Source organism: Euprymna scolopes, chromosome 31 (genome assembly GCF_053919585.1).
Source record: "Euprymna scolopes isolate OS-2025 chromosome 31, ASM5391958v1, whole genome shotgun sequence".
Classification (NCBI taxonomy): Eukaryota; Metazoa; Mollusca; class Cephalopoda; order Sepiida; family Sepiolidae; genus Euprymna; species Euprymna scolopes.
In genome coordinates this window covers 42,966,322-43,094,307 of record NC_136512.1, presented here as the reverse complement: position 1 = coordinate 43,094,307, position 127,986 = coordinate 42,966,322, and the positions used below count along the sequence as shown (strand labels likewise).

Below are 127,986 nucleotides of genomic sequence, written 5' to 3'. Positions count from 1 at the left end.
GGAGGTGTATGTTGAGCAAAAAAAAAAAAAAGTGGTTAATTTTTTTTAACTTTGACCCCTATTATGACCCCTTAAAATTTATTGTTTTGGGCTCAAATTAAGTTATTGTTAGATCCATGTCCAAGGAATCTATATCTAAAATGTCAAGTGTTTAGACCCAAAATTGTCGGAGGAGTTTGGTAGAGTTCTCGTTGAACTTTGATCCCTTAATCGCCAAATTTCTGGCCGAAAACCGATCACATCGATTTTCCCAAATCTCAGTACCATGTATATAAAATTTCGAGTCTGTAGACTAAAAATAGACAGAGTTATTGCATATGGAAATGTACACACACAGACACACACACAGACAGACAGACACTTTCACTTTTATAGATATACTAGCATGGGTGCCCGGCGTTGCCCGAGTATTTGGAGGTGTATGTTGAGTAAAAAAAAAAAAAGCAGTCAATTTTTTTAAACTTTGACCCCTATTATGACCCCTTAAAATCTATTGTTTTGGGCTCAAATTAAGTTATTGTTAAATCCATGTCCAAGGAATCTATATCTAAAATGTTAAATGTTTAGACCCAAAATTGTCGGAGGAGTTTGGTAGAGTTCTCAAATGTCAAAGCGTTGAACATTGACCCCTTAATCGCCAAATTTCTGGCCGAAAACCGATCACATCGTTTTCCCAAATCTCAGTACCCTGTATATCAAATTTCGAGTCTGTAGACTTAAAATTGACAGAGTTATTGTGTAGGGAAATGTACACACACAAACACACAGATACACAGATACACAGACAAACAGATATTTTCACTTTTATTTATATATATATATATATATATATATATATATATATATATATATTAACTTTTAAAATCATTACTATTTATGAGGTACAAATAATAACAAACCGAGAATTGGCTCTATAATAATAAATATGAAATCTGTATAATATCATATTTAAGCATATTTTATGATCAAACAACACCAAGTGGCCTGTTAGTAGTATATATATATATATATATATATATATATATATATATATATATATATATATATATATATATATATATATTTGGTAAAACTGGTAATTAGTAAAAACCTGAAGAGAGTGCTCAATACTATTGCAGAGCAAATATATGTTTTATTTTTTATTACCGTTTTGTCTGTTTGGTTACATATGTTTCGGATGTTGGACCATGTTTACGATCCAACATCCTCGTCAGACCTTACAGAAATGGTTGTTAGTATTAGGAAGAAGTGTTTTAGAAGAAGACACTTCTGTAACCAAATGTAACCAAACAGATAAAATGGTAATAAAAAAATAAAACACACATATATATGTGTGTGTGTGTAAGAGAAAGAGAAGAAGAGGAAAAAGAGAAGAGGAATGAGAAAAATAGGGAAATAGGAAGTAGGAGAGAGAGAGAGAGAAGGGGGAAGGGTACAGTGAAAGAATGGGTCTTTGCTTATTTTACTTTAGTTGTTCTCACTTTGAGAATGGGAAACCAAATGATGCATATGCGCACTGTACCTATCGACACACAGTATTGACGAATCAAATAAGTGTATGTAAAAAACTGAAACCAGTCAGTTTCTGTGGCAATGTTGTTTTTTTACATAGGAGTAACCACCTATCAAGGCCCAGAGGCCACTCAAGGATAAGGGTTTATGGGTGTACATCAGTCAATGAGATTATAGCGTAGCAATCGTAAGTAGTGGAAATTTTGTAAATTGGATTACTTAGGCGGACGGTTCATCAAGAAGTTGTTTACGTTGGACTTGAAGACAATCAATTTGTAGTCAGCTGGAAAGCTGGCAAACGGAAGAAAGTTCCACAGGTATGCAGTTCTAAGAAAGAAGCTTTGTTCATGGAATCAACGTTTAGGTGTAAGCACAGATAAAGAGTGGGAGAAATTATTGATAGTGGTTTTGGTTTCATGAAAGTTTGGCTAGGACTATAGATTGGAGCTCAGACGAGCACTTGCCATGAAAATAACGATAAAGCAGAGACAGGCTTGCAACGTCTCTTCTGTAGGAAAGAGGTTGCAAGAAAGAGAAAAGGCTACAAAGTCTATTTTGAACTCTGTGAAGGCAGGATAAGCTGTTTCTAGCAGCTCCTGCCCAGATGTGGCAACAGTATTCCATCCGTGGATGTACCTGGCTTTTATATAGGTAGAGAATTGCATCAGGTATGAGATATCTACTGGAGTGGTAAAGGATCCTACCATTTTTCCAGCAACCTTGGCAACGGATTTGATGTATGTGCTCCATTTCAGATCCAGAGTAAAGGAGCTTGTCCAAACATGAGGCCTCCCCAAGACAAAAGCCATTCATTCAGTTGATGCCAGATAGAGATCAGAGCGGTGATGATGTAAAGATAAGAGCTTGGTTTTAGATGCATTAAAAGTAACCAGCCACCGCTTTCCCCAATATACCATGTGCTCAAGATCAGAGGAGAGAGAGTCAGCGATAACTTGGTCATTTACGGTCTTTGATGTGTTGCCATAGGTGGTAGTGTTGTCAGCATAAATGTCAACGAATGATCTTAGGATGTTATTTGGAAGATCATTGATGTAGATCAGGAAGAGAGTTGGGCCCAGGATGGGCCCCTGAGGAACTCCAGCATTAATACTGTGAGCTTCTGATTTCTGCCCATCTTCGACCATTACTATTATGAACCTACCTGATAGAAATGATTTGATAATTGAGAAAACATTTCCAGCTATATCATAGCTGGAAATCTTATGAAGTAGACCTTTATGCCATACCCTATCAAAGGCCTTTGATATGTTAAGAGCAATTGCCCTAGAAAGGAAGCCTCCATCAAGAGATTCACTAATTCTATGAGATATAACCGTTAGCACTTCTGCTGTAGATCTAGCAGAACGGAAACCATATTGCATAAGAAGGTTATTTTTGCTGAGGTGGTTGGCAACTTCTCTATTTAATACAGATTCCAGCAACTTACTCATGACGCACAGGAGACTAATTTGTCTGTACTAAGAGTAAGATGACCGATCACCTGAATTCTTAAATACAAGGCATACTGATGAGGGTGTTGGGAAGCAATTCTCCTTAAGACAACACTTAAACAGCTTTGTAAGTATTGGAGCTAGTTTTGGTTTATAGCTTTTTCAGCAGATGGAATGCCATCAGGGCCAGTTGCTTTACTGGAATCAGGGTTTTTGATTAGCTTGGCAACATCATGCACAGATATTTGTATGTGTGTTTTCTGATACAGGTGGTCGCATAGAGTAGAATTAGCTGCAAAGTTCTTGGCAAAGAGTCTAGCTTTGTCTGATGCTGACGAGATTCCCTCATGTCCATTGATCATGGTTGGCATAGAGCACACACTTCTGTTCAAGACCCTATTTGCTATTCGCCAAAATTGGTGAGAACCAAGCCACTGCTCAGCTACTTTGGACAGGATATCTTCTACATTCATGACCTTTTCATCCAGGAAGAATTATTTCTGTTGAACAATTTACAATTGAAGCTGAATTCAACAAGCTATGCTTTCTTTCTCTATTTGACAATTGAAATAATTTATCATCATCAGCACCTCTCTAAAGCTTAGTCATTCCTTACTATGCTCGGGGGTAATGACTATGTGGTAGTGTTTGTAACTCTGGTTCCTGGCAGGGTCATGGTGAACGTCTGGGATCCAGCAATATTAGCGGCATATGTTCTACTAATAAAGCTCTAGTGAAAATCTAGGAGGCATCAACATCAGAATCCATCATTCTCTGGTCATCTTGTGTCTATGGCAATGAAGACTGCAAATGAGGATAACTCCGTTACTTCTGTGCATGTGCAACCACCACTCTTTTGTATGATCTTGGCTAAACATGAATTCATATGCAACCACTGAGATTTGCTGCTTCAGGTGTTAGGAGTTAACGGCAATGTTGACCTAACCAATAACTATGACCGATGAGGGGGACTTCATACAGATTAGACAATCCTAAGACATGATTTCTTTAAGAACCATGCAGAAATCCTATTTGCACAATCATCATCATCATCATCATCATCATCATCATCATCATCATCATCATCATCATCATCATTAACAACAGTAACAGCAACAGCAGCTCCCCTCTAAAATTCAACCCTTCCTTACCGTAGTAGTGTCGGAGCTATGACATATGGAACTCCAGTTCCTGGCAGGGCTAACCATAGAGAACAGTTTTCGCATCAAATGATATTAGAGCTGCAGGTGAAAATTCAGGAGAACTCAACCTCAGGATCTTTCATATCTGGTCAAAAATGCCACTATGAAAAATCATTGACTACTGAGTTCCTATGGAACCACAAAGATCTAAAAGTTGCAGAACAATATCTGGTCTGTAATTGAGAAATAGAATGGGAAGTTATAAGTAAGATGAAGAAATCTGGAGGATTGTCAGATGTTGTTGCTGAAATGTTGCTGCAAATGAAACAGATTTGACAAATGAAATAATAAAAGAAGAAATCCTGAAAGACTAGGAACTTGTTACAAGGGTAAAGAGCAAACATTTGGTGAACATAATTATAAAGGTGAAACAATGTCTGATCTACTTATTAAGTTTAATATTTGGAGGAATGCTATGAAAAGTGAATGTTATCAAGATCAAAATAATGATCAGTGGTTGTGGTATTGGAATGCTCCTCAACAAAAGAAAATGATCAGCTCAGTTTGTGGAAAGGGAGTCCGGTGTCATTCAATCTTTTATGGTACATGATAATCAGTTTATATACAAGAAAGCTAAGACAATGGAGATGGATGATAGATGTTATGAGACCTGAAGTTATAGAATTTCCAAGGGTCATGTTCCATTCACGAAAACACTAATATAACTTGATGAAAACCGTTGTATTCACTGGTACATAAGGGTAACCCTAGGTGGCTCCAGTTTCGGAACACATTAGAAACTTCAATAGCATGGTCTCAGTCGCTTATATGATGATCGGGTTGATGCACGATTCCTGTATTCCTTGCCTCAACAATGCCTCACAGAAAAAAAACAAAAAACAAATAAAAAGAAAAAAAAAGAAAAGAAAAGAAAAAAAAACAAAGTGAACAGCTCAAAGTCTCCAGGAATATGTGTGGTTCGTGGGCACTGGGTTGACCACCCTTCTCTTCCTGCTTGTTGCCTCCTGAAAGAAATTAACTCCAATTGGTATCATTCGTTTGTGAGCTTGGGTTTTTGTTTATAAAGATTAATTATTAAATAAATTCTGGATACAAAAATCTTATTTTAAAATTATCAAAAATCTTATTTTAAAATTATCAAAAATCTTATTTTAAAATTATCAAAAGGGGAAAAAGATATGTGCAATGTCTTTTTTTTTTTTGCTTAGACATTGACTCTAACAGAGCCTTTTGTCGACAACCAATTGTCTCCTCTCCCCTCTCTTTATCTGACAGTCAGTGAATGGGGGGGGTGTAGCATGAGTGGAGGGGTGGACAGGTTCGACTTTCAACTTCATACTAATTCGATTGATTTGACTGGCCTCAGCTGGTGAAAAAATGCCCTGTGCACCCTCTTATAGTTTGAGAAGTCTGCGTTTTTCATTCAGCCAATCCATCCTCTTATGTCAAAGTTGGATTCGTTCTAATTGGCTAAATTGGCTAAGTCACTTGTGCATATTAATTAACTAATTTTCCAACATGATGAATGTAATTTTTCCACACACTTTTCCCACATCAGCAAAATCCTAAAACCTTGAACCCAAGATCATATCCAAAACAAAACAATACTATTTGATACCATGTAATGTTCCCATCACAAAACAATATTGTTATTAATGTTCTTATCAGTCTCCTCATTTATTTGTCCTTCTTGTATTTTGTGTCATCAACCAAACAATTTAGATCAGCAAGACCACCAGTTGTTGCCCGGGATTGTTCGCATAATAAAAATCTCTAATTCAGTTCCAATTCAACCACTACAGATGGTTGGATCACAACTGGCATGTTTTTGGATTTTTTTTTCCGTAAAAAAATGAGCAAGTTTTTTTTTTTGGACATAGGGAAAATATATTTTTTTTAAATACGAGTCAAACGTAAAAGGAAAAATACACGTTGGCCTTCAAAATGGCTGGCCTTCCTTATTGTCATTTTCCATTAGGGGCGCCTCAAGAAACTAGCAGTTAGTTGATTACTTTTAAAATTTTCTAAAACTTTTTTGTGTGTGATTTAATCACAACATACAGCTATTAAAATTATACGGAATCAAGTCTAATTTTTTTGTATTTTATCTTATTATATTATTATTTTAGGAATGCGCCTACGATATTTTGCACTGACAGACGCCTGCGTCGAAGGTGCTTTGCTTGGCTAGCGAATCTGATGTAGCAGCAATTAGTCGTACATTAATCGTGATTCATTTAGGCGTAAAACACCTCTCTCTCTCTCTCTCTCTCTCTCTCTCTCTCTCTCTCTCTCTCTCTCTCTCTCTCACGGATAACAGATACATTCTGACTGGACTTTTCGGCATATATGATACACACACAAAAACTAGGCATAGCAACTACAAATTCATTTAGTAGTAGTAGTAGTAGTAGTAGTAGTAGTACCTGTAACAGCAACACGCAATTACAGAAACCGTTGTCATTAACGATGTTTAAAATATCTGGTTCTAAACTTGGCGCTGATTGGAGTAAACATGTAATGTCGATTCTGATTTACCCAATCAAAAAAAACCTCTAATATGAGAAGAGCATGGGACTTTGAGATTATAAAAGGGAGTGCTGGCTACTATGTTGTTTCATCAGTTGTCTAACCCATCAGCGCCGCGCCGCTCAATGTGACTTCGACTCCTCTGTTGAAAACTCATTGGAGTTCAACATATCGTATACACGTAGACTCATACCATTGGAACACACACATACTAACAAACACATATGAACTTAGCCTGCATAAGTACGGTTTTATTCCTAAGAACATTCTTCTGATATGAACTCTTCTCCGTTCTCTATAACCAGAGCTAAATTTGAACTTCGTACAGTCGTCATTAAACTACCATCACCTCTTATTATTTGGTGCTAATGCAATAATGCACTTACTGGTCCGCGCTATTTTTTAAATCGTATTTCCAAGTTTAATTAAAGTTTTATGATGTTTTTTTATTCAATTGTAAGGTTAAAGTATAGAATAGGTACAAAACACCCTCCCCTCCCCATGTTAAGAATGGCTTTTTAAATAATAACGTTATTATTTCAGTCAGCACGGATCAATAAGTGCACTTACCAAAATAATAAATAAATAAATAATAACAGCAGCAACAACATGGCCGACAGTGATTAAAACGCTTTCTTAATGCTTTAAAACAACAAATACAATTTACGAAAGCAAAGCAAAACATCAAAATAAATTCAAGGAAATACTATTTATCATAGTCGTTCTCTAACTACTACTACTACTACCTCCTACTAGTCGTGTCGTGTGATCCTTCTATCCTCCTCCTACTCTTTTTTCCACACCTCCTCCCCTCTCTTTACTTCATCTCCAACTCGCACTTGCGAGCGAAACTGCTGTCTATTCCATTAAATGATTTATAATATTGTTTCACGCCGTAAACCACAAACAGCAGAATGGATCCCACGCGCTCGTCTGCCGCCAACTATGGACTCTTTTTGCCCCCTTTTGCTCGACCCCACTCTCATATGATGGCTGCGGCTCCGGCTAGTGGTTCCAAAAGTTTGAAAGGCATTATAGCAGGTAAACAAAGATGCTGTCAATCAATATTTATTCTAGAAAATTATTAAGTTGATAAGTTTTACGTGATAATTTTTTTTTGTCAACATGGCAAGTGGTTGTTTTTGAACAGCGAACATGTTTAGATCATGTTTGTGTTTCTCTATTTATTTCCCGTTCTCCCCCTCCCCTTGAGAGCATACTGTCCGTTTTAATGTGACCCAGTTCCCTCAAAAGGGGCACTATGAAGTTGGGTAAGAAATTAAATTGTTTTCGTTTGAGTATTTTTCCTCACCTAACCCTAACCCGACCCTAAGACGAAGGCAAACGACTTTTAAAATGAAAATAAATCTATTTTGATTTGCATGGAATTACTTTGACGATTGAACATTGCTAAATCGATGTTTTATTTTTATTTTTATTTATTTTGGTGCTAGTGCACTTATTGATCGACACTAAGTATTTTCAAGTTTAATTAAAGTTTTATGATCTGTTTTTATTAAATTGTAAGGTTAAAGTACAGAATAGGTACAAAACACCATCCCCTTCCCATGTTAAGAATGGCTTTCTAAATAACGTTATTTCAAGCACCGTTAAAAAAAACAAACAAACCAAAAAAAAACATTGTTTTCGCAATGTTCCAAAGCAAAACCAGATTTGTCACACTGTACATGTAGAACATGGTTGTAATAGGTTTTTTAACGAATGAATAAAGAAATGTTTTGTTTTAAAATTTATTCTGGCAATTCTACAAATTAAAATTGCTTGTATTTTATGGAAATGTACTTTTGTTTGTGGAAAAAAATCGGTACTCATGCAGCATGCACTTATTGATCCGTGCTGAAATAACGTTATTATTTAAAAAGCCATTCTTAACATGGGAGGGTGTTTTTTTTTTTTTTTTTTTTTTTACCTATTCTGTACTTTAACCTTACAATTGAATAAAAAAAAACATATCAGAAAACTTTAATTAAACTTGGAAATACGATTCAAAAACTAGCGCGGATCAGTAAGTGCATTAGCACTAAAAATCTATGCTTTTACATGCACACTATTAAAACACAATGTTTGATATAAATATGCACTTTCATCTGTTTATCCTTACAACACTGCTAAAACTTCTTAGCCTTTGGATTAAGATCAAAGTGTAGTATCTGTTCTTCAGATGCTATTTCTTGTTCTCTGTTAGTAGAGGAGAAATCCTTCACGACCGGGACAATTTTTATTTTTTGTTCCTTTTCTCCACATTAAAAACGACCCTGGTGTAACGCTGTCCTGTGGGGAGACATTGTAAATACGAACACTAGTTGCACATTCGTAAAGGCATAGCTTTTTTTTTTTCCACAGTACATTTCGGGTTTGAGATTCGAAAAAGTTCTCAAAAAACAAATATATAACAAATAAATGTCATCAAAAGCAAGGTAAGTTACTTTTCTATCTAACTGGATATGTTTTTAGTGTTTTTATTTAATGTAACATGTTTATTCAGCTCGAAAACACACAGTGTTTACCGATGTATTGGAAAATTTAAAATGGCGCCCAACTCTCTCTTTCACACGGTAAGTTTGGGAAAAGGAGTTAAAAATTTAAAAAATATGCCAAATACTGTTAAAACCCCACCGAGTATATGTCAGCCCATGTTACGCCACGGTAACATATATTAAGCGAGTTTCTAACAGTATTTTGTCTAGTTTTTTTATTTATAACTCCTTTTCCCAAACTTACCGTGTCCGGACGCCATTTTAAATTTTCCAATACATCGGTAAACACTGCATGTTTTTCGAACTGAATAAACATGTTACATTGAATAAAAACACTAGAAAATTATCGTGTTAGGGAGAAAAGTAACTTATCTTGCTTTTGATAACATTTATTTGTTATATATTTGTTTTTTGACAACTTTTTCGAATCTGTGTGCAGTAATACAAACCCAAATGCGTTGAAAGTTATGAAATTTTCGCCGTCAACTCATTGCTAATGGCGATTGAGAAGCATAGGCGACCCGAAGTACAACTCGTCGGTGTCAATGTGAAAATGTTCCAATTACAAAACCGGACTTCCTGTTTAGTTTAAAATAAATAAATTGACAGGAAAGAAAATGTGTGCAACTTTTGAACACGTTTATTTATTTGATATATTTTACAGATTTATTTAAAACTAAAACAGGGAGTCCGGTTTGGTAAGCAGAACATTTTCACATCGGGGCTAGGTTTTCACCTGACACCGGTAAAGTTGCACTTGGGTTGTCTATGCTTATTGCTTCTGAATCGCCAAATTAATCATATTCGCTGATTGAAACATAAGTCCTTTATCAAATAATGTAAACGAGTCTGGTCTCCTTAAAGAAAAAAGTCTCTTCGGAATCAACTTATTGTTCTAAGGGGGATAACTCTATTTTACTAAAATGTGAATGGTAAAAAAAAAAAATTACAATATCGTCACATTTTACTTCTTTTTTTTTTTTTTTTGTTATGTTATAGACTATTGTTACTTATTTATTTACCAGTTGGCCAATTTACGGGGAACGTGGACCCTGCGTAAACGTTTTTGGCACTTCAGCATGACAGTGCCATGAGGTGATTGAGACGAGTTATCGACCCCTGTTCTTTGTAGAGGTTTAAGATATATATATTGTTTTTTTTTTTTTTTTTTTTTCACAGTAAGATTGTATAAACATATCAAAATATAATTTTTGGTTTGTTAATACAGCAAAATATAATTTTAATATAGAAGTTTTTATTTATAAAAATTTATAGAAATTTTTAATACTATTGTTTTTTGTTTTTCTTGTTTTTTTTTGTTTTTTTTTCAATGAGTGATATGATTTATCGCCCCCTGTTCGACTGACACACGCCCTCTATTGGCCATTATTGAAATTAAAATACACACATTCGCGTCATGGCACTGTCATGCAGAAGTGCCACTTTTTTTTTTTTAATGACTGAAATGGGCAAAAGGTTTTTTTCACTTTTTCTTTGTACACTTTTTGGTACTACTACAGTTTATCGCCGAAAATGGAGACGCCATTTTTTTTCGGACACCTGTCATTAGAATCAGAGGGAAAAATCAATATTTTAAACTATGACCGAAGTATGAAATAAATAACAAAAAGAAAATAAACTAGATATTAATTACTTCCGGAAAGAACTATAAAAAAAAGTAAATAAAGAAAGTGAAAGAAAACATATATCCGTAATTGTTTAATTGGAAATGTTTCTATGTAATTAATGAAAACGGAAAAGATTTTCATGAAACGTGTGTGTGTGTAATATATATATATATATATATATATGATTGCTGCATCTTTCCAGATGATCGCCATCACATAGTTCTCCCAATCTCATCGTTCATGCCATTTCAGATGACTTTGCCCTCCCGCTGCAGATTTGCACATCTTGAAGCAGATGTGGCATACAATTGAGTAATTTCCACTGAGTTGACTTCCTCTGGAGGTTGAAGGGTATTACTATGAACACTTGCATGGCTTCTTAAACCAGCAGTAGACTTGCAAACTTTGCTGCATATTAAATAGATCGTTTGGTTCGGACTAATAGGTACAAAGTTGACCTGAAAAGGAGTTTTGTGCGACTTAAGGTAGTTGACATAGCCAGCTTTTGACAAAAGCACTCGTTCACGATTGTCGCATTTCCAGCTCTGTGTGTCATGGTTAAGACCATCAATTAAACCTTTGCGAAGCTCTCACTTCAGATTGTTGTGGGCCTGCTTTCTTTTCTCTAGAGCATCACAACTTTTACGTACAAGCTTTTGCCACTTCAGCCTTTGCAGAGTAAGTCCTTCCCATGTGTCGATGTCAATTTGTAAGACTTTCAAATTATTCTTTGTAGAGTCCCTGAACCTCTTCCTAGGCTTGTATTGAGAGCGCTTGCCATTTTCCAGCTCCCCGTAAAAAATTTGTTTTGCCAGTCTACAATCTCATTCGAACCAGGTGGCCCACCCAACGCATGTGAGATCTGATTATAAAGGTCTCAGCACTAGAGCAACATGCTCTCACAAGGACTTTAGTACCGGGTACTTGTGCTTGCCACTTGATGTTTAAGATGCGTCTCAAGCATTTTTGGTGAAATCGTTCAAGTCATTTAATGTGCCTTTGATGCAATGTCCATGTCTTTGATGAATACAACAGTGTAGTTAGCACACAGGTCTTGTACTGTAAAATAATAACTTTTTATTATAAGAAAGAAATTATTATTGATCTAAAAAATTGTATTGCACAACGTGTTTTGTGCGTGTATAAGGGAGGAGAGAAGTTTTGATGAGCCGCCATCATATAAAAGTAATTTTAAAAATTCTTGATTTTTTATAAATTTTTGATACTTGTACAGTTTAGTGAAGACATTAAAAAATGAAAATATCAACAAAAAAAAAGTTATATTGTACGTCTCCGTTATGGAATGAAGTTCTTCACAAAAAAATTCACTTAATCTGATCAAGTAGTATTTGTTTTTTCGCTGTAAAAAAAAAAAAAAAAATGAGGTGAAAACTATTTTTTAAAAATTTTATTTAAAGTATTTCATCTCATTACTAATGAGATGAACACTATTTTTTTTTATTTTATGAAAAATATTTCCTGTCATTTAAAATGTCCACTATGTATCCATGCGCCTTGTGAAAGGTCACGTGACTACGCGCGTGCCCGCACGTACATTTCAAAAAGAATTGCTCACGCGTAGCGTTAACGAATACAGTGATATGACGCAAAATAGTGCGAGCGCCCAGGGGTTATTTACCATGCAAACAGTAAATATGCGACGGGTTTAAATATCAGATTCGTTGTCAGCGACCCTGAAAACCTTAAAAAAAAATCAAATTCTATTGGTTCGCGTTCTGTTGTAGTTAAAGTAAACATTTACCAAAGGTATGTTTCGATTTTTTAGAAAAGCTATCATTTAAGATGGGGAGGGGGGTGTCGGCGCTTTAGACCGAGTTATCTTCCCGTGGCGTATTCTAATAATCCAAACCTGGCTACCTTTAGTGCGCCGTCAGAAAAACGTTTTTCCGCTGTAAAAAAACAAAAGGTAAATATGAAGAATTACTCCATCCTCGAAAATTCCTTTAAAATTATCACTCTCATAGGTTTTCGGGGTTGCTGAAAACGAAAATAATGCTTAAAATTTCGGCAAATGAGTAGTTTCCAAGATATGAAGAAATGTTAGTTTTAAAAAAGTGGGGGATCACTTTTCTATAATAACTGGTACGTAAATTAATTATTAAAATTTTAAGACATTTTAAAATAAGGGGAGTGAATAAAAAAAAAAACGTTTTTAATTTATTTATTATCCCTAGAAATCGTAAAAATTGATTTTCTTAAAAAAAAAAAAAAAAAAAAAAGTACTTGATTGATAAAATATTCGATGGTTTGCATGTACTGCCCTTGTTGACCCATATTTCCGCCAGGGGTCGTTAGTGGCGTTATCTCTCAAACCAGATGACGCGTTGCTTTTTCTTCGATGAATCGCCCGATAATATTTGATTTTCTTAAATAAAAAAAAAAAACTACTTGATTGATTTACGTGATTTTTGGAATATGACATTTTCATGCAGTGACAAGTACGTACATTATAAAGATTTTTTTCAGATTTTTATAGTAAAAAAGATTACTTGTGAACCATTTATAGACTTGCACCATTTTAACTGAATCTGTGAAAAATTTCCCCCACTCTTTATCTGTGCCTAAATCAAAACGTGGATTCCATGAACAAAGCTTCTTTCTTAGAACTGCACGCCTGCGGAACTCTGTTCCGTCTGCCTGCTTCCCACCTGACTACAACTTGGATGTCTTCAAGTCCAACGTTAACAAATTCCTAATGAACCGGCCCCTTAAGTAGGCACTTCATCAAATCTCCACACTAACGTAATGTACTTGCAAGAACCCTTATCCCTGAGTGGCTTCTGGGCCTTGATAAGTGGTAATCACTGTGTAAAAAAAAAAAAAAAAAATTTGTTTTAGAACTTGAATTTTCGCTTTGGTCAAGATCAAAGTGTAGTATCTGTTCTTCAGATGCTGCACTTCCATTTCTTGTTCTCTTTCGGTGGAGGATCAGTCCTTCACGACTGAGACAATTTTTTATTTTTGTACCTTTTCTCCACGTTAAAAAACGACTCTGGTGTCTAACTCTGTCCCGTGGGGAGGCATAGTAACTTTACTCTCGTGTGGAGGCAATTACTTGGAATAAACTTTCTATATTTAAACCAATCAACTTATGAAAAACATCAATCAATGCACTGAATTAGTGATTTCGATTCTGCAGAGTGCAGCGACTGCAGCGTTATTATCATTTTCTATAAAAAGAAAATATAAAACCTCTAATTTTCTCGTCCCAATGTTTTCGTGCGTATCGGCCACCTTTTTATTTAGCGTAATCCAGTTCCTAAATCAAAACTATATTTTAAGTGGGCGTTGAAAACACGATTTTATTGTTTCACGCATGAAAGCCCAACAAACCTTTTCACAAGTAAATTAAAAAGCACGAAGTTGATAACCTAAATATTTCGATTTTATTTTTACTTCATAAATTTAAATTGGTTGTTAAACGGATATATTAATATACTACACGCACTGTCCATAAATATTGTACTATGCCACAACACGATTGTGATGATTTTTTTTATTGGATTAACTAAATCTGTGTACGTGGCTCACAAATATTTTCCAGAGATTTCCTCATTCTTTATAAAACCATTTATTATTATTATTATTATTATTATTATTATTATTATTATTATTATTCTGATGTTCTAATCTTGTAGCATATATATGTACGTGCAAAATGAATAAACATTTTGACTTCTCCCTTTACTTAAAAATTCACCAAAAAATCAGGAAATTAATCAATTTTAATAAAATTTTCAGTATTTATCAAATAATGATCACGGAATATATTGAATCCATTATTTTTAATTAAATCTTAGTGGAAATGTGGTAATCGTGAAGAAAGAGAGAGCCTGTTTCCTCCGTTTGACTATAGGTGGCGTTAATGTCTGTCCACCCAGTTACGGAAGCACAAAATGTATATAATGGCACCGTTGAAATAAAAATAAATGTTTAATTTTAAACATGTTTTTTTTGTTTGTTTGTTTTTTGCAAACATATTTAAGTTTGTTTTTGGTTTTTTTTTTCAAACATATTTACGTTTATTTTTTTGTTGTTGTTGTTGTTTTTGCAAACATATTTAAGTTTTATTTTTCCAAACATTTACGTTTTGTTGCTAGTTTATTTTCAAACATTTACGTTTTTTTTTTTGTTTTTACGTTTTTTTTTTGTTGTTTTTTTTGCAGGCATAAACTAAATATTTTTGAAATATTTTTCTTTTAGAAAAGTTTGCTTATGCACTTATTGTACCACGCTATTTTTATTTTTTATTTTTATAGTAGTTTCAAGTAATATTCAGGTTTTACAATATCCCTTTTCAAATATATATATAAATACTCGCGGAAAAAGTAAAATAAGTCCAGAAAAATTAAGAAAAAAGAGGGGGGGTCAATAAAAAAAAAAAGATAAAAGAAAAAACGTTGACTTTTTTTATTATAAGAACGTAAAAAATACTCGCGGAAAAACGGTTGTACCCATAAATATGTTTAAAAGAAAAATATAGCAAAAACATTTAATTTATGCTTGCAAAAAAAAAAAAAAAAAAAATTAAAATTAAAACAAAAATAACGTAAATGTTTGAAAATAAACCAGCAACAAAACGTAAATGTTTGGAAAAATAAAACTTAAATATGTTTGCGAAAACAAAACAAAATAAAACTTAAATATGTTTGCAAAAAAAAAAACAAAAAAAAAAAAAAAACCAAAACAAAACATGTTTAAAATTAAAATATAATAAAAACATTTATTTTTATTTCAACGGTGCCATTATATACATTTTGTGCTTCCGTAACTGGGTGGACAGACATTAACGCCACCTATAGGCAAACGGAGGAAACAGGCTCTCTCTTTCTTCATGATTACCGGAAATGTATTATTTTGTTTAAACAAAAAATACCTTTACTAAAGTTATAATTTTCAATAGTAACAAAAAAAAAAAAAATTAATTTATTTTTGCTTTTGTAGGGGAAATGAAGTTTAAGTGAAATTAAATTTCTCTGCCCCAAACAAAATAATAATAAAAAAAAAAAAAAAAAAAAGGAATAAAACAAAATGGCACCTCCTTCTCGTTTAAAATACACCGCATTTATTTTTCAACAAGCAAAGGTCCGATCGGTAAAAGTCCTTGTGAAATCATTATGATTAGAATGTTCAAAGTTGGTGAAAAATCCTTTGTGGAATTATTAAGATTAACTGGTCATGTTAGATGAAAGTCCTTCGTTAAATTAATAAGATTAGAAGGTGAAAGTCTTTTGTGAAAATAATGTCCTTATTTCAAGGTTTGTTTTTTAACTGGTGAAGTTTGCCTTATTCCAAAATCCCAATGAGGAAAGTAATCCGTTATTAATTCTTATAGAAAATGTACGGAATGGGTGCAAGTATGATTTTTTTTTTTTTTTTAGTGCCCGCGTAGTGTGTGTAATTATGGTTTCGACAGATTTGAAAGCGACAATGAGAAGAAAACGAGAGGCATGTCCTCGTGTCACGTTGGAGCGAGAAGAGAAAAAGAAAGAAGGGAAGAATGTTTGTTGCGTTTAAATACTTTTTGGACCAGCTTCAACACATTGGTTTTTGGAAAAGCGTTAAAAAGACAATCTTCCTAATTTTCTCATTGGTCGCTTGTGTCACGTGGTACTGTCTTCAAATACGTCCGCCAGAAATATGTCCATTTTGTTGTTGTGAGAAAAGCATGTGGGCGTATTTGAAATTATATCGTTGCTGGAAGAACTTATTTTGTGCAAAATGCGCGGGAAAATTGAAATGAACAAACGTACGTTTGTTTGTGTGCGTGCGCGCGTGTGAGTGACAGCACACTTTCTTTTCTTTTTTTTAAATAAAGCATCGTAAAATACAACAATTAAAAAAAATTATTTAATTTTTACAGGAACATTACAATAAAAGCTCCTAAAGTCTGTATTAATGTCTTCGATATAACTCGAAGAAAAAATGAATTTCTCAAACTACTGATATTATCATTGAATGAAGCATTGTTTATTTAATATTTGCACACAAAAAAATTATAATAGCTAAAAATATTTCTACTTTTTTTTTTTTTTAAATACAGGTTTCACATAATTTTATTTTCCTCGCTTAAATGAATGTGAAACTTTTGGCGTAACATCATTTTTATATAATATTGAACAATAATTAAAAAAAAAATTTAATTAAAAACAGAAATATAGAAAAATAATTAAATTAAAAAATGGTAAAAATGATACAAACATTTAGAATAGGAATGTACGGATGCACGTCGGGGGGTGGGGAATTAGCACACCCGTTCCTCCGTTTTAATTAGATGACGTCATTTTCAGTCTTTCGACGCTGGAATTTTATGCTTCCGTATATTCCGTGTTTACAAAACTTTAGTTGGTTGCGTTTTTACGAACGGCAGAATCACTCAGTTTTGGGTCTAATTAAGCTACTTTTGTACAAACAAGGTGTCTTTTTTTTTTTATTATTATTATTTAATTCAATATCTTAGGACTTTACTAATTATATTTGAAATAGACCCAGAAAATTAATATTTATCTTTTAAAGGATTTTTACAATGAATTTATTTAACTTCAAAATTTAGCTGAATTGGTTAGCTCGCTGTGAAAACATTTTTCATAACTTTTTTTTTTCACGTGTACAAATATTTTTTTCCTTATGGAAATTAAGTTTAGTTCTTAATCTTTCAAATACAATGAAAAAGTATTTGGAAACCTACAAAAAAATTATGATAAATTAGTTTTCAAAACTACGTCCCCCTATCTTTATCCGTCCATTTTTGCCCGTATCTAGTAACATACACGAGAAATGCACACACTAACTGCATTTTTTAGGTGTTTTTTTTTGGAGGGGGAGGGGAGGGGGGAGGAAGTGTTTATGAATGCATTTGATGTCACGATTTGGGGGAGTTTGTTTTTTTTATGCCCAAAACTACCCCTGGTTATTGGGTTATATTTAAATGGTTAGCTTCCAAACTGATTGCCAAATTTTAGCGACTACTGTTGTCTGATTTTGCAAGAAGTGAAAGGGTAAATTAAACCACATTTTTTTTTTTTTTTAAGTAATTAAAAACGCTCTTATTTTACTACTAACCTAAAGTCTGAGTGGCAACTACTCTTTCTCTGTTTTTTTTGTTTTTTTTTTTAAATTTATTTTGAGAGGCGAGGCTAGCACGTCGTAGAAGATTATATCCCTTCTAATATGAAGACGTCATGCGGTCTTGTGGTTTAGAGTTCCTTGACACCAAATTGTAAAGTAATTGTATTTATTACTAAAATTCTATTCGTTTATTTAATATAAATTTTGGTATACACAAATATTTCAACTGATAAGTATATTCATAAATTTCCATATTTTTCATGTATTTCAATATAAATACCCACTCGGCATTTCAGTTAATTTTTATGTAGAAATTAGTGACTTCAGTTACACCGGCTATAAAGTAATCACCCTTACCTCCCTTCTGTACGTTACGAAAATAAATAATTTATTTGAAATTTGGCAAACCAGAAGTGCGGATTTGTGGAGCTAGTATCATTAAACAGTAGTTATTTTTGTGGGGATTAGCGCTGGATGATCATGAGTTTTTAGGAGATGGTTTGTTAAGGCATTATCAATAATTATAAAATTGAGGGGGCAATTAGATAGCTAGATGCTTTCGAGCTGATTATATTGGATTTTTTGTGTTTGCAATGTGAAAATAACTCATTTTTAGTGTTGATAACATCCTTATTATAAGAAGTAATTATATTTACTGCTTCTGATATGCATAGCTGTCACGATTTAGAGCCTAGTGTATAAAATTTTGTCTTTTCTAAAGGTGTGATTTTAGACTTAATGTTTTAAATTAAGATTGATAAAGACAGGGGCATCTTTAACTTAGTTGTCATTATTAAAGGGAATACACCTAATTTTATTAGGGTGGAAGTGGCGCCAGTGTAGATGTAGGTTTTAAGGAGCATCTTCATTATATTAGTAGTGTAATTGCTTATATTGTGGTTAGGTGGGGGCAGCTTATTGGGTTTCATTGATAAATATGGCTTTGGATGTGGATTGTGCATGTGGTGTGTGTAGATGAGTTATCGAGTGGAATTGGTGGGTGGGTGTGATATTTATTAGGTGGTAAGAAAACTAGACCTTTGCTTGAGTATTTATTGAAAAGAGTTGGAGTGAGTGACTGTATATTAGGATCAATTAGTGAGTTATTTGATGGTAATTCAGTTACAGAGCATGAATAAATTACATTTTGAGGATGCAATCATTAAGTGGGTATATTTGATTATTTTGGCAACTGCAGTTAGTATTGGGGAGAGATATTGAGCTGTTTTGATTTTTTTTATTTGATGTGATTATCATTTGGGCTAAGTTCGGCATTCAGAAGTATGAGATTTTAATAGAATTTTTATTTAAAATAGTGTTTTATCTGTGTGGGTATTTAAAAGATTTTATTTTATCTTGCACCACAAAACAGTAATATGAGACTCTGACCATTTACCACAAAACCATCCCCCTTCCCACTTCTTTTTATTCATAACCATCCTAACTTTGGTTATTTAGTGACCATTCCCAGGTAACATCCAATCCAGCCAATTTTCTTTGTTTTTGGCAATGGAAGAAATTTCACGTGAACCACATACCTCGTGATAAACCTTACTTTTCTCCTCTCAACTTAACATAAAAAAATTAAATGTGCTTCTAAAAAGTCAATGAACTATAATTTCTACATTCCAAGGCTTTTCCAGCAAAAATTTCAACATAATCCTTCAAAGGACTATATAGCTCTATATAATCTATATATTGTTACACCAAGTCTACAGATGTACATACCAGCAATGGGTTTAGGGATTTTACCAACCAACTTCATTGATTAGATTTTGTTGCTGTCTAAAAACTTCATACTTGGACATCTATGTCAATATCCCGTTTTTTTCATGTGTATATATTTCTATATAATCTTTTGAACATTAATTTTTTCAAACTTTGAAGCTTTCAATTTTTGTGCTAACCAGCAAAATTATAACTAGTCTATATAAAATTTTTTATGCTAACTATTTTCTTCTGAAGAGAAAAGCCAAATTTCTGTAACTTCATGAAATAATGGAAATGATTATCTCTATCCTGTATTCCTTGTGTACAAACAAATGTTGTAAATCATGATTTGCAAAATTTTAACTAATATATATATATATTAGTTAAAATTTTGCAAATAATGATTTACAACATTTCAATCTTCCAAACAGACAATTATTTTTATTTACTTACACAGGAAAAAAACTTCATCACAAGATTCACTCCTGAACTGAACAGAGCCTAATGTCAACACACAAAAACATGAAATGCAAGGCACACTCGCATGCACATCCATATACATATACACACCCACACATAAATCAGAATTGACACATTAAAACACACACGCGCGCATACAACCACACAGACATAACACCCCTATCTCTAATACAACACACTGAACAATACCAACCCTACTTAACCTCAAAACCAACAACACTAGGAAACACCTAGAACCATAGTATAATATCTGTTCCAACACCTCGCTTCCCCCCTCAGTCAGTGGAGGAGAAATCTCTCATGACTGAGACAACTATCATACCCCTTCCATACCTATACCCCTCCAATTGGCCCCTCTCCTCTGGGGAACGAGATCTTCCCCACACTAAGAACCGATCCTGGGTCTGGCCATACCCACATGGGGAGACAAATAAATAGAAACATTAAAAAATCCCCTATACATATTTTTAAATACACCCCTCTATCTAAACAAACATAATATAAAGAATACCCGAACAGTCTAAGACTGAAACAAAAAATCACAATACTAAAATCCAAAAAATAAATATCAAAATAGAATGAAAGCACTCTACCCTTATTTCAGAAGAGCTGGTTCTTCCCCCCCCCTCCTCACACATATGTATTAGTAATGACCTTGGATCACAGTCACCTTTCTAGGGAAGCAAGTAACCTCATAATACTATAAAACAGTACACACATTTTCAAACCAATAAAAGAAAACACACACACACACAGGCATCCTACCCTAAAGGAAAAGAAAAAAAAAACACAAGCAGAAAGAGAGAGTGAGAGAGAGAAACACAACACAGGAGTAACCACAGCCCAATAAAAGAGTAATAAAAATTGAACATTCCAATCAATAGTAGACACTTACACATTTCCACCTCTTGGAAACACTTCAAATGAACTACGAAAATGCTATTTTTACATCTCCAACACATTTTGAAAATAATTTCTGAAGAGGACGCTTCACAGAACGTCTGAAACACGTTAAAAACGATTTCAATGATTTAAAAACATTATTACAATGATCTAAACATAATTCTCAATGAAAAACCAAGACCCGGAATAATAAAATAATGTTAAAAAATACACATTGTTGGTGACTACTCCCTTATTTAAATATATATATATATATATATATATATATATATATATATATATACACACACACACAAACACATGACATGACACATAATAGAACTTGCAACTTCACATTCATATTCCTAAGTGTAAAAAAACTCTTGTCAGAAGATAAAAAGTAACAAACGTTAAAAAATAATAAAAAGTAAAAACTTTATGGTATGTCTCCTTCAAATGATGAACTGGTTTGACTCGGCGAAGCCATGGCACTTTTTAAACAAAAAATGACTCTATTCAAAGAAGATGAAGAAATAACTGATAAAACAAAACAAATTACTATGAAACTATGAAACTTCTTTGAAAGTCAGCTTCGAATGGATGTCAATTTTAGATGCCACAGACTTATGAGGAGCTGAGTAAGAGGTTTATAGAACTCCTGTTCTCAACACCATATGACACTTTCCAGAACGAGTTCTGTAGCAAACGAAAAGCATAACCAGTGTACTGACCAAAGGCTGGATGTATGAAGCTCTTACCACTGGAAATACGGCATGGTCACATTGACACATCTGTTCTTGCTAGATCACCAAAGTTAAGCAACATTGAGCCTAGTCAGTACCTGATGGGTGACCAGGCATTGTATGTAGGGGGATGTTGACACCTGCCTGCAAGAGTTGTAAAAACCTAATGTCGTCATCTTCCATAACAGAGATATACATGCTTGTGAATTTCATTCTCCCATGAAACTTCCTCCCTTGAAGGAAGCTTGTTAAACCTACATTAGGGTTAGTGTCACAGTTTCATTTCGTTTCTTACTGCCGGAAAAGACCAGCTGAACCAGCTTGGAATACCGAAAGCAGAAAGAATATATAACATTAACTGAAGCAGGAAGTGTAGGAACTATGATACCAGCCTCAAGAGTGCTCAGCATACTGTGATGAGTGCTCTGCATGTGGAAGCAAGGGACATTGGGGGAGGTGCTACAAAAAGACTACATCAAAGGACTACAGAAAGAAAAGCAGATACAGAAGCAAGTCTCACAACCAACAGCACTACTTCCCAAGAAGGATAGAATGTAAGAGACAAAAGGAAAACATTGATACTAAAAGTGACAAAGATGATTACCTACAGCAATTCCACTCTCTAACTATTACTGCTAAGTAAATACCAGGTTGAGAAGAAAGTTCTTGCGGTTTTTAACTTTTGAATTAAGACATCTCGGCTAAAACCAAAAATGAAATAAGCACCATCAGAATCAACACAATTTTGGCGACGCAAATCAAGTGTATTTATGCGAGTAAAAATCTTGCGTTTTGGTGGTGAAGTCGCTTTTGATAAAACTCAGGTTTTTGGAGCATTTCTCACGCAGAAAGTTATTGATGCTTGAAAAAGTGGTTATCAGTAGGTGAGAAATCTGGAGAGTATGGTGGATGAGGAAGAGTTTGTAGCCTAATTCATTCAATTTCTGCAGGGTCGGTTTAGCAACATGTGGTCAGGCATTGTTGTGGAAGAGAATTGGGCCTTTTCTGTTGACTAATGCTGCTGTTGTTGTTGTTGTTGCTGTTGTTGCCAAAGTTTCTGATGGATTTCATCTATTTGTTAATGGTTTCACCATCATTCAAAAAACTAATGGATGAGACCAGGTGTAGATCACCAAGTGGTCAGCATGACCTTGTTTTGGTGCAACTCTGGTTTCGTCAAGTGTCGTGGAGCTTTGTTGGCATCTAACCACTGAGCTGAGCATCGTCAGTTGTTATAAAGAACCCACTTTTCATCGTAATTCACAATCTGGTTGAAATAGGTTGTTCTTGTTGTGTAAAAGAAGGGTTTTTTTGATTGTCATTCCAGTTTGTGAGGCACCTATGGTCAAGTTTTTTGTCTTTCCAACCGCTCTCAAGTGATTGGAAATCTTTGTATATGTTATCTTTAATTCAGAAGCAAGTCCTCATACAGTTGTGCATGGATTAGCTTTGACTAAAGACTCTTAATTGGTTGTTGTCAACATCCGATGGCCAACCACTACGCTCATCATCTTCAAGACTCATTGCCATCACGAAATTTCTAAAACCACCATTGTGCTGTGCGTTCAGTAGTGGTTCGTGTGCCAAATGCTTCGTTGATATCACAAGCTGTTTCAGCAGCTTATTGGCCTAGTTTGAATTGAAATAAGAAAAATTGTGCGAATATGCTTTTTTTCTATCTTGTATTCAACGTTCTGAAAAGACATAATTGTTATAAAACGATTGTAATTTAAACGATTAGATAAAGCAAAAAAAATGATCTTTAAAATAATATATAAAGTAAAGGTATTATAACAAAAATTTCAAAATACGCCATTTGAAATTAAAAATTCTGCAAGAACTTTCTTGTAAACCTAATAGTATAACCAAGAAATCCAGGGACAAAGCCTGCATGAATATCAGACCACCTCACCTGAAATGCAGAACGCACCACACACTCCACATGGAAAGTGATTCTGGGATATCTGGCAACATACACCCACTAAGAACATTCCAACAGATGTATGGAACATCACTAAAAGCTTTCTCCATTCTTTGGCCCTGCCCACATGTGAAACTTACGTCATACAAAGCCAACCAAATTCAATATCTTGGAACTATCAGCTTTCCATGCTAGTATAGGGACTCAAAATGGACAAATACAATATCTTATGTTGTAGAAGTACCTGCTTCTGCGGTTGTAGCACTTCTGAAAAACTGGAGATAATAACCATATATGTGAACAACTTTTAAAGTGTTCAACAACACCTATCCCTTCTATCGCCAACGTATGTCACAATGTCCCAAGCAGTTTGATAGGATTGGAAATTTTAGTGGGACTGCCAAACTATCACTAAAAGATGCCGAACCTTTCATTGACCGTCCAAGCAAATGCAGTATCCCCCTAAAAGACAAAACATGCAACAAATGCACACAGGCAACAAAATAAAAGGTTATAATACCGCAAATGGTATTCATCTCTGCTTTGCCTGCGACCAGGTGTAACCGTTACTGGTTTAGCTCTCTCTCTCTCTCCTGAATTAAGTTTACTATCACACTCGCTTCAACATTTGGCTGTACTTTCTTACTAAATATTAACAAATGTCACTTTATCGATTCTCTCTCTCTCTCTCTCTCTCTCTCTCTCTCTCTCTCTCTCTCTCTCATACATAGAATCTATAGACTGAGTTATTACTTAGTTAAAACCACTTGACGATAATGGTTGATAAGATTTTCAGTTGGATGCTGAACAATGTTATGAGAGAATCATAGAATTGACAACATTTGATTAGTTTAAAGGACATTGGATTTGAAGATGACTGTTACAATCTGCAGGCAAACAGTCCCATGGTAATGTTTCCATGGTTGGAAAGAAACTCTGTTCATGGAAATTCTTTTTGGTTTTAGATACACATGAGAAGGGAACTTTCTTTGCAGTAGTGATAAGACGAGTTCTTGCCATGAATGTTTTATCGGAAAGAGGAGTGTCAGAGATTGGAGGCCAGTCTTGCCTGTTCTGCCACATTTCTGTTTAAAATAAGATTTAGGCATTTTCATTGTTTACCTGTTACCGCCAGAATTTTTTTTTTTTCTTTTTATGCAATAAATTTTTTAATCATGAAATCCACACATGGTGGAAGTTAGCGGGCAACTGACATGCAAACATAAACAAACCCCTCCTTCATTTGTTGAACATTGCATAGGCCTGTTCTTTGAAGACTAGTTGGGCAGACAAGAGTAAGAAATACGAGTATTGTTGTTTTGAAAGTACAATTTGGCAGTAAAAGGTTAAACACCGACAGCAGAATGTTACGATTTTTTTCTGTTGGAATTTGTTTTTGTAAAAAATCTGCTGAAATTCAATCACCTACTTCCTGACATACAAAAAAGAAATTGTTGTATCGATTTTCAAATCATTATTTATTATTCCATATTGGATTACAAAGCTGGAAATAATTCACAAAATCAATAAAATAATGATTCAACTTATTAGTTTTTTTAATACTTATATTCATCCCAAATAAAGCACATTGCCATTAGGATGTAAGAGACTATTGTGAATTAGGGGCCAGGTTTATAGGGGCATCCTAAGTGGAGAGTTGTGTAGGCAAATATTTGTTCACATTACATTTAATTCTCTAGATATTGGTACAGTTAAGGAAGCAGAGAGAAATTCCAAAATCAAGCAGGTCAAGGAAATAACATACTTAGAGTAGAAAACCTTCCAGCATCTGGGGACCTCTATAGTGGAAGGGTGGGATTTTGCTAATTGTTTGGTTGGTTAATGGTGTTACATGATAAGGGCTGTCCCCTTTTCATGTAAGTATAAAAATAGAGAGATTTAGTTAAAATGAAAATGAAATAGCATAGGCGAAATTCGAACCTCGTAATTAAGGTTTAGAAATAGATTACGTGTGAGAATTAGAAAATGGAATGTAAAGCAAACGATTGTTTAGAATAGAGATAAAATATTTCAAGAAAAGAATGTGCACTGTCAATTTTGTTATGAAAATTCAATTGAAAGAATGCAGCTATAAGATAATGTTTTTAACATATTGGAAAAATAGGTTACTGAGTATAGGTTAAAATTCCTTTTGTAAAAAAAGGAAAAGTTTTGGACACGCATGTCCAGAACACGTGAAAGAAGCACATGTTTTAACATGTGTATGACGTTATGGGAAATAGAAAGTTCTAGAGATAGTTAGAAAAACTTGAGAGTTAAACAGACAGGAGGGGAGAAACTCAGAGAGGGTCTGGGAATTTGAATGTCTAGAAGCGAGACGGTCACTTTGAAACTTAATATGTGAAGCTTTGAATTCTTGATGATGAAAACCACGGCCGGTCGTGAGAAGAAATAAACCATCAGGTGTTTTTGTAAACGTCGTCTTTGTGTTGTGATTCTACAAAAAGGTAAATTGAATTGTTATTATGTCTATATGTCTGTGTTATAAAATGTCTTGACATACACATCTCATATCCACAATGTGAATCTACATCTCATATCTACACTAAGACTGTCAGAACACTATCTCCTCACTCAAAGAGCTTTCTTCTTCTACACGTCTAAGTATGAACAGTTTTAATATATATGAATCGCTTCATAACAGAAACGACATTCGTCATAACACGAACACGGAACGCAACGAACAATCTCTCTCAATATCTCTCAACAACATCCCTCTTAATAAAAGACTCTCTCTCCAAGACACAACAACAAACTCTCTCTAAAACTCTCTTAATGAAACCCATATATAACAATGGTATTTACGTTGGAGGGGGGCACAAGTGCAACAAGTTCACTGCAACACATTCCATTAAAGTACTTATAGAACAAGCACAGGGACTCCAACATTGCAACAATGGGGTTGCAAGTTGGATAGTGTGGGACCCATTAGATTAGAGGTTCTCTCTTGAACTTTGTCTTAAGAGGGGAAGATTGGTGATTAGTGCACCAGCCCAGATGTGGTAACAATACTCCATGCATGGATGAATGGTGGCTTTGTAGAGATATTGGATACTGGCAGATGTGATCAGTTTCCTAATGCAGTAGATTTAGCAGTATCTTCTATGCATTTGTTGTGTGACTAAGTTAATGTTTTTTTTCTTATTAATGTTTACTAAAATATGATTTTAAGTTATTTGGGAATAATGCAGAAAACCATTTTGCTGTAAATGATTCGAACGATTACGTTTTCCCACATAAACTTGTGAAGGGAAATGATTTTACGGTTCATGAATACACGTAATCATGCAAAAACATACTTTGATCCCCAAATGGAGGGGTTTGTGGTCACTAGGAGTAAACTAGATGTTACTTTCTGTATATATAACAGCATTTGAACCTCAATATTAAACCAAACTTTGAGTCTCTACTTATTTGCCACCTCTCCACGAGGGCAGTTAGATCTGATGAAAAATCAGCTTTAAAAAAAGGGCACCCGGTATTGGGACAAAATCAAATATTTGCTCTGTTCAAAAGGATTAGATTTGTGACAATTTCTTGTTGAAGTTCACTACCCCTCCTCCAAAAGGATGTAATGCGTGGAAGAATAGTCTTTTGACAGCAAAAATATAATTTGATAAGAATAGACAGCAAAAATTTACACAAGCAGTTTTAACATTTCTACGTTTGGTGTTTTATTTGATTTAGACTAAAACTCCTCCCAGTTTTCTTATGCAACATGATGTACTTTACAAACTATTTGAATAGGCATTGTTGTTGTGTGTTCAAATCACGTCAGAGGTCACCATTTTTATAATGGAGTGGATGGTATCCATTCACCCCATTTATAATTATGATATGCTGTAATAGAAAATCTAACTCCATAGATGAATTGATAAACAGCAGACGACATTTAAGTTTACACAAAAATACCTTTTATTTAAACTGTGCTGAATAAAGGAATAAAAAAATCAATCTTTACAAAATGTGCCACGTGCATTGGTAGATTTGTCATTTATAAATTAAGACGGCCAACAAAATGCGTCTTGTCTAGTCAGTGTCTTTGCTCCAATTAAGTGTACAAGAAAGCAAAATCGCATGTGTGCTGTATTCCAATGATTTTTATGTTCCTAACTGGCTGGTGGCTTAATCCCTCAATAGTACACTTATCTATTTACAGCAAGGGAAAATGATATATGAAAAAAAATGTGGCTGCTACAAGTTTTTACACTATTTTCATTGTCTTCAGGTCTTGGTCTCTTTTTACTCTTGGTTTACTATTTAGAGATATAAGATATCTCACCATAATTTAGTCATGTCCGTATGAAACAATTGAATTGGATTTCCAACAGCTGATACCTATTATTGAATAGTTACAATAACATCAACAATCATATTTTTACAAGGGAGTCACCATTTATCAATGTTACATATGCGATAAAAGGGGTGGTAAGGCAATTTATAACGTAGTAGGGGTATGAACGGAAACTTAATGATAAAATAAATATCGTTTACCTTTGTAACACGTTGCCAAAAGAGGAGGCTATAAGGGAAATTACGGGAAAGCAAAAATCCAAGTATTTTTCTCTTTATCGCACATGTGACACAGCAAAAAAATAAAACAAGTGGATAGAGACACAAAGACGAACACAATAAAAACGCGATGAAATAACGAGGTTACAGGCACTTTTCCAAATGATACAAAAATAGATTTATTTAAGATGAAAAAAAAGGAAGAGTTTAACGAAAGAAAAAGAAATGTATTCAAAGTTATGGAATCTAAAGTATATCTACGCGTATTGAAATGAGCGAAAGTCTTTGGGGGGAGGGGAATCAAAGTCTTTGCACTTACAAGTCTCTTTTGTTTTCCCCTTTTTTTTTTTTTGTTTCTTTTGCTGGTGAGTTTCACAACTCAACGGCGCAGTTAATCCAAGATATTTCCTTCGGTGGGGAAAAGATTTGAATAACAAATTCATGTGTTTTCTTTTCTTGGTTGCACTTTATATATCTGTCTCTTTCATGAGGGATAAGGGATCACATCGTCCACATCAGTACATCCGCATCTCCTTCGCATGATGGGGAAAAAGTCATTGTCTCTTTCGTGAGAAAGTAAATTAATCGCATTCTGTTGCATGACTGGAGAAGAGGGTTGCGTCGTCTATGTGTTGTGTATCTCTAGCGGGTAAAGTCTCTGCAAGTTTTAAAGGGGGGGTATGTTAGTAGACTTTCGTTCAGTTCAAAACTTGAATAGAAATATGCTAGATTATGATAAAGCATTTTTTTATCCGCATGTGCTATTGAATTTTCTAGTTAGCCAATCAGCTTCATAGTTGCCACCGCATCCATCCTAATCAGCCAATGGGTGGGCACTTACAGGACAAAGGTACAGTTGACCTCAGGTTCACCTCTTCCCTGTGTGTGTTTTATGGGAAGGGTAGATATCTTTTTGCTGTAGTAAGCTGACCTGCTTTCTCGTGAGGTGTAGGCTTTAAAAACTATGTTCCCCTATTTTTTTTTTTTTCACCATTTTTGCCGGTACTTACTTAAAAGTGTAGCCGCAGCATAATAAAGGGATTAGAGGCAGTGAACTTTAAATTGACAACTCTATTTTCTTTAAGCGCAGATTTGGCAACTATCAGTTATTTTGCGTTCAGCTTGATTTAGCAATTTGTCATGAAGAGACTGATACCTGAACAGTGTTTACAAATTGCAAATGATACGATTAATTTTCTTTTGACAAACATTTGATGAATGAATAGTTTCAAAAGGTGGACCTATCAACTGGCAACATCGTTCATGCACTGTAACCCCATTATATTATTTTATTTGGGAATATGTAAAGTCCCATGTCAACAGTGACCAACCAGACACAATAGACTACTTGGAAAACAACATTTGATGCGTTATTGCAAAAATACAGCCTTACTTAATGCATAGTTTGTGAAAATTAGACCTCTAGATTATGCCATATATGAGCTGCATGTCCAAAATTGTATTTAAATTAGTAAATTAATCTTTGAAATAAACCACATACATATAAAGTATTTTCTGTAATTTACTTTAATTTATAGTTCATCACCTGTAAAAACACCATTTATGAAGACAGCCAAGAAGAACTATTAAACACAACTAGAAAATTGACTTCAAGAAACTGAAGACATCGATGAATAGGGAGCAAATTAAAACAAAAATATTGGGAAAGAGTGACTAAAATCGATTAAATGCTCCATTAATGAATCCCAGGCAACACCAGGTAAATACAGCTATCAAGTCGACAAGAAAGTTCTTGCAGTTTTTAACTAAATTCAGATGAACATATCTTGGCTCAAACAAAAACATTGATTGGAGTAAGCACCATAAAAATCCACACTTTTGGCAACGCAAAACAAGTGTATTTATGCCAGTAATGTAAAAATTTTGTGTTTTGGCAGCAATGAAGTCGCTGAAGACGTTTTTGATATTGCTTAGGTTTTTAAAGTATTTCTCACGCAGAAAGTTGTTGAAATGCTTGAAAAAGTGGTAGGTGAGAGGTTTGGAGTGTATGACTGATGAGACAGTTTCATAGTCCAATTTATTCAACTTCTGCAGGGTCGGTTTAGCAATGTGTAGTCGTGCATTGTCATGGAGGAGAATTGGGCCTTTTCTGTTGAGTAATGCTGGGTGTTGTTGTCGAAGTTTCTGATGCATTTCATTCATTTGTTAACAGTACTTCATCGTTGTAATGGTTTTGCTTGCATTCAAAAAAGTAATGGATGAGACCGATCACAGACCACCTAACAGTCAGCATGACCTTGTTTTGGTGCAACTCTGGCTTTGGGAAGTGTCATGGAGTTTCGTTGGCATCTAATCACTGAGCTGAGCATCGCTGGTTGTCATAAAAAACACACTTTTCAAAACGGGTCATTCTTGTTGCATAAAAGAAGGGAAGATGACACTTCATAATGGAGTTTCTTTTGGTTGTCATTCAATTCTTGAGGCACCCATTTATCAAGTTTTTTTTGTCTTTTCAATGCCATTCAAATGGTTGGAAATCGTCATATACGTTATGTCTAATTCAGAAGCAAGTTCTCCAACAGTTGTGCATGGATTAGCTTTGACTAAGGTTCTTAATTGATTGTTATGAACATCCGATGGCCGACCACTATGCTCATCTTCAATACTCTCGTCGCTGCCACAAAATTTCTTAAACCACTATTGTGCTGTACGTTCAGTAGTGGTTACTGGGTCAGATGCTTCATTGATATCGTGAGCTTTTTCAGCAGCTTTTTAGTCTAGCTTCAATTGAAATAAAATAATTTTTTTTTTCCTATCTTGTATTCAACATTCTGAAAAGAAAACATACGGACAAACATTTTTGCCCATACAGCCACGAGTGCTCTTGATGTTGCAAAATAAGTGTATTAAACATAGTTTTAGTTTAATTTGCGTGTGTGACATGCAAAAGAAGCGATGTTAAAACCGACCCCCCCCCTCTAAAAAGTCCAGTTTACCACCACAGAAAGAATCTTTTTTTTCTAATTTTCACATATTATGCAACCAGGGCATAGCTCTTTCAGATGGTACTGGTTTTAAACCCGATCAGATGTGGATGACAAACATACACCACACACACACAGGTCCCCTTTATATAATAGCGGGGGTACCCAGTGTTACCCAAGTGTGGAGAGGTTTTATAGTAAGGGTATTGATCAACAGAGCCCTGAAAAAATGTTTCCAACAAAAAAAATTTAGATAGCAGGAACTACCTGTGCGAGCGCAAAAAAAAAAAGTAAGCAGGCAGGCTCGAACCTGTAATCCTAAGAGGAAAATGAAGTGAAAAAAAGCAAATGGTTTAGTCGCTGCACCCACCATGACATACAACGTCGCTGCTGTTCAAATTAAGCTTAGTCATTGCAAGACGTATGATGACTTTCCAAAAATGTTGTCGAAAAAGTGCCCCCCTCTTTGTAAAAAATGGCTCAATTGATTGTGAAAGAATTAATGTTTCTGGCAAATTTTTGGATATTTGTCGGCTGAGAGACTGATCTTTCAAACGATACCAGTTTTGTCAGTGTTTGTTGCATGTGTCGAAAGTTTTAGCGAAACATACAAACATACACACCAACAGACATTTGAGATTTATGTTATAGAAGATTAATTTGATTCATGCATCTGTTCTCCATATTATTGCTTAGCTTGATCATGTTACAAGGAGGAAGTAAAGTATTTTCAGCAAACTGACTCTATCATTTCCAAATAAAATCCACCAAAATCACATACAGACAATTAATAAACGAGTAGAATGCCTGTTCCAAGACTGGCATAAGCAATAAACATGGCATTAATTTAAACTTTTAATGTGTTTTTTTATTTTATATTATTTATTTTGTAAGCATTAAAGATTGCTGTCAGAAAAAAATGTCTGCAAATGGTTTTGCCATTTTTTGTTAAATAATAATAAAAATTGATATTTCACATGGCAATATGAAACTGTTTTTATGCAGAATTTTTTTTTTTATCTCATTTGCTTCCGACTGCGATCTTTAAAGTATGAGTAAGTGATGGCATATCCTTCTACACCAAGGCAATTAGAATGGGGGTGGGGGCTGTATTTTGCCCACAATAAAAACCAATCTTATGTTTTATTCTGCTCTTGTGGTAAAGCAAGTATATAGGGAACAGGAGCGCAAAATTTTTTTTTTTTTTTCTTTTTGCAAGTCTCTAATATTTTCATATAATTAATAGTCATTTACATGAAATAAATACTGCTGTTTCAGGAAAACTTAAATGTCTTAAAACGTCAACAGTCATACTTTAGTTTTTATTCAAGAGGTAGTGATTACAGGGGAAGATAAATTCTGCATTGTTGAAAGTTGTGATCAAAGTTATATATTATACAATAAGATAAGTTAAGAGTTTTATATGCATATATTCGATTTTTTTTATGTTACTCTTAATTGTACCAGTTCACAGCACTTGTATATAAAATGAATGCAACCTAGATGTTCGATATAAGCTACCTTTTTTTTTTTTCAAAAGTTTTATGTTTGGAGAATCTCTGCTACTATTTTTACATTTGTTTTTGTTTTAGTTACTGAACCTTAACAGGTATTTCAGCTCTTTTTATCAGCAATATATTTGTTCACATTACATTTAAATTTGTGCATGTTGATATGGTGAGGATCAGAGAGGAAATTCCAAAGGAAAGACACTATAAGGGTACAAAAAATTTTGCTATCTAGTGAAAAGGTGGGATTTTGTTGCTGTCAGATGGGGCACAAGTATTTTCGTTGAGGTTACAAATACAGTAAGTTTATTGGAGCACATGCCCTGGAAGGACTTGTAGAACAAGCTCAGGAATGCAACAGGGACTGAAGTAAGGCAGACAATGTGGGACCAACAATACTTCATGAATATTTACCTCATTAAATTGTGTTGGAGTTAAAGAAATTTTTTTTTTCTATTGGAAGTGTTGACCTCTACTTTTTTTTCTGATAAAAATCGGATTGTTATCTTGACCCCTGCTTACACACCGTTAGATTTGTTTTTGTAATTTTTTTGAAATGCAAGTTTTATTATTTCTTATCAGTTTTTCCATTGAACTCTTATGTAATTCTCACTTTCATATGAAATCATTTTTGTTTAATAAATAACACTTTCTATCTTTTTAATTATACGTTACTAATACTTTTATTATTTCTACTCACTAGTTCTCACACAAACCATTTATTATTTTTTATTGAATTTTCATTCCAAACAAGGCACAGTACCACTTTGAGAAGTAGGGAGCTACTATCGGGGACATAAGTTGCAGGGTTATTATGAAGGGAAATGAGTAGGAAGATGTATGTTCACATTACACTTGAACTTCTGCATGTCAGTACAGTTGGGAAAGCAGAATCCCGGAAAGGAGTTCCAAAGTCTAGCAGTTCTGAGGAAGAAACTATTGGAGTAGAAAACCTTCTTACACCTAGGGATCTCGACTGTAAAGGGGTGGGATTTAGCTGCTTGTCAGGTTTGTTGGGGTTATTCATGTCGAGGGGGTACAAGTGCTTGTAGTTCGTCAGAGAATTCACCATTAAAGTACTTGTAGAACAGGCAGAGAGATGCAACATTTCGTCGATGGGACAGAGGCTGAAGTTTAGATGACAGTTCAGAACCTATCAGGTTGACGACTTCCTTTTGAACCCTGTCCAGGAGTGAAAGACAAGTATCAGATGCACCAACCCAAATGTGATAACAGTATTCCATACATGGGCGAATAGTGACCTTAGAGAGGTACAGGATACTTTCAGGTGTAAGTAGTTTTCTAGCACGGTAGAGAGAGCCAACCTTCTTCACAACAGCATTGGCAATGCTCTCAATGTATCTATTCGAGTTCATGTTCCCTGTAAATGTTAGGCTGAGGAGTTTAAAGGAAGTACTTTTGGGTAATGTGTTCTTGGCCATTGCTAGAGAAGGTTTCTTGTAATTATTGAAGGAAACGAGCTTAGTTTTGGCGGCATTAAATGTGACAATCCATTTTTGTCCCCATTCCACTACAGATTTGAAGTCATCCTCTAGTGATTCTGCAATTTCCTTAGATATGTGTTCATTTTTTCCCCCTCATGCCTGTTATAGAGAGTGGTGTCATCAGCAAATATACCCATCTCCGAAACAATTTTATCAGGGAGGTCGTTTATGAATATCAGGAATAATAAAGGTCCAAGAGTAGACCCCCTGAGGTATTCCTGCATTTATATCATATTATTTAGATGTATGACCATCGAGGACAACCTGGATTTTTCTCTTACTTAAGGATTTAATTACATTATGTATTCTTCCAGTGATACCATATTATCTAATTTTCCTTAGAAGACCATCGTGCCGTACCCTATCAAAAGCCTTAAATATATCAAGGGCTATTGCTGTACCCTCCCCTGTTTTGTCTAGTGAACGGTATATACATTCAAAAATTAGTTAGGATATCTGCTGTGGAACGTCCTTTCCTAAATCCATATTGTTTGTCGGTCAAGAGTTTAGCAGCTGTATGGACTAGAGCTTGATTAATTATGGACTCAAATATTTTGGCGAAAAGTGGGAGAAGGCTAATGAGTCAATAATTTAATAGGTTAGTTCTTTCACCAGAATTCTTGAAAACTGGTACCACAGAAGCGGTTTTCCAGCAGTCAGGAAAGTAAGATTCGTTAAGGCATTTGTTGAAAAGTTTGGAGAGAACTGCAGCAACCTCAGTGGAGCATTTTTTTTTAATGCACAGCCGGGATGAGATCGGGTCCACATGCTTTTGAGATGTCTAGGTTTTTTTATGATATCATGTACCTGAGAAGGGGTGATTTTCAAATCTAGTGTGGCGTTTGTCCACAAAGGAAAGTCAGGGAGGGAGTGGTGTACCGGGTCCAACGTGGAGTTTGAGGCAAACCGACTCGCAAGTAGGTTTGCCTTCTCGGTTGCTGTGCAAGCAGCCACATGCTTTTGAGATGTCTAGGTTTTTTTATGATATCATGTACCTGAGAAGGGGTGATTTTCAAATCTAGTGTGGCGTTTGTCCACAAAGGAAAGTCAGGGAGGGAGTGGTGTACCGGGTCCAACGTGGAGTTTGAGGCAAACCGACTCGCAAGTAGGTTTGCCTTCTCGGTTGCTGTGCAAGCAGCCTCATGATTGTTTGATAATGGGGAAATCGTTGACTGCCCATTGTTTACTGTTGTAGATTTTCCAAAACTCATGGGTTCCTAATTTCTGTGCTTCGATGCATTTTCTGGGGGGTTTCAGTGTAATCTGGCATAGCTGTCGCTATTTCTCTCTTACAATTACTTCTAGCTTCTATATACTTCTGCCTGTTTGAACTGGACTTATATCGGTTGAATCTGCAGTATGCATGCTACCTTTGAGCAATGGCAGCTGCACAAGTAGAAGTAAACCATTGCTTGCTTCAATTGCAGTTTTGAACCATTCAGTGGTCTCATTTGTGCACTGTTCAGCAGGAAGTGAAAAGATATTTCCCCATGGGGTATCTCTGATGAGTTCCCTGATGTTTTCCCAGTCAGCCTTTTTATAATACCTTGTTGTTTTGAGCAGTGGGTCTTCAGTTTTGGGTCGAGAATTTAGGGCAATTTCTACCATTATCACAGTGTGATCAGCATTCCCGAGTGGGCTGTGGGCATTCGTTATCCAATCACTAGGAACTGTGACCAGAAATAGATCTAGAAGTGAAGCATGTTGATCTTGCTGGTCTGGGGAAACTTGTTGGAAATGTAACCATCTGTGATAGGGAATAAGATATATAGAGAAGCTATGTGTTGTGCTACCAGCTACGTCTGTGTAAGTAGAGAATCCAAGCCAGTTACTGTGGTGGACATTTAAGTCACCAAATACATGTACTTGTGCGTTAGTAATGAGGGAGAATGCTATATCTATACTGTCAGAGACTTTGTTTATAAGGGTACAGTCCTGGGTTGAGGGAGAGCAGTAGAGAAAATACAAGTAGCTAATATTATATTGCATATTACTAGTGAGACCTGTGGAAATTCTCCAGTCATCTAGGCATCAGCCTTTGTCCCATTGATGAAACGTTACATCCCTCTGCTTGTTCTAAAAGTATTTTAATGGTGGATGCTTTGACAAACTACAACCCTCGACATGAATACCCCCAACAAACCCAACAATCAGCAAAATCCCACCCCTACACAGTAGAGATCCCTAGATGTAAGAAAGCCTTCTACTCTAATAGTTTCTTCCCCAGAACTGCTAGACTTTAGAACACCCTTCCAGATTCTTGCTTTCCCAACTGCATTGACATGCATGACATGCAGAAGTTTAAGTGTAATGTGAACAGACTTCTTGCTGCTCAACTCCCTACATAGCATCCCTACAACTTATGGTCCCAATATTAGCCCACTACATCAAAGTGGCACTGTGTCTTGCTTGGGGTGAAAATGGAAAAACACATAAGCAGTACTTCAATTTTTCCAAAGATTGTAAGACAACTATAAATAAAATTCAGGAGACCTTCAGAGTTCTGCTGAAATCATCCCTTTATCTCTTCCCAGTATCCGGGGATAAGTAACAGCAGTTCTGGTATGAGAGATGTGTATTCTGCTATTTCACTTATTTAATAGTAGAAAGTGGAATTTCGAGGTTTGCAGCGATTTAATATTAAAATGAAAATTTTCTTCCGAAAAGAGAAAATAATTAATATCTCACTAGGTAGATCAGTATAGGGGTCTATTTCTTTCATGTTTTGGATTTGTTTTTTCTCTTTTCCATTTAAAACATTTAGGTTTTATTCTTCAGATATTGTTTTTGAATGTCAAATCTTGCTTTACTCAAATCTTTAATTTATCATTTGTGTCCTGTTGATTGTTGTCTCCTGAAATCCAATGAATCAATAACCTTTCATAACTTACTAGGTCATCAAATACAATGTAGCTATTAACAAAACTCTGAAATTCACCAATTCATAGAAGACCTTGAAAACTTTTGGAAGTTATATTTGATTGTCTGGAACATTCTTCATAATTTTTAGATGTTTCATATAACTAATTTTGGTGTTGATTACTGATACAAACTCAAATAAGTAGTAGTCTAATTTTTTGTGTTTTCCTAACTAATTAAAAAATTAACAAAAAAATTCCCTTAAATAAACCAAAATGCATTGCGGTAGCTTCAATCTTGTAACTAAAGTATATTTTTAAACAGGATTTTTAAAAATTGCTTATATTTTAAGCTATTACATTTTTATTTTATATATAATCAATAATCAATAATATAATAATAATAATAATAATTTTATATATAATCAATAATCAACAACTTAACATCATTAGATTATCTTTCGGGAGTTATGCAATTGAAAATGCCTATGCAAAAATCAAACAACTTTTCTTAAAATCTTTGAAGGAATTTCGTGGTGGTAATTTTTCATTGTGAGTTTTCACAATATCATCTTGATGATGATGCATATTTATAAACAGCAAAGACAGTGTCTTTATTTTCTTAATAAAGAAATAAGATACATGGCCATTTGGTGTTCATGACTGGGAATAAGAGTACACAGGAGATTCTTACTTTGTGCAAATGTCCTATGTATATATTCTGACAAAATTCTGTCTTTGTATCTGGTCATATGAGAGTTTCCCACTTTTTTTAATATAAAAGGAAGCTTCACATGTCTCCTCACAGTGATTTAGTTCACAATACATTGTAGTATACATTGCACTGTAGAGAATCTACAGTTTATAAAATTATCTGTAAATAATGGCTTCACTTAAAATTTAAAATGCAAAAGTCAAATATCCTGGTTCGATTGTGCTATAATCATAAACATTAATTTCAAACGCACCTCTTTTTTATCAAAGAACCAACTGTTGATTTTATGAAATTATTTTTACATAATCACTTGAATTAATGTTGAATATACAAAAGTTGAGCATCATGGTTCAATTGTTCTCTAAAACGAAACCTTCATTTTGAACACGTTCCTGTCTTATGAAAGAATCTACAGTTGATTTTGTACGTTGGCCATTTTTGTTTGTGTGATGATAAAGCTTCTAAAATGTACTTGTGATATAAGTGTTTAGTGGTAAAAATCGGACTTTTTTTTAAATATGATTCTTTTCGGTTATCGATTTTCAATACTTATCAGACATCTTCTGATACAAAACCATTATGTAAAATTTTAAAAAATCAGCCCAGCTGTTTTCAAGTCCATAGGGAACAGTCACACACGCACACACAAAGTTCCTTTTCTATAATAGGAGATAGATATTTAAAATGTGTCCATTTAAAATGACCACTTCAAACTGAAGCATGATAAACCGACAGACAAAACCTCTCCCAGAGATGAGAGGACACATCTGAAATGATTTTGGGTTCAAAGTAACCTTTACTCATTTTGCAACATGGACTACTTCAAACTTGTTTTGCTCCATTCTTTTATCATGATTTAAAATGTCTTATGTCCTTGTAGATATGACCCTGTTTACTTAGAGAAGATAAATATATCCCCTCTTCCCTCTCCCTCAAACTTGTAAATGTAACCACAAGCTGAGGTTAAATCAAAATAAATAACATTACATATATGCTATGATTTCTACATTTTTCATTGTAATATATAATGTATGAATTGTGGTGGATGTGAAAGGGTATGATAGTCAGAATTGCATCAGAAAAAACTTTATTGTTTTTGCTTTTTTTTTTTTTTTTTCTCTTTCTCTTACGTCTCTCTCTGTTTCCCCTCTCTCTCTGTTTCCCCTCTCTCTCTGTTTCCCCTCTCTCTCTGTTTCCCCTCTCTCTCTGTTTCCCCTCTCTCTCTGTTTCCCCTCTCTCTCTGTTTCCCCTCTCTCTGTTCCCTCTCTCTCTCTGTTCACTCTCTCTCTGTTCCCACTCTCTCTGTTCCCACTCTCTGTTCCCTCTCTCTCTGTTTCATCTCTCTCTCTCTGTTTCCTCTCTCTCTGTTTCCTCTCTCTCTCTCTCTCTCTGTTTCCTCTTTCTCTCTCTCTGTTTCCTCTTTCTCTCTCTCTGTTTCCTCTCTCTCTCTCTCTGTTTCCTCTCTCTCTCTTTCTCTTACGTCTCTCTCTCTCTTTCTGTTTCCTCTCTCTCTCTCTCTTTCTGTTTCCTCTCTCTCTCTCTTTCTGTTTCCTCTCTCTCTCTCTTTCTGTTTCCTCTCTCTCTCTCTTTCTGTTTCCTCTCTCTCTTTCTGTTTCCTCTCTCTCTCTCTTTCTGTTTCCTCTCTCTCTCTCTATCTCTGTTTCCTCTCTCTCTCTTTCTGTTTCCTCTCTCTCTCTTTCTGTTTCCTCTCTCTCTCACTCTCTGTTTCCTCTCTCTCTCACTCTCTGTTTCCTCTCTCTCTCACTCTCTGTTTCCTCTCTCTCTCACTCTCTGTTTCCTCTCTCTCTCACTCTCTGTTTCCTCTCTCTCTCTCACTCTCTGTTTCCTCTCTCTCTCTCACTCTCTGTTTCCTCTCTCTCTCTCACTCTCTGTTTCCTCTCTCTCTCTCTGTTTCCTCTCTCTCTCTCACTCTCTGTTTCCTCTCTCTCTCACTTTCTGTTTCCTCTCTCTCTCACTCTCTGTTTCCCTCTCTCTCTCACTCTCTGTTTCCTCTCTCTCTCTCACTCTCTGTTTCCTCTCTCTCTCTCACTCTCTGTTTCCTCTCTCTCTCTCACTCTCTGTTTCCTCTCTCTCTCACTCTCTGTTTCCTCTCTCTCTCTCACTCTCTGTTTCTCTCTCTCTCTCTCTCTCTCTCTCTCTCTCTCTCTCTCTCTCTCTCTCTCTTTTTCCTCTCTGTCTCCTCTCTTCTCCTCCCTCTCTCTCTCTCTCCCCCTCTTTTTTTCTCTCTCTCTCCCCTTTTCTCTCTCTCTCTCCCCTCTTTTTTTCTCTCTCTCTCCCCTCTTTTTTCTCTCTCTCTCCCCCTCTTTTTTCTCTCTCTCTCCCCTCTTTTTTTTTCTCTCTCTCCCCTCTTTTTTTTCTCTCTCCCCCTCTTTTTTCTCTCTCTCCCCTCTTTTTTTCTCTCTCTCCCCTCTTTTTTCTCTCTCCCCTCTTTTTGTTCTCTCTCTCCCCTCTTTTTTTCTCTCTCTCTTTTTCTCTCTCCCCTCTTTTTATTCTCTCTCTCCCCTCTTTTTTTCTCTCTCTCTCCCCTCTTTTTTTCTCTCTCTCCCCTCTTTTTTTCTCTCTCTCCTCCCCTCTTTTTTTTCCTCTCTCTCCCCTCTTTTTTTCTCTCTCTCTCCCCTCTTTTTTTCTCTCTCTCTCCCCTCTTTTTTTCTCTCTCTCTCCCCTCTTTTTCTCTCTCTCTCCCCTCTTTTTTCTCTCTCTCTCCCCTCTTTTTTTCTCCTCTCTCTCCCCTCTTTTTTTCTCTCTCTCTCCCCTCTTTTTCTCTCTCTCTCCCCTCTTTTTTTCTCTCTCTCTCCCTCTTTTTTCTCTCTCTCTCCCCTCTTTTTTTCTCTCTCTCTCCCCTCTTTTTTTTCTCTCTCTCCCCTCTTTTTTTTCTCTCTCTCCCCCCTCTTTTTCTCTCTCTCTCTCTCTCTCCCCTCTTTTTTCTCTATCTCCTCCCTCTTTTTTTTCTATCTCTCTCTCCCCTCTTTTTTTCTCTCTCTCCCCTCTTTTTTTCTCTCTCTCCCCTCTTTTTTTCTCTCTCTCCCCTCTTTTTTTCTCTCTCTCTCCCCTCTTTTTTTTCTCTCTCGCTCTCCCCTTTTCTCTCTCTCTCTTTCTTTTTCTCTCTCCTCCTCTTTTTCTCTCTCTCTCCCCTCTTTTTCTCTCTCTCCCCTCTTTTTCTCTCTCTCCCCTCTTTTTTTCTCTCTCTCCCCTCTTTTTTTACTCTCTCTCCCCTCTTTTTTTCTCTCTCTCTCCTCTTTTTCTCTCTCTCTCCCCTCTTTTTTTCTCTCTCTCCCCTCTTTTTTTCTCTCTCTCTCCCCTCTTTTTTCTCTCTCTCCCCTCTTTTTTTCTCTCTCTCTCCCCTCTTTTTTTCTCTCTCCCCTCTTTTTTTCTCTCTCCCCTCTTTTTTTCTCTCTCTCCACTCTTTTTTTCTCTCTCTCCCTCTTTTTTTTCTCTCTCTCCCCTCTTTTTTTTCTCTCTCTCCCCTCTTTTTTTTCTCTCTCTCTCCCCTCTTTTTTTTCTCTCTCTCCCCTCTTTTTCTCTCTCTCCCCTCTTTTTTCTCTCTATCTCCCCTTTTTTTTCTCTCTCTCTCCCCTTTTTTTTCTCTCTCTCTCCCCTTTTTTTCTCTCTCTCTCCCCTTTTTTTTCTCTCTCTCCCCCTCTTTTTTTCTCTCTCTCTCCCCTCTTTTTTTCTCTCTCTCCCCTCTTTTTTTCTCTCTCTCCCCTCTTTTTTTTCTCTCGCTCCCCCCTCTTTTTTTTTCTCTCTCTCTCTCTCTCTCCCCTCTTTTTTCTCTATCTCCTCCCTCTTTTTTCTCTCTCTCTCCCCTCTTTATTTCTCTCTCTCCCCTCTTTTTTTTCTCTCTCGCTCTCTCCCTCTTTTTCTCTCTCTCCCCTCTTTTTCTCTCTCTCTCCCCTCTTTTTCTCTCTCTCTCCCCTCTTTTTCTCTCTCCCCTCTTTTTTTCTCTTTCCCCTCTTTTTTCTCTCTCTCCCCTCTTTTTTCTCTCTCTCCCCTCTTTTTTTCTCTCTCTCCCCTCTTTTTTCTCTCTCTCCCCTCTTTTTTTCTCTCTCTCTCCCCTCTTTTTTTCTCTCTCTCTCCCCTCTTTTTTTCTCTCTCTCTCCCCTCTTTTTTTCTCTCTCTCTCCCCTCTTTTTTTCTCTCTCTCTCCCCTCTTTTTTTCTCTCTCTCTCCCCTCTTTTTTTCTCTTTCTCTCCCCTCTTTTTTTCTCTCTCTCTCCCCTCTTTTTTTCTCTCTCTCTCCCCTCTTTTTTTCTCTCTCTCTCCCCTCTTTTTTTCTCTCTCTCTCCCCTCTTTTTTCTCTCTCTTTCCCCTCTTTTTTTCTCTCTCTCTCTCCCCTCTTTTTTCTCTCTCTCCTCCCTCTTTTTTTTCTCTCTCTCTCTCCCCTCTTTTTTTCTCTCTCGCTCTCTCCCCTCTTTTTTTTCTCTCTCTCTCTCTCCCCTGTTTTTCTCTCTCTCTCCCTCTTTTTCTCTCTCTCCCCTCTTTTTCTCTCTCTCCCCTCTTTTTCTCTCTCTCTCCCCTCTTTTTCTCTCTCTCTCCCCTCTTTTTCTCTCTCTCTCCCCTCTTTTTCTCTCTCTCTCCCTCTTTTTTTCTCTCTCTCTCCCCTCTTTTTTTCTCTCTCTCTCCCCTCTTTTTTTCTCTCTCTCTCCCCTCTTTTTTTCTCTCTCTCTCCCCTCTTTTTTTCTCTCTCTCTCCCCTCTTTTTTTCTCTCTCTCTCCCCTCTTTTTTTCTCTCTCTCTCCCCTCTTTTTTTCTCTCTCTCTCCCCTCTTTTTTTCTCTCTCTCTCCCCTCTTTTTTTCTCTCTCTCTCCCCTCTTTTTTTCTCTCTCTCTCCCCTCTTTTTTTCTCTCTCTCTCCCCTCTTTTTTCTCTCTCTCTCCCCTCTTTTTTTCTCTCTCTCTCCCCTCTTTTTTTCTCTCTCTCTCCCCTCTTTTTTTCTCTCTCTCTCTCTCTCCCCTCTTTTTTCTCTCTCTCCTCCGTCTCTTTTTTCTCTCTCTCTCTCCCCTCTTTTTTTCTCTCTCGCTCTCTCCCCTCTTTTTTTCTCTCTCCCTCTCTCTCCCCTCTTTTTCTCTCTCTCTCCCCTCTTTTTCTCTCTCTCTCCCCTCTTTTTCTCTCTCTCTCCCCTCTTTTTCTCTCTCTCTCCCCTCTTTTTGTCTCTCTCTCCCCTTTTTTTCTCTCTCTCCCCTTTTTTTTTCTCTCTCTCCCCTCTTTTTTCTCTCTCTCCCCTCTTTTTTCTCTCTCTCCCCTCTTTTTTTCTCTCTCTCCCCTCTTTTTTTCTCTCTCTCCCCTCTTTTTTTCTCTCTCTCCCCTCTTTTTTTCTCTCTCTCCCCTCTTTTTTTCTCTCTCTCCCCTCTTTTTTCTCTCTCTCCCCTCTTTTTTTCTCTCTCTCCCCTCTTGTTTTCTCTCTCTCCCCTCTTGTTTTCTCTCTCCCCCCTCTTGTTTTCTCTCTCTCCCCTCTTGTTTTCTCTCTCTCCCCTCTTGTTTTCTCTCTCTCCCCTCTTTTTTTCTCTCTCTCCCCTCTTTTTTTCTCTCTCTCCCCTCTTTTTTTCTCTCTCTCCCCTCTTTTTTTCTCTCTCTCCCCTCTTTTTTTCTCTCTCTCCCCTCTTTTTTTCTCTCTCTCCCCTCTTTTTTTCTCTCTCTCTCTCTCCCCTCTTTTTTTTTCTCTCTCTCTCTCTCCCCTCTTTTTTTTTCTCTCTCTCTCTCTCCCCTCTTTTTTTTTTCTCTCTCTCTCTCCCCTCTTTTTTTTTTCTCTCTCTCTCTCCCCTCTTTTTTTTCTCTCTCTCTCCCCTCTTTTTTTTCTCTCTCTCTCTCTCCCCTCTTTTTTTTTTCTCTCTCTCTCTCTCCTCTTTTTTTTTTCTCTCTCTCTCTCCCCTCTTTTTTTTTTTCTCTCTCTCTCTCCCCTCTTTTTTTCTCTCTCTCTCTCCCCTCTTTTTTTTTCTCTCTCTCTCCCCTCTTTTTTTTTCTCTCTCTCTCTCTCCCTTTCCTCTCTTTTTTTTTCTCTCTCTCTCTCTTTCCTCTCTCCCTTTCCTCTTTTTTTTCTATTTCTTTTGAGAATTGGGATAACCAACAATATAATTAGTTGGAGAGGGGTGGGGTCAACATTTAGAAAATGTTTTCCATCAACTTTTAGGTTGAAACTCTAACTAAAAAATACTTTGACCATGGTCAAAGTATAAGATCTGTTGTATCCTTCTTGACTGGAAGGAGTGGGGAGAGATAGAAAGTATAAAAGTATATCAAAATGTTTCTTTCGATGAGAACAGGTTTTTTGTTTTAAGACACAAACACTGAAACTATGATATGAAATCATTCTCAAATAAATTATTGCATCATGTTTGTTTAGATATTGCTACTATTGCTCTATCATTAATGATTGTATGAACATGAAACATCAGACAGTTTATAAAATTTAATTGGAAAATAAAATTTGTTCAGAATATTTGTAATGGCTAACAAACGTTTCAGATAATGTGACCTTCTTTATGCTATTATGTGCTTTTAGAAAGCTCATGCATAAATGATTTATAAAGAAAAAAAAAAAGAAAGAAAACAAAATACCGAGGGTGGAGTTTAGCTCTGAAATATTATGTTATAAATGTTATAAATTTCAAACAAGTAAAAGTCCTCAGATGTACCTCTCCATCGTACAGTATATCGATACTCTATGGCTGACTGGGATAGCTTCCGTACATTTATATCAGATCTACCTCTGCGTTCCATGTTTAAAAGAGATGTGTCCTCTATAGTATGAAACCCCACAGAATAGTTGATTGTAGGTATAGACCGTTTCATACCTTCGAAAAAATTCCAGCAAAAACCTAACAGCCAGCTGTGGTTCTCTTCAGAATGTGCTGCTGCCATTGTGCACAGAAATCACTTTTTCCACTGCTTCCAGCGTAATAGATGTACTGAGGCTAAAGCCACTTTCAGGACTGCCAGCAATCACTGTAAAAAAGTAATAAAGAACGCAAGAGAGTTGTATGCTCAATCCGTCAAGTCCAAAGTAGCTGAGCAGCGGCTTGGTACCCACTAGTTTTAGCAAATAGCAAACAGAATCCTGAACAGAAGCATATGTGCATATATTACATCATTGTGAATTTTACCGAATCTGACAATAAAATTTTTAAAAGGATCATTTTGTAGCCATAAAAATCCATGAATCCTTGCAAAAAGAAATACAGCTGGATCTGTCCTGAAGAAACTGTAACAACAAGTGTCTTTACAAAATGTATTTTTCATCATTTTATACAAATGAGCAAGTGGACGATTGAATACTATCATGTCTAATATTCCTATCACCGAGTTCAAATACTATTGGATCTGTTATAGGAATATGTGGATCTGCTGAAGAATGTAGGAACATGCAATTTCCTCTCCAGCCATGCATAAAATAGCAACTTGTGTTCAATTAATCATATATATTGAATCACGTACAATATTGTTTCGGCATCCTATCTATTTTTAAAGATGAAAAATGATTTGAGAATGGAGAGATGAATAGGGTACGAACACCTATTTTATCCATTTCTTACTGCAGTTTTTCCTCTCCATCCTCTAATTATTTATCCAATCTTATAAACCATACCCATGTAGTGAAAGAATCTTAACATGTTTTAAAGTCACTGAGAGTTGACAGTTCTATCAAGTATGGCCTGTTTCTGTACATATTGGAGCAGAACATTGGATTACTGGCCCGTCTGTGGGGGGAAAAACGGATTAAAACATAAACTGATCTTCACTTTAATCAAAGGCAATTGGCATAAGATGCCCCCATCTGACCAACAATCAAGTCAGATTTATATCATGACCAAAGAAAGCCTTCACCTTGCCCAATTAACACACTGACTGATGGAATGATGGGAATGACTGCTTAAACGAAGCTATCCAAAAACCTAGAGAAGATCTATGACATGAAATGGATCTCTGTAGGAAGGATTCAGTGACTCTGAACCAAGCAAGAGTGGCTGTTGGAAAGACAGCCAGTGATCTTCACAGATGAGAACTAAAACAATAAACAACTATACTTGTGGAAACCCCAGACAGACAATAGAACACATCTTCAGTGACTGCAGTGATGGGTCAACTTGCACTGACCAAGATTTGATGAATCTTGATGTCCAACGATAGATCTTGTATTGACATGAGAATGAAAGAATACTGACAAAAAATAAATATTTTAGCATAAAATAAAAACAAAAAATATATATATATGATCATGAAATAAAAATGCAAAACATCAAAATACAAACATAAAAAAGAAACCAAAATGATCAACAGGAAGAAAGCAATGTGGAGAAAACGGAATATTGTAACTGACAGGGAGAGGCTAAACAAGAAACATGAAGAACTGGACCAAAAAATAAAAGCAAAAGAAGCGAAATTGAGACGTTATAAATATAAATCTGAACAATGCAAACAAAACAGAACATTTGAAACTACTGAAAGCCAATTCTACCAAAATGTGAACGGAGGAAAAACAAAAACAGAACACCCAAATCCGACAGAAACAAAACTCTACTGGAGTAAAATATGGGAAGAGCGACGAGATCACAATAGAAATGCAGAGTGGCTGAAAGACATGAAGAAAGAGTTACAACAGATAGAAGAAGGAACAGTGAATGAAATCAGCAAGTAAACCCTAAAGAAAACCATAGGAAAAATGGCAAACTGGAGAGAACCAGGACACGATGGGATACATGCATACTGGTTCAAAAAATTCACAACCTTACATGAAAGACTAGCCCAAAACCTGAGAAGATGTATACAGGAAGCAAGTGTACCAGACTGGATGACAAAAGGTAGAACCACACTGCTACAGAAGGACACGGAGAAAGGAACCGTCTCTAGCAACTATAGGCCAATCACGTGCTTACCAACTATGTGGAAGATACTGACAGCACAACTGAGGGAACAAATCTACCACTCCCTGAATAACCGTGGACTCATCCCCAAGGAGCAGAAAGGATGCCAAAAAGGAAAAAGAGGAACACATGACTTGTTATATATAGATCAAAAGATCCTAAAAGAGGTAAAAAGGAGCAGAAAGAATTTAGCCATAGTATGGGTCGACTACAAAAAAGTGCACAACAGGATCCCTCAAGCATGGATAATAGAATGCCTAAAAATGTATAAAATACCAAGCAGGATCACCAACGTAATAGAAAATGCAATGAAAACATGGAGACTGTAATTGACAGCTGATGGACAACACATAACAGAAATTAACAAAGAGGCATCTTCCAAGGAGACTCACTATCACCACTACTGTTCATCACAGCCATGATGCCCTTGAACAGTATTCTGAGAAAGTGCCAAGCCGGATACAAGTTCTCCAATACGGAGGAAAAAATGACCCACCTGATGTACATGGACGATCTGAAACTTTTTGCAAGGACCGAAAAAGAGCTAGAGACACTAATTAACACTACCAGGATCTTCAGCCAAGATATCCAAATGGAATTTGGAATGGAAAAGTGCGCACTACTAGTTGTAAGAAAGAGAAAACTGGAAATGACAGAAGGCATGGAATTACCCGACCAAACAGAAATGAGGGCACTGGGGAAACAAAACGACTATAAATACTTGGGAATTCTGGAAGCGGCACCATCAGAGCAACAGAAATGAAAGAGAAAATTGGAAAGGAATATCTCAGGAGAACAAGAAAACTCCTGGAAACGAAATTATATAGCAGAAACCTAATAAAAGGTATAAATACATGGGCAGTATCACTAGTGAGATACGCTGGACCGTTTATAGGGTGGACAAAAGAAGAACTGAAACAACTCGACCAGAAAACCAGGAAACTCATGACTATGCATAATGCACTACACCCAAAGGACGATATTGACAGACTCTACGTGAAAAGGAAAGATGGCAGGAGAGGACTGATCTGTATAGAAGACTGTGTGAAGGACACGAAAAAAGAACTAGAAAAATACATAATGCAAAACACTAAAAGGATAATTATGGCAGCGAGAGACACAGAAAACAACAAAACAGAAAACAGAGAGACAAACAACAAAACGAGAAAAGAGAAATGGGAAGAGAAACAACTCCACGGAAGATTCATAAGAATGACAAAAGATGAGAATAATGAAAACACCTGGACATGGATGCAAAAAGGACATATAAACCGAGAAGCTGAATCTCTAATAACTGCAGCACAAGATAACTAGATAAGAACCAACCATATCAAAGCAAGGATCGATAAAACACAAGAAAACAGCAAATGCAGACTCTGTGGACAAAGAGACAAAACGATAAACCATATAGTAAGTGAATGCAGCAAACTTGCCCAAAAGGAATACAAAAACAGGCATGACCAAGTGGAGAGGGTGGTACACTAGGAATTGTGCAAACAACTGCATTTTGAGCATACAGACAAATGGTACAGGCATAAACCTGCAACACACTCGAAAATGAGAACCACAAAATCCTATGGGACATGGACATATAGATGGAAAACCCATCCAAGCAAGAAGACCAGATGTCGTAATAATTAACAAGACAGAAAAATCCTGTCAAATCATAGACTTTGCAGTCCCAGCTGACCACAGGGTGAGTATGAAAGAAAAGGAGAAACGAAGCAAATACACAGAGCTAGCCAGAGAGTTAAAAGGGATTTGGATGATGAAGAAAATTAAAATAGTACTGATAATAGTAGGAGCACTAGGAACAATTCCGAAAAACTTCCAAAAAAGAATGTCAGAAATTGGAATCAGAGGAATAACTGCAAAAGTACAACGACTAACGATAATGAAAACGACTGAAATATTAAGGAAAACCCTTGAATGCGGAGAATGATACAAGACAATATAACGAATAAGTATTACAGGGAATGAAGAACACCGAAACTGCATATCTACAAGTTCTACACCCCCCCATCATGCATCCCCCCCAATTGTTTCATCACCGTTTTCCCCTAATAAAAAAGGGATACCAAAGGGCCGAGAAGGGTCAATAAGGATTGAAAGACCGAGGAGCGAGTGCCAACCAGATCTCGGCTGGACAAGCGCAAAGAGAACTGGGACCATGGGGAGGCTGAGTGCCACTCAAATTCCAGTATAAACCAATGGCCACTACCAGCGAGAAATCAATGATAAGCGGCTGTTGTGATGATGCAAATTCATTTGCAAATGCTATCGGAGGAGGTAGAGAGAGCTGGACGTGTGGGGAGACTTGTCACTCAGCTTCAGAGAACACTACAGGTTTCCAATCAGATCGTTTGTTGACTTGTGTGAAAGCTCCATGTGAGCCAATAATAATAATAATAATTAGGTTTCTATAAAGTGGAGCCGTTTAGAGATGTAATCAATTGATGCTTCATAAATTAGCCATGTTGCTATGTTTTCTTCTTTGCAAGATCAGAACTCTCTTTGAGAATCAGTAATTGTGTTTACATAAGAATAAATTGTTCGACGGACGATACTGTGACATAATTTCATACTGATGAGCATAAAATAAAAGTGAAACATGTCTATGGATTTATTAATATATATTAATAAATATTTTATATTCATAGACAATATTCTGACGTCTGTCCTTGAATACTATCTGTTTACTGTTTATGCCCACCTAATCTGTATTAATCCATCTTTTTGTGAAAAATATTTTTGACTGTGACTCATATTCTATTCACTTAACTGTTTCACATGTTTAGTCTGATATTTTGATTGTGAAAAAAGAAAACGAGAAACAAACGCTTTATCTTGTGTGCCTAAAAGATATGACATTGAAAAGTTGAGGTTTACACGAGTTTGCAAACTTTGCAGTGAGCTTGTCTTTGACCTGGGTCAAAATAACAGGAACCGGCTGACAAGGAGTGAGCATTTGGAAGAGATGCTCATTATAATCTATCATCTTGCCAGAATAGAAAACTGTTGAAATATTTGATTGAACGAACATCAATCCTTGACTTCCAACACTTGATCATTTCTCTAATTCTCAATTTCCACTCGTTTCATATCTCCCAAATGATTTTTTTTTATATGGATCTAATCAGTAACTTCAATTTTGAGCCACATTACCATTCAAGTGCTCGTCTTTCTCAGCACGTCATGATTCATTAATGGTCATGTGTTGGCAGGAAGGGGGGATCTTCCCTTCACATTAATTTTTATCACCATTGAAATAATGTGCTAGTAGAACTATCTGGTATTATCCAGGAGTCTTGTTTTTTTTTCATGTTTTTTTATTTTTTTATTTTATCAAATCATCTTTTCATTTTTAAATGTAAGAAGCATAATGCTTTTATTTTGAGTGTAAATTTTTCCAAATTCCATTATAATTTTAGAACAAGAAGCAATTCATTTTATTCTAAATCTAGCAACAAAAGATTTTAAGATTTTAATATCTGACTAGTAATAGTAGAGAAACTGAAATTCATTTTGGTGAATTTTAATTTAATTTTAAATTATTTTTAAGATAACATTTTTTATTACATGCTATTGCTTTTTGATTTAAACGTTTCAAATAGTGTCTAAGTCTTGTAGAATTTACAAAATCACTTGAAATTATTGTGTATATTTAAATGTTTTAAAGAAGAATTTTATAAAATCAAACTTATTGAAAATTTCATTTATAAAACTGTCTGCCTCCATTTTTTCAAACGCTATCTCTTCCGAAATGAAAAGTCACAGAGTAGCGCTAGGAAGCTCAAATGATTTGATTTTTTGTCGACCATTCTGTTATGGGTCTTTAGCAAGTTAAAGTAGTTTTTAAGGGTAAAAAAAGAGTCAAAATTGAAATAAATGATTTGCCAAGCGTGAATCAACTGAAATTACTCTTATACACATGCACACATCGTTATATATTTTGTACATTCATGTTTATTTTTAACGATTTTGTATCTGAGATGATGGTCCAGTGTTAACGTCACAAACTTTTAATGCCATAGTTTTTTTTTTGTCTGTTTCAGTTTTGATACTAGCTGATGACACCCAAGTCATAATATTTTTTTTTTCTTTTGAAATCACAACTATACATTGGTACAATATCATATGAAATGATCGATAGAGAATTGACTCTAAAATAATATATACAAAATCTGGAAAAAATAAAATATATTTAAGCATATTTTACAACCAAACAACCTCAGGCACCAATTGAGTTTTGAATGGAAGCTTCATCAATTTATTTATATATATATATTTTTTTTTTTTTTTTGGCCACTATTATACATTGGGTACAATCTCAACTGGAAAAACATTATGTGACTGAAAAATATCATTCGGTTATAAAAATTATTTGTTTCTTTGCGGGAAAAATAGAAAAAGAACTTTTACAATGTTTGTTCTCAACTCGAAAGAATTTGTGATTCAAATAGGAATTGATTCGTACAAAATATGTTTTGTACGAATTAATTCCTAAAGTTAAAAATAGTCACTTAATAACGAAATCGTTTTTACAATACATAAAATTTTAGAATTTTGTTTTGAAAACTTCTTAAACAAGATAGTTGTACAAACATCTACATATTTAATTTTTTTTACTCTGGAAATGGTCGAAGCAGTTCATGATACAAAAGCCATATTTTCTTTTTGGAAGAGAGAGGGGTCAACTTTTTTTTTTTTTTAAAGAGCTTAAATATTTTAATAAACATAAAAATATTTTACGACCGGGCAATGCTAGTTAAATATAAAACTGAATTCTCAATCAATTTTATTGGAAAAAAATCGTAAAGTACAGCAAGCCATATAAAAATACAGTTTTAAGATGTATGCATCTATATACTGTCAGAATGTTTGTTCAAGACTACTTTAAACCTGGATGTAGCAGAAAAATGGACAAAGAATGCTGTCTTTATTTTGTTGAGATATAAACGACAACGGTACATCTGCTGCAATTGACCACGGAAATCGTGACTAAGTGTTGAAGTGAAAACCTCTTCTGAAAGCACATCCCTATTGATGATGCTATATGCCTGAATTAGGTCCCTCTCACATCGTTTACTACTGAAGTGTGGACATATTTAGTCTTTGAAGCCATTCTTTGTAGGTAAGTATTATGTTTAAGGCTTAGGTTCAAGGTGTCTTAAAAAGAAATTGAAATTCAGGGAATCTTGGTTTATTAGTGTCTAATAACTAACTTAAATTCAATGCAAATCTGAAATATTTTCATTTAATGGGAGGTTGTGCCCATAGTAAGCTCCTTTTAACACCCTTAAAAAAAAAAACTGAAATTTGAGAATATTTATTAATCGATATCCAATACCTATTGTTAAAATTTCACAAAAGTTTATGGTATCTGAATTTTCAAAGTGTTATCATCAACCTTTTCATAAAACTAAAAACTGAATATAACTCCTTTGTCCCTAAGCTTCAGCTTAAAAAATTTCTACTAATCGGTTAATTAGTTTAAGAGTGAATCCTGTACATACACATAAATATAAAAGCATATACACATACTTAACTTTATAAAATAGAGAAATATGAGATGTTTACATTGGATTTGAAGAAAACTGTTGTAGTTTGCAGTGAAGTAGTTCCATAGTTGTTTCGTAGAAGCTTCTTGGAAAGAATTTCTGTTCATTAGGCACATGGAGGAAGACAGAAAAGTTCTTTGCAGTTATGATAATGAGATGAGTTCTTGCTGTGAATGTTTTACAAGAAGGAACCAAATTAGAGTTTAGCTATGGAAATAATGATAGAGAAAGCTTAGCATCTCTTCTGTGAAAAAAGTTTGTAAAGAACAGAAATTATCTTTACTGTCAAAGCAAGAGGGAATTCTGAGAAACACCTTGTGTTTTAAAATTGATCTCGAAGAAATGGCAACAATTGTTAGCAATGTATTGATAGTTATTTTCACAAGTTATCCATGATTCTCCATGTCGGATGGACTTTCCTACCTAATCATTTCCTTTAAATACTCACAAATTCGAAAATGATGTTGGAAAATCTTTTTCCCTTTCCCAAAGGAAAATCACAAGGGTTCAAGTCTGATTGGCTTGCTGGTCATCTCTAAAGATATTTCTTTCAACAGTTCATTATCATTGAAAGAGAAATAATAATTGAAGAAAATGCAAAGAAAAATAAAGCCTGGCTTATCAAATCATACTTGTTGTTTGTCACTCTACAGGCCATACACTGCTGAAGAGAACTTGAATGTCTACGGTCTCTTTGTACAGGAGTTTGTCAGGAAAACCAGCCATGAGGATACTTTACCTTTACTAAATATTCAGAATCACATAGTATTCACAGTCCAAATAAGATCTCTTCCGTATGGCTAGCTCACAGGGACTTTTATAAGGAACTAGCCTGGGTGCCCGGCGTTGCCCAGATGTTTGGAGGTGTGTGTGTGTGTGTGTGTGTTAAGCAAAAAAATAAAAGAAAAAAGTGGTAGTAGGCAGGCAGGCTCGAACCCATACCGTGAAGGAGGAAAAGAATGTGGAAAAAAACGTGACGTCTTTGCTATTGCGCCTATTGCCAAACTAGAAGTGACATAGGTTTAAATTAAGGCTAGCCAATCGAAAAGAGGGATGACTTTCGAAAATATCGGTGAAAAAAGCGACACCTCCCTGTAGAAAAGTGCCCAGTTTAGGGTGAAGGAATTTGTTTTCAGCAAATTTTTTTATATTTGTCATCCGAAGGGCCGAGCTTAAAAATGATACTGATCTTGTGAAAATCCGTCGCCTCGATCGAAAGTTTTAGGCAGATATACATACATTTAAACAGACAGGTGAGATTTATTTTATAGATGATGCACTTTCTCCAAATGATGTTACCTCATGTAACATGAAGAAATCCTGTCTTTGAATCCAGTAAGCCCAAGAGACCACAAGCAAGATATACTAAAACATATTTAAATGGTCAATTGGGGAGAAATTGTTAACTTCTTTATTAATTCTGTGGTTGAGACATAAAGGAGAACTTTAATGGAATATTCGAATATCTATGTATTTCATATAGAAATTAAGTGTTAGCCCCAGGAAGTAGGACTCCTTGGTTTCGTTTTACTTCAGTTGAAATTCTTAGAAATCAAGAGAATGCCAAAAATATTTATGTCCATCCTATATTTAACAAGGTTTTCAAATGGGCATATATTTTTATAGCTTATTTACTTAGTTTTTATTTATTTATTTTTTTTTTAAGACTAAAGCAATCTTCATCAAACCTTTACATACTTTTCCGAAACATCTACTTGTAGTTAAATTTACAACATCTACTGGAAAGGAGGAATATTTTTAACTATTCTTTCTCTGTCTGTTTATCCCATATTGCTTCAGTGATTAAGTCCATAAATCCCACCAAGTCCGTATTCCTATTTTCGTAATAGAAATCAATATACCACCATCCATCCTCACCTTTTCACTTCTAGTGTCAGTGAAGAAATAAAAAGCTAAGATGAAAATAAATCTGTCGTTAACTCCTTAAATCTTTACAATCATCCTGAAATGAGAAACAGACCTTATTTTTAAAATAGATTTTTTTTTCCCTTTTAATAGATATTCCAAATCCAAATTTTATTTTTATTATATTTAAAATCCTTTTGTAGGCATAGATTTTTAAAACAACAAAAACAATGGTACTAAATTTATTTTAGTAGCTCAATTAGACACGGAACCATGACTATATTATAAAAGACAACTTAAAACCTTATATATTTGTTTTTACTTGCGTTCATCCCAAACAAGGCATAACCAACCAAACGAGTGTCTATTTTCTTTAAGATGGAACTATATTTATATGCATAGTGATATTGTGGACATCAAATTTAAAAAATCAGCAACATTATTTTTTTTTTTTAACATTAAAAATGAATTGTTCATCATTCGAAATAGTAACTTAACTCGAAGTAGCATGGAAACTATCGTTGTTTTTATGGTAGGTACTCGACTGAGCTTCAATCTATGGTCCCTTCCTGTAAAGCATTCACAACGAATATTTATCTTGCTACAAAAACCATCAACAATTTCTCTTGCTTACTAACTGTGCCTAAAACTAAACGAAAATTCTATGAGCAGAGTTTCTTTTCTAGAACTGTCCGTCTATTGGACACAATACTGTTAGACTGCTTCTCAGTTGACTATAGCATAGTCATTTTCAAATCTAATGTAAATAAGTTCTTGTTGAGCCTCAAATTCTACTGATGGCATTAGTTTCCTCAATATTTTTCTAGTCTGAATTCTTTCCAGAAAGACAGTAGGGATTAATGGAGCGACTGAAGTGAAAATAATTTTTGTGGAATGATTTGGATATGAACTTTGGACAGTCAGGTCGTCAGTACATGTTATTAACTACTTGCTCAGTTACTTCCCTCCTCTTTAATAATTAAGCCCTTCCAAAGTTCCACCATTACTGATCATGACTCTTTTACCTAACATTTATTAACCATTATCCTAGAGTTCTCGTCCCTTTGCAAATGAACATGCATACGATTATTTGGATTATGGTATTAGACATTGCGATATTGGATCAATGTTCTTTCCAATTTCAGTTATTTTTAGTTGCAATCATATAGCTATTTATATTTTTAGTAGATTTGTCTGCTTTTATTCCTCCCCTCCCCATCCGGTAAGTGATTGGATACTATTGCAGTAATTGTCAATGCAGTGTTCAAATTGAATTGGATTTATTGTACCTACTATTGAAAGATTTGAACCAGTAATTTTTCCTTAGCCTACATTCTAGTCCTATACAATAGGCATTGAAAGGGATGTTATTTGTTTTATGACAAATAACAACCTCACTTAGAGGGAGTGGGAGGAGAGTATTTTGTTTAGCCAGTGAAAGAAGTTTTGCAAAAGACCTTCACCTTTTTTAATAATGTGATTAGGAGATCTTAGAGATAAATGTTTATTTTATGTTGTTTTAGTGGGAGGAAGGATAATATATCATTTTTGTTTTATAGTAATTTCATTTTTTCTCCAACTCCAAAACTATTTGATCTTAGTTTAGGTCATTTTTGAATCCGGGGTCTCTTTTCCTTAGAATGTGTATATACATATGTGTGCATGTTGGTTTTCCTCTTATTTTTCTAAGAAATACACTGTAGATATGTACTGATCTTGTTCCTTAGCTCTTTCTTTGGCAATTCTCAATAGCTGGAACCTTCAATCGCACATGAAAGAATAAAGAGTTGCTTTGGATAAGTTTTACAGCATTCATTAGCAAGAAGAAAACTTTATTGTGGATCAATAAAAGCAAAAGTGAATTTTAAAAATTGGAGTAGTGTTGTTTATAAAGTTTTCAAGATGCGTGCAAGTGTGTCATTTCATACCTTTACAATCGATCTGCCAGAATCTGAATTGTTTGTGCTCGATAGCCTTTTTCTCTGTTGGGCTAAGGTATGATTCTGTGTAGTTCTAGATTAACCTTCATTTTGAGAAAACGTTATGCTATTGCTAATCATCTCAGGTGCCCTTAACAGGAAATGGCGATGGGGCTGCTTGTGCACATTTTGTAGACCAGAATACTATGCCTCTTAAGCACTGGCTTTTCAATCCCACCTAACTTTGTCACATCTTTTCACAGTGAGAAGGAGGTAAATATATCCTATAAGTAGCTCTTATGATAACTGTAAACTGTTTTTTGCTTTTAAATGCTTAATTTGTTCCTGAAGAATTACAATTTACCATTGTTTATGAATTCATCCTGTTTATTCTTTGATGTATTTTTTAACCTGAATCTGTTCCAAAAATATATTGTTCTATTAAAATAAAAAAACAAATCCAATTGTATAGTAAATTCTGTTAAAATATTTTGTGGTTAAAAAAAAATCAACATGGGAAATATCAAAGCTGTTCAATATTTAGAAATTCTTTTATTTTGGAGGTTTCAAGTAATTCCTTTAATGAAGTAAGGATTTTAGCCTATTTTTATAATTGAGGTCCTCTTAATTGTGTTACTACTTTAGACTTTGTATGTCTTCCAATGTTAATATTGTGTTCCCACTATTGGTATAGTAACTGGAAAAAACATCTCTTTGAATCCAATTCAGATATGTAAAATAAACCAAAAGTGACAACTCTTGTAGTGATTGAACGAACAAGATGATGAATAGACATCGGTTCCTTGAGTGTTCATCTACAGGGTGGTCAAAAAGTCAGGTAACATTTTAAAGAAAAATGATATTAGCAATACACGTATATTTAAGTACCATACATTGAAATATAAAATGAAACAAACATGAAATATGTTTATTTTGTTAATTGTCGTCCATTTCTCTCTATCAATCGCTGGAAGCGATTAACCACTGATTGTGTAACATGTGTAATCATGTCAGCTGATATCCGCGCAATCTCCTCTTCAATAAATAACTTTTAGTTTATATATTACACTCAAATATTTAAACAAATAATATTAAACGAATAGAGATTATAATGGATCATATTGTTTTTTCTACCTTTAACATGTTACCTGACTTTTTGACCACCCTGTATATAATAATACACTAAGTCACTTCATGTTTCACTTTTTTTTTTATGAGAGCGTTTGATTAATAAAAATAGGGATTATCACTAGGGTAAAAAAATTCTAACCTATTTTTAAATGGATTGTTCCGAAATTAAATTACGTCATCAAATAAAGCAGGACCAAGTAGGGCATAAAGACCCTAGCTGATGAGGGAAACAAGAAGGGCAACTTTTGGTGTAAACCAGTTTTACTTTGCACACAGCATTCTGTAAACAAATGTAGGTCAAGTTGTTCGGTTTTTGCCAACAAGATTTATTTAACAAAGTTTATTAATAAACAAATGAGAGATAATTATTTTACATTTTCATGGTTATTTTTTGATAGACATTTTAATTTTTAAATAAGAAAAAAGCTGGATTCTTTTCATTAATAGATTAATATAGGGAAAATAATTTTGAAAAGAAAAGTAGGGAAATAAAAACATTTAGTTTTTAATGTAGGGTACAATATTTTGGACTGGAGAGTATTTTCTCAAAATTAAAACTGACATTTGAATTGAGAATTTAGGACACTGATCTTTCTTGTCTTTAGTCAGTGAAAGAGGGACTCCTTCTAGACCGAGGCGATTTTTATGTATAATAAAATTACATCTTAAATACATAGTTTTATTTACTAAACTTTTTTTTGCATCGTTGGGCCAATATTTCTCCTGCCTTAAAAAATCCTTCCAGATCGAGGCTATTTTAATTTTTGTCCTCATCAAAGTGTCCCGTTTTTGAAGAAACATGATTTTTTCCTACACTAATAACTGATCTTATAAATTCATAAAATTCATTTTTATTTTAAAAATAAAAACTTTTGACCTCATCACTGAAGTAGATTGGACAGAAAATTGTAGAGATAAGCCAACTCCCCAAAAAAAGCCACACTGATTGGTATGGAGATTAAAATTACCTCAATCTAGAAGGATTTCTTCGTCAATAACCAAGGAGAGTAAGTATTGCCTACTTGCAAGTGAAATGAATTGTGATTGCTTTAATGTCAATATGAATTGGACGAAACATTCAGCGGCTTTTAATATGTTTGGAAATATCAAAATAAGAATTGTCAGAAATATAAACACAAAACATAAATGCAAATCGTTTTTTTGGGGGTTTTTTTTTTTTTGTAGGCATTTTAATTTTTAAATAATATAACTGTTAAAATATAAAATAATTCTCTTGTCTGTTTATTAAAAAGTTCAGTTTAAATTAAATTTTTGAATTAAAAATAATAAATTTTGCTGGCGAAAAAGCAAACCGCTTGATCAATGTTTGTTCACAGAATGAGGTGTGCACAGGTCAAGATAAACTTGGTGTCTACCAAAAGATGACCCTCTTGTTTCCATCTGTGGCTGAGGTCTTTATATCCTACTTGGTCCATAAAGCAATATAATTTTAAATAGATTTCAAAAAGTGATATTCATTTTATTTATATTTAGCAAGCAATTATTTATACAGTAATGGGGGGAAAAATTTCTTTATTTAAAATTATAAGAATTTAATTCTTTTAAATCTATATATTAATACAATAGCATGTGTGTCACACTTACATCCAGGTCGTTTAATTGTTATGTACTTCCATTTCTTGTCAGAAATAATTTCACCAAGTTTTGGTTTCGATTATAGCTCAAGTCATCCATTTTTTTTAATTTTTTTTTTTTTTTTATAAATAATTTTATCAAGAATACTTCATAAGTTTTGGTTTCAGTTTCGATTATAACTGAAGTTATGATACAGGTATTTTTTTCATAAGTTTTATTTTGGTTTCGATTCAAGCTAATGTACTCAAGTCATATGGATATATTTTTTTATTTTTGAAATTGCAACTTTATAATATATAACACTCTTTATAATCATATATACGAAATCTGCAAGAATTAAAATATTATATTTAAGCATACTTTATGACTGCAAGAATTAAAATATCATATTTAAGCATACTTTATGACTGGGCTTTGCTGAGCGTTCATGCTAGCAAAGATACTTTTGCAGAATGCCAACATCAATATATTACATATGAATGAGTTCCCTGTGGAATTTCTATAGGTCCTGCTAGTTTATTAATAAAGGAGAAATATATTTATTTAAAGAATATTTAACTTACAATTATTTTATGGAAGAAACCCCTTTTTTTTATTGTCCGATAGTATTATTTAAAAAAGAAAATTGTTATTAAAAAATAAAATATGCAAATTGCTGTAGAAAGTACTGTAGATTTTCCATAGGATTCACTAGTGTAATATTAAATTGTAATATTAAATGTAATATTAAATTGTAATATTAAATGTAATATTAAATGTAATATTAAATTGTAATATTAAAATGTAATATTAAATGTAATATTAAATGTAATATTAAATTGTAATATTAAATTGTAATATTAAATTGTAATATTAAATTGTAATATTAAATTGTAATATTAAATGTAATATTAAATTGTAATATTAAATTGTAATATTAATTGTAATATTAAATGTAATATTAAATTGTAATATTAAATGTAATATTAAATGTAATATTAAATTGTAATATTAAATGTAATATTAAATGTAATATTAAATGTAATATTAAATTGTAATATTAAATGTAATATTAAATTGTAATATTAAATGTAATATTAAATTGTAATATTAAATGTAATATTAAATTGTAATATTAAATGTAATATTAAATTGTAATATTGAACAGGTTATTTTTTTTTGCTTTCTATAATTTATTTTCCATTTTGTTTCAGGTGGCATAACTGGAGGTATTGAAATCTGCATCACTTTCCCCACAGAATATGTGAAGACCCAGTTGCAGTTAGATGAAAAGTCTGGACAAGCAAAACGCTACAAAGGTCCTGTTGACTGTGTCAAGGTCACTGTCAACGAACATGGATTTCGTGGCCTTTACAGAGGACTTAGCGTTCTTCTCTATGGTTCCATTCCAAAGTCTGCAGTTCGGTATGTTGTCATTTTTGTGATCACTTTTTTGACCTAAAACTAGTTTCTTCAGAATGTTTTTAAAAACTATATATTAAGTGCCTTAAATAAATAAGTTAAATAAGTGCCTTCAATAAGTTTCCAGACTTTTTCGTATGGGCACTTTTATTAATACTACACACATGAAACTCTAGTCTCCTTCAAAGTAATCTCCTCCAACTGCAATGCACTTGTTGTACCATTCCAACAACTTCTGGGAGGCCACATGCGAGTCCTCTTGTGTGAGTGTGTCAATGACCCTCGTCACAGCCTTTTTCATCTCCGTTGTCTAATAATGACAGCCTCTAGGGTTTTCCTTGAGCTTAGGGAATAACAAAAAGTCATGAGAGCAAGGTCTGGACTATAGGGAGGGTGCAGAACTGCCTTGATGCACATCTTGGTCAAATAGTCTGTGACAAGGATGGAGTTGTGGACTGATGCATTGTCCTGAGTGAAATGCCACTGACCTTATTTGAAGAGTGCTGGCCTTTTCTGATTGAATCTCTTCCTGAACTCCTTTAAAACCTCAACATAGTATTCTTTGTTGATGCTCTGTCCAGTTGGAATCCAGTGTATGTAGATCATGCTCGTGCTGTTAAAAAAAAAAAAGGGATCATCATAAGTTTCTGAGGAGATTTGTTCTGTTTGGCTTTCTTGGGTTTGGGAGAGCCAGCATACTTTCATTGGGAACTCTATCTGGGTCATAGCAGTAGATCCAGCTTTCATCACAGGTTATCAGAGCATCAAAAACTGCAGGACCTGAATTGATCAGTTCGGCCATCTCTCTACTATCTTGACAATGTCTTTCTTTCTGATTTTCTCTGAGCACACTTGGGACAAACTTTGCGCAAATCTTCCGCATCTTCAATTCCTCATGAATAATTGTGTCTACAGTTGCATAAAACTGTGCACTTACTGTTTCTATAAACACAAGATGGCCCTTATCCATGAAATTTATTATTTTCCCACACAGACTCCCTGCCATCCTTGAATCTCTTATGCCACTCAAAAACTGATGCTCGATTCATACAAAATGGTCCAAAAGCAGTCTGAAGTATTCCATACGTTTCTGTGGCATTTTATCCAAGTTTAAAACAGAATTTTATAGCATATTGTTCTTTTAAACTGTCTTCATGTCCAGATTGCATTTTTGAAATTCACCAACTGTGACAATCGGGCTTCAGTAGCATGTGTTCCAATTCCTGCTGTAGCTGTTCATTTGAACCTGAAATCATAAAAATTGGTCAGTCATCTCATAAGATATATAGCAATAACATACTGAATTTTCACGAGTCTATGACAATTTTAAATGCCTGTACAAAAAAGTCCTGGAAACTTATTGAAGGCACCTCATATTATTCAAACTCTGTTCATGCTTGTCATTTTGCACAGAAAAGAAATATATTTACTTGAAAATGGCTGAAAATAACAAAAGGCGAATGGCAAAATGATTAAAGATTCAAAATAGAGAAAGGAATAGAAGAGTAAAAAGTTGACTGCCGAAAATTAAATTTCATAACTTTTATTATTTTCTATCATTTTTAATTTGTTTTACTTTTTCTAGGTTTGGTTCTTTTGAAGAATTCAAAAAACGTAATGTTGATGAAAAAGGAAATTTGTCACCAAAAAAACGACTGCTGTGTGGATTAGGTTAGTTTTTACTCTTACATTTTTGTCACAAAAATTAAGAAACTCATTGAGTGGTAAATACTTGAATTAGTTACTACTTTGTAAAAGTAGGCATCATAGTTAATATTCTAAAATGTGTTGCTGTTTCTTTAGATAACAATCCTTTGGAATTGTAGTAAATATGATTTTATACAGATTTAATGTGTAGAAAAGTAATGAAGGTTCTAGCATGCATGAAATACAGGTGTTCAGTTTTTTGTGCTAACTGTTAAAATGTACAAATGTGGAAATATAGAAAATGAAAGTTTTGATTTGAATGGAAGTAAAAACATGGTTAGAAAATACATACACACACACACGAATTTAAATTACCTACTGAACCTGAGTGTCTTCTATCTCCCTATATAAAAGGGTTTGTCAGGACAACCTGACATGAGGATACTTCACTCTGACCAAATATTCAAAATAGCAGTTTTTGAAACCCAATCCTCTCAGTATGTCCAACATAATACTGGCTCATACAAGGAATGGTGCACCTTTTCTCCAAGTGATGTCACCTCAAGTAACAGCACTAGCTGGATACTCTACCAGACTAGATGAATTTTTGCCTTAAATCTGGTAATAACAAATGACAAGAAAGATATGCCATGACATATAATTGGGAGAACAAAATAACTTTTCTTTACTAATTCAAAGTATATGAAGTAAAGGAGAACTTTAATAGAACATTCAGATATCTATGTATCTTATGTTGAAGTCAAGTGTAAGTCTCAGGGTGAGATTTTTTAGATTTCTTAGAAATTACACTGAAGTAAAATGAAAAAAAGAGGAATATCTATTTTTATGTAAAGTTAGTGAGAGGAAATATTAGCAGAATGTTCTATTATTAAGAAAATAAAAAATAAGTGTAATATTTATATTACAAAAGGTCTGAACAACATATAAAATCTTGTAATTTCAAATCCATATATTGACTAAAATAATAAATTTCTTCAAATTTTTACAAATAAAAAAAATCTCATGGAAAGGGTAAATACATATAAAATTGTAGGTAAGTTAATGCAAAATCTCTCTGCCAATTGGCAAAATATATTTTAGACACTGATTTCCCAAAAAGAAACTAATCGGATTATAAAGCTGAACACACAAAAACAAGTCTGAACTTGATTTTGTATGAATATTTTTTAGACTGAGGACAAAATTTCTGTTTTGAAATGAAACTTTGTTCACTGAAGAAATCAGTTGTTTTAACTGTACTTCATGATGAAATAAATTCAAAAATGTGCAATTTTTCCAAAAGACAATGGTTTTCTTTCCCAGTCTGTAAAATTAAAACCCTTATATTTTTATATGCTTTTGTTTTTCATAAGGCTATTTTTATTTGTCAAATATGAATTCATTATTTAGCCGAGAAACGATTTATATAATATATATAAAATTATATATATATATATATATATATATAAAATTTTAGTCCTTCAATAAATTTTAAAATTTATGATGTGAAATGGTTAAATTTCAAATCAAAAGATTTTTATTATTCTATGTAAGACAAAGAATACATTTGAAATATTATAATTCCTCATTCTATAGGATTTCGATGTCTATCATCACTCCAGAGGAGAAAATATTAGCAAATAATTATAATGGTTTACACCTTATTTGCTCATTATATAAACAAAGAAAATTTCTTCAGGAAAATGCGTACTTCGGACTGTTACCTTGTGATGTGGATTACTCAAAATACAGTTTGGATCACTTTACCTCACTGCTATCAAAGACATTCATTTTGGATTTTACCATGCAATCTGGATGTGAATTTTTATATCCTTTTCATTAACTTCCCTTACTCTATGATATTTAAATACTTAAAAAAACTTTTAATTGTGATTTTCTATGCCTCACTGACTTTAGCAAATAAGATGTAAACCATTATAATTATTTGCTAATATTTTCTCCTCTGAAGAGATGGTAGACATCGAAATCCTATAGGATAAGGAGTTAAAATATTTCAAATGTGTTCTTTGTCTTACATAGAATAATAAAAATCCTTTGATTTGAAATTTAACCATTTCATGTCATAATTTTTTAATTTATTGAATGATTAAAATTTGATTCATTTGCTCTATCTTGTATGTCGAGCAATCTTTATTAGATGGGATCGTACTTATAGAATATTACTGCCAATAATATTTTGTAAGACTTATAATCAGTTTTCCATACCAGTTGATTGTTAAATAATTTTATTCTGCAGTGTGTGTGTATATATATATATATATATATATATATATATATATATATATATATATATATATATAAATCTCAAAATTAAGCTGAAAAATAAATTTTTAATGGTAAGGCAAACGTATCTAAATAAACTCTACCTGGTTAAGAGGAGCAAACAATAGAATAAGAAGATAAAGAGTAAAGTTACATAGGAACTTTTTTACATTATCAAGTCAGTAAGGGTTACAGAAAGGGGGAAAATGTAAGCCATGGCATTTTGAAAGTAAATGCTTTTCATCAGAACAGGAGAAAAAAATCGCCATTAAACAAATGTAAAAGTAAAGACAAGACCGACTTGAAAATATTCAGATTAAAAATAGAAAAATTGAAATTAGAATTGAAAAAAGTTTTTGTAGGGGATATTAATATGGAGATAAGAGAGAAGAAACAGAAAAAAACAAAGACTAAAATATATATATATATATATATATATATATATATATATATAACAATATATAAGAAAATAATTTTTTTTTTTTATTTTTAAAAATATTAAATTAAAAACTTTAAGAAACTTTTAATTTCAAAATATTTTTTCCAAAATTGCAAAAAATTTACAATAAAGTTATGATAAAAATAAAATCTAAATAAAGCAGGACAAATTAAGTATGGAAGAAATAAGTGAACAGTAAAAAAAGGAAAAATAAAAAATAAAGTTAAAATGTAAATCAACTCCCTTATTCTCCTTTCTGTTATTTTATTGATTTGATAATGTAATAAAGTTCCTATGTAATTTTACTCTTTATCTTAACTTATTCTATATATACATACACACAAACATATGAAAGTTAAGAGGTAGTTTGCTTGAAGCATTGCTGGTAAACAAATATATGAGATTCAAAAGCCATGTAGAAAAACAGTTAACATGAAATGAAAAACAAAAACAGATGAAGTCGTATTAGGATGACGGATCAAAAAGTAACTATCTTTTTTCGAATAGTAGTTCACAATATTCAGAAAGCGGGGTAACGTATATGTCCAGGATAGTATAAAGTCTTTAATTTCGAGAGAAGTCATCCCCTTTTCAACATGCAACAAACCAAAAGTAGTATTCAAAAGAGCAGAAAAGTTTTGTATTAGTAAATTGTTCATGTCTGAGTTTGAACGGTTGAGAAAAAGCCTGAATATTAGAAGTGTTTGTGTGTTTGAACTTTTTGCTAATAACACCACGCTCTACTCTCAACATGTAGGCAAAATGAATACACACATATCCAAGGTAATGGTTGAAACCTTAGAAAATGATCCCTAATCTGTAATAGAATGTCTACATAAATAGGTGATAATGTTTACTGCTACTAAGGTAAAGCTCCTTTCCTTTTAACAATAAAAAAAAAAAATGTTTCCAACCACCGATTGCTATGCAATCTAAAACTTAAATTATTTGTAATCCACAACATAATCCTTTAAATAGAAAAAGAGTGACTACTATTTTGTTGAGGCCATGTTAGAAAATTATCCAACTGTTCCATTGAACATTTCTGCAGATGACACAACTATTTATTTTTGGTTATTTTTCCATCCAAAAATACACTTCTCTCTTTTTTTTTACTCTGATATACTCTGATCCTCACTTGATTTCAATTGAAATGGATGGCTCTCATTTTAAGAAAGACCCCTGCTTTGACAAGCTTCTAGAACTAACTTTCAATCTGAAATAAAAGACCTGCATCAAATCTGTTGTCAAGAAAATGGTTGGTTCATTCTGTTGCTCTAGAAAGTATGCAGTCCTCTACTTGTATAAGAACCAAATACATCCCAATATTGCATACTGTTACCACATCTGAGGAGGAGCAGCTCAGAGCAGCCTTTCCTGCCTTGAGAGAGTACAAAAGTAACTTTGAAATCTGATAGGTGATGTCCTCTCTGCTACCTTTTTCTTACAGAAGAAGCATTTTCATGGCAGATGCTCGATTGAACTTCAGTCTATGATTTTCTCTGTAAACAACAAAAACTCATCTAGTTACAACCACTGTCAATTATTTCCATTTCTGTGTGCCTAAATCTAACCGAAACTTCCATAAGCAAAGTTTCTTTCCTAGAACTGCTTGTAAAAAACAGTACTACAGGGCTGTTTTTTTAAAATTTTATTACAACATTCCTGTCTTCAAGTCTAATGTGAACAAGTTCTTGCTGAGTCGTCCTCTTAAATAATCAATCAATCATCAGTTTACATCCATCATTTACTAATCCCCTTAATGTTCCACTGTCCACTCTCAATTAACTTTTATCCTTAAGTGGCTTTTGGGCCGTGATAAGTCGTGATTCTTTTGTAAATTAAAAAAAGTGTTGTCAAATTTGCTATTACATTTTTAAAACCTGACATAATAATTGAGGATATCTAAGTTTGTGATCAGTATTTATGGCATCACATTTTGGGTTAGTATTCTTCCTGATTATTATTGCTTATTGGTTGTTAAAGTATATGCATAACCAAATTAGCAAAGTCGTCTAGCAAAAAAAAAATCATACCGAAAATAGTCATAAATATGACTATTTACAGCTAGAGTTGTATAAAAATAGTCATAAATATGACTATTTACAGCTAGAGTTGTATAAAAATAGTCATAAATATGACTATTTACAGCTAGAGTTGTATAAAAAAATTGACCATGCACGAGTTTGATCTCTATCTGTTCCCATCAGTTTTATTTATATAGTACTAGTTGTCTATATGACTATTTTCAGTATGATTTTGTTTTTGTGTCAAATTAAAAAAAAACACACAAATTTTCTTTTCACAAATAAAAAATAGAATTTTATTATCGTTGAAAAAAAGTGTCATCACCTTTCTCTTCCTATTTCACACATCATAATGGAATATTTTTGATGTGGATTTAAAAACAGAATTTTTTTACAAACAGACGCATGTAATACATTTTTTTGTTTTTAATGGCTCATTCATCAGGTACCTGTTAGTTCTAATGTAAACGAAAATAACTAACATTTTGTCCATCCTGATGATACTGATTACGACTTTTAAATTTTTTAAGCATTGATTCATGAAATTAATTGTTATTCTGTGTCATTTTGTAAATTTATTTTCTATCAAATTTTCAGCTTGTGATTTAATAATCTACGAACCATTGATATATATTTCAGATAATCTCAATGCATCTTAGATATGGAAACAATGACTATATGTCAACTTTAAACAATTAAAAAAAACTTTGTGTCAAATTTTAAAAATTTAAAATTAAAACAACTCGCATGTGCATCATAAAACCTATTTGTGAATAAGTATGGCCACTCCAATTGATGTGGGTAGCTACAACCTCTTTGGGTATGACATTATTGTCATATGCTGACAGTGACCAATCTTCATTGTGAATTCTGCAAATAACTCTAGTTGTTCAGGGCCATAGCAAACTTTGTCTCCTTTTACAAATTCCTCCTCACCCCTAGGCATGTTTGAAAGTAGCACGCGCACACATAAATTTTTCTGCATATTTGTTTACATTTTATTTACTTTATTTTCATGACTTAACATTCTTTTCAGTATTTTTACCTCTGCTGTTATTTTCTGAATCTAGTTTGCATTTCGGGTGCAGCCATCCGCAGGTAATATCTCCTTACAACTGTTTTTGTTTTCGGCATGGATTTGATTTGTGTATCCCTTTTACTACTACCTTCCATTCCAATCTAGACATATTTTTTTTCCTGTTTTAATTTATTTTAATAACCTATGATCCATTTTGAATTTTAATTAAAAATGTTTCCTTCAGCTTGGCACATTACACTTACAGGTATCTGCCACCTTTGTTGCCAAGGATTCACCTCGTATTCCTCCTTTAGTCTGCTCTCTATGCACCTTCTGATCATATCAGATACAGTTATACATATTATTTGCATTGCAAAATTATGCATAAAGATGATTGGTGATTGGTTGGTACTATTGAAACTTATGAAGTTAACTATGATGAATTCAAATCCTATTGGATCTATTGTGGTAATTTATACACTAATACTGTTGCTAAAGACATGAAACTTCAATACCCCTTCTTCCGGCTATAGGTAAAATAGTAACTTCTGTTTAATTGTATTAGCAATGATGTTTGACTGGAGGAAGTATATTATTGTTAGTATAATGTAAATGTGGAGTTTGCTATTGAACAACAAATTGTGACAACTTTTTAATGATTTGTGCTACACCTCCCATTCCATCCAACAAGGTAATCAATCTCCATTTGTAATAGATGCAATGATTTACAAAAACTTATGTGTCTGAGCATTAAATAATCTCCAAATTTTTGCCATAAAACAAAACAATTAGTTTTAAAAAAATCATTGTTTTAAAAAGAGGGTTAGAAAAAATCCTTTGTTAGAAAAAATATTACCATAAAATCATTTGATAGACTTTACCTACATGACTTATGGCATATCATTAATTCTGAATGGAAGAATTTTTCTAGAAAACTTTCACTTGTCATATACAAGTTTTCTGTGGGTTTTACGCAAGAAATTCTGTATGCTGATGATTTAGTACTTGTGAAATAAGACTTTGAGGAATGCAATAGAAAGTAAAGAGATGAAAGTGAATGTTACCAAGATGATGATCAGTGGTAGTAAGCATTGGAAAGCCCCCAGAAAGAGAAAAGTTCTCTGTTTGTGGAAAGTCAGATGCAACTCCTTTTTTGGTAGTATTTATAAGCATTGGGTACAAATACGGTGCAGTGAAATTAAAGGTAGACTGAGAGAATATTTTACCAGTTTATGTGCAAAAAGTGTAAGACAATGGAGATAGTGAAGAAGTATATTTCGATGGCAAGACTGTCCATTCATAAATTTTCTTACCTTAGTGAAAGTAAGAGTCTATCAGACATATAGATGCAGTGTGATTATGTAGGGAACCTGACCAGTGAGTGCAGCATAGAGAGAAACTTTGAGAATAATTAATGTATAAGGCTTAGATCTGAGAAAAATCAAATCGGCACAGTCTAGGAAGATGTGTTCAGAACAGAAGACTTGGTTCGTTCATATTGAAAAAATGGATGAAAGTTCTTGAGGTTGTGTGTGTGTGTGTGTGTGTGTAATTCCTCTTTTTCATCAAAAGACTATTTTTTACTCACCAGGCAGAATTTCGATTACACTGAAAACATCAGTTAGTCAATGTTATATTTGCCATCTTTAGTTTAGTGTGTTCAGTTCCAGTGTTTGTGAAACTGAATGTACTAATGAAAGATAAAAATAATCTATGTGCATTGAATTAATATATATATATATATATTAGTGACCTGGCAAGGCCACAGGAGAGACAACCAAGCAAAAAAAAACCCTAAGTAAAATTCATCCCAAAGCAGCAAAACTAAAGGTGGCCTGCCAGGACACTATATATAAAAATATAGGCATATTTTATTAGTTTGAAAATATTTTTACCAATTGTCACAAAATTTTAACCAAAGAATAGTATATAATCTTCAAAGAGCTTGCAAATTTTCATGTAGTTTCGTCCGATAGAACTAAAGATATGACTATTTTGATATTCAATTCGGTTACACGTATATATACACACACACACACCACTTTTTTGGCAATTTTATAAGTTCAAAATCTCAGCAGAATTTAGCAAATGAAGGCTCGTTGGAAAGATAATGACGTGAATTGTGTAGTGAACTATGCAACATTTGCTCTTAAGTTTGCACATTAAGGGGATCATCCATCATTCAGAGCCTATCTTTGACACTTTTTTTACAGCCATAAAATGTTTCAATCATAGTCATTTTTTTCCTAGTTTTGCATATGAATTACAAAATATATTTCTCTAAAACCTCTTACCTTGATGGAGGGGGAGACTAAAACGTGTTGCTACAGTTTCAAATGATCTGAATAACAGCAAGGGGAGACTTGATTCCAAATATTTCTCATGTTATATCTCCCCTCTTTGGTTTTCATTCATTAAGTAAATTTCACTGTGTATAAGGATTATTTGATACTGGAGATATTCATAATTATACACTATTTCCTATGCTGTTATTTCAGATCATTTGAAACCATAGCAGTAAGTTTTAGTCTCTCCTCCATTAAGGCCAGATGTTTTAGGGAAATGTATATATTACTAGTTGAAAAGCACAACTTACTGCTATTATAAAAACGGTGTGAAAATATATTATACAATTTGTGGTATAAACTTTGAAAAGTTTTATGGTGTTAAGCTTATATTATTTTTTTTTTTTTGTCTTTTTTGCAGTTATTGAAATGTACTTTATTTTTTTCTTAATTGAGCTATATCATTTATGGTTTAAATTTTTCAATTGTATCTCTGAACAATATCAAAGGAAAGATGGGTGTTCATGCCCCACACTTCTTCCTATAGAATCCTTTTTAAACAGGGTCTTAAAATGCTGAATTGTTTTTATAAACTATTTTAATCTTTACTGATAAGATCTGTAAAATTAGCTAATATGGTCAATTAAAATTTGAGGTTAAAAGAAATGTCGGTAGTGATGTAATATTACCTCAGGAATGCCTTCATATATATAAAAAAAATACCCTCCTCCTCTCGGTAAGACAATACCTCATTCCCAGCAAATGGAATGCTTATAGATCTAATGGTCTCTATGAATGTTACTTTGATCAATGTGATAGATTGTACTGACATGGTAAACAAACCTGGATGTTGCCAACATAATGGTGATCACTGACATCATAGTCTTAACCAATGTTATATTCACCATTTATAACTGTTGTTAGATTTCTTTTGTGAATGCAAACACTTTCACCTTTATTGCTATAAAATTTTAATATCAGCAGTGTCTATGAATAAAATGTAATTAAAAATTGAACCCAAACTTCTGAACTACACTGTCGTTTTCACTCCACTTAGAACCTGGCACCACCTAATTTTGTTCACAATTAGTTTAAATGACTGGCAGTAAGTGTTTAAGCCAAATTGCTACATACCCTCACTAGAACGGTAAGGCACTTGTATGATATGCCATTTGCTTATTTTTTCTTCTGCAGACAGTCAGGTAAGCAGTCAATACAGTGCCACAGAAGCTTGGAAATTTTCAATTTTTTTTTTAAATATTCAATTTCTGTTAAAACGTTTGAGAATACGAATCAGCCATTTTTACAAGTGTCAGGTTTTTTTTAGTTTTTTCATTAACTGATTACTCACCTCTGATTGTGGAGTAAAGAGAGAATGGACAAGAGTTTTCATAGAATTTTTTTACTCTGACCAAGTTAATGGGTCATTTTCAAAGTTCAAATTTTATCTTTCATCAACAATGGCATAACTAAATTTATGCTTTTAAAAATATCTCTTTTGTCAACAGAATATGTTTATCACAGACACTCTAGCTGAAGGTCAGTGTTGTCATGACTACTGATGAGAACTATGAAATTAGCTAATGAGTTTTTCTCCAGTCAAAACTATTCATCAAAATTTTCCTATGCAACTTTTAGTTCTCAACCAGTTACTGATGCTTTCATTGAGATAAAAACTGACGACCAAGACAACCAAGTTGTTTATGTTTTCTGTGGTGTATAAAATATTTGTTTAACCTGAATATTTGGTAAATAGATGAGGCTCTTCTTTATAAATTTTATGATCTGCTTATTTTATGTGTACAATGTAAAAAATGTAAAATTGAATATTTTAACAATTTATATAATGTATACTATTGAAAATCTGTAGAATTAAAGGCAAACTTCAATTTGAACATTTTTATATTAATTTTTCGTAATCTTTAAACATGTAATAATTGACAAGGTTTTAGTAATAGGTTGAGTTTGGATGAAGAAAAAGTATCCAAACTTCATAATAGAAAAAATGCTATTCCAAAGTCTACATACAAAGGTAGGAGCTGAAAGGCTGATAAAGTTCATATGCTTGTAAGTTCACACGCAGACAGTCACTATATTGAATAGTGAAGCCGTCTGGTTGTTGATGATAGCCTATGAATAAAGACAGTTTGCTATACACACCAGGAGTTTTATACTTGAACTGAACGATTGAGTTGCTTACAGTTGTTTTTTTCTCACTGCTAAAGAGTGTGAAACCTGCCAGTGCATTACAAATCTTCAACTCAGCAGACTTGGAGATCAAAAACTGACGTGGTCAAAACTGAAACATGTTATGCATTATTTCAAGAAAAGTGTTTTTATTTTTTATTTTTTTCATTTTTAAATACACATTTATAAATGGGGAAATTTTGGAAATTTATTGTTTTAATATTATGAAACTTTATTGAATAGCAATATTATCAAATCTTCATGAGGAAATACAAGATTATGTCTACTGGGTGGAATGATAAAATTGTCACCCTAGAAAAAACATGATTCCATTTCTGATTGATGAAAACTGGTTTTCTTTTTGCGTTGCAGACCATCTACTAGTTAGCCAGTTGTGTATAAATCTCAAGAGCAATAGAAGCCTTCTATCATGTCTGAAAGTGACATAATGTTCAACAAACGAGATCGGAGATGTGCCGCTGTACAACTCATGCTCTCTGCTAATCCAAGTTATGACAACAGGACCATTGCCAGCACCCTCAAAATGCATCGCTAGATTTCCACGAATAACAGGGATGTGCGTAGAATGATGAAAACAAAGTTTCCGGCCACTTTGGTGTGATTTCAAGTGAGGGCCACGTTATGCCACTTGACATCTTCAAAGTTTCCTTAAAAGTCAGAGTGTACCTGGATGTGCTGAAGAGTGTGGTGATGCCCTGGTGCAATCAGGTGGCCGCTGGCAGACCCTGGAAGTGGTAGCAGGACTCGGCACTGGCCCACAAGTTCAAAGAGATCCAGTCTTCGTTTCAGGGGGAGTGCTACGACTGTCCCCTTCTCACACCTGAACCTGCTGGACTACTTTGTTTGGTCATACGTCAAGAACAATACCAAACCCAGCCTGATTGCTGCCATCCACTGAGTATTTGCCAAGCTCCTGCCGGTCCTTGTGGAAAAGGCATGCTCTGAGTTCTTAACTTGTATCGAGGCAGTGGCTTCATTGAATAGATGTCAGCTCTACTACATAATCAAGTTATCTGAATTGATTTTTTTTTTTCAATAAAAGTTTTAAAATAAAACTGAAATGTTGTTTTCTTTAGGGCAATAACTTTATTGTTCCACCGTGTATATATCAAGTTTCAAGTCTGTAGACCAAAAATTGACAATAGTTTGGTAGATATGGGATATGCTTATTATGCAATGTCACACGAGCAATGACATCAGAATGTTTAGAGGATATCATTCTTAAAGAGCCAATTTTTTTTATATGTACTTATGAAAAATTAAAAAAAATTAATAGGATATCATGTAGTAATTTACATATGCAGCAATGAAAATGTCATGGAGTGCACCCAAGGCCTTTTAAGCGTATTGAGATTTATAACTCTTTTATGATAAGAGCCTTAATAAAAAATAAGGACAATTTTTCCTGTAAGCTGGTGTAATTTAATACAACAAAAATAGCTAAAATAATCTTGGGTAACTCAATGTCTGTGCATTCTTTATAAAAAGAAAGGTTAGAGAATCTACAAAATCTGAAAGTGTATTATGTAAAGTTCACTGGGGGAATACAATAAAAATGTTCCCAAATTGCCAAGTACATCTGTAAGAGGGTTATGAAGGTATAGCCCCCTATAGCCCCCTCTTAAAACTTGAAATATATTCTATTTTGATGAAATTTAAATTATCACAGAATTCCATTATATTAACTTCTGTTGTGTTATCGGCTTGCCTGAGATGGCTTCTGATTGCCCTGATCATCAGCAAGCTTAGAAACTAAACAAATTCAAAATCGTTGTAAGTTGCTGTTGCGGTATCTTTGTTATTATCGCTGCTGCTGTTTGTAGCATCATTGCTTTAAAAATCATATGTATAAAATTTGAGGTGGAGGGGACAGTGGAAGTGGTTTCAAATTTGTAATTTCCTGTGGCAAATATCTGTGTGCCCCACCTAAGGGATTAACCCCCTTAAAACTTCAAGTACATCTAATTTTAATGAAATTTGAACCCTATGTATGAAGCACTAATTTAGTTCACCTAAGACAGCGAAACCAGTAATACAGGATTTGTACGGACTTGAAAAATCCTTGAATTTTGACTTTTGCCTTGAAAAGGCCTTATTTTTATTATTACCTTAAAAAATCCTTGAAAATATAGAAAATGTCTTGAAAATTTCTTGAAGATTGTATTCTGCCCAGTAAAAATTTGTCAAAATATTAAAAATAAAATCGAAATAAATGCTATTAAATTATTTTTAAAGTATTAATAAAAATACCATTTAAAATATTTTTTAAATATTGAAACTAAAATTGAAATACATTGTTCTGAAATTACATAGTTTTATAGATACAGGAGTTACGTCCCTTTATAACAAAACTACCTTGAGTACCTATTTACAATGCCTCCCCACGGGACGGAGTTAGACACCAGGGTCGTTTTTTTAACGTGGAGAAAAGGTACAAAAATAAAAAATTGTCTCAGTCGTGAAGGATTGTTCCTCAACCGACAGAGAACAAGAAATGGAAGTGCAGCATCTGAAGAACAGATACTACACTTTGATCTTAACCAAAAGGATCATGTGTGTACAAGTAGATGAAGATTTGAATGAAAATAAATGAAGATTTGAATTTTTATCATTAAGAGAAAAATTCAAATCTTCATCTATTTTTATAATTTAAATTTTTGGGGGTGGGGCCACAAGGAGGGAGGTGTAGTGGCAGCCACCATAAATAAAATCCCCCCCCCCACCTAACAAGATACTTTCGTTGCACAGGCACGACTCTTCAATGGCACCCCCCCCTCCAAAATATTGTGATAATTTAAAATTAAGTCGGCCAGGCAACTATCTTGGTTGGAAATTAAAAGCTGTAAAGAAAGTTAATAGTTGAGATGAAATAAAAATAAAAAAATATTTAAAACTACTTCAAAACAAAAAAAAATGATGCAGGTAAATAGCAAAGTTATTGGCTATGGTAACATTTATTTGTTGTATATTTGATTTATTTTTTATTTTTTTATTTTTTTTTACCATTTTTTTCAAAGCTCTGGATTGTAAAATAAACCCCAAATTTTGTTTGGAAAATTTGAATTTTGTTTGGAGAAGGTCTTAAAAAACTTTATAAAACCTTGAAAAGGGACACTGAAAATCTATACGGATCCTGTATGGTGTTATGAACATAATAGTGATGCTAATTCAATCCCAAGCAATATCAGGTCTTCATGCTCGTCTATTTATATATTTGCTGATGGTGTGGGTGATTTTCAATAATGCTATCTTTTAAATAAATAAAAGATGACGTCATTATTTTTGTGGCATTTACTTTCTTCCCACCATAGGAAAGGTTGGAAGATAAGGAGAGTCAAGTCAGCGCCTGTAAAAAAGGAGCACTTTGGCCTTTTTAAAATTTTCCAATTGGAGCACTTCAAGCAGTTCATAATAAACTTGCTCAATCCCAAAGAAGGGAGGCAAGGTCTGGAATGATAGACCTAGGATGAATACCTTGGTTCAACAGATAAAAGTACATTAAAATGGTCCAGTTTCTGTCAAACTGATTGTACCTATTTACTATGCCTCCCCACGGGACAGAGTTAGACACCAGGGTCGTTTTTTAACGTGGAGAAAAGGTACAAAAATAAAAATTGTCTCAGTCGTGAAGGATTTCTCCTCCACCGAAAGAGAACAAGAAATAGAAGTGCAGCATCTGAAGAACAGATACTACACTTTGATCTTGTCCCGAAGGCCAAGCTACTCATATTCGACTACAATTGCAACTAGATGGCAAATGAATGCCACCAATTGCTTGTTTTTTTTGTGTGCTTGTAAGTATACTAATGACTTACTCAGACAAGCAATTTGGTTTACAAACGCACATTGATAGAGTGCATAAATTGACAGAAATGCAGTCAGAGAAGAGCATGTCCAATTCTAACCATTGGGACCAACTTCAGGGAATTCAGACATGATACAGCAGGCAAACTGTTTAGTGCTTGGTGTTTGCAACTTTGATTTCATCTAATATAGGGTGACCCAAAAAAACAGAGGACATTCAATTGTTTTTCTGAGCATTTTACAGTCAACGGAGAAAAAAGGCCAAAGACCCTAGGGTTTTGATGTGATGTTTTGAATATAATAAACTAGTTATGACCAAAGTTTCATTTCATTCGGACAAAACACTAACAAATGGGGCCTAATTAAATTTGGGGCCCGTTTTTTGGGTCACCCTGAATCACTTTCATTCCTGATCAATGCCTGGTGCCTCTGTTAGTTTTATTTGATTATTCTATACATACGTGCATTATTTTTGGTGTGGTTTCTTTTTGTTTGTTTGTTTTTTTTTCCTCTTTCATTAACTAATTCATCTTTTTCTAACTATTTTGGGGGCAATGGAGGGCAATCACATGCCTTTTTTGTGGTGTCACTTATAACAGTTGAAAAAAATTAATAAATAATTCAATAAAATAATAAATAAAATGTTTTTCCTCATTTGTTGCATGTCTTCACTAAAAATATAAACTCAAAATTATCCCCTTCCTCTATAAATAAAACAGCAACTTATAATCAATAAATTGTTTATAATGCGCTGTTTCAAAATTAAATAATCTCCAAAGAAATTTAATTGCCATTAAACAAACAAAATAAACTTTCTCATGGAAAAATTATATATATATATACACACACACACAACTAACTGCCTATATTCCAGAGTTACCTGAGAAAGGATACTAACTCAAGAGATTCTCTGAAAATGCAATACGAGTTAAAAGTACTGCAATTTATAGATTGTGGTGAAATAATACTGTTATTATTTAGAAACCCATTCTTAACATGGAAAGGATGGTGTGCTTTGTTAACTATTCTGCACTTTCATCTAACAATTTAATGAACGAAAAAAATAATAAAATTTTAATTTAATTTGAAAATTCCATATAAAAAAAAAATATGGTCCATAAATTGTGGAAAGAACACAAATAATTTTTCCTTAAATTGAAGTGTTGTAGGTTAATTTTTTTTTTTTTTTTAAGAACAACTACAACATTGTAATGTTAATTATAAAACTAAAAATAAAGACAAAAGTTTTTGGACAAAAATAAAAAGTGCCTCGGTCAATAAGGATTTCTCTGTAACTAAACAACGGGATAAAAGCTTATGGTATTACAGTATCTGTTCGATGCACAATTAGGGATTAGTATTTAATGTAAAAGTGAGCACAAATGTAACCTTATTCAAGCATCAACTTGGCATAAAGCACTTAACAAACTGTAATTTTTGCCTGGTTTTAAATTAAATCTAGTATATCCTACTAAGCTCTACTCATGTATTGAGCACTGTTGAATAAATAATGTGAGATATATATATATATATATATATATATATATATATATATATATATATACTAGCAAAAGTACCCGTCGTTGACTGGGTTAAAAAACAGCCTACAGAAAATGGACTCTGATTTCTGAAAGTATGATAGATTATGAAAAGGAAGGGTTGTAAAGAGATAGCTTCGAATTTGGGGGTATCAAAACCAAAGCAAAATATGATGAAAGTAAAAATAAAATAGATAAACCCCATAATTTATTATACCATACCTGTTCACACTGAAACACTTATCACAATATTCTGTGAATCTATATTAAAAAACCTCGTTAAACTTTGTGACATATTTCCATTCTATGGAGGTCAGGCGCGAATAAACACCCCATAATTTTATTGTACCATATTTCTTCAAACTGAAACATAATTATCAAAGTATACTTATGCAGATAGATATGAAAAGTCTTTATTAAGGTTTATGCCTATTTCCATTCTATGAAGGTCAGGTGCAAACGCAGACCCCACAATTTTATTATACCATCCTTATTTAAGTTAAAACATACTTATCAAAGTATTCTTATGTACATCTGTATCAAAAACACTTGTAAACGTTTTTTTTATTAATTTTTAATTTTTTTATTTTCATACTTTGTGGACCAGGCGCGTACGCAGACCCCACAATTTTAATGAATCATCAGTATGCCAGATCAAACATACCCATTCCTGTGTCTCAATACATCTTTTATCGTTATATGTGATCAGTTTTCTATAATAGTCAACCATAATAGAAGCCTATTCGTGACCAGACACACACACAGACGTTCAACTTTATATTATATATATATATATGATTAGCCATTGTTATTTTCATTTTAAAATGTTATCAAATAACCAGTAAATTTCACACAGTTTATACTATTGAAGATTGGATCAACTATGTGATCGATTGGAACTTAATTTTGTTTATCTAAATAACAGATTAAAGATTTCCATATTTTACTGGCTAGTCATAATCAAATATTGATTTATAAGATGCATGACTATTTTGAGTCTAGCTTGGAAAATCTGACTTGATTTTATTTTTTTTTTTTTTTATAAAACTAATATTTGCTTGTAGAGCTAAACAAAAAATACAATCAGCTCATGATATTTGGTATTTTTCAAAAGATTCATTAGAAATTTAAAATTTCACATTTTCGCAAAAATTACAAAAGGAAATGAATTGAATATAAAATATGTGTGTAAGGAGAGCACATGTTATTTGTAAAATTATGTTTTAGAAGAAAACAGGCAAAAAAGAAAGGAAGAGATCTTCTATATTAGCAAGAATAAGCTAAGTGCCTGCGGATAGTTTAATATAAGTACTTTATATAAAGAAAAGTTGTCCAGCTAAAAGACAAACCACAGCGAAGCTGATGTTCTTTTTTTAACATTACCTAATACAAAATATGTCAGATTTTTTAAAAATCTTTTTTAATATTCATTCTTTTTGGAGGTCAACAAGAATAGAATTAGTGCTGGTTAAGAAGTTGACATTTTGAACAATTTTTTTATTTGTTTATTTTTTTATTGGTTTATTAGTTTATTTTTGTTTATTTTTTAGTTTTAAATGTTTTTATTTTTAAATCTTATTTTTTTTTATTTTAGTTTTATTACATATTTTTTATTTGTTTTATTTTTAGTTTTTTAAATTTTGTGTTTTAGTGTTTAGTTTTTTGTTTTAATTCCTCAACAATGTTTCCCCCCAGTTACCAGAGAACGTGATACAGAGTGTAGAGGGGATTGAAGAGGAAGAAAATATAGATAGAGGAAGCTAGAGAAAAACAAGTTTTAAAAAGAAAAATGAACCCATTTTTTTTTGTCTGCTCCCACCTGAGCAACACCATGTAACCATGCCAATGGATAAATTAATCAAAGTTATCGTAATGCTGTGCCAAAATTAAAAAAAAAAAATCAATTTTCTTTTTCACCGTATTTTTACAGAGATACTAATGGTTGAATGCATAAATCTATGGACATTTTAACATATTTTCTAACAACTTTCCTCTCCATTTTTCTTCAATCTGGCGTCTGTTGCTGCTGCTGACCCAAAGTCTATGATCATCTGATCTATTTTTATCATTAATTGAAGTCTTCTACATGATTTGAAGAAAGCTCCGTCAATATTGATTTTTCTTGTATCGACTTTCATGCCAGTCGTATTTTGTCATAGTGACACAACAAATCAGAAAATTTGCACAGACAAGTCGTTAATCTTTCTTTGCTTTTTATGCTAACAACTCTATTACTCTCTCTTTTTCTCTCTCTCTCTCTCTCTCTCTCTCTCTCTCTCTCTCTCTGTGTGTTCGTCAGATTTAAAGAATTTGATTAGCATCTTTAAAAGTTTACAAAGGGGCAGTCTTGTTTGCTAAACATTCATTCCTATCCAAACACATACTGTAATCATGTTTTGTTTTGATTTATTCGACATTTTATGGTCTCATTTTAATATTCTTTTTTGGATTAATTTTATTTATATATTTTGTATTTTTTTTTTTTTTTTTTTTTTTTTTTTTAGATTTGACACTATCCCCCTCCTCTCTAGGCTGTTTCCAGTTTTAAGGATTAAATCTCACACCTCAGAATGCCACTTTCTGTCAAGGTTATATTTGCTCTTCTCTAGACTTGTCAATATAGATTAAAGGACAGCGAATAACAGTTGATTGAGACAAGTTTCTGTATATCAATACCATTATTTATTTACTTATCTATCTACATCAAACTTTAAACAAATAAATGCTATCTTTTCTAGCCTACAAACTTGACACTCGAACTGAACGTTCCACTAGACTTCTACAACTGTCATGGCCCATTTTTAAAAAGTAAAACTTCTATATTAATAAAATCTTAATTTTTAGCTTATGAAGAACTGCAACTGCATTAATATTAACTGCATTAAATATTATATTAAAAACTTTTACTAGAATATATGACTAATAAACATATACTACACTGCTCCCCCTCCATTTTTTGGAAGCGGTAATGCCTGAGAGAATGATATAACAATAGAAAAAAGAAAATGGTCTCATGAGAGCAGATACTACACTACCCCTAACCCCAAAAAGAAAGGTTAATGTCTGGAAGGATGGTATCATAACAGAACATATACTTCCTCTCAATCGTTAAAAAAAAAAATCCTTGTAAGAATGGTATTATGATCAGAAACAAATATTATACTACCTGTCGCTCCCCCCACGCCCGCCAAAAGAGAAAGTAATACCTGGGAAGATAGTACCATGGCAACAGAACAGATGCTACATTACCCCTTTCCTGAATTCCGCACATTAACAGATAGTAATAGTATAAATTCAGTTTCAACTAGACAGTTACAAAATCTCCATTAGAAATAAATTACGCAAAAAATAATCAGCAAAATAACCAAACTAATGGATTTTTCAAACAAGTTTGTACAACGTTTCAACTGATGTAACCTCCAACCGTGCTCAGCTGCATTTAAAAATAACAACCAAGATGAGAACAGTAGTCTGAATAATCTAAATTAGCAATCCTGATCTAAACAATTCCAAAGAATAAAGTAAAGAATTGACAATTATTTCATTGAATTAAATGAAAATTTTCAAGTGAAATAAAGAATTTGAGTGTTTTATCAAAGTATTGGATTAATTCTCTTTTTGATCTCAAGTTTGTAGGTTGGAACTTAGAAAGTAAATTGGCATTTATTTATTTATTAGAATTAATTTACAGACTGATGTTGTTAGGTAAGTAGATACATACATAATGGTATTGATATATAGAAACTTGGCTCAATTGACTGTTATTTGATCTCCTTTCGACTTTGACAAGTCGAGAGAGGAGCAAATATAACCTTGACAGTTCTGAGGTTCTTCAAAATATATTAGCAAAATGGCTATTTTATTGAGTAATTTGATAACAAATATTGCTAGTGGTTGAGCACCAATATATAAGCAATCTTAGATTTGTTCATTATGACTGAAGTCAAATTCTAATATTTATGATAATTTTATGTCAGCTTTGTTGACATGTATATATTTGAGAAAGAAAAGATTAGTAAAGGAATAATATTATGAGAGCCTGGGTGTGGAAAAAAGACAAACTATGTGATCTATTTCTGCTCACATGAGATTGTTTCTGATTGGCTAAATCAATAAAGAATCAAAGATTTGTTCACCGAATCAAACTATAAAAATATTTACCTTTTAAGAAATTACTCCAAATTAATTTTGTTTTTGATTATTATTTTCACTAATCAAAAATACACACAGTGGCAAACAGAGGGGAGAAATAAGGTGAAGGCATCCAATCATATTTAAACTATCACTTTTTCTCTCTACTAAAGCCTGTACTTTGGCGGAATTCAATCAAGGTGTTTGATCTTTTTGGTTTGTATGACTAACCATATTAAAAAAAAATGTTCTCTTTTCAATTAATCTTTGAAAAATTCTCTTTCGGGTTGTGGTTGAAGATTTATTGGATTAAAATAAATGATTTCTCTGAATGATATGTTTGATATGTGAGTATAAAAAAAATGTTGAAATTTTCTAAAAGTTCAACTCTTTTTAGTTGTATCGGAGTAAGATTTTCTCTTTTTATAGTGAGATAAAAGCGCCTTTGAAGGAAACACATAAATTCTTATTTGATAACTAATCGAAATTCAATTAGGAATATATTAAAGATAAAAATGATAATTTCAAAGAAGGTGTGAGAAGTACAAAAGAAAGCAGATACAACCAGAGAACAAACCAACAAAAAGATTATTGTAATCTATCTTTATAATTATTGTAATCTATCTTTATAATTATTGTAATCTATCTTTATAATTATAAAACTCAGATCTGCTTGCTTGTTTGCTTGGGTGTTTAAATCGTCCATCCAGTTTGACTTCTGGTTTCAAAAATTTTGTCTACTTACCTATTTCGTGGCCGCCTGATCTTAAGTCTGATATTAAAAGCCACTGCTTTACACTAGGTCAACAAAATTTTTTTTGCTTTAACTTATTTTAACATGTAATTTAACCCTGTTGAGTAAAAAAAAAATGATTTAAATATACAATATATAACTATAATCATAATTATAACCATATTTACTGCTTTTAGTAGCGCTCCTGTAGATTCTGACGATTTTTTTTTCAGCCCTTACTTAAAAAAAGTATTTTCTCTTCAAGGAGGAGGGGGGGGGGTAGAAACTTTGTTTTAGTAGTGCCTTAATTTTAATTAGTGCTTGCATTAGTGCTCTGTAGGCTTCCTGAGTTTTACTTTTTTCACTCATCATTTAAAAAAATCTTATTCTGAAGACAATATAATCTCCAAATCACTTTATTTCAAACATTTTTCATCTTAATAAATGATGGAGGTGGGGAACAGATCGAACGGTTTTCAAAGTGAAAAGTCACAAAAAAGAAAACAAAATAATAATAATAATAATGGCATGAGGGAGGGGGGTGAAGGAGCTAACATATAATCGGGGCTTTAAATCGGTTCTGAAAATAGGGATCGATTTACTAGAACGTATGTGAAACTGAACCCCATCCCAAATTTAACATTTTAGAGTGGGGATCACTTTCTAATATAAATTTAACATACAGTGAGACCCCACTTTTTGGTGACATAGCGAGACATGTAATTGTTAGCATTTTTTTCAAGTTTGATGGTGGGGCTAGGGGTAGAAATGGGGTGGGGTCATAAGTTCCAAACATTTTCAAAATATGTAGAAACACTTTAAAACGTGGTGGAGGGGCATTTTTATTTATTTATTTATTTATTTTCTTAAGATTTGCTTTGAAAAGGTCTCACCGTTAAATATTACTTAATCAGTTAATTATTATTTCCTGATATTTTTAAGGCTGTTAACACACACAAAAAAAATTAGGGTGGTCCTGTACAATGCACACTCTCTCCTTGTAATTTTTTTCAACGGATTACACTCATCTTAATAATAGATTTTTTCATTTAATCTAAAGGCAATGATGTTAAGACCTTTATTATCCAATGTATTCCGTATTGTTTTGTTGGTCACTGTTTTCGTGTGCGCATGCATTCAATTTTTGCGCATACATGCGAAATTGCGTATTGTTTTCATTGGTCACCACGTTTGTTTTTGCATTCAATTTTTGTGCGTCTATACATTAATCTGTACACTCACTATTCCGTAGCTAGCTATAACATTTACTGACCCAACGGGTCATGGTTAGTCTAGTATATCTATAAATATGAGAAGGTGTGTGAAACGACACTTCTCAGCCTATATACTCAACAAATTGTTGATGTACAGACTTGAAATTTGGTATATAGGGTATTTAGACATGCGGAAAACTTTTTAATCGATTTTCATCCGGAAAAAATGGTCGCTAAAAGGTCAAAATTGGTACGTGGGTGTTATTGAATGTTTATCTGTTTGTCAACTGTTTCCCAAATGTGTATGCGTGAATTACTCATATGGCAGATTACTTATGTTAAGAATAAGTAGGTTTCAAAACACTTTTTAAAGATGGTGTTAAGCTGGCCTAATGGTTATCATATTTGACTCATTGTCTTTAAGTTTTAATCTTAGTTTGGATACTTTTTATTTTACTTACAAGAAATGAGCTGTTTAGAAAAAAACATAATACTCGCATGCACATGTCTTAGTTTCTGTATGAATTAAAATATAATATTTATGCATATTTTATGACCGGACAAGGTCAGGCAGCCTGCTAGTATATATATAAATCTTGAATATTTCTATGAATATATACATCTTGAATATTTAATGAATATATAAGTTTTGAATATATAATGAATATATATTATATATATAAATTTTGAATATTTCTATGAATACATTAAAATGAGTCTTTTTTTTCTTTTTCTTTTTTTAAACTTTCACTTCAGACCTTAAATAGAAGACTTTAATCAAATCCATTACTAAGTTCGCAGTAAAAGTGATTGGTGCTTTCTACCGCTCCAGAAATTACCTTCCTCTTGTTACCATTCTCTACCTGCACCAAGAACCAGATACATTCTAAGATGGAATACTGGTGGGAGGTGTCCCTCAAAGCACTCTCTTTTTATTTGACAAAGTACATAATCACTTTAAAATCTAGTGGGAGATGATCTCTTTTCTGCAACCCCTTTCTCACAAGAGATGCTTCTAGCTTTTCTCTATTCTACTTTTATTTTCATGGTAGGTGCTCGACTGAGCTCCAATGTCAGGCTCCTCCTTATAAAACAGTCAAAACCCATCTAGTGTCAAACACTAAAGAATTTTCCTTTTTTCCTGTTTACCTATCATGAAATTGAACTACCATGAACAAAGTTTCTTTCCAAGAATTTCCCATCTGTGAAATACAATACTGTGAGGATACTTCTCAGCTGAGTACAAATTCTTGTTGAGCTGCTAACTTAAATAATTTCAAACCATTCAACTCATCGTTTCCAATCTTCTCAAAACTGTTGTTCATCATCCAACTAACAATCTCATTAATCCTTATCCTTGAATAACTTTGTGACTTGGTAAAAAGAAAAAAACGAATCAATATAATTAGCAATCAATAATATTGCACAATTGATATTTACTTTTTAGTCATCATATTTACTGTTAATGCATATACATAATGGCTTACTTTGAAATCTAACCCTCTGTGTACAGCAGTGTGGACCACATTATCATGAGAATGCTACCCTGCTGATTACAGCATAGTCTTCAAATCCAATATTAACAAATACTTGTCATAAACTGTCCCCATAAGTAATCAAACTAAAGCTGTAAAACACATTTTTTTTTGTTGTGTGTTTAATTTTGTTTCATTTTTGTTTGATGAGAGGGGGGGCACAATTTTTCTCATTTTCTGTGTGTATTTTGAAAATTATGAATCTAATCTCAATAAAAATAAAAGAAATTCCAAAATTCCATTTCAACATGATTTTAATCTGGTACTCTTCTTGGTAACATTGGTTCTTAATTATAGAAGAGCGACATCTAACCCTAAGGCTTTGAATTACTTTGAAAAAAGTACTTTTTTCTATTTCTTTTGCTATAATTGTTTTACAGATATTAATATGTATTGATGAAAGTTTTGAATGAAACCTGACTCTTTGTGTATATAAATACTGAGAACAGTAGACACACACACATACATGTATAAAGTCTAGTCATCTAGACATAGTGTTGTCGCAATGATTCATGGGAACAAAGTGTAGTAATTGTTCTCATAACTTTATCTTTTATGTCCTTGATCAATGAAAGAGAAATCTAATTTTTGTCTCAACCCAAAAACTCCCATTTTGGAAAGCTGAATTTTCCCTACATTAAAAATTAATCTTATTTTTTAAATTTTTCTTGTAAGGAGGCAAGTAAATAAGGATTTATCAATGTGGATCAAGATTACAATGAAACCAACTTTTAATGTTTCTAATTACTTGCACATCTATTTGACTGTTTTTATTTTTACTCCTTTTAGCATTTTGAAAAGATTCATTTCATATGTAACAAGCTATTCTTACCCGGGTTTGACAATTCAAATATCATATGTGTTTTGTTGTTTGCATTTTTTCTTGGTTATCTATCGATATAAAGGCATCAAAATTACTCTTGAAAAAATGACCAATGAACATAGAAAACCATCCATGGAAAAATAATAATGTTTGGTTTTAACTTTCTCCGAAGAATATATAAAACTCAATATCTGTGTGTGTTCTCTATAGAAAAATTGTATGTAGAACTTGCAAAATAATTTATGACTGAATTTTATATTTGTATAATTGTTCTTGATAGCTAATAATGCTATTTTCAATCTGATCAAGATCTGTTTTGGGAGTCAACAGACCTCATACATATAGACCATCTCCTCGTAAAATAGTATTGAATAATAATGCACTGATTATAATTCAGTTTGATACAGATATTGTTTGCGTATAAAAGATTTTTATATGTTATATTAGTTTTAATTTGTTTTTTTTTTGGGGGGGGGGGTTGTGCAAGCAAACAGTTTTATACTAAAATGATATTGATAAATCCCGGGCAATGCCAGATAGGGACAGCTAGTATAATATAATTTCTTTTTCATTATGTGAATAACAAGAAATGAAACCTTCTGTATTTCACTGGCCAAGTGGAATCAAATATCTATTTAGCAGATAAAATCCTATTTAGATGTGATAAAGAGAAACATACAAGATTAATTTTGATGTAAATATATACCAGGCTTCATTAGTTAATGTGTGGAACCTTTCTCAACTTCTGAATTTGCCTTTCTCTTTATTTTTTATTTCATTTTTACATTTTTTTTGCACAAAATAAAGATGACTGATAATTTATCCTTGTTCTAGGTGCTGGTATTTCTGAGGCAATTCTTGCTGTCACCCCAATGGAAACACTGAAAGTAAAGTTTATCAACGACCAAACATCAGCTAACCCCAAATATAAGGGCTTCTTTCATGGTGTAAAACACATCATTAAGGAACAAGGTTAGTTTATATTTCATTTCAGCAGAATATGTTATTTGAATTTTTTTTTTTTTCTAAAAGTTTAATGTTATTGAAACAATAGAAAACTTGGTTAAAATAAATATAATACAAATTGATTATAATCGTATAACAAGTCAAAGTATTGCCAATAGTTATGTAATAGCAGAAGACTAGTCCTTTTTCTGAATTGCAGCAATGCCAAATAAAGCCGTGGAAGTATTAAGTTGTTTGAAAAATGACTGAGTTCAAGAATAAACATTTATTCTTGAAAAATGTAACATTAAGTCTGCATCAAACATTGTGAGATAAAAACTTATTTTATTTTTCTAAAAAATATAAAGAAATCAAATGTTTCATGAAATAATATATTTTATAATACTAAAAAAACATGTTGGTACATCCTTTTGTCCAGTGTTTATTGGGTATCTCTGATATAAAGTTTGCATTTGTTGTAAGGAATAACATAAATGCTAGCTTGTGTAGCAGATATGGTATCAATATTTTTGGTTTCTAACTGGGTGAAGACACTTGGAAAACAGCATTTTTCCAATTCTTTCATTCATTCAATTGAATACATTGTTTATTTTTCTTTACACCAGCCGAAGATTTATCCTTTGCAATCAGTCAGATAGTGACTTTATTTCTGTCAGACTGTCATATGATCCTGTTCAATCTCAGGAGGTCCAACCTCCCAAATTTTATTTTCTCTTCAGAAAAAGGTTACTTTATCACTAATCGTTTGAGAAAATGCCAACACTGCTGGGCATATAACACGATCAGCCGGTCACTGGTGTGTGACTGGCTTCACTTGTTACACTAAATGTCTTAGAAGTGGTCTCCTGAAAATGTGAAGATGACCAATCATTAGGGTCTGTATATCAAGAAGAAAATCATACCCGAGATGTTGGATGTGGGTGTGGCTCCTTTATTCTCTCAAGATGACCTCTTCACCCTGGTGGCATTCTAGGTGGAATTTTCTTTCTTTGTCCCCGGAACACTTCGTTGTTTGATGGAAGCATTCATGGCAGACTCAATAAAACACACAACACGACACAATCGTAATATTTATGAGAAATCTAACTATTTTATTTCTGTACATAAATATATTACAATATTTTACAATGTTTTACAAAACGGATCAAAAACAATTAATACTTAAACTTTAAAAATTATTAGACTGAGCTAACTAGTGCTGATGGAAAGGGGTGCTCCTTCTCGTTCACGGAGAGACAGAAACAGACGTGCTCTCCATGTCGTCCGGCCGAAAAAAAGAGATCTAGAAAGGGAATTCTGGGATTGCATTTCTTTGTATCTCTATGCTTATGGCCAAATCACCACCTGGCTATGCTGTAGAGTGTGTTAGCAACCGTGGCACTGAGATATAGTGCCACAGGCATTTTTTGCTAGAGTGCACTAATTCTAGTGTATTGGCTTTTCAACTTGAGTGCACTAATTCTAGTGTATTGGCTTTTCAACTTGAGTGCACTAATTCTAGTGCATTGGCTTTTCAACTTGACACCTGACCTTGTGTTTAACCTCCTGGAGAGGTAAATAAAATAAGTTAGTTTAATTTATTTCGGGTTTGTATTACTGTACACATAGATTCGAAAAAGTTGTCAAAAAACAAATATATAACAAATAAATGTTATCAAAAGCAAGATAAGTTACTTTTCTACCAAACTGGATATATTTGTTGGTACGGGTTTAGGTTCTTCCAAGTCCCAAAACTACCGACCAGCTTTAATAATTACTAAACGTACAACAAGTATAAACGACAAGAATTTATTAACAAACATGAAAACATGACAACACTGCAATTCAGAGCATTAAGGTAAAAAGATTACTCACTTCAATAGTGGGGTTTACGGGAGGAGTGAGGACTGTATTCTAGAGTTGTACTCTGCCTGTCCAACATTGTCTTTTAGGAGAAGAACTTTTTGCGTCCGTGCCTCATGTGTACGGACTCTCCTCTTCTTTTCTCAAGGGACCTCACTCCTTACCCTACACCAGTAATCCGGTGCTCTTATTTATTCCCCTACATATTTTTCGTGTTTTTATTCAGTGTAACATGTTTATTCAGCTCGAAAAACATACATTGTTTACCGATGTATTGAAAAATTCAAAATGGCGCCCGACTCTCTCTTCAACACGGTAAGTTCGGGAAAAAGTGTTATAAATAATAAACTAGACAAAATACTATTAAAAACCACCGAATATATGTCAACCTATGTCACGGTAATATATATTGAGCGAGTTTCTAACAGTATTTTGTCTAGTTTTATATTTATAGCACCTTTTCCCAAACTTACCGTGTTGAAGAGAGAGTCGGGCGCCCTTTTGAATTTTCCAATACATCGGTAAACACAGTATGTTGTTCTAGCTGAATAAACTTGTTACATTAAATAAAAACACTGAAAACATATCCAGTTAGGTAGAAAAGTAACTTATCTTGCCTTTGATAACATTTATTTGTTATATATTTGTTTTTTGACAACTTTTTCGAATCTATGTGTACAGTAATACAAACCCTTTCTTTCATAAACCAGCAATAAGCTACCACTGCTCTTAGTGTCTAGTTCCCACGCATGAACACTTCTGGATGTTATGCAAATTACTTTACTCGCTTTCTACACAGCAGACAATGCTTTGTCACATCAGATTGCTTTTTTCATTAAAGTCTTTCTTGTTCTCATCATCACACATGTAGCGGCTACAAGGCAGCCTCCTTCATTTGTGGCTCCTTCCAAGATATGGCACAGCTGATTCAGTTGTTTTTTAAGCTAATCTTACTAAAACCTGTTGATCTTCACTGTTGCTAATATCACTGAAATGATTAAGGCCATCATTGGAGTTATTGGCCTCATCATTCATCGCAGGACACAATTGTCATTGTTTGATGTTGCATGTCCACTGTCTTCAGAATTGCTCACCATTTAGAGATATGGGTGGAGCTTTCTTGCATGGAAATGCACACATACACCTGTTTTTCTAGGCTTCTACCAGTATGTTTCTCTGTTCATGAATTCATGCTTCATTAATACCTTTTACATGAACTTTGTAATAGTACATTCTATTTGCTGGAGCCATCGCATTATGGATGCTATCTTTCAGCATAATATTGTATTAATAAACTACCTCTTCAGCAATGTATCAATCTGCTTTATTGATCTGTGAGGTATTTCGACAATGCTATTCTCTGATGGTGTGTATGCACACCAGACACACAGTCAGCACACCTCAGCTTTCACCAAATATTCTGCTCTTGCTGCTAAATGCTGTATCATTGTCAGTCAAGGTTTCTTCATGAGGACCACGCTCAACAAAAATAAAGCCAAGACACTCTAGCCACTTCAGTGGGATTTTAGTGATCTTATCAGAACATTTGCCACCAGCAGTTCTGAAAAGGTTTTCCACTGTATTCTGATGAACATTTCACTAGCATCCTTAGTTCTCACTTTAGATTCGCTAGTGAATGTATTGGTAAGCTATTGGTGAATGCATAAAGAGTCAGTCTTTAAGTGCAAGGATTTGGTCTCCCAGTTTATAGCAAGAATAACTCCCTTTATAATATTCAACTCTGCACGGTTGATGTATCGTGTGTCCTATTCTGGCCGTATACAGCATGGATTTTCAATTGCGGTTCGACATGATTTAAGTAGGACACCTTTGGCCATTGACACATCATTTACCTTTGCATGGGTCAGCCTGACTCCATCCACGTTTTGATGATCTCTGTTAGCGTCCATCTCAATGGGACATACTCAGTCCAATTGTCTTATCTTGATGATAATAGTCACTATTTGCAGTCAGCTGCATACTGAAAGTTGCTTTTTGCAGAGAGAACATCGTTTTTCTGGTAATAGTATCTGGGATGACCAGCAACTCTGTCCAATATTTGTGTAGTGTACATTATCTACTCGCCAAATAGTCAAGGAAAGCACCTTCGGTCACTTCAGAGCTTTTGCTGGGTAGCCCGAAGTATGATAAATTTTCAGCAACACTAGATGCAGCATTTTCATCTACATATATATTGCCGACATAAACTGAGATCACCTTCTTGATTTGTAAATTGTTTGATTTACAATGGACGATTATTCAAACCAAATCCCAATCTCATTAAGCAGCATCTCTATTTTGGAAAACGATTTTTTAGTAGTGCTTCACTAATACTCTTTTGGAGATAACTACACTGTAAAGTCAGCAGCTCATTTGATCCATGTCATCTCCATTCTATCAGTTTTCTGGTGCAAACAGAAGTGTCTCCTGTGTATGCATCCAAAGGAAGGTTGAGTTCCCTGTAATTCATTACAGAGCATACGTTTGATTTATTTTGCTAGACAACAGCCATCAATTGAAGTGGCATTCTTAAGTGTTCAGGCTTTTGTTTGTCAGAGAATAGCTTAGCCTTTCTTGATCCATTTCTCTATTTCTCCCTTGAACAGTCACTTGACTGTTGCCATCATTGAATACTGCATGACACAGTTTTGCAGTGCCTTACAGTCCATTTATTTGTTCAAACTTCACTTGAAAATTGGTTTCTTCGATAACAAATGCAGTAAATTGGAATTACAGTTTACAAATAAGATTTTTTATGATTTCTGAAATAACATATATGGTACAGAACCAAAATTTGAATGATGCTGTAGATGTGTTTGTTGTTTGTGTGTGCAGTTAAAATAAGTACTTTTTTGAAAAACAAAAATCTTATCACATAAAATGAAATAAAATTTAAAATTCTATTAAAAAAAAAAAAAATTCTGAAATTAACAAGTAATTTTAGTGAACATCAGTGAAAGATTGTTCCTCATGACCAAACAATATTTTTATGTGATTAATTCCTATTTTAACCACATAAATTCTTTGTAGTTGAGAACAAAACATATACTCAAGTTTGATTATGTTGTCTTTCTTTCTCCCACAACAAAATGTTCACTTATTCATCTAAGCAGCAGTCTTTTTCTTTTTTCCTCTTCCAACTGATAATAAATTTACAAGCAAATGAAACAATGTCCAAAAACCAAAGACTTGTGTCCAGCAAAAAATCCGTCTTTTTATGCAGCCACCTCGTATTCTCAACAATGCTAGAATTTGCATACTTGTATTATTTTTGTAGCTGAAGCATAACAGGTTTGCATGCTAGTAATTCTTGACAGCAGGCACATGCTAACAATCATCACAATCAGGAATTGTAAAAAAACAAGTTCTTCATCTTACTACAAAAATATAATTTGAGTATATTGAGAATTCTTTTCTTTTTTTTTTTTATAACAAAAAATGAGTTCCTCAATGTAATTCGACACATATGATCATCTTCTGCAACCATTTAACCCTAACCCAGCAATCCTTTTCTTTTAATTAATAATTTTAGTATATTGAGAATTCTTTTTTTATAACAAAAAATGAGTTCCTCAATCATTCATATAAAACTAGATGCTAATTCCTAAAAAAAAATTTTGTAATCTATGAATTATTCTTTTCTATTTAGGAATCCGAGGAACTTATCAAGGCTTAACACCAACCATGATGAAGCAAGGATCTAACCAAGCCATGCGATTTTATGTGATGGAAACCTTAAAAGACAAGTACCGTGGAGGTGACCCCACTGTCAAAGTACCAACAGTTCTAACCGGGGTGTTTGGAGCAATTGCAGGAGCCGTGTCAGTGTTTGGCAATACACCAATTGATGTGATTAAAACACGCATGCAGGTAAATACTTTCCTTCATTTGTCTATATTGGTTAACTCTTTAGAGAGATGTTGATCATTTCTCGAAAATTGGCAATGGGATCGGATGAGTAGTTAGTCATTCATGGGACGCAGACAACAAAGCCAATCATTTTAACTTAAGCTTTTATTTACTTCTATTATCAGCTTAATAACAAACTAAATACAGATTAATATGAAACTTATCACATTTGTTAAACAAATTTGGATGATAATTTAAAAACTGCTGGATACAAAATTATTATGCAAGCCACTTTTATGACTGATGGTCGACCTCATCTCCTAAAGGGCAGATAACTCCGATTTTGCATGTAAGGGAGATGAATCTTTGCATATTATTTTAGTCCTTACACTTAACTATGGATCTGTTTTCTTATAAGTTTCTTCTGGTTATCATTAGAATAGACATAGATCTAAGCGCATATATCTTCACATGATGATCCTCTGAGTTCTTAACCGAAACTTCAAATAATTCCACCACATGATTAAATTTACCAATTAGCTATTTTTCCTTATCTGTCATACAAAATAACCTCATGTAAAAGGCAAATCATATCCACACTTCAAAAAACATATAGGTGATATTTAATATTTATTGTAGTTTGATATGCATTAATTTGCATACCGATGCATTAACCGCGCTAAAAAGATATTAAAAAAAAAAAAACAAATGCGTGTGGTTGGCAATGAACAGAACAAGACAAATGTAAAATGTCTTACTCCTGCTGACAATTACTTTTTTTTCTAATTAGATTTCTGGCCAAAATTAGCTTTTAATCGAAAGTTGGTACAACCAAAAATTACTGTCATCATAAAATGGAGAATAAATTACAATTAGTCTTATTTTTGAAACATGGCGTCCTCAGAAGTTCAAATGCATATTTGAAAGTTGGACTTTGTGAAAATTTGTTGTGAAATGGAGAGATTAAATTGCAATTCCAGTCGAACTTTATGAAAGTCATGAAATGGAGAGGTTACAATACAATTTTTTTTTTAATCATTGTTGCAAAATAGAGATTAAAAAATGATTCAAGTTTGACTTTTAAGACGTGCATCGTTATGAAGAGGATTAAGTTACAATTTGAGCCAGGCTCTTTTTTTCTTTTTGTAGAATTGGAATAGTTTTGTAGTGAGAGCTAGCTGTGTCCAGCCGTGTGATCAGGTCTAGTTGTGCCTGGTTTATGTGAAACTAGCCTGGGTGTTTGGAGGTATGTGTTGAGCAAAAAAAAAAAATCGAACTGTACCATGAAGGAGGAAAAGAATGTGAAAAAAAGAAAACGTTGCATCCATCACCAAACCGGAAGTGGGAAAGGTTTAAATTAAGGCTAGTCAATTGGAAAGATGGGATGACTTTCATAAATATCGGCGAAAAAAGCGACACCTCCTTGTAGAAAAGTGCACAGTTTAGGGTAAAGGAATTAATGTTTTGAGCCAATTTTTTTATATTTGTCATCCGAAGGGTTGAGCTTCAAAACGGTACTGATCTTGTGAAAATCTGTCCCTCTGTCGAAAGTTTTAGGCAGACATACATATATAATGATTGCTGCATCTTTCCAGATGATCGCCATCACATTGAGTTCTCCCAATCTCATCGTCCATGTCATCTCAGATGACTCTGCCGTAGATTTGTACATCTTGAAGCAGATGTGACATACAAATTGAGCAATTTCCACTGAGTTGACTTCCTCTGGAGGTTGAAGAGTGTTCCTATGAACAATCACATGTCTTCTCAAACCAGCAGTAGACTTGCAAACTTTGCTGCATATTAAACAGATCGTTTGGTTCGGACTAATAGGTACAAAGTTGACCTGAAAAGGAGTTTTGTGCGACTTAAGGTGGTTGACGTAGCCAGCTTTTGACAAAAGCACTCGTTCACGATTGTCGCATTTCCAGCTCTGTGTGTCATGGTTAAGACCATCAATTAAACCTTTGCGAAGCTCTCACTTCAGATCGCTGTGGGCCTGCTTTCTTTTCTCTAGAGCATCACAACTTTTACGTACAAGCTTTTGCCGCTTCGGCCTTTGCAGAGTAAGTTCTTCCCATGTGTCGATGTCAATTTGTAAGACTTTCAAATTATTCTTTGTAGAGTCCCTGAACCTCTTCCTAGGCTTGTATTGAGAGCGCTTGCCATTTTCCAGCTCCCCATAAAAAATTTGTTTTGGCAGCCTACAATCTTTCATTCAAACCAGGTGGCCCACCCAACGCATATGAGACCTGATTACAAGGGTCTCAACACTAGAACAACATGCTCTCACAAGGACTTCAGTATTGGGTACTTGTGTTTGCCACTATTTAAGATGCGTCTCAAGCATTTTTGGTGAAATCATTCAAGTCATTTAATGTGCCTTTGATGAAATGTCCATGTCTCCAATGAATACAACAGTATGGTTAGTACACAGGTCTTGTAAATACAGATCTTTGTCCTGTCCATGATGCCACGATCAGACCACACTCTATACTCCAACCTTCCAAAAGCTACAGATGCCTTCTGAATTCGTCTGCAGATTTCAATGTCAAGACGGCCATCCCTCGACAGAGAACTACCAAAGTAGAGAAATTAATCAACTACGCCTAGTCTAGCACCACAGACCATGATGACTGGCCCAGTGCAGAAGTGAACATCACCTTTGTTTTAGACAGACTGATCCTCTGACCAAAGGCAGTGCAAGAGTCAGCAAAGCTATCCATTATATGCTGCATATTAGTCTCAGTGTGCACCAAAAAACAGCATCGTCTGCATATAGTAATATCTTGACCAAGACATGATGCAGCTTGGTTCTGGCATTAAATCTTCTAAGATTAAAAATTTGACCTGTGGTTCAAAACTTGACACCTTTATCGCAATCCCGAAACGCATGAGCAAGTAGAGCAGCAAAATATATATAGAAATGAGTAGGGGCAGGAATATCACCTTGTTTGACACCATTGTCAACTGGAATTTCATCAGACAATTTTCCGTTAGAGACTCAAGCTGTCATGTCTCTGTGCAATTCCTTGAATATTCTAACAAAGGTTGGAGGACACCCTACTTTCTCTAAGATCAGCCAGAGAGCATCCCTGTTAATGGTGTCAAATGCTTTGGTTAGACCCACAAACACTTGATACAGCGGTATCTGTTGTTCAATGCATTTCTCCTGGACTTGCTGGGCTGAAAAAATCATATCCATATCCTCTGCCAGACCTAAAGCCACTTTGTGACTCTGGAATAGCATTAGGACAAACATCCTCCAGTAACCTTTTTAATAGAAGTCGTGCGAAAACTTTCCCAGCAGTTTCCAAAAGTGTGATCCCACGGTAGTGGTCATAAACATTCTTCTGTCCCTTTCCTTTAAACAGGGTCACCAAGACACCATCAATCCAATCCTGTGGAACAGGAGCACCTTCCTAGATTTCCTCAACAAAACCAAGGATAGCATTAGCAATATTCACACCTCCAATCTTAAGAAGCTCCAGAATACCATCCAAACCAGGTGCCTTGCCACTGCTGATTTGTCGATTCCCAACTGCACCTCAACCACAGTAGGCAAACGATCCATTCTGAATATGATATCACATTCTGGTAGGCTATCAATTGTATCAGCATCCACTGCTGAGCGATTGTGAAACACATCAGTAAAGTGCTTTTGCCATCTTTTCAAGATATTTTCTTGATCCTTAATGACAACAGAATCATCTTTCGACACCAGGAAAGATATTGAAGAGGTAGGAGGACCAAATACTTGGCGCCATAAAATTCTTTCAAATTTTTTGTATCAAACGCCTTTTGGATCTGCTCCGTTATATTCATCCACCATTGATTTTTAATTTTTCTTAACTCACATTGCAATGTGGCTTTGACCTCTTTGTATTGTCACAAATTAGTTGTATGATCAGAATGATCTTCATAAAGTAAAAATTCATAAATTGTCTGTTTATTCATCAGCAACTGATTAATTTCAAGATTGTTGTCGTCAAACCAGTCCTTGTTCTTATCCCTCTTGAAGCCAAGAACTTCAGCACCAGCAGAATAAACCTGAGTCTAGCAATTCACCAATGTACCATTAAATGCAAGATTATGTAGCTTTTGCGCCATACTCTTTTGAACTTCAGGCAACTTTAACTTGGCGACATCAATATGGCTGGGCCCCTTAACGCCACTATGACAAAATTTCTTACAGATTTGTAGATTAAACTTTCCTCTCACCAACTTGTGATCAGTGTCACATTCAGCACTGCACATGACACTAACAGTATATGCACTTCGAAGGTCGCATTTTCAAGTTATGAAGTCAATTAGGTGATCATGCTCTGAATGTGGATGTATCCAAGTAGCTTTGTGCTTCAGTTTACGGCGAAAAAAAGTGTTACAGATAGCAAGATTAAATTCTGAACGCAGCTCTAGTAGCTTAAGGCCATTAGCATTCATGGTACCGATACCATAGCGGCTAAGAGGACTCCAGGTCTCATAGTCTTTCCCAATGCAGGCATTGAAATCACTAAGAATAACAAGTTTTTCATTAATTGGTGTAAATGCAACAACGGAGCGCAGATATTCATAGAACACAAGATGTCATCTTCATTCTCTTAAAGGGTTGGTGTATAGACCGAAAGAATAGAGATGAATCTGTTGTAAGAGTGGAACACGAAGTTTCATGATGCGGTCACAGATACTGGAAGGAAATTCCACAGTATCAACCAAAGATGTTTTAATTACAAAACCGACTTCACCATTTCTATGGATACTCTCCGGTTTACCAATGCATAAGAGAGTGTAGCCTGATAATACCTCTGTCATTTGATCTCCAACTGAGAGACGGGTCTCTGATAGAGCAGCCATATCTATATCAAGTGTCCGTAATTCTGCAGTGACAAGTGCTGTCCTGCGCTCTGGACAGTTGGATGATCCTTTATCAAGAAGAGTGCGTACATTCCAACAGCATAAATTGAATTTTACTCCTTTTTTTGGGGATACATTTTTGTTTTCTTCCTGCTTACATGAACCACCGTTAGCCGCAGGAAACTAACCAGTGATAGTATGACAATTTTTGGTGCACCTTTTCTAGCACTTTCCCAAAGCACTGGGTGAGCAGTGCTCTCCTTGAATTGGGCTGCTCAGTCACAGGAACCCCCACCGGAGTTGGCCTCTGTCATGTGAAGGCACAACAACAATGTTAAGATAGGGTTTCTATCGCCTCTGTGTTGATTAGTGACTGTGTACCTCCAACTGGTCAAGTCTGTACACGTTGCCACTCATCCATTGCCATAGGATTTGCAAAAGAAATAAACGACAGATAAATATAAGATATTAAAGATAAATCTCAAGTAACATCTGTAGATCGTTGTATTAAAGTGACAAGCGCTTGTACGACACGAGTGCCACTCTCTAAGTCTCAGCAACAATAACCCAGTGACGAGCCATTGCAAGGACTGGTAATTGCTTTGACCGCAGATTTCTCATAAGAGTTGTCCTCTCCTAGAAGGATTGCCTCTACCACGACTTGCAGGAGCTCCTTCTACACCGCTAATGTCATTTACTCATGACTGGGACTTAGGTAGCTGGGCACCAGAGCATGGTCCACACACCGGTGGGTCATGAATGCTGCAGTCAACAGGGCCTAAGCTGCTCTGGAGGTTTCTGTCAGGGTTACCTCACCCTTAACCTTTGCTTCAAAAACCTTATCCCACAAGGCAGTGGGGATTCAGTTTTCTGGCGCTGAACACTCGCCATTCACCAGAGTCCCGTTAGCATAGCAGAACTCATGACATGCACGCGGGATTGGGAGAAGCTATATATGACGCTAGAGCATCTGTGTGCTTTTAACACACGCTCACACCAAATCTTGAGCTCTACATAAATACATTTAAACAGATTTATATTAAAGATCATCTTTATGGATTCTTGGGGCATGTGGCTTGATATGCATTAATAAAAGACTAGCGGGACCTGAGAGGACATGAGGACAAGTCCAGTGGTTGGCAGCAAATAAAACAAGATGAATATGAAGAGTCCTAAGCATGCTAGGAATTACTTTTTTTTCTAATAAGATTTTACAAGCTATAAATAATGGAAATAATCTGACATGTTTATTACAGAGAAAATAAGTTATGGAGAAAGTTCTAGCATGATAAAAGGATTTAAATCTTGTGGAAAAATTTCTTGAATTTCTTGAATTTTTTCTTTTCATCAGACCTTTTGTTGTGGTCCTTTTTCTTTTCATTTTCCTTATCTTTTCTTTTTCCTTTGTTTTCGTTTTTCTTTTCCTTTTTTCTTTTTATTTCTTACTTTTCTCCCCTTTTTTCTTTTCCCTTCCTTCTTTCTCCCCTTTCTCTTTTCCCTCCCCTTCCTCCTTCCCTACTTTCTCCTTTTCCCCCTTTCTCCTTTCTTGTCTTTTCTTTTTGTTTCCTGTTTTAATTTTTTCCTTTTCCTTTTTCTATTTCCATTATCTACTTTTTTCCCCTCATTTTTGCATTATTTTTCATTTTTCCTTTCCTTTCTTCATACATGTTTATTTCCTTTCTTCTTTTTCTATTTATTTTCTTACCATAAATTCTTTTGACATTTTAGGGTCTTGACGCCCACAAATACAAGAACACTCTTGACTGTATAATTAAAGTAATGAAATATGAAGGACCTGCTGCGTGAGTATTTTTTTTTTTTTTTACATCCATCATATTTTCACTCATTAAGGATAAGATACTCATTTGAACTCTCAAGCTTTGGTAATTAAAGAAAAACTCTGATATAACGCCTGTGACCAGATAGATCCTTGCCATGTCACATCTATACAGTAATTACATAAGAAATTAAGGCTATGTCTGCCTTGATAATTAGCAACACCTGGTAACCCTAGCCTCAGGATGCAGTAAACTTGTGGCAAGTTTAGGAAGGTTACATGATCATAATATTAAAGCTTCAAAAAGAATTAAAAATGCAGATTTTGGTGGAACTTTAGATACCATCATAAACCTCTTAAAGAACTCTTAAATAATTGTAACCAATCAAGATAATTAATCTCCAGCTATGGTGTCCGAAGGAGCCAACATGCTTGTCTTTCCTAATTGAAATTGTTAAAAAAAATCCAAGCTAAACAAAAAATGATTTGAAAAATTGGACGATTAACTTATTTACCAAAATTGATATTTCATTAATTGAATACTTAAATATGTTTTACTACTTATCACTAGCTGCGGAAACTGTGAAAAGACATAGAATTAAGCAGCCACACTTGTAACCAAATCATCGAATTTAGCTGTTCCAGGTCCTGGTTGATCTTCTCGTGCTCCTCGGTGATTGTTCTGGCAAAGGCCCTGGGTATTGAAGGGTTCTGTTTAGGGAATTACCACTTCCTCCATGTTGTCAAAGATCAAAAGGGCAACTCGTCTAGAATTTATTGCCAAGGGCTGTATAACTGGGGAGCAGAGGTCAATTAAAGCCAAAAGAAGAAAAAATAAATTTAATGACTGGAGTTTTGGATAATGTAAATAATTATTTATAGAAAACTGTCATACAGTAGGTCTTTAATGTTAGTGTCTGAATGGTATCCTTTTGTAAAATCTGCACAATTTTCAAGTTCAGTCACCAACCCTAAGTCAGTAGGACAGTCTCTCAGCAACATGCAGTTCAGTAAGGAGAAATCAAAGTCAGGCAAACAACCTCAAGTAATGTTCCCTCAAGTTATATTTTATCTTTCTCTTCCAGCATTTTTACTTAAAAATCAAAATCTACCAGAAATGTTTATTTTTTAATTTTTGTTTTTCTCTTTTTTTTGTTTTGTCATTAATTTTTTGTTTTAATGTGCTTTTATATTTCTTGTCTTCAGTTTTTATAAAGGAACGGTTCCCCGATTGAGTCGTGTCTGCTTGGATGTAGCCATCACGTTTATGATTTATGACAGTTTCATGCAGTTTTTCAACAAGATCTGGGTCACGTAGATATCCAGTGTCAACTTAAGTCTCCTGCTATTACTGCCAACACTTTTTTTTTTAATCTTCTTGACTGCTTCAACCCTGGACGTGATATGACAAAAGCACCATCCAGCTCCCAAGTAGACAAGTCCATGACAGCCATATTGGACAAGGAAAAACGGTTCTGTTGCTACAAAGAAATAGTTGTCTCCCTTCATTTGTCCAGGTCGGCTTTTTAAGTTTGTCTCATTATTTATATTTTTTCTTCAAGTCTGTTATATTTTTCTTTTTTTTTTCTTTTTTCTTTTTTTAAATATAATGAATGTACACTTTGTTATCAAACTTCAATTTATAAAAAAAATATAATACGTATCTATATGTGATCTTTCGCTGAATAAAATCATAAAAATATTAAAAAATAAACTGAACTATCTAAATAAACTGATCTAACAAAAAGATTTCATAGTCAGCTAAATAGGAGATATTTATTTGAACAAATAATATCTTGGACCAAAAATACATAAAACTGTTTAAGATAATACAACAGCAATAAAATTTAAACCGGATCTTTTACTTCTCTTGCTATTATAAACGTTTTAAGTTAGATGTAGTGTCTCTGTAAGTCTCTATTTGTAATAATTTTTTCGACTATTTTGAAAAGCCTTCCTCCAAAAACATTAAACAGTCTTTCCAATTGCATCTTTCTGTGGGAATCCCATAGTACTTTCCACATCAGCTTCTCATCAACAAATTTAATTTTGTTGATGTATACCATGAGAAAATCTTATCTTCAAAACAAACTTAAGGGAGATATTTCTACAATGCTGTAAACTGCTCTTAAAATAACCCCTATGAAAAATGTTTTATTCTTATAGAATTTGTTCTTGGTCGTTACTATAATGTTTAGGACTATAAAGTTATTAAATACAAATTCATTATATGAAACCTGCTAAAAACATTCAAGCAGTCTTCTGGAGGAAACCAGGAGTTTGAAATCCAAACAATGTTTGTATCAATCGGAAATTTTATTTATTTTTGTTTTTTAGACAACTAATTAATCATTTTGGAGTATAAAAACTGTTGCCTAAAATCCAAGTCTAGATATCTTTTTCATATAATACATTACCTTTGATATTTTCATCTTATGTGTGTATATATTTATCAAAGATCACCTGTATATGTGCACATATACCTTTTAGATCATGTAAAAAACAAAAAACTGAGTTAGCTGTAAAGATCAACGAGTAGAATAACAAAGTAAAATCATAAACCATTATAAAAATTGTAATATAATATTCAGGTATGAATTCGTCACTACTCATTCATTACTGGGCAATGTTGGGCAGATCAAGTAAATATTTAAAAATGACAATATGGCTGAATGTTATTTCAAACAATTATTATAAAGACTTTTTTTTATATACTAACTACAGTTATCTATTCATATAAAGTTAGGTATGTGTATATGTTTATATATTTGTATGTACAGGATTCACTCCTAAACTAATTAACTGATCATTTTGAATTTGGAAGTAAGGAGTTGTAATGTGAGCTATATTTAGTTTAATTTATGCAAAGATGGTGGAAGTCTATCATGAAAATTCAGATGCCTTTGATTTTTGTAAAATTTTAACAATATCAATAAATATTTCTCAAATTACAGTTTCTTTGAAGTATTTTAAAGAGTATAATATGACTATAAACTATTATTTGGAAATTCAAATATATCAGACTTGCATTGAATTTAATCCATAGATACCAATTAAGCAAGATAAATTTGCTTCAATATTTTATTTCTTGATATCAATATGAAGTAGGAGTTTTATTACTACCACCACCACCACTACTATTTATTAAGAAACAGATCAAATTTAATAAAGGTCATCATTATTTGACCTCTGCAATAAATGAAAATATCAAAATTCATTTTGTATGTTACAATGGTAAATAGAATAATTCAGTATTTTATTTAATTTGAATAAATATAATTTTTATTCAATAAAAAAAAAAAAAAATTCCAAATTTTCACTGCTGAACTTGCAGGGCGTTTTGTTTGATTTTCTTATTCTATATCAACTTGAAACAAACTTTTAAATGTTTTAATAATAAGCAGTTTTTCATTTAAACACTTTTTTTTTTTAATTTGAAAATAAATAAAACAAGATTGAGATGTCTGCTTGATGCATCATAAAACACCACTGTTATGCAATGTTTTAATATAAATCATAAAACACCGCTGTTATATAATGTTTTAATTTTTATTTATAAAATTATTGGATGTAAATAACTTTGAGCTCAACACGTGATAAACTTATAAGCCAGTAGATAAGATTTAATATTTTTGTTATAAAAATATTCATAAACTTTTGAACATTTAATCTAATTCAATATGATATGCAAAAATGAAAATTAGCTTTTCCAGAGCCGAATCAAGACAGCAAAAACCTTACACAAAGGACTCAATGTCCTTTCAGCTAGAGCTTTATAACAATAATAAGTGCAAGTTATCTTAACATTACTATTGTTGTTTCACTGGACATCTGATCATCAGATTTGTATTAATATCATCCTAAACATAAAAAAAGCTCTTTTACCAAAGTAGTCATCTTGATGCTAATAACATTTTCATACTTACTGCAGTTTCATGGACATCCGATCGGCAAAAGTGTAGTCATATAATTCCAAACGTTTTTATTAATATGAACACAAGTTCAAACTGAGCAGAGTTTTTTGTTTAGTTTGAATTTATATTACAATGAATGAAGATACTTAGAATGATATAAATGCATTTCTGGTGAGTGGATATCCCATGAAACTGCAGTAAACTGTTTCAATGTTATATATTATTAAGATGGCTACTTTATGAAAAAGACTTTATTTATTTTATATATAGAATCAGATAGAGAAAGAGGAAAATGCTTTCACAGAAGATTATCAGAGATAAGAAAATGAATAATGAAAAAAAAACAAACAAGGGAAATTTGATTTCTTATTGCTGGGATAAAATATACTTTTATATAATTGTTTTACATTTTCAATCTGTTGGTGATAATTGTTTTCTTTCCTTTGACTTTTGAATATTTCAAAAAGATAATTGAACTGCTGTAGGGAATGGATTAAACCTTTTTCACATTAAAAAAAACGGTTCTTATTTTAATATCTATTGTTATTTTTTCTAAGCACACACACACATCACACACATACATGCACACACTTAAAATTAAATTTTCTTTCTTTTAATGAAAAGATTATTTGGGTTATCAATTAATATTTGATCATTTGCAGTCAAATTATTTTTTTATAATTCAATTTAACTTTTGTCCATTGGGCAAAGAAAAAAAACTGTAACATTCCTTATGTCACCATTGTTGTACATTGAAGTTCATGGTGAAAATAAATTTATTTTTATTTGTTTTAACAATTTTTGTAATTTTGAATTCAAATGGAAAAATATACAAATTTAACAATCGTTTTTGTTTTTGTTTTGCTTTATTTTAACTTTTAATAAGATCGATTGTTTTGACATGAAATTTTATTTTCTCATCATGCTTCTGCTAAAAGCAATTTTTTTTGAGGAAGATATAAGCAGAGGCTGAAAGATCCAACATAAGAGACCAACTATAGGTTCCTTTTGTTTGAATTTGAAACCGACAGTATCAAGATTGTTCCAATCTTCTGTAATATATATTTGTGTGTGTGTGACCATATCTGTCAACCTGGGGAACGATTTTTACTAAACTCTCCAGGCAATTTTTATTCTACAGATTTGGAACTTGTACAGATGGTAAAAAAAAAATTTTGATTCTAGCTGATGGCACTCAAGTCATTTTTTTTTAACTTTTGAAATCAGTGAGTACAATAATCAATAGAGTATTGGCTCTATAATAACATGAAGTCTGCATGAATTAAAATAAATTTTTAAGTGTATTTTATGACCAAGCCACACTGAGGATGACACTACTATATATTGGCTCTATAATAAGAAATTTGCATAAATTAAAAGATATTTGAATGTATGCTACAACCGGGCAATGCTTGGTGGCCTGCTAGTATATGTATATATATACACAAACGAGTGAAATTAAATAATGCAAATTAGCATTTAAATTTATTGTTCATAAACAAAGAATACAAAAGATTATGTTTATTCCATCAACTTTAAAAAATTAGACTTTTTCTGCAGAGAAAAATACTAGCAAAATAGAAGTACAGAATTCCTAAAAGATTGCATAAAAATTGAAAACTTAGAAAAATTGTAATGTTTGAAAAATGATTTAGATTATATAATATATTTCGACTGACACTATAGATTAATTTGATTTTCTATGGATTCTTGAAAACTCTACTCACAGGGTTTTTCTTTTTTCTTTTCTATGAAACCAAAGGATGTACAATCAAACTAATATATTGTATCAAATGAAATAAATATATATATATATATATATATATATATATATGTATATATATATATATATCATGGAAATGGTAATTAATAAAAACTGAAGAAAGTGCTCAATACTGTTGTAGAGCAAATATGCGTTTTATTTTTTATTACCGTATCTTTCTGTTAAGTTACTTTACTGTTTCAGCTACCCGGCCGTTTTTTTGGCTGTCTTCAGCTTCCTCAGGCTTTTACAGACAGGGCTGTAAAAGTCTGAGGAAGCTACAGACGGTCAAAAAAACGGCCGGGTAGCTGAAACAGTAAAGTAACTTAACAGAAAGATACAGTAATAAAAAATAAAACACACACATATATATATATATATATATATATATATATATATCTTGTACAAGTAATTGAGCACTAGTTCTTTTTCTTATACAATCAAATTATACATACACGTGGGTGTATATGTAATATATATATATATATATATATATATATATATATATATATATGTGATGAAAATTTTAGAAACAATATTCTAACGTAATGGAGAGATGAAAAACGTATAAACCAAATTATATGCTCATCAACCTTTCATCTTTTATTTTAAAACTTCTTCATAATGATTAATTTGAAGAAAATAAAATACCAGTACAGTAGTTGAAAATATACTTGTTAGTATTAATTATTATAAGCATTATTTTTGTGTGATGTAAATAAGTTAACCTGTGTCTAAAATTAAATTCTGTTCTTTTTAACACGGGTTAACTTTTTAACACAACAGAATACTTATAATAATTAATATATATAATAAATCGGTAAATAATAAAAACAAAAAGAAATGCTCATTTCATTTCAATTACACATTTGAATTATAAGGGCTATTTTAATTCCAGAAAGAACAGAAATTGCATCATATCTTTTTTTAAGTATCTAACGGCTATATGACATAAAAAAAAAAAAATCTTGCACACTCATTTCCAGAATGCTATATACATTTTGAATGTTAACAGCTTTTTTTGCTCTAAAATAGAACAGACATTATTTTACGTTATAAACACAAGTATATTTTCAAATATTGTACTGGTATTTTTTTTTTTTTTTTTCAAATTAATCGTCTCTACGAAGTCTTGAAATAAAAACTAAGCATTGATGATCATGTAATTTTGTTTATTCCTTTTTCATCCCCCCCAACACACACACACACACACACACACAATATATATTGCAGCAACATTTCAAATGTGACATCTACTCACACCCCTGACGTACATTTCATTAATAGCTAGATTATAATTCTTATTTACTATTGTTTTTCAAGTCTGAAGTGACCCTGTCATATGTACACACACTCAATGAACAGTATATTATTAATTAAATAATATCATTTAATAGAAAACTACTGTTTATTATGGGTGTTCTTTTAAAATCTGCTGTCTATGTTTCTAAATTCCTGCTGCAAAATTAAAACTTTCTTTTTCTGACTTAAAACAGATTTCCTTGTAAGAGAATTCTTGTTTTTTTATGATAGATTAAAATAATAAAACTTTTATTCTAATTTTTCATAAAAACAAGAATTCTCTTACAATTTTCTGAATCAATGGAATTAACTGTGCACTTTTACGTTTTCTTTTTCCGCTATTTTGATTTTTTTTTTTTTTTTTTTTACAGTTTAATGAATATTTGTCATATGAATTGAAAGTTAGTTTGTGTTTATAAAGGTACATCATGTGTACATGACGTTATTAAGTACAAGGTTTAAAAAGTAACTAAAATATAAAAAAAAGGAAGGTTCATTTTAATAAATTTGTCTCTTTAGTGAATTGTCATTTGAATTCAAAAAAATCTACACCTGATGAAATCCTTGAAATTTTGAGATTTAGAGAATAAAAATCTATTTTTGGAATGATATGAAATATAATTAACAGGGGGAAAAAAATGAAAAACAAATTTACAAAAACTTTTACCAAATGCAAGAAAATTTAATTTTCTGTTGATCTGTGTAGCTTTCCAGGTTTGGCACTTTGAGTATTTTTTAGATTTTGTATTGTTGTCTTTGGAGCAAATTCAATATGACCACTATTTTATTTGATATGAAACCTCAATGTTTTATGTTTAACAACTCAAAAATCGAAAATTAAACAAACATACAACTAATAAAAATATAGTGATTCATTAAAAATTTAATTTTAAACCAATTGGTGATAGTTACGAGATATATTTTTAATTTTTGAGCTATTAAATATACAACATCAAGGCTTCATATCGAGTAACATATGATGGTCAGGTTGAATCTTTTGGGTTTATAAGCATCCAAAGATAACTAAAAGAAAACAAAAAAAAAAATGCTTAGTGTTAGCTAAGCAGATTAAATTTTCTTGCATTTGGTAAAAGTTTTTTTTTTTCTTAATTATGCTGCAAAATTGCCCTTCTCTGTCTACATAAAAAAAGTTGCTGGCAGAAAATGTAAATCTCTCAAGTTTTAAATGGAAAGGTGATTTAAGCATAACTGATTTAAAAATGCATTAACTTTTAAACCATTTGCTATGATTGCTCAACTTTAAGAAGGGATTTACATTTCCTGTATTACATGTCGATACAGTTTTATTCTCTAAACATTTTATGAGCATTATAAGGATTTTATTATATTTTATTGTAATTTTACTTTCATGTTCAATTTGAATGTTCAGATAAATGTGAGGTGAAATTCTGAAAATTCACTAAAATGAAACTGATTTTTTATTAGCCAAATTATATCTTCATTTTTTATTTTCTTTACTTTTCAAAAGAAACAACAGTATAATTTTTATTGGAGCCAAAAGGAGTTGGAGGGTGCTTAAACTAAAGCAATAAATTAGTGTTTGTATTTTTTTTTCATAATTATCTCATGAAAAAAACTATTTTTCAAATGTTCAGTGTCTGAATTTTGGTGATAGTATCCTGCTTTTATTCAAATTTTTTCGTAATATATTTGCCCTGTAATAGATTGCAATGGAGCATCTCTAATATCACAAAAATTAGAGAAACTCTAAAAATTATGTTCACAAAGCAGCCAAACCTTGAAATAGAGATTGTTTTGTGCTGAGGTAGTTGTCTAATACAGAAGCAAATAACATGGTTAAAATCTGTAATGCTTTCACGTCTTATTTACAATTACAATCGTTTTTGTTTTTGAAATTCACAGATTCGAAAAGTCTTTGAATATTGCCATGTAAACAATTGAGATAAAAAAAAAAAATGCTGAACTTTTTTTACATGATGGTGTGCTTGTAAAGAATTATAATAAATTACCAACATTTTTTTTCTATTCATGGTGAATAGTTGTAAAAGATCAAAACCCTTATCCCCGAGTGGCTCCTGGGCCTTGATAAGTGGTGACCACCATGTAAAAAAAAAAAAAATTATTTCTTTGATTTTCTTGTGGTTTATCCAAAATGTGTTACCATATCTTAGATCCTCCAAGTTGTTGTGTAGAACAGACAAGTGAACATGGATTTGTGTCTGCCTCCTTTCCCAGAAATGAGGGTAAAAAGATAGTGATTTCTTTTTATATTTAGTTAAGTATTTTCTATTTTCGAGATTCTGAAGAATTTTTTTTTCTATTTTGAAGTTTACATTTTTCAAAAACTAAAATTTATTTACAAAAACGGATGTAATTAATAATAATGATAATAATGGGCAAAATACTTAAATCTAAAATCTATTATATTTTTTAATGGAATTCTCCCATAATTATTAAAAACTATCAGAAAGCAATAAAAGATTATTGACCTGACAGGTGCGCATGAGATTTAAAAAAAAGTAAATCATAATATTTAATTTTTTATTTTTAAAATTTAAAATCAACTTAGAAATTTAACAACTTCAGAATTACTTTCAAATTTCAAGTTTGACAATAAATAAATTGAAGTCAGCTATTTTATTCTATTATTAAGTCAAAATATGTTTCCTACTGTGATATTTACTCCTAAATGGAAAATATCAATTTTCTCATGAGTTTCTGTCATATCCAAGAACTGAGATTAAACTTCTAATTTAAAGTAAAGACAAACATTTTCTGACAATTAAAACAGATTTTGTTCTGAAAAAAAAAGGGAAAATGTTTTCCCTTCATAACTTTTTTGTGCTGGATCATCAAATTTTTTTTTCTTTTAAGCTTATTTAGAATGATTTTGTAAAAGAAAAAAATAAATAAAAAAAAAAATAGGTTGAAATCTTATTTTCATGTTAGGTTTTGTAATTATCTCCCTCTGCATTTTTTTAATGAGAAAAAATTGTATAAACTTGAATAGGGCAACTATTTAGGTTTCACTTGTTGGCATGATTTCCACAAAAAATGAATCACCTGAAATCTTATATTCATGTTAAATTTTGTAATTATCTCTCTTTGATATATATTATTTGCAAGGTTCTTTTTTTAAGAAGAAAAAAATTCAAATCTAACACATTTGTCACTTCTCCAATTAAATGTCTGATTTCTATAGATTAATGGCAGACGAATATGAATTATATTTTCCAGATTTTTAAAAAGTTTTCCTTAAACAAAAATGAAAAATCAATATTTCTAAACTTATATTTAAATTAGCCAGAAATATTTTGGAAATAATGGATACAAATCAACTTTATGTAGTAAAAACCAAAAGTAAATAGTTGAGAAATGTTCAAGTGTCGAGTTTCAAGGTCTAGATGAAGAAATTATGTCCATATATAAGTTGTGAGTTTGTGAGACTGACAATATTTTGACTTGGGTTGTTTTGCGAAAGGGTATGACCAACGTTCATTTGCCTACCAAGAATATATGTAGTAATGTTACATCTGACAAAAGTTCATGTAGCAAGTTGAATAGTTGTAAAAGATCAAAACAAATTATTTCTTTGATCTTTATTGTGGTTTATCCAAAAAACTGTGTCACCAAATGGCTCTGATTGTAGACAGTGCATAGCTGCTCACTTATATAGATAATGTGAACAGGTGTGCGGTTCCAGAATGTGAACACTTCCGATTGGTTAAAGTCTGATATAAGCAACCAATCAGTAGTATATCAAGTTAACATCAAATATTTTAGAGATTATTATGGTTATTACTGCTGAAATCGGAATGAAAAGAGACGATCCATTATTGTTACTTTTTAATTGTGAAGTGGGTCTATATCTACTCTTATCAAAAACAATCTACTTTCACATCCCTGTTACATAATAGTGTGATGCGTTTGTCTCAAAACGATAGAATGTTGTTATAGTGTTAAATACTCATCAAGAAACAAACAACTGTCCAAACTCTTCAGACCTTTGCAAAACTGGATCGTGGAATGTAACTGCCACATGATACGATGAAAAGCTAATCAATTTTTAATTTTTTCAAATTTATTTGATCAAAAAATATAAAATGCATATGTTTTAACCTATAACAAAGTTTATAAATTCACTTTACCATATTCAAATAGCTGCTAACTACTTACCTCCCTTTGTTGTCATTAAAATAAATATATATTCTTGTAAACCATATAGCAGTTTTCACATGAAAACTTGGTGGAAACTGCCACAAGTAAGAATTCAATTTTTTTTCTTGTTCACATAGTTTTTAATCAATAGTTATATTTTTAACCATTTGACTTTAAATAGTTATTACGTGAATAATATTAACAACTTAATTAGATACTTTCAAATTAACAACTTAATTAGATACTTTCAAATTAACAACTTAATTAGATACTTTCAAATTAACAACTTAATTAGATACTTTCAAATTAACAACTTAATAAGATACTTTCAAATTAACAACTTAATTAGATACTTTCAAATTAACAACTTAATTAGATACTTTCAAATTAACAACTTAATTAGATACTTTCAAATTAACAACTTAATTAGATACTTTCAAATTAACAACTTAATTAGATACTTTCAAATTAACAACTTAATTAGATACTTTCAAATTAACAACTTAATTAGATACTTTCAAATTAACAACATAATTAGATACTTTCAAATTAACAACATAATTAGATACTTTCAAATTAACAACTTAATTAGATACTTTCAAATTAACAACATAATTAGATACTTTCAAATTAACAACATAATTAGATACTTTCAAATTAACAACATAATTAGATACTTTCAAATTAACAACTTAATTAGATACTTTCAAATTAACAACATAATTAGATACTTTCAAATTAACAACATAATTAGATACTTTCAAATTAACAACTTAATTAGATACTTTCAAATTAACAACTTAATTATATACTTTCAAATTAACAACATAATTAGATACTTTCAAATTAACAACATAATTAGATACTTTCAAATTAACAACTTAATTAGATACTTTCAAATTAACAACTTAATTAGATACTTTCAAATTAACAACTTAATTAGATACTTTCAAATTAACAACTTAATTAGATACTTTCAAATTAACAACATAATTAGATACTTTCAAATTAACAACTTAATTAGATACTTTCAAATTAACAACTTAATTAGATACTTTCAAATTAACAACATAATTAGATACTTTCAAATTAACAACATAATTAGATACTTTCAAATTAACAACATAATTAGATACTTTCAAATTAACAACATAATTAGATACTTTCAAATTAACAACATAATTAGATACTTTCAAATTAACAACATAATTAGATACTTTCAAATTAACAACTTAATTAGATACTTTCAAATTAACAACATAATTAGATACTTTCAAATTAACAACATAATTAGATACTTTCAAATTAACAACATAATTAGATACTTTCAAATTAACAACATAATTAGATACTTTCAAATTAACAACATAATTAGATACTTTCAAATTAACAACATAATTAGATACTTTCAAATTAACAACTTAATTAGATACTTTCAAATTAACAACATAATTAGATACTTTCAAATTAACAACATAATTAGATACTTTCAAATTAACAACATAATTAGATACTTTCAAATTAACAACATGAGTAGATACTTTCAAATTAACAACTTAATTAGATACTTTCAAATTAACAACTTAATTAGATACTTTCAAATTAACAACATAAGTAGATACTTTCAAATTAACAACATAATTAGATACTTTCAAATTAACAACATAAGTAGATACTTTCAAATTAACAACATAATTAGATACTTTCAAATTAACAACATAATTAGATACTTTCAAATTAACAACATAATTAGATACTTTCAAATTAACAACATAATTAGATACTTTCAAATTAACAACATAATTAGATACTTTCAAATTAACAACTTAATTAGATACTTTCAAATTAACAACATAATTAGATACTTTCAAATTAACAACTTAATTAGATACATTCAAATTAACAACATAAGTAGATACTTTCAAATTAACAACATAAGTAGATACTTTCAAATTAACAACATAATTAGATACTTTCAAATTAACAACATAATTAGATACTTTCAAATTAACAACTTAATTAGATACTTTCAAATTAACAGCATAATTAGATACTTTCAAATTAACAACATAATTAGATACTTTCAAATTAACAACATAATTAGATACTTTCAAATTAACAACATAATTAGATACTTTCAAATTAACAACTTAATTAGATACTTTCAAATTAACAACATAATTAGATACTTTCAAATTAACAACATAATTAGATACTTTCAAATTAACAACATAATTAGATACTTTCAAATTAACAACATAATTAGATACTTTCAAATTAACAACATAATTAGATACTTTCAAATTAACAACTTAATTAGATACTTTCAAATTAACAACATAATTAGATACTTTCAAATTAACAACATAAGTAGATACTTTCAAATTAACAACTTAATTAGATACTTTCAAATTAACAACATAATTAGATACTTTCAAATTAACAACATAAGTAGATACTTTCAAATTAACAACATAAGTAGATACTTTCAAATTAACAATTTAATTAGATACTTTCAAATTAACAACATAATTAGATACTTTCAAATTAACAACTTAATTAGATACTTTCAAATTAACAACATAATTAGATACTTTCAAATTAACAACATAATTAGATACTTTCAAATTAACAACATAATTAGATACTTTCAAATTAACAACATAATTAGATACTTTCAAATTAACAACATAAGTAGATACTTTCAAATTAACAACATAATTAGATACTTTCAAATTAACAACATAATTAGATACTTTCAAATTAACAACATAAGTAGATACTTTCAAATTAACAACATAAGTAGATACTTTCAAATTAACAACATAATTAGATACTTTTAAATTAACAACATAAGTAGATACTTTCAAATTAACAACATAATTAGATACTTTCAAATTAACAACATAATTAGATACTTTCAAATTAACAACATAATTAGATACTTTCAAATCAACAACATAATTAGATACTTTCAAATTAACAACATAATTAGATACTTTCAAATTAACAACATAATTAGATACTTTCAAATTAACAACATAATTAGATACTTTCAAATTAACAACTTAATTAGATACTTTCAAATTAACAACATAAGTAGATACTTTCAAATTAACAACATAATTAGATACTTTCAAATTAACAACATAATTAGATACTTTCAAATTAACAGCATAAGTAGATACTTTCAAATTAACAGCATAAGTAGATACTTTCAAATTAACAGCATAAGTAGATACTTTCAAATTAACAGCATAAGTAGATACTTTCAAATTAACAGCATAAGTAGATACTTTCAAATTAACAACATAATTAGATACTTTCAAATTAACAACATAATTAGATACTTTCAAATTAACAACATAATTAGATACTTTCAAATTAACAACATCATTAGATACTTTCAACTTAACAACATCATTAGATACTTTCAAATTAACAACTTAATTAGATACTTTCAAATTAACAACATAATTAGATACTTTCAAATTAACAACATAAGTAGATACTTTCAAATTAACAACATAATTAGATACTTTCAAATTAACAACATAATTAGATACTTTCAAATTAACAACATAATTAGATACTTTCAAATTAACAACATAATTAGATACTTTCAAATTAACAACATAAGTAGATACTTTCAAATTAACAACTTAATTAGATACTTTCAAATTAACAACATAATTAGATACTTTCAAATTAACAACATAATTAGATACTTTCAAATTAACAACATAATTAGATACTTTCAAATTAACAACATAATTAGATACTTTCAAATTAACAACTTAATTAGATACTTTCAAATTAACAACATAATTAGATACTTTCAAATTAACAACATAAGTAGATACTTTCAAATTAACAACATAATTAGATACTTTCAAATTAACAACATAATTAGATACTTTCAAATTAACAACATAATTAGATACTTTCAAATTAACAACTTAATTAGATACTTTCAAATTAACAACTTAATTAGATACTTTCAAATTAACAACATAAGTAGATACTTTCAAATTAACAACATAAGTAGATACTTTCAAATTAACAACTTAATTAGATACTTTCAAATTAACAACATAATTAGATACTTTCAAATTAACAACTTAATTAGATACTTTCAAATTAACAACTTAATTAGATACTTTCAAATTAACAACTTAATTAGATACTTTCAAATTAACAACTTAATTAGATACTTTCAAATTAACAACTTAATTAGATACTTTCAAATTAACAACTTAATTAGATACTTTCAAATTAACAACTTAATTAGATACTTTCAAATTAACAACTTAATTAGATACTTTCAAATAAAAAACTTAATTAGATACTTTCAAATAAAAAACTTAATTAGATACTTTCAAATTAAAAACTTAATTAGATACTTTCAAATTAACAACATAATTAGATACTTTCAAATTAACAACATAATTAGATACTTTCAAATTAACAACATAATTAGATACTTTCAAATTAACAACTTAATTAGATACTTTCAAATTAACAACTTAATTAGATACTTTCAAATTAACAACATAATTAGATACTTTCAAATTAACAACTTAATTAGATACTTTCAAATTAACAACTTAATTAGATACTTTCAAATTAACAACATAATTAGATACTTTCAAATTAACAACATAATTAGATACTTTCAAATTAACAACATAATTAGATACTTTCAAATTAACAACATAATTAGATACTTTCAAATTAACAACATAATTAGATACTTTCAAATTAACAACATAATTAGATACTTTCAAATTAACAACTTAATTAGATACTTTCAAATTAACAACTTAATTAGATACTTTCAAATTAACAACATAATTAGATACTTTCAAATTAACAACTTAATTAGATACTTTCAAATTAACAACTTAATTAGATACTTTCAAATTAACAACTTAATTAGATACTTTCAAATTAACAACTTAATTAGATACTTTCAAATTAACAACATAATTAGATACTTTCAAATTAACAACTTAATTAGATACTTTCAAATTAACAACATAATTAGATACTTTCAAATTAACAACATAAGTAGATACTTTCAAATTAACAACATAAGTAGATACTTTCAAATTAACAACATAATTAGATACTTTCAAATTAACAACATAATTAGATACTCTCAAATTAACAACATAATTAGATACTCTCAAATTAACAACATAATTAGATACTTTCAAATTAACAACATAATTAGATACTCTCAAATTAACAACTTAATTAGATACTTTCAAATTAACAACATAATTAGATACTCTCAAATTAACAACATAATTAGATACTTTCAAATTAACAACATAATTAGATACTTTCAAATTAACAACATAATTAGATACTTTCAAATTAACAACTCAATTAGATACTTTCAAATTAAAGGAAGAGTAAAAAGAGTAAAGAGAAAGTTAATTGGCTGCAATGATTAGTTTTGTAATTAAGGTTGAATTTATGTCATCTGTCTTCAGTTATTCTACTTTCATTTAATAATTTTATCCACAAGACACAAGATAAGCCCACACTTCCAAGATGATATACTCCTGATTAGTCAATTATATAAAAATTGTTGTTTCTTCTACTCACTCCAATCAAATTTTTAAATAGCTGACTACAAAGCCGGTTTTTTGTTTGTTTTTTTAACAGATCAGTCTTAATATTGACTATTTATTTAATTAAAATTGCAAATTTTTTTTTTTTAATAAGCTTTATGTATAAAATGTTTTTCAACAATCGAACACATCACATGTCACATATACTGTGCTAGTTATCAACAGACAGAATTAAACTTGATTTATACATAAAGCTTATTGAGCTGTTCAATAGGACACATCTCAGCTCAGAATTTGAAACTGGAGTCACTTATATGTTAAATGGCAACTCTCCGACTAACCTACCTTGTTACACAGAAGAAAATCTATCAGCTACCATAGTATTTGCAAACCATGGTGAATAACTGATAATAGAAAAGTATGGTCATGTGACATACACAGACCAATGGTTGACAGCAAGATTTTAAAACAAGATCAATGTCATTTAATTATCAATTTCTAGCTGGAAAGCACAAAGAATATAGAATAGAATGTAAGCTATATTTATTTGTGTACAGTCTGACACTTGTAACTTGTCAATCAACAGAAGGTTTTGCTCTCCTTTGGGTTTTTCAGTAGGACATATGTTTATGCAAAATTTGCATGTGAAATGGCATATATATAATGCACACACATAAACAAGGTTACTTGGTTGTAAAAAAGGTACTCCTTTGATATGTCTAGAATAACTTCTACTGATGTGACAAATTATACAAATTTGAAGATTCTTTTTTTTTTATGACTGCTGTTATTTTTTTGTCATTTCTCTAAAAATTAAGATACTTAATTTTGTTTTCTAATTAAATATCATTAGTCAACGTTTATAACACCGATCATAGTTGTGACAGTTATAAATTCAACTGAATTCAATAAATGCTGTAAATAAATAAAGTAATCAAGAGTAGATAACTCTTCCCTCTCCTTTTTTTTTACCTTGAGTGGAAAATTTGTGTATATTCACAAAAAGCTTGTGCTAAAATTAATTTCCTATTTTAAGCAATACAAATGATGTTGGCTAGATTTTAGTTTATCTCTGTAACCTTTTAGAATTAAAGCAGTTTTGCATTGAAAAAATGTTTGAAATCCTGATATGGAAAAAAGTAAAAATAACAAAGTTTTTAACAATGCAAAATAAAGTTTCCAATTTATTTTAGTCAAATCAATTTAATCTTCGAACAAACCTGTGCCCTGTTTTTTTTTTTTTTTTTTTGTCATGTTTGTTTATTTTACAAAGTTTTAAGAATTTAAAATGTCTTATGCTTTGTCAAATTATTATTTTTTAAAATTAACTCTCATGCAATCCTGTGTTTCTGTGTGATTCGGATTAGTGCGTGTGTATGAATTGAAACATTTTTTATATCATGTTTTAAGTTTCGAGTAAAATGTTAAAAAACAGAAACTAAGAATTATTTTGGATTGATTGAGATTTTTCTTTCACTTTAAATTTGGAAGATGTGTCCAACAAGCTTTTCCTAAATTACATGTAAAGATTTTCTTGAATACGAATAGAAGATATAATTATGCGAAAGAAAACTGTTTTTCTTGCAAGCAAATCCATCCATTTCTCAATCATTTCTCAAAGTAACAGATTTATCTTTTAATTTAGAAGAAACCCAGCAGCTTTTCAGGTGAGGCAGTTTTTGAGCACTAAAAATCAAAGTATCATAAGCAATAATAAAAATTATTTTTTATTGATTAGGGGTTATGTTCTACCTTTTCATGTCCATGTTATTTAAAAATATCCATGGCATTTAATAATTTAAAGATAAAATGTTATCCCTTCTCTCTTTTTTGCTTTTCTTTCATGTTTGATTGCAAAGAAGTTCCAAAATACTTTGTATGATAGTTGTATGTATGGCACAATTCTTAAATGCAAAATTTTTTTTATTGATTTATTAACCAAAGAATTAGTTCTTTATTTTTAAAGTTTTTCAGTAATGAAATTGTGATGAAAAAAAAAAAAAAATTTTTTTTTCACTGTTAGTTGTTTTTGGAAGCCACATTGAATGAGCCATGTTTACCATTTTATTTTAGAGCCATATATGTTTAATATTTACTATTTTGTGATGTTGAATTTTTTAAATATTAGAATTTATCAGAAAACAAATTTGTAAAATGTAAGTTCTGTATTTTTTCTCCTCTCTCACAACCTTCTTTAGTCCTCAAATCATCTTTGCAATAAATAATTTCCTTGGAAATCAGAGACCTCTCCCCCCCCCACCCACCCACTAACTATTTCTGATTTTTTTTTTAATAAAGATTTTAATTTCTTAAATTTTAATGCTTTAGAATACTTGAGATGAGATTTGATAATTTGTATTTAGCTTATACAAATTATTGGGTTTTATTCTCATAATGTTTCAAACTCTTTTACCTGCCCACTTTTTTTTCCACTTGCCTCCCTTGCTCTACCTCCCTATAGCCTTTACAGTGTCTCTGGATGCCTTCCTTGAGATGATGGACTGCTCTCACTTCTATTTAAAAAAACAAAACAAAAAAAAAAAAAAAAACATTTTTTTTTTTTTTTTTTTTTTTTTTTTGAAATCGCAAAAGTAATCTAAATTAGTTGAACACTTTATGTTCATGAATTTGGTATTGAAATTCCAGATGTGAAAATGTAATCTGTGGTTATGGAGGATTTTTTCTCCTTTTCCTTCTCTGCTTTGTTAGCAGTGGATTAGTTTGTTTTCTGATTCGTGACTGATAGAAATGAAGAACTTTTTCTTTTGAGAAACAGTAATAATAAAATATATTTATGTTAAAAAAAAAAACTTTCAATAATTATTTGTTCCTTTTTATTTAATTAACTTTTTCATTCTTTTATACACCAAGGATGCATGAGAAAATGACAGTTTTCATTGTTTAAGAGTGCAAGAGAACCATAATACTTTTTCCTTTTAAACTTTAATTAAAAATTACTTTATAATTGGCAGCTTGAAGGTGTCAAAATTATTTTAGATTTTCTAAGAGTCACAAAAGTATATACAAACCAGTTGAATCTTTTATTGATTAAAAAATGGTTGACTTATTTTACATTATGATGCAACAATCTGCCAACCATTTTTGGATCAATTAATAATGAGGGGAGGTCAGATAGTTCAGTTGTTCAGTATCTTCTCTCTCAATTGTTCAGTCCAGCAGAATGTTGCAGGGAATCTGTTTGCCTTTGCTGCAATTGCACTTTGTCAAGTAGGAAATGGTCAACTTTTTCTTTGCAAATTAGAAATCATTCATTCGTTCATTTCCCCATGGTATGAATATTCCTTCACGCCAACTTCTCACTAACCCAGGACTTACTTAGAGTATCCTTGAAGGCTGTTGTGCTACAGGCCCTATTCATCCGAGTCCTCTTATCTTATCACTTCAGTTTTTGTATTACTGCAGTGTTGTTTGTTTTACTTTTAACAAATGTGTTCCAATGAACTTACTGCACTTGTATCGCTATCAGTGAAAATAGTCTTGACCCACTTGACTAATAAGAAAATCCCACCTTTCACTGTAGAGCTTCATTTGCTGAAAGATTTTCTACTCTAATAGTTTCGTTGGATTGTTTGCATTTTGTATTCTTTCGCTACTTCCAGTTTTCCCGACTGTGTGAAAATGCAAAAATTTAAATGACAAACATCTTGCTACCCAACTCCCCGCCCACTATGTCTCTCCTGTAAATCTTGCAGTTGTTTCTTATACTTCAGTGGCAATATGTCTTCTTTGGGATTGAACAAAAGTTAAAAACAAAACAAAAAACTTTCATGTCAGTTCACTAATCAATCTTCATGTTAAATGCTAATGTCCGATTGCCATTTTATTTGGGAAGACATGAAATAATGTGGTCTTTGTGAGTGGTAAGACTCCAATATGATTAATAAATTGAATTAAAACTTTTCTGTGTGGTCAACAAATATAATTATTTATTATATAATTACAACTGAAAAAAATTACTTTATATTGATGATATAATTAGTTGCTGAACAACACATCCACTGAATGTTTTTATCCCAATGTCGACTGGGCGAATGCAAGGGACATAACTGCTTTCCAAAATGCACGTTGTTCCAAGCAAGACAAAAAAAAAATCAGAGTTACTTCCTTTTCAAATACAAAATGTTTAATCATTATTCAAGGGTGAAAATCTACGTCCATGAATGACTATCTTTTGAATTTATTTCAAAATTCTTCCAAATTCTAATAAACTAATTCTGTCCGATTTTTTATCAACTTTCCATAGGCTAATCTATAAAAATTTTGAACTTGATCTCATGACCTGCTTGATCTCATTTGTTCATTTCATGTGAAGAAGCAATTCACAAGTTACAATAGGATCAAATTATAAAAAAACTTTTCAACTACCAATAGCCATGATTAACCCTAACCCAACCTGTCATTCAAACTTCTTGGACTAACATTCATGGGTAACACGGATTGTAACAAATACAGAAGGTTGCCGCAAGGTAGACTCTTTCTATTGGGCTAGAAAACTTCTCACACCTGTCAGTATTCTATGGCTCTATAAAGCCACCATTCGCACATACTGGAGTATTTTTGTCACATTTGGACTGGTGCACCAGCTACTAGGCTCTTTCTCTTAGACAGGATCCAGAAAACGGGCCCTAACCTAAGAGCACCTACAAACACCAGTTCCTGTATCATAATCATAATATTGCATCACGGTGCTTATTTTACAAGTACATTAATGGAGTGTGCTCCGATGAACATTTTACATTGATGCTTCCTCAAATACCCCCAATCAACCTGTCAATCAGCAAAGTTCCACCCCTTCACTGCAGAGATCTCCAGATACTAAAAAGCTTCCTACTCTAATAGCTTCTTTCCTCAAGCCATTAGCTTTTGGAACTCTCTTCTGGCCCTTAAGTGAAATGTGAACAAAATTCTTAGTGCATCTTTCTTTTGTAGGTATTGTCCCAAATTCACAGTAACTCCTTACATCTCCGAGTCAATGTGAATTAAAAATTATAAAAAGAAATTTAAGATTCCTCAGATTAGTGCCTTGTTTCAGGTAAATTAAGATTTTTTTTTTTTTTTTTTTTTTAATCAAGATTCTTCAGTAATTTTACTGCAATTTGATTTATTTTTTTGGAAGGAAATGGGAACTCGTATGAACTTTTAACGTCAACTCTGCAACAACAACTGTTGTAGAGTTGACGTTAAAAGTTCATATGAGTTCCCATTTCCTTCCATTTTTTTTTTTTTCTAGCCAGTTTGTTGTCGCTTTCTTTTCTTCATATCCTTTCTTATTTTTTCTTTTCTTCATATCCTTTCTTATTTTTTCTTTTCTTCATATCCTTTCTTATTTTTTCTTTTCTTCATATCCTTTCTTATTTTTTCTTTTCTTCATATCCTTTCTTATTTTTTCTTTTCTTCATATCCTTTCTTATTTTTTCTTTTCTTCATATCCTTTCTTATTTTTTCTTTTCTTCATATCCTTTCTTATTTTTTCTTTTCTTCATATCCTTTCTTATTTTTTCTTTTCTTCATATCCTTTCTTATTTTTTCTTTTCTTCATACCCTTTCTTATTTTTTCTTTTCTTCATATCCTTTCTTATTTTTTCTTTTCTTCATATCCTTTCTTATTTTTTCTTTTCTTCATATCCTTTCTTATTTTTTCTTTTCTTCATACCCTTTCTTATTTTTTCTTTTCTTCATATCCTTTCTTATTTTTTCTTTTCTTCATATCCTTTCTTATTTTTTCTTTTCTTCATATCCTTTCTTATTTTTTCTTTTCTTCATATCCTTTCTTATTTTTTCTTTTCTTCATACCCTTTCTTATTTTTTCTTTTCTTCATACTCTTTCTTATTTTTTCTTTTCTTCATACCCTTTCTTATTTTTTCTTTTCTTCATATCCTTTCTTATTTTTTCTTTTCTTCATACCCTTTCTTATTTTTTCTTTTCTTCATACCCTTTCTTATTTTTTCTTTTCTTCATATCCTTTCTTATTTTTTCTTTTCTTCATACCCTTTCTTATTTTTTCTTTTCTTCATACTCTTTCTTATTTTTTCTTTTCTTCATACCCTTTCTTATTTTTTCTTTTCTTCATACCCTTTCTTATTTTTTCTTTTCTTCATACCCTTTCTTATTTTTTCTTTTCTTCATATCCTTTCTTATTTTTTCTTTTCTTCATACCCTTTCTTATTTTTTCTTTTCTTCATACTCTTTCTTATTTTTTCTTTTCTTCATACCCTTTCTTATTTTTTCTTTTCTTCATACCCTTTCTTATTTTTTCTTTTCTTCATACCCTTTCTTATTTTTTCTTTTCTTCATACCCTTTCTTATTTTTTCTTTTCTTCATATCCTTTCTTATTTTTTCTTTTCTTCATACCCTTTCTTATTTTTTCTTTTCTTCATACTCTTTCTTATTTTTTCTTTTCTTCATACTCTTTCTTATTTTTTCTTTTCTTCATACCCTTTCTTATTTTTTCTTTTCTTCATACCCTTTCTTATTTTTTCTTTTCTTCATACCCTTTCTTATTTTTTCTTTTCTTCATAACCTTTCTTATTTTTTCTTTTCTTCATACCCTTTCTTATTTTTTCTTTTCTTCATACCCTTTCTTATTTTTTCTTTTCTTCATATCCTTTCTTATTTTTTCTTTTCTTCATACCCTTTCTTATTTTTTCTTTTCTTCATACTCTTTCTTATTTTTTTCTTTTCTTCATACCCTTTCTTATTTTTTCTTTTCTTCATACCCTTTCTTATTTTTTCTTTTCTTCATACTCTTTCTTATTTTTTCTTTTCTTCATACCCTTTCTTATTTTTTCTTTTCTTCATATCCTTTCTTATTTTTTCTTTTCTTCATACCCTTTCTTATTTTTTCTTTTCTTCATACTCTTTCTTATTTTTTCTTTTCTTCATACCCTTTCTTATTTTTTCTTTTCTTCATACCCTTTCTTATTTTTTCTTTTCTTCATACTCTTTCTTATTTTTTCTTTTCTTCATACCCTTTCTTATTTTTTCTTTTCTTCATATCCTTTCTTATTTTTTCTTTTCTTCATACCCTTTCTTATTTTTTCTTTTCTTCATATCCTTTCTTATTTTTTCTTTTCTTCATATCCTTTCTTATTTTTTCTTTTCTTCATATCCTTTCTTATTTTTTCTTTTCTTCATATCCTTTCTTATTTTTTCTTTTCTTCATATCCTTTCTTATTTTTTCTTTTCTTCATATCCTTTCTTATTTTTTCTTTTCTTCATACCCTTTCTTATTTTTTCTTTTCTTCATATCCTTTCTTATTTTTTCTTTTCTTCATACCCTTTCTTATTTTTTCTTTTCTTCATACTCTTTCTTATTTTTTCTTTTCTTCATACCCTTTCTTATTTTTTCTTTTCTTCATATCCTTTCTTATTTTTTCTTTTCTTCATACCCTTTCTTATTTTTTCTTTTCTTCATACCCTTTCTTATTTTTTCTTTTCTTCATACTCTTTCTTATTTTTTCTTTTCTTCATACCCTTTCTTATTTTTTCTTTTCTTCATATCCTTTCTTATTTTTCTTTTCTTCATACCCTTTCTTATTTTTTCTTTTCTTCATATCCTTTCTTATTTTTTCTTTTCTTCATATCCTTTCTTATTTTTTCTTTTCTTCATACCCTTTCTTATTTTTTCTTTTCTTCATACCCTTTCTTATTTTTTCTTTTCTTCATACTCTTTCTTATTTTTTCTTTTCTTCATACCCTTTCTTATTTTTTCTTTTCTTCATATCCTTTCTTATTTTTTCTTTTCTTCATACCCTTTCTTATTTTTTCTTTTCTTCATATCCTTTCTTATTTTTTCTTTTCTTCATACCCTTTCTTATTTTTTCTTTTCTTCATACTCTTTCTTATTTTTTCTTTTCTTCATACCCTTTCTTATTTTTTCTTTTCTTCATATCCTTTCTTATTTTTTCTTTTCTTCATACCCTTTCTTATTTTTTCTTTTCTTCATATCCTTTCTTATTTTTTCTTTTCTTCATACCCTTTCTTATTTTTTCTTTTCTTCATACTCTTTCTTATTTTTTCTTTTCTTCATACCCTTTCTTATTTTTTCTTTTCTTCATATCCTTTCTTATTTTTTCTTTTCTTCATACCCTTTCTTATTTTTTCTTTTCTTCATATCCTTTCTTATTTTTTCTTTTCTTCATATCCTTTCTTATTTTTTCTTTTCTTCATACCCTTTCTTATTTTTTCTTTTCTTCATACCCTTTCTTATTTTTTCTTTTATTCATACTCTTTCTTATTTTTTCTTTTCTTCATACCCTTTCTTATTTTTTCTTTTCTTCATATCCTTTCTTATTTTTTCTTTTCTTCATACCCTTTCTTATTTTTTCTTTTCTTCATATCCTTTCTTATTTTTTCTTTTCTTCATACCCTTTCTTATTTTTTCTTTTCTTCATACTCTTTCTTATTTTTTCTTTTCTTCATACCCTTTCTTATTTTTTCTTTTCTTCATATCCTTTCTTATTTTTTCTTTTCTTCATACCCTTTCTTATTTTTTCTTTTCTTCATATCCTTTCTTATTTTTTCTTTTCTTCATACCCTTTCTTATTTTTTCTTTTCTTCATATCCTTTCTTATTTTTTCTTTTCTTCATACCCTTTCTTATTTTTTCTTTTCTTCATATCCTTTCTTATTTTTTCTTTTCTTCATACCCTTTCTTATTTTTTCTTTTCTTCATACCCTTTCTTATTTTTTCTTTTCTTCATACTCTTTCTTATTTTTTCTTTTCTTCATACCCTTTCTTATTTTTTCTTTTCTTCATATCCTTTCTTATTTTTTCTTTTCTTCATACCCTTTCTTATTTTTTCTTTTCTTCATATCCTTTCTTATTTTTTCTTTTCTTCATACCCTTTCTTATTTTTTCTTTTCTTCATACTCTTTCTTATTTTTTCTTTTCTTCATACCCTTTCTTATTTTTTCTTTTCTTCATATCCTTTCTTATTTTTTCTTTTCTTCATACCCTTTCTTATTTTTTCTTTTCTTCATACCCTTTCTTATTTTTTCTTTTCTTCATACTCTTTCTTATTTTTTCTTTTCTTCATACCCTTTCTTATTTTTTCTTTTCTTCATATCCTTTCTTATTTTTTCTTTTCTTCATACCATTTCTTATTTTTTCTTTTCTTCATATCCTTTCTTATTTTTTCTTTTCTTCATACCCTTTCTTATTTTTTCTTTTCTTCATACTCTTTCTTATTTTTTCTTTTCTTCATACCCTTTCTTATTTTTTCTTTTCTTCATATCCTTTCTTATTTTTTCTTTTCTTCATACCCTTTCTTATTTTTTCTTTTTTTCATACCCTTTCTTATTTTTTCTTTTCTTCATATCCTTTCTTATTTTTTCTTTTCTTCATACCCTTTCTTATTTTTTCTTTTCTTCATATCCTTTCTTATTTTTTCTTTTCTTCATACCCTTTCTTATTTTTTCTTTTCTTCATACTCTTTCTTATTTTTTCTTTTCTTCATACCCTTTCTTATTTTTTCTTTTCTTCATATCCTTTCTTATTTTTTCTTTTCTTCATACCCTTTCTTATTTTTTCTTTTCTTCATATCCTTTCTTATTTTTTCTTTTCTTCATATCCTTTCTTATTTTTTCTTTTCTTCATATCCTTTCTTATTTTTTCTTTTCTTCATACCCTTTCTTATTTTTTCTTTTCTTCATACTCTTTCTTATTTTTTCTTTTCTTCATACCCTTTCTTATTTTTTCTTTTCTTCATACCCTTTCTTATTTTTTCTTTTCTTCATATCCTTTCTTATTTTTTCTTTTCTTCATACCCTTTCTTATTTTTTCTTTTCTTCATATCCTTTCTTATTTTTTCTTTTCTTCATACTCTTTCTTATTTTTTCTTTTCTTCATACCCTTTCTTATTTTTTCTTTTCTTCATATCCTTTCTTATTTTTTCTTTTCTTCATACCCTTTCTTATTTTTTCTTTTCTTCATATCCTTTCTTATTTTTTCTTTTCTTCATACCCTTTCTTATTTTTTCTTTTCTTCATACTCTTTCTTATTTTTTCTTTTCTTCATACCCTTTCTTATTTTTTCTTTTCTTCATATCCTTTCTTATTTTTTCTTTTCTTCATACCCTTTCTTATTTTTTCTTTTCTTCATACCCTTTCTTATTTTTTCTTTTCTTCATATCCTTTCTTATTTTTTCTTTTCTTCATATCCTTTCTTATTTTTTCTTTTCTTCATACCCTTTCTTATTTTTTCTTTTCTTCATACCCTTTCTTATTTTTACATCAGTGTAATGCAAACAACTTGGTGAAAGAAAATCGCTTTCAAAACATTGATTTACTTTCTACAGTTGGAAATTTTTTTCAGAGAATTCTTTTGTATCAGCTGGAAGAAAACTTGGATAGAAACCATCATCTTGGACAGTGGAGGATGAAACAAAAATTCATCCTCAAGTGTGATGAGCTTGGACACTGAGATTACAGACTGTCAAAAAATGTCCAAGGATGGAATACTGTTGCCATATCTGGGCAGGAGCTGCTAAAAACAGCCTATCCTGCCTTGACAGAGTACAAAATAGACTTCGTGGCTTAGTGGGGGATGCCCTTTTTTCTACCCTGCAACCTCTCTCCCACAGAAGAGACGTTGCGAGCCTATCCTTGTTTTATCGTTATTTCCATGGCAGGTGCTCATCTGAACTCCAATCTCTGGTCCCCCCTCGCCAGTCTTTCACGAAAAACACCCATCTAGCTGAATCCACTGTGAAAAATTTCCCCCACTCTATATCTGTGCCTAAATCAAAACGCGGATTCCATGAACAAAGCTTCTTTCTTTGCACGCCTGTGGAACTCTGTTCCATCTGCCTGCTTCCCACCGGACTACACTTGGATGTCTTCAAGTCCAATGTTAACAAATTCCTAATGAACCCCCCCTTAAGTAAACACTTCATTCAAATCTCCACACTAATGTAATGTACTTACAATAACCCTTATCCCTGAGTGGCTTCCGGGCCTTGATAAGTGGTGATCACTGTGTAAAAAAAAAAAAAATAAATAAAAATGTCAACGGAAATAATACGATAAAATGGCTGATGATACCACTGATTTTTTGTTAAATTTTAACAATAGATATTAAACATCAATTAATAAATATTCTATAAATTTCAGTATCTTTGGAGAATTTTAAAAAATTTTGAGGTGTAAGATGAGCATAGCTTCCCATTTGAAAATTTTAATATTTGTATGAAACATTATTCAACACTAATTAAGCAAGATTTCCCAAATTTCAATTCCTTAAAACCCCTTAAGCTTAAACCTTAAATTTTAGGCATTTTCTAAAAATTGAATTAAAATAGAATAAGGATTCTAGACATAAGGTTTAGTATGAGGAGCATTCAATAAGTAATGCTTTTAACCCAATTCCATATACATGATCTAGTTGAAATTCTGCATGTGCAATGGTTTATATCTCTATGGGTTATGTTGCAAATTACATCTCTGAACTATTTATGGTTTCTGATTTACACGCGTTTAAACTGATTCAGGTGTTTAAAAAGTAACAGTTTAAATTTTTGTACTTCTTCACAAAAATAATTTAATCTCCTGATTTTCTAATAAAACATGCCGAACTAAAGTGTTGTGTTGAATATAATTCTAGTCAAATTGGTCCCAGCTTATGCAGCAGCATCATTAAGTGTTACATCACAACTTTGTTTCATCAGGGGTGTATAATACAGGGAGACCCAAAAAAAACAAAAGCTAAATGGAGGTCATCTAGAACATATGCTGTAGAACGGAGAAAAAAAGGCCAAAAACCCTAGTGTTTTGATGTGATGTTTTGAATATAATAAACTAGTTATGACCAAAGTTTCATTGCATTCGGACAAAACGCTAAGAAACGGGGCCTAATTAGAGTTGGGGCCCGTTTTTTTTGGTCACCCTGTATTATACACACTGTCAATAAATCGGTTTGATTAAACATTGATTCGAATAGACGACTTATTAGCTTACATGGGCTCAGCATCAGAGAGAGTACATTGACCACTTTTGTTTTTTCCCTAGGCAATATGATATTTAAACATACCTGCTCTATCCAGGATAGTAAGCACTTTGCATTTATTAATTAATCACACTTACCAAATATGATTCTGTATTCCGGTTTTTATTTTTGAAAGGACACATGCCGCAGGAGACTTTTGATGAAAGAAACGTATGGTTATGATGCCCTATCATGTATGACCTTGTAAAATGCAAGTATCATGAATTCATGAAAGTCTGTGGAAACAGCTCCCAGATCTGGTCGTCCCCACCCCTACCCCTCCTGCTTCCAT

At 32.2% G+C, this 127,986-nt stretch overlaps 1 protein-coding gene across 1 annotated transcript; it reads left to right on the top strand.

Annotated features, from left to right (window-relative positions):
• The first annotated feature begins 7,474 nt into the window (after nucleotides 1-7,474).
• Nucleotides 7,475-100,481, top strand: LOC145255717 (tricarboxylate transport protein B, mitochondrial-like). Its single transcript, XM_080114312.1, has 7 exons — nucleotides 7,475-7,696; nucleotides 59,809-60,019; nucleotides 61,602-61,687; nucleotides 86,536-86,673; nucleotides 92,159-92,379; nucleotides 98,941-99,014; nucleotides 100,196-100,481. Exons 1-7 carry the CDS (start codon nucleotides 7,570-7,572, stop codon nucleotides 100,305-100,307), a joined length of 969 nt encoding a protein of 322 aa, XP_079970438.1. The 5' UTR covers nucleotides 7,475-7,569; the 3' UTR covers nucleotides 100,308-100,481.
• Nucleotides 100,482-127,986: the final 27,505 nt, after the last annotated feature.

Excerpts from the sequence above, each read along its gene's own strand:
- LOC145255717 (XM_080114312.1), top strand. The coding sequence starts at position 7,570 with ATGGATCCCACGCGCTCGTCTGCCGCCAACTATGGACTCTTTTTGCCC. Across the intron at positions 7,697-59,808 it reads TTTGAAAGGCATTATAGCAG|GTGGCATAACTGGAGGTATT; the intron begins GTAAACAAAGAT and ends ATTTTGTTTCAG. Across the intron at positions 99,015-100,195 it reads AAATATGAAGGACCTGCTGC|TTTTTATAAAGGAACGGTTC; the intron begins GTGAGTATTTTT and ends TCTTGTCTTCAG.